The 102,270-nt window shown below is 43.9% G+C and overlaps 1 protein-coding gene across 1 annotated transcript; it reads right to left on the bottom strand.

The window, feature by feature from the left end:
- Nucleotides 1-655: 655 nt before the first annotated feature.
- On the bottom strand, nt 656-67,864 carry LOC121284322 (interleukin-18 receptor accessory protein-like). Its single transcript, XM_041199717.1, has 11 exons — nt 67,800-67,864; nt 65,790-65,890; nt 60,361-60,616; nt 55,620-55,785; nt 51,758-51,932; nt 39,102-39,170; nt 36,885-37,002; nt 30,860-31,005; nt 18,470-18,619; nt 14,023-14,205; nt 656-1,168 (listed from the first exon to the last, which is right to left on the bottom strand). Exons 1-11 carry the CDS (start codon nt 67,817-67,819, stop codon nt 810-812), a joined length of 1,743 nt encoding a protein of 580 aa, XP_041055651.1. The 5' UTR covers nt 67,820-67,864; the 3' UTR covers nt 656-809.
- Nucleotides 67,865-102,270: the final 34,406 nt, after the last annotated feature.

The raw sequence follows: 102,270 nt of genomic DNA on the forward strand, positions 1-102,270 counted from the left end.
CTCCCCTGCTCTTCTTTGAATAGTGTCCGGGATGTTTAGGTACATCTGACAGAGCAGACAGGGCCTTGATTTATTATCTCATCCGAAAGACAGCATGTCTGACAGTGCAGAGCTTCCTCAATACAGCACTGGAGTGTCAGCCTAGCTAGATTTTGGTACTGGAGTCTCTGGAGTGGAACTTGAACTCACAACCTTTTGATTCAGAGGCAACAGCACTATCAACTTTTTTTATTTCATTCACAATATGTGTGGGTCACTGGTAAGGCCAACATTTATTGTCAATCCTTAAATATCCTTGAGAAGGTTGTAATGTGCTGATTTCATCAAAATTTCTTGAATACAACTGAATGGCCTGCTAGGTTATTTCAGAGGGCAATTAAGGGTGAACCAAATTGCTGTGGATCTGGAGTTACATACAGGCCAAACCGGATAAAGATTACAGATTTCCTTCCTTATAGGACATTAGGTTTTACTACAGTCCAGTATTTTCATGGTTATAGATACTAGTTTTCATGCCAAATTTTAATTTAATTAATTGAACTTCAATTCCCCAGCTCCCATGGTGGGACTTGAACTCAAGCCTCCAGATCATTAGTCCGGGCCTCTGGAGTATTATACCAATAAGATAGCTACCATGCTATCATATCCATGACTGAGTCACAGCTGACATCTTTGTATTTTACACAATAAGAACAGGACTGAGCTTGTGATTTTCATATGCATTTGGCGATATATTCTACAGAATACTAGTCAATTGAAAAATAGCAGATATACAACAGTTACAATACTAAAAGGTCATAGTTTGTCCATTAGATTGCAGCTTTCAACTGAAACTCTGACTTCCTCACAAACTCATTCTTCTTTACTGGCATATGGTATCTGAGCATTTTCCAGAATTTTGAGGATGGGGGAGAAGACTTATTTCCTTTCCACGTTATCTCTGGTAGCACTGTGATGGCCTTTTTAACATTTTGTGGAAGGTCCATTATGTCAGGCAGAGATCTGAATTTTATCAAAATCACCTTGGTTTTATAATTATCGAGCATACTGTTGACTCCTGTCTGCAGTTCAAAAACCTTTGATCCATTCTGTGAAATGTAGTTTGGGCTGAGGACAATTATTACTCTCCTGCTTCTTTTTATACATGAAATAACATCTTCTGTGTAAACTGCACAAAAAAAACAATTATACATATATATGACTTCCTTAAATGAGATGAACGGTCACAATTTTTGAGTACTTAATGCACCAACACATGTTCTTATTTTGTTATGTCTTTAACTTCAGGGGACAAAATTAAACTCTGGTGGTGCCAACAAAAACAAAAGTCTGTTTTATTCTCACAATAATCCCACTTTCTATGCTATGTTTATGCGCATTACAGAAGATGATAATTGTACAGTTAAGTTCTATTACTGATTTTTTTTTGTTGGAGAACCAAGGAGGTGTTACCATTCAGGAATTTCTCTTATTTCATTCATGTTCACAGCACACGACAGTTCAATGGTGAAACTGTGTGCCTTCTGACCTATAATTTTTAATCTTAGACGTACCACAAATATGAATAACATGTCTAAGGACTAATAATTACATCCTACTGGGATAATTTACTTCAGGAACAACAGGGGATGCTACCTTGCACATTTGTTATCTCCACTGGATGTAAAAATACCACATTGCCAGGCCATATTCTTCAGGCTAAAATACTGGATGAATTCATTACAGAGTTCAATATATACAAAAGAAAAATAAAACAAATGGCATCAACACTTATGAAGACAGAGAGATTTAAATTTGTCTTTCTTAAAATTAAGGTCGAACCAATAAAAGAAAACAAGAACAAATTTAAATTAAAGAGCATTGATTCACATTAAGTACTGTTTTTATATCTTTTTGATTAGTTCATTAGATGAAAGTGTGAATCCACCTCCCCATTGAGCTTGTAAGGGAAACACAAAAATCAGAGGCTTTCAATCTTCTTTTGTTCAAGCAGCCTGTAATCCCAGAGATACTTCCAATTTACCAAAGCAAAAACAAAATGCCATGAGTGTTAAAAAACTGAAATATAAATAGAAGATGTGAGTTGACCTGTTGTGTTTTACAGCATTGCTGTTTTTATTTCTAATTTATCATTTGGATTTTAAAATGTATAAACGTGACAGTTTGGTCCGTAACAACACAGAGGATTAATGATCCAAAAAAACATAAAGAAACTCACATTTAGATGGTAGTTTATGATTAGGAACTGGAAAATTGCTCCCACCAGATATATGTAATTCCACAGTTTCTCATGGAACTGGTGCTAGTCATAGTGCTACTGTAACCATGCATGCTTCCTCTGGACCTATCTTTTGTTTCCTAATAGTTATATTACCACCTCCTTTTGCCTTACACTATCATCCTTTATGTCATTTAATCTCTCCTGTCCTATACCCCATCACAGATCTTACCCTTTTTCTTTCCTTCACATTTCCTCTTCATCCCACCATCTCTCTGGCTCTGTACTGCTAATAATGTTAAATATCTAATTCTTAATTCTGATGAAAGGTCCTTGGCCTGAAATGTTAACATTATTTCTCTCTCCACAGATGCTGTCTGACCTGTTGAGTATTTCTAGCATTTTCTTTTCATTATATATACTTCCTGTGACATTGCACTTTGAATCATTGACCAACATTGTCAGACCTGCACTAGTGAACAATAAAAAAGGACGTAATAACACAGGAAATTCTTAATTAAAACAGTAAATTGTTATTCCTTTAATTGCACCAAAGATAGTGAGCCCTCCAGCACAATTCTGGAATGGTTTAAGCGGCTATGGTGACCAGAGTGGTGTAGAGTTTCCACTAGGGGCACAATTGGCAAAATCTCCCAGAATGTGCTGATTGCTGTGTTGGTTTTGCCAAGATAAGATTGTTCTCAAGTTCTCTGCAAACCCATTAAGCCCTAATGTAAAATCTCACATAAAAAATACAATAAAGCAGTATAATCAACCTTGAAACATGACATTCTCTAGTTTCACAAAGAGTGGGGTTGCCAGGAAATGAGCCATTCTTCATTGACTGATTTAAGGCTCTTGGCCTTACATTTTAATTGGCTTCATAGGAACATCGGAAATAGAAGCAGGAGTAGGCCATTTGGCCCCTCAAGCCTGCTCCATCATTTAACTAGATCATAGCTGATCTTCTACTTCAATGTCATTTCCCTACACTATCCCCATATCCTTTGATATCTTTAATATTTAGAAATCTATGAATCTCAGTCTTTAACATGCTCAACGATTGAATCGCCACAGCCCTGTGGAATAGAGAATTCCAAAGATTCACCACCCCCTGAATGAAGAAATTCCTCCTCATCTCAGTCCTAAATGACTTGTCCCTTATTCTGAGACTGTGTCCCCGGTTCTAAACCCTCCATCCAGCGAAAATATCCTTCCCTCATCTGCCATGTTGAACCCTGTTAGACTTTTATATGTTTCAATGAGATCATCTCTCATTCTTCTAAACTCGCAAGAACATAGGCCCAGTCACCTCAATATCTCCTCATAGGACAGTCCCACCGTCCCTTAAATCAGTCTGGTGAATCTTTGTTGCACTCCCTCTATGGTAAGTATATCCTTTCTTGGGTAAGGAGACCAAATCTGTACACAATACTCCAGGTGCAGCCTCGCTAAGGATCTATACAATTGCAACAATACTTCTTTACTCCTGTACTCAAATCCTCTTGCAATAAAGACCAACACATTATTTGCCTTCCTAATTGCTTGCTGCATCTGTATATTAGCTTTCAGAGACTCATGAACAAGGACACCCATATTCCTTTGGACATCAACATTTCCCAATCTCTCACCATTTAAGAAATACTCTATATTCCCTTTTTCATACCAAACTTCACATTCTTCACACCCGATTCCATCTGCCATGTTTTTGCCCACTCACTTAGCCTGTCTAAATCCCTTGAAGCCACTTTGCATCCTTCTCACAACTCTCATTCCCACCCAGTATTGTGTCATCAGCAAATTTGGAAACAAGACTTTTGGTTGCCACATCCAAATCAATGATATAGATTGAATAGCTGGGGCCCCAAGTACTGATCCTTGCAGTACCTCACTTACAGGCCTGCCAGCTTGAGAATGACCTGTTTATTGCTACTCTCTGTTTTCTGTCTGTTAAACAATTCTCAATCCATATCAGTATATTACCCCCAGTCCCAAGTTCTCTAATTTTACTTACTAATCTCCTGTGTGAAACCTTATTGGAAACCTTCTGAAAGTCCAAATGCACCACATTCGCTGGTTCCCTCTTATCTATTCTGCTGGTTACATCCTCAAAAAACTCTTAACAGGTTTTGTCAATCATGATTCCCTTTCATAAATGCATGTTTACTCTGCCCAATCCTACCATTATTTTCTAAATGTACAAATATTACAACCTTTATAATAGATTCTAACATTTTCCCTACTACTGATGTCAGGCAGACAGGTCTGTAGTTCCCCATTTTCTCTCTCCCTCCTTCCTTAAATAGTGGGATTACATTTGCTACCTTCCAATCTGCAGGAATCGTTCCAAACTAAATAGAATTTTGGAAAATGATCACCAATGCATCTATTATCTTTACAGCCAGCTCTTCTAACTCTCTGGGATGTAGATCATCAGGTACAGGTGATTTATCAACTTTCAGTCCCATTAATTTCTCCAGTATAGCTTTTTAACTAGTATTAATCTCTTTCAGTTCCTCATTTTCACTAGTCCTTCAGTTCTCTAGTACTCATGGGAGATTTATTTATCTTCCTCTGTGAAGACAGACACAAAGTATTTTTTGGAGAAGAAAAGAGTTGACGTTTCGAGTCCTCATGACCCTTCGACAGAACTTTTTTAACTTCTCTGTCATTTACTTATTCCTCACTATAAATTATCCTGCCTCTGCCTGCAATGGGCCCACATTTCTGCTTTTTTACATGCCTGTAGAAACTTTTACAGTCAATTTTTACATTTCTCGCTATTTTTTAGTTCATATTCTATTTTTTCTTTATCAGTTTATTGGTCCTCCATTGCTAAATTCTAAAATACTCCCAATCCTCACGTTTACTAAAGCAAAAATAAAAATACCTGGAAAAACTCAGCAGGTCTGGCAGCATCTGCGGAGAGGAACACAGTTAACGTTTCAAGTCCGTATGACTCTTAAACAGAACTAAGTAAAAATAGAAAAGAGGTGAAATATAAGCTGGTTTAAGGGGGGTGTGGGACAGGTAGAGCTGGATAGAGGGCCAGTTATAGGTGGAGATAGCCAAAAGATGTCATAGACAAAAAGACAAAGAGGTGTTGAAGGTGATATTATCTAAGGAATGTGCTAGTTAATGGTAGAAAGCAGGACAAGCAAGGTACAGATAGCCCTAGTGGGGGTGGGGCGGGGTGAAGGGAAGGGATCGAAATAGGCTAAAAGGTAGAGATAAAACAATGGATGGAAATACATTTAAAAATAATGGAAATAGGTGGGAAAAGAAAAACCTATATAAATTATTGGAAAAAACAAAAAGGAGGGGGAAAAAACAGAAAGGGGGTGGGGATGGAGGAGAGAGTTCATGATCTAAAATTGTTGAACTCAATTTAGGTTTACTACTTCTTTTTGGCAACTTTATAAGCCTCATCCATTGATCTAATACAATCTTTAATATCTCTTGTTAGCCATGGTTGCATGACCTTTCTTGCTGGCTGCTTGCATCTCAAAAAAATGTAAATTTGTTGTAAACCGTGTATTCTATAAATGCTAGCCATTGCCTGTCTACCATCATACCTTTTTATGTAGTTTCCCAATCCACCACAATCAATTAGCCTTTCATACCTTCATGGTTTCCTTTATTAAGAATTAAGACCCAAGTTTTGAGTTGAACTACATCACTTTCAAACTTAATAGAAAATTCCATCATATTATGATCACTCTTCTCTAGAGGCTCCTTTACAATAAGTTTATTAATTATCCCTTTCTCATTGCACAATACTGGATCTAAAATAGCCTGTTCTCTAGTTGATTCCTCAAAATACTGTTGTAAAAAGCCATCTCATATACATTCCAGGAATTTGACTTGCACAGCATTAGTGCTAATTAGGTTTGCCCACTGTGTACATAGATTAAAGACCCTGTGATAACTTTATTACCCTTTTTTACATGCACCTCTAATTTCCTGATTTATACTTACATAATCACTATATTGGTGGCTTATAAACAATCCCTACCAATGTTTGCTGTCCCTTGTTGTTTCTTAGCTCCTTGATCTACGTCTTGATCTAATGATCTAAGATCCTCTCTCACTAATGTACAAATCTCATCCTTTATTAACAGTGCTATCCACCTCCTTTTCCTTTTTGCCTATGCTTCAAATACCTTTGAACATTCAGTTTCCAGCCTTGGTCACCCTGTAGCCATATCTCTGTAATGGCAATTAGATCATATCTGCTTACTTCCATTTGTGCTATCAATTCATCTACCTTGTTGCAAATGCTGTGTGCATTCAGATAGAGTGCCTTTAATTCTGTCTTTTTAATATTTTTGTAATCTCTAGCCTTATCTGCTGGTGCACTCTTAAGTTTGTGTGTTCTGTCCCTTCCTGCCACACTCTGATTATCAACCTGGGAAGAGTGTCCTGCAGTCAGCATCACAGTGAAGTAGTCACTTCAAAAAGTGATATCAGCACAAAGGTGAGAGCTGATTGGTGAGTAGTGGGTACATGTTTTTCTCCAGTTTTTTTCTCCAATTTTTCACCAGTTTAAAATAGATTAAGCTAAGGAAAATAAGGGTTCTAGTTTTTATTTACAGTACATAAATAATTTAACTTTTTTTTAACTGTATTTAACATAAAGTAAGGGTTTTTTTCAACTAGAGGCATGGCAGGGCAGCTCAGTCCTGTGTTATGTACCGCCTGCAACATGTGGGAAGCCATAGATGCTCCTTGCACTCTGATAAACCACCTGTGCAGGAAGTGCCATCAGCTGCAGCTACTTGAGCTTCAGGTTTCGGAACATGAGCAGCAGTTGGAGGCACTGAGGTGCATCCGTGTGGCTGAGAGTTTCATGGATAGCACGTTTTTAGACTTGGTCACCCCACAGCTTATGGAAATGCAGACAGGGAGGGAATTGGTGACCATCAGTCAGAACAAAGGTGTCAGGCAGGTGGTCAGGAAATCCCAGGGTGAATCTCGCTCGAGAGCCGTTTCTCTATGTTGGAAAGTGGTGAGAGTGACGGCTCCTCTGAGGAGTGCAGCCACGCTCATGGCACTGTGAGTGGCTCAGCTGCACGAGCGGGGAGCAAAAAGAGGGGAAGAGCAATAGTGATAGGAGACTCGATAGCAAGGGGAACAGACAGGTGTTTCTGCAGCCGTAGACATGACTCCAGGATGGTATGTTGCCTCCCTGGTGCCAGGGTCAAAGATGTCACTGAATGGCTGCAGGGCATTCTAAAGGGCGAAGGCAAACAGACAGAGATCGTGGCACATATTGGTACCAACAACATAGGTAGAAAGACGGATGAGATCCTGCAAGCAGAATTTAGGGAGCTAGGAAACAGATTAAAAAACAGGACCTCCAGGAGCCACATGCTAGTGAGTATAAAAATAGGAGGTTAATCCAGATGAATGCGTACCTGGAGAGATGGCGCAGGAGGGAGGGCTTTAGATTTCTGGGACATTGGGACCGTTTCTGGGGGTAGTGGGACCTGTACAAGGTGGACAGGTTGCACCTGAACTGGAATGGGACCAACATCCTTGCGAGGAGATTTGCTAGTGCTGTTGGGGTTTAAACTAACTTGGCAGGGGAGTGGGATCCTGAGAGGAGGTTCAGCAGGGAGAGATGCACAGCCAAAATTATAAGAGAGAGCAAGTGAGTCTGGAAGGCATAGAAATTATAGGCCAGTTAATGCACAAGGGAGTTTGACAAGGTTGGATGGTATTTATTTTAATGCAAGGAGTCTGACAAATAAGGCAGATGAGTTGAGGGCACAAATTAACACAAGAAAGTATGATGTCATTGCTGTCACAGACAGATGGTTGAGAGAGGGACAGGATTGGCAGTTCAATATTCCAGGATACAGGGTCATCAGGCAAGACAGGGAAGGAGGTAAAAGAGGAGGGGGTATTGCAATATTGATCAAGGAATCAATTACAGGGATGACATCTTAGAAGGCTCCTCAAATGAAGCTATTTGGGTAGAACTTAAAAACAAAAAAGGAACAATCACATTGCTGGGATGCACTGAGGCCTCCAAACTGTCAGAGAGAAATAGAAGAGCAGATATGTAGGCAAATTTCAGAGAAGTGTAAAAATAATAGGGTAGTAATAGTGGGGGATTTCAACTTCCCCAACATTAACTGGGTTAGTCATAGTGTGATAGGTTTAGAGGGAGCAGAATTCTTAAAATGCATCCAGGAGAGCTTTTTAAGCCAGTACATAGAAGGTCCTACAAGAGAGGGGTGGTCCTGGACTTAATTTTACGGAATGAAGTGGGGCAAGTGCTAGAGGTATCAGTGGGGGAGCATTTTGCAGATAGTGATCATAACTCTGTTAGATTCAAGGTTGTAATGGAAAAGGACAAGGATAGGCCAGAAATCAGAGTTCTAAATTGGGGGAAGGCCGATTTTAATAAGATCAGATATGATTTGGCCAGAGTGGACTGGGAGCAGCTACTTTTAGGTAAATCTGCGTCAGACAGTGGGACTCATTCGAGAAGGAAATCGGCACAATACAGGGCCAACATATTCCAGTTAAGACAAAGGGTGGGGCCAACAAATCCAGGGAACCCTGGATGTCGAGGGATATACAGGATTGGATAAAGAGAAAAAGGGAGGCTTATGGCAGATACAGAGGGCTCAAAACAGCAGAAGCCCTAGAGGAGTATATAATGTGTAGGAGGGAACCTAAAACTGAAATTAGGAGAGCAAAAAGGGGGCATGAAAATCATTGGCAGGTAAAATAAAGGAAAATCCAAAGTTATTTTACAAGTACATTAAGAGTAAAAGGTTAACTAAGAAAAGTGTATGGCCCATTAAGGACCATAGTGGTAATTTGTGTGTGGAGCCGGAAGACGTAGGTAGGGTTCTAAATGAATACTTTGTGTCGGTGATCACAAGTGAGAGGGACAACGTGGGTATGGAAATCAGGCAGAAGGACTGTGATATAATTAAAGGAAATAGCATAGAAAGGGAAGAGGTTCTAAGTGGTTTGGCAGGCTTAAAAGTAGATAAATCTCCAAGCCTGGATGAAATGTATCCCAGGCTGTTGAGTGAGGCAAGGGAGGAGATAGCAGGGGCGCTAGCAATAATTTTCAATACCTCTCTGGCCACAGGAGAGGTGCCAGAGGACTGGAGGACAGCCAATGTGGTATCATTATTCAAGGAGGGTGGAAGGGAACCAGGGAACCACAGGTCAGTCAGTCTAACCTCAGTGGTGGGGAAACTATTGGATGCAATTCTGAGGGATAGAATTAATCTACACTTGGAGAGGCAGGGATTAATCAAGGACAGTCAGCGTGGTTTTTGTTAAGGGGAGATCATGTCTGACCAATTTGACTGAATTTTTCGAAGAGGTGACCAAGTGTGTAGATGAGGGCTTTTGACGTAGTTTACTTGGACTTCAGCAAGGCTTTTGATAAGGCCCTGCATGGGAGACTGATAATGAAGGTAAGAGCCCATGGGATCCAAGGCAATTTGGCAAATTGGATCCAGAATTGACAGGAAGCAGAGGGTGATGGTCGAGGGGTGTTTTTGTGACTGGATGCCTGTGTCCAATGGGGTTCCACAGAGATCGATGTTGGGTCCCTCTCTGTTTGTGGTATATATATATATAAACGATTTAGACTTGCATGTAGGAGGGTTGATCAGTAAATTCACAGATGACACGAAAATTCATGGGGTGGTAAATAGTGAGGGGGATAGCCTTAGATTATAGGAGGATATAGACGGGCTGGTCAGCTGGGCTGATCAGTGGCAAATGGAATTTAATCTGAATAAGTGTGAGGTGATGCACTTGGGCAGGACAAACAAGGCACGGGAATATATGATGAATGGTGGGACCCTGGGAAGTACCGAGGATCAGAGGGACCTAGGTGTACACGTCCACCGGTCCCTTAAGGTAGCGAGACAGGTAGATAAGGTGGTTAAGAAGGCATATGGGATACTTGTCTTTATTAGCTGAGGGATAGAATATGAGAGCCGGGAGGTTATGCTGGAACTATATAAAACGCTGGTTAGGCCACAGCTAGGAGTATTGCGTGCAGTTCTAGAATCCGCATTATAGGAAGGATGTGATTGCACTAGAGACAGTGCAGAGGAGATTTATCAGGACGTTGCCTGGGCTGGAGAGTGTTAGTTATGAGGAGAGAGAGGATAGACTGGGGTTATTTTCCCTGGAGCATAGGAAATTGAGGGGAGACATGATTGAGGTGTATAAAATTATGTGGGGCATAGATAGGGTAGACAGGAAGGAACTTTTCCCCTTGGTGGAGGGATCAATAACCGGGGGCATAGATTTAAGGTAAAAGGCAGGAGGTTTAGAGGGGCTGTGAGGAAGAATTCTTTCACCCAGAAGGTGGTGGGAATCTGGAACTCACTGCCGGAAAGGGTGGTAGAGGCAGAAACCTTTATAATATTTAAGAAGTATTTGGATGTGCACTTGCCATGCCATGGCATACAAGGCTAAGGGCCTGGTGCTGGAAAATGGGATTAGAATAGTTAGGTACTTGTTTGATTGGCACAGACTCAATGGGCCGAAGGGCCTTTTTCTGTGATGTAGGCCTCTATGACTCAATTCCCTTATTGCCATCTTGTTCTCTTGCCTTGTCCTCGCTCTTTAATTTATCACATCTTCCCTCACGCCCACCAATTCAATTGATTGTTTTGATCTGTCCTTGGTTTGTGACATGCAGTCAATTGTATCCACACAAGTGTGTCCTACTCTGCTGGAATTGACTAAATTTAGAATAATTCAAACAAAATTTAAAGTCCTTTGCTTACATTATTTGCAGCAACAGTAAAAGGAACAGACATGGGTCAGGCTTCAGTTAACTGCTAGTCACTCCAGCTAGAGGTGATTAATGTTAGATTCTTGCGAAATTCTGGGTGCAATCAGCAGAAACTTACCAATCCAACTTGGAAGAGTGGCCAGTTTTGTGAGTGAGGACTTTTTCAGGTGAATGGATTTTTGAGTTAACATAACACCTCACAGATACTCCAGTGGGTACAAGGCATTTAGGTTTAGTACTATTACATTCAATCCTGCCCAGATTGCATTGAGATCTGGGAAGAAAAATGGGAAAATCCATGCCAATCTTCTGAAACTGTTAACGTGGGCTGAATTTTTGTTCCAATTCGGGAGTGCAGAGTAGGGAAAATTCCAGAGAAAATGCCCCAGATCTTCAGATTTTTGTTTTGGGGGAGGATGTTAACAGCAGTCAGTCCCGCCAACCCTGGAAAGAGTTCAGAGGCAGCCACAAGGGCTGCTGGGTGCTGAGGTGGGTTTGTTAAAAGGCCTGCCTTTATGTTCTGGGACTTGATCCCAATCATAATAAAAACAAGGAAATAAAAATCAGCCCTGTAGCCCTCATCCCTCACACCTCCTCACCCCCATACACTCCCCATGCCCCATTCAAGCCACCTCATGCACCACCCCCCACACCCACCCTGCATGGGCCCACATACCTTTCATGTCAAACAATGCTCTCCATTCATCCACGTGGCTTTTATAGCCCCTGTTCCAACTTACTCCCAACTAATGCCAACCCATTCTCCTCCACTCATCCCCATGACCCCTCATACCCTCCAGGCCAAACCATGGCCTCCAATCATCCCCATGGCCCTTTATAGCCCTTATGCCACTTGAGTGCCAACTCATGCCATCTACCAACCACCCTTTGCCCTTACACTCTCTGTACTAACTCACTGAGTATCCACCATGGCCAGATCTCAGGAGCCATAGTGAGATGAAATAAAATAAGTTCTGTCTATTGCAGACTTCACTATACATATAAAAAAATTCTCACTGACAACATTTAAATCGCTTCAAGTGTTTAATTCCTTATAAAGCCAACAATTTCTTCAGGTACTTAATCCATCATAAAAACAAATATTTTCTTCAAGTACTTACTCCATTATGAAAACAAACATTTGTACTCATAGCCCCACATCAAAGATAGCTAATCCCTTTATAACCACTTTAGGCTGTCAATCAAACTGTGAACTTACAGGCTTTCCACTGTGATAATGATAGGCTGTGGAAGCAGTCAAGCAGCACTAATCCTACAATGACAACCCTCATGCATATGACAATAAACAGTGAAATAGTGAGCACCAATTTTTTCAACTGCAAGCTATATGTTTATTTTCAAAAATTTAAAGGGCCAAGGGAGTGAAATGATTTAACAGCTTGACTGTTACACAGAGTTTATCCACTTTTTATGCACATTCGTGTGTATTCTTAACAATCCCAAAGGGGTCCCTGGTTTCTAAAAGGGTACCTTGAAGCTAGCTTCAAACAGCTCCAATTTTCGTTAGTGAGATTTCCAAAACATGACTTGTGGACTTTAGACACCTGATGAAAAGGAGTTATTTGGGGAGGTAAAGTATATGAATATTTCCAGCATGTTTTGGTTTTATTTCAGATTTCCAGAAGATGTAGTTTTTATTTTATATTCTTCTTACATATAAAACATGTCTGACACAGATCCTGATGGATTTGCAGGTGCATTTTAGGAGCTGGTAGGTACGTCTTGCAAATAAAATTAGTAATGATTGAAAATGGATTTGTTTTCACTTTGAAATCCAACATTTTGAGTTAAATTTAATTTAATTTGACAGTTTTTTCAGCTACCTCCAAACGTCCTGGTCCTTTTCTGGTGACAGTACTTTCATAATGTAAGCATGCCCAGAATCCAAAAGCTGACAGAATTGTATATTATCTCCATATTAATAGTAGAGCCTAACATGCTCTATGAAGGCTGGCTGTCCACTGCAGAATAACAGAATGTGAAGTTCACTCTTCCAAAACGGGATGTGATATGGTTAAGTGCAAATTAAAGACATTTTAAAGCAGTTGTCAAAGAGGAAACATTCATCTCACCTCTTTGATAAGAGTTGAAATTCATGTCCAAAAGATAAATGTCTAGCCCAACCACCAAAGATACACACAACATTTTATTAGATAAATGTATGCATTATTTAATTTATTGGACTGTATGGTCTGTTACAAAAACTGTTGCATATATTTTAACATATTTAAAATGTTGTCCATTTTAAAATTTAGGTGTATACTGATTAAAATTGACTCAACAGGTTTAATATGAATTAGAGCACTATTAGTTAGATTTATGTGCAAAAGGTTATTTAATATTAATTTACATAAATAGGAACAGGAAATACTGGTAAAAAGTGTGAAACTAAATAGAACAACACACTCTATCTACAAAAATATAATCTACCATATTCACTGAGATTACATAACTGTATATTCAATATTTATCAATGAAACATGGTAAAGGTATAATGCTAAGGACTTGACACTGCTAATGAGATAAAGGCTAACTTTGTAAGAAACTACAGACAACTTTAAGCTGTGTTAATATTGTTTTCATGTGTTATGTATTTATTCATATGTTTATTATTATGTGCATTCTGGCAACAACTCTGGACATATCATTTCTATTTCTTATTATGCGGTTCTGTGTCAAATTTTGTTTTATTATGCACCTTGAAGCACCTGTGATGCACCTTGGAATATTTTACTATGTTAAGGTGCTATATAAATGCTAAATGGAAGTATAGGAATTTTGACATTCATTAAAGTGATACCAATGATTTGCTATTTTTCACGTAAGCATAGGTCATGTAGAAATGAAGGAGAATGTGAAGATGGAATTGACCATTTCCTATATTTTCATTTTATATAATAAAGAGGAATTCCTGTGGCAATCCTCACAATATATGCAGCATAAAATAAATACAGTGCAAATTAAAACAAACCAAACAAATGCAAAGAGCACTCACCTCCTCCAGGCAGTACATCCCTCTCAAAAAGGCACAGCTTATATCCATACTGCTTCTCTAACATGGATGGAAGGAGCTCCACAGCAAACCTTTCCTCAGTAATAATATAATTACTGCTCTCATCACCCTCCCCCAAGGAGGAAGCATTTGCATACGAAACAAAGGCATCAAATTCTTTACCGTCTGGTCACAAGCAATTTGTGACAGAGTGGAGGTGATGGTGATGGGAGAGAACAAAACAAAGAAAATAGAGATTACTATCTTTCAGCCATTTTGAATACATTCTGAAGATCTTTGTTACAAACAAAAGAGGAGTAAATTTGGATAAAATTCACTTTTTAAAATCACATTTGGAATTTTAGGCATATTAGAGTTAAACGGGACATGTGCAGAGGATGCAAACAAACCCCAACCATCACTACTCTCCTCCACCTGGCCGAACTTGTTCTCTCACTGAACAATTTCTCCTTAAACTCATCTCACTTCCTCCAAATAAAAGATGTGGCTATAGGTACCCGCATTCTGCCTGTCTCTTTATGGGGTATGTGGAATATTCCTTGTTCCAGTCCTCTTCAGGCCCCCTCCCACAACTCTTTCTCCGGTACACCGATGATTGTTCCAGTGCCATTTCATGCTCTCATCTGGACCTGAAAAAATGGATTACTTTTGCTTCCAATTTCCACCCCTCCATCATTTTCACATGGTCCATCACTGACACATCCCTTCCCTTCCTTGACCTCTTGTCCCAATTTCTGGTGATAGACTGTCCACCAATATTCATTACAAGCCGACTCCCACAGCTACCTCAACTGCAGCTCCTCATACCCTGCTTCCTGTAAGGACTCAATCCCATTCTCTTAGTTCCTTCGCCTCCGTCATATCTATTCTGATGATGCCACTTTCCAAAACAGTTCTTCTGACATGTCTTCCTTCTTCCTTAACCGAGGTTTTTCACCCACAGTGATTGACAGGGCCCTCAGCCGTGTCCAGCCCATCTCCTGCACATCCGCCCTCACACCTTCCTCTCCCCCCAGAACCATGATAGGGTCCCCCTTGTCCTCACTTATCACCCCACCAGCCTCCGCATTCAAAGGATCATCCTCTGCATTCAAAGGATCATCCTCCGCCATTTCTACCAACTCAAACATGATGTTATCACCAAACACATCTTCCCTTCACCCACCGCCACCGCCCCCCCACCCCCGTCGTCATTCCATAGGGACTGTTCCCTCCAGGACCCCCTGGTCCACTCCTCCATCACCCCCTACACCTCAATCCCCTCCCACAGCTATCGCAGAAGATGCAACACTTGCCCCTTTACTTGCCCCCTTCTCACCGTCCAAGGGCCCAAACACTCATTTTAGGTGAAACAGCACTTCACTTGCACTACCCTCAATTTAGTCTACTGCATTCGCTGCTCCCAATGCAGTCTTCTCTACATTGGAGAAACCAAACGCAGACTGGGTGACCACTTTGTGGAATACCTTCAGTCTGTCTGCAAGCATGACCCAGACCTTCCTGTCACTTGCCATTTCAACACACCACCCTGCTGTCATGCCCACATGTCCGTCCTTGGCCTGCTGCAACGATCCAGTGAAGTTCAACGCAAACTGGAGGAACAGCACCTCATCTTCCGATTAGGCACTTTACAGCCTTCCAGACTTAACATTGAGATCAACAACTTCAAATCATGAACTCTCTCCTCCATCCCCACCCCCTTTACGATCCCCCTTTTTCTAATAATATACTTTTTAATATATATTTCTTTTCCCACCTATTTCTATTATTATTTTGAAATTTATTTCCATCCATTGTTTTATCTCCACCTTTTAGCCTATTTCATTCCCTTCCCCTTACCCCACCCCCACCAGGGCCATCTGTCACTTGCTCGTCCTGCTTTCTACCCTTAATGTCACCATTAGCACATCCTTTAGCTAATATCACCACCGCCAACACCCCTTTGTCCTTTTGTTTATGACATCTTTGGCAATCTCTTCTTTGCCTCCATTTATCACTGGCCCTCTATCCAGCTTCACCTGTCCCACCTCCCTCAAACAGCTTATGTTTCACCTCATTTCTATTTTTCTTTAGTTCTGATGAAGAGTCATACAGACTCGAAATGTTAACTGTATTCCTCTCTGCAGATGCTATCAGACCTGCTGAGTTTTTCCAACTATTTTTGTTTTTGTTTCAGATTTCTAGCATCCGCAGTGTTTTGCTTTTATCTACCCTACATGCAGTTCCATTGACTTTAATGTAATTTACGTACAAGGTATGTTGTATAATGCTTGGCAAATGCGATTCCACCCGTTTTGCTGCTGGAGCTATGTCCAATTTCATCTCATAGGTATGCAGACACAAGATTAAGGCTTTTCTTTTGTCTCATCCCTTTCCCAGTAGTTACAAGCACAACATTAGGTGCAAGAGGTCCCAATTTGTCCATGTATGAGTTAATGCAACATGAGGAAATTTAGCTTGTATTCTAATTACTGACGCTGCCCTTCATCACTCACTCATTTGAAGAATTTCCTAAAGAAGGCTACAATCTTCTGTTAATTATAAAGGCATTGTTAATTTTTTCAAAAATTTCCTGATTATTTTGTCAATCCTCAATCCCTTGCTGGATTACTTTGGCAAAGGTTTAACTTATTTTCTCATTTAATGTCCAATAAAAACTGAAAACACAAACAATAACCCTCATGTTATAACATTAGAAGGGTTATTAAAAGTATTTATGATAACTTTTGGAAAATACGAAGTAGCACGTCACAAGAATATTGAAGTAAAAATGATAGCAAATTAAATGTTATTCAAAAATATATTCTATTTTTTCAAATATCATAAAATACACCTGAAGAAATGTAGTTACCTAGAGGAGCATTTTACGGATTACACCCCCCACCCCCCCAACATCCCCCCACCAGCCAGCATATTTGCAGGTGGGGGGCACGTAAAATAGAACAGGTACCTAGCCCACTGCCTTCACATCCACCTCCAAGGCGTCAGCCATATTACTGTAGACGGGTAAGGCATCAGCCAGCCCACCCACTCTTAGGCCTATGGAAGTCCTTAACTGGCCATTTAAAAGCCAGTTAAGGGGCTGTTTCTGCCCACACCACAATAATATGTGTGGCTGGGGAAGGCAGAATGGAGGAGGCAAGCCTACTATTTCACCCACTAAGGCAAAAAGGGAGGAACATATGGACATATAAAATAGGAACAGAAATAGGCCATTCAGCCCCTCGAGCCTGCTCTGCCATTCAGTTAGATCATGGCTGATCTGTTTGTGTTTCCAATTCCACATTCCCATCTACCCCCAATAACCTTTGATTCCATTGCCTAACAGGAATCTAATACGAAGAAGCTGCTGCACTGAGAACAACCACCTCCTGGATGCTACTGCGCAGAGAAGACCCACATAGTTGATGCTCCATGTACCCACTGCTGCACGTGGTGTTCCAGGTTCCGATTGCTGGAGGCCTCCATCTTCTCCTCATCTCCGTTAGCTGCCCTGGGCATTCTTCAGGTAAGTGCCGATATGTACACACCATGCTAGTCTAGATGTGTTCTGGATTGGCATGATTTCCTGCTGGTGGAAGATCCAATTTCAGTCGGGCCTTCAACTGCATCCCATTAGCGGGATGTAAATCAGTTTCATGGCAGCCTCTGGCGAGACTTGCAACCCACCATGTCAGCCAGGAATGAAAGATCCCGCCATCATTTCATGATGTGCGAAACCGATTTTTCAGCTCCCGTTGCTTTGTTCCCCCCACCTGTCATTAAACACACTGTGGGGGGCTCTGGAATATTCCGCCCACTGAGTGTGTTGTCTTTTGAAAGGGAGTGTTGTACCTCCTTTGGGAGGGGTGGGGTGCCCTGCGCTCGTTGGCCACCCCCCAAGATGTGACTCCCCCCACCTGCCCTACCACTGGCCTCCAAAACCTGACACCCCCACACCACTCCTTAAGAACCCAATCCCTGACCAAGAACCGCAGACTTTTCTCTAAATCTGGTCACCATGAATCTTCTCCGCAGAGCTGTTTGTAGTTCCAGCAGTGGCCATTATTGGCCGGCAGTTCTTGAGGGCAGGACTTCCTTTCCCTGAGGAGTGGAAGTCCCACAATTATACCATTAAGGCCCCCCCCACCCCACTACCGCACCCCCCCCCCCCCCCCCCCCCCCCCCCCCAAGTGTATTAATGCTGCTGGGCAGCCATATTTAAAGTCAGTCAGCTTGTGAGTAACTCGTCCCCATCAGTAAAATTCAACCCATAACATTTTAATGAATACGTTTGGGATAAACAAATCCAAGATTATAGTAGAGCTGCAATATAATAGTCCTAAATGATTATGAGACCGTATATTTGTAAATAGATTAGAAACAGTATGATTTACAATTAAGAAATTGTGAATTCCATCAATATTTTTTAACCTGGAATTTATCTTACCTCCAATGGTTTCATCCTTTGAGAAATAGTGTCGGTAAAGAAGAACAATTTCAATCCAAAATTTGTAGACTGTAACACATCCACAAACAATAGTCACAAATATTAAGGACGTAGATATGGTTATCACTTTTATTTGAAAGATGTTGGATTCTGAAAGAGTAATATGAGAAAGGAAGAACATTATCATGTTTTAGCATATAGAAATTCAATTTCATTTAACAGACATTTTTTTTCATTCTTTACATTTGAATGCAGGTTGTTATTACATATGCAGAGCCTCCTTCTCCAGGCAATAACCATCTCCAATGAGAGAGAATCTAACCATCAATGGCATTACCATCACTGAATCCCCAACCATCAACATCCTGGGGGTTACCATTGACCAGAAACTGAACTGGACTAGCCATATAAATACTGTGGCTACAAAAATAGGTCAGAGACTAGGAATCCTGCAGCGAGTAACTCCCCTGTTGACACTCCAAACCCTGTCCACCATCTACAAGGCACAAGTCAGGAGTGTGATGGAATACTCTCCACTTGCCTGGATCAGTGCAGCTCCAGCAGCACTCGGAAGCTTGACACCATCCAGGACAAAGCAGCCTGCTTTATTGGCACCCCTTCCACAAACATTTACTTCCTCCATCACCAATGAACAGTGGCAGCAGTGTGAACCATCTACACATTGCACTGCAGAAACTCACAAAGGTTTCTTAGGCAGCACCTTCCAAACCCATGATTGTGACCATCTAGAAGGCCAAGGGCAGCAGATACATGGGAACACCGCCACCTGGAAGTTCTCCCCTCCAAGCCACTCACCATCCTGACTTGGAAGTATATCGCCATTCCTTCACTGTCGCTGGGTCAAAATACTGGAACTTTCTCCCTAATAGCATTGTGGGTGTACCTACACCACATGGACTGCATCAGTTCAAGAAGGCTGCTCGCTACCTCCTTCTCAAGGGCAATTAGGAATGGGCAATAAATGCTGACCTAGCCAGCAATGCACTCATCCTGTAAATGAATTAATTAACACACTTGAGCTTGTTCAAACTGATGAGAGAAATTTATAATCAGGACCAAAGACACAGTTTGTCTCCATGAAATTTGATTAATCAACAACAACTGCTTATATTTCTACAATTCTTTTGACATAATAAAACATTTCAAAATGCCTCACAAGAGCTATATAAAGCAAAGTTTGGCACTGATTGACATTACAAAAAGCTTGGTCAAAGAGATAGATCTAAGGAGTGTCTTCAAGAAGGAAGGTAAGGCAGAGAGGTACAGGAGTCGAAGTTCCAGAATTTAGGACCTAGGTTAACTTACAGCCATCAATGGTGGAGCAATTAAAATCCAGGATGGTCAAGAGGCCAGAATGAGAGCACAGAGATAGAGAGGGGTGAAGTCATGGAGCGACTTGAAAACAAAGCAGAGGCAATAAGGGAACAGTCTTGCTGCAAAGGTTTGGATGATCTCAAGTTTACAGAGGCTACAATGTGGGAGGCTGTCCAGAGTGTGTTAGAATATCAGTTAACAGAGGCATAAAGGTAAAACTTCTGCAAATTGTAATGGAGGAAAATCATTAAAGAGCCAGTTGGTTGCTGTATGTAGATTTTCCTATGTGTATGAACTATTGCTTTCCTCAAACCACTTTCCAAAACATTGTGGCTCAACCCTGTTCTTTTGATACCGGCAGGGTGGTGTCCTGCACCTGAGGCTCCACTGCTGCCTGCTGCCAAGTTGTTACTTTCCACTTTCTTTTGAGAAAAACTCCTTTTTAACCACAGTCCAATAAAAGTGTCAATCATCCAGACTTTTTAATATATCACCAGCTGAAACTGCAAGCACTTGAAACCTCTTTATCTTGTCTAAACAACCATTGTGAAATTGGCAGCATAGATCAGAGAGCCAGAGTTGTCAATCAAGCAATATATATTTTCCCTGGGGCTCAGGTGTTTCAACAGGCTAATGGGGTTCTGGGCTCTCAGCCAAGAATACATAACGATAAAGATAAAGAGATTTCATGTGATCACAGTTTCTGCTATTGATACTTTAAAGGGTCTGGATGTAGACACTTTTATCGAGCTATGGTAAAAAGGAATTTTTTTTAAGAAAGTGGAAAGTTATCAGTGAATGATGGTTTTTTGTTGAGCCTTTTTTACGTGTCCTTCTGTCACAATAGGGTTAATTGCTTATACGTAGCCTATGAATGAGTGTGGAAGTGCCATAGCTTTGCATGGTGGAGGCATGACGGGCCATAGGGGTTGTTTGGGGGCATGAGGCAGTATGGATGGGGCATGGGGAATGTGTGGGAGGTGAGGGATGAGGGCTGGAAGGCCTTTCTGTTTTTATTCAGCTGGCCTGACTGCAGCCCCCACATGCCCCTGCACCCCACAATGAAAACCCCGTTCTTTCAGGCACCTTTCCTGAGGTGGACGGTCCAAGCAAGAATTTTCCCAACTCCCACTACCCTCCTCAGGGATGAAAACCCAACTCAGGATGTTTCAGCTGCATTGCCCTGTCTTTGTTAGCAAAGTGAATTATTCATGCAGACTTCCAGGACAAAAGATTTGGTTTTAAAGTTAAAAGCTCATCTAAAAATCTACCGGGCATCTCAACTAACGTCCGTTGCCATAGAGGTGGGTATTTCAGAGTGGAGCCTTGCTTGGAATTCTGGGAAGTTGTTTGCAGGCTTTTCTAGAAGGTCTTTGGGATTGGAGCTGAAAGTACCCAAGTTGGTTGGTTAAATCCCTGAGTTCAGCAGGCAGAGAAAGAAAGAGTCTGCAAAGAGGTGAAAAGCAGTGGGCCAGAAGCAAAAAGGCTATCAGGAATCAGAGGCACTCCAAATAAGAGCTGTGACACTTTGGTTTGGTCCCAGGAAGTGATGGAGCTTTTAAGATCCTGATAAGACGTTTTGAGGCAAAATCATAAGGAAAAGGGGGAGGTTCAGTTGAAAATTTTAGTCTAATGGGATGTTTGGGATGAACCTTGACAAAAACTATCATGTTTTTCTTCAGATTTTCTTTCCAAATGCACATTCCAGAAGAAGATGGGTGACAGTCTAAGAACCTTGGGAAGTCTGACAATAGGTTGTCTTGCTAATTAATGAAAACTGACTGGCTGTGCTTTTCTTTATTTTCATTGTTATGCTTACTCTTACACTGAACTATTTTATTCCTGCTTGTTATATACCCTGGGCAAAAGCAGTTGAAAGGTGACATAATGTGAAACTATAATTTTGGCTTCCATTGACCAAATGTTTTATTGTATGAAATGTGTGAAAGGAACGAATGGTAAACAAGTAAACTTCAGCAGAAATCCAGCAATATGAAAACAGACAGCTTACTGTGTGGGAATTAGAAGATAGACATATTTGCAGGATATCAGAGGTTCAGATGTGCATAGGGCCAAGACAAAATAGTGAAGGACCCAAGAACACCATGTTTTCCTTGCTTTAGTCAGGCAATAGCATTGGAAAGTTTATGAGATGATAGGTGTCTAGTGTAAAAAGCCAGAAATCTTGCAAGTTTGACTTGGCTTGGATGGTTACGTAGTTCAATTATATCTTTTATAATTGGGCCATTCAAATAATAGTGGGGGCATGATTAAATTAAATTGGTCTTCATGGGCTTTGCTGTGTAAAGTGTCATGCCCATACAGTTACAGCTGCCGATTTATGGAAAATGAGCACTTTACTTTCTTAAAAGAACGTGGAGAACGGGCAATCTGTATTGAGACAAGGCGTAGTTGAGAGGGCAGGTGACCTTCTTTCTTGTCTGCCAGTATACAATGAAACTGCCCATGGCTGGATATTAACCTGCTTGTCTGGTCAGGACATTAAAATGCAAATGCCCGTTTAGGACATTCCATTGAAAAGACATTAAAATGCAGATATTTTCTGTGGATTTAACAGCTGATGTTGTCCAAATACCTACAGAATCTAGTTCACATTGCTTCCACAGACTTATTAGCTACAGAATGGAATTCCACAGAATGGGCGTGAGGAGAACCCATTCTATCACAGGGAGATGCAAACCCCTGTGTGTCAATGCTTCAGTCATCAGAGACCATTTGTACGAGCAATTGAGAAACAGATACTATGGTCACCTGACAGAAACCTGCAAATAAGGAATATTTGTCAATACACATTTGGAGAGCAGCCTTATGTCAGTCTGTCTGGGAGACAAAGAGGCTCAAAGGAAGGAGATCCCACCCAGCAAGGGAAGGACCCTGTCTACAATCCACTAACAGGCAGAGAAGTGGGGCTAGCCTTTTACCTTCCAATTTGAAGAGCCAAGCCAGATCTTTGCATGATGGCCCCTCGACTGTGGCAAATCCAGAAACGTGCTGCTGCAAGTAGTAAGCCACTATGAATTCATCATCAGAAACTTCCAACTTTCATTTCTTCAGTGATCCAAAAGGGAATTATCAGGCCTGCAACATTTCAAGCTTCAATCTCAAAAGACTCAAGCATGACAGTGAATTTTTGGACTTTTTAAAGGAATCTAAGTGCATGCCACCTCCTTTTGTAAACAACTTTGTGCGTATGTGTGTGTGTATCTTGTGGTGCGTGTGTGCTGTTGCAGATACATGGGGAGAATTTTCTGCCTGGCGGGTGGGCGGGCCTGACCCAATCTCCAGCGGGCGGGGAGCCGATCCCCGCCGGAGAAGCAGGCCCCGCCGCCATTTTATGTGGACAGGCCAATTAATGCCCGCCCAATGTGATGTCCGGCGGGAAGCGCTATGCACTTCCTGTGCGGGTGGGGGGGGATTCCCCAAAAGCGAGAGAGTGCTCTTTCGCGCATGTGCACAAAAGAGCACACATCTCCCTAAGGTTAAGTGCTGCCTCAGGGAGATCCTCCTGCCGGTGGATGAGGTTTCATGTTTTATCTATTAGCCGCCGGGGTTCCTGGCCTGCCCACCAACCTTAAGGTTGGACGGGCAGGTCCTTTAATTGTTTAAATGACCCGTCAATGGTCACTGACAGGTCGGCAGGCCTGCAGCTGATTTTGCTGCCGGCCCGCCTTCCTGAAAATTTAAATGGGGCGGGATGACGTTGGGGGTTCGGCCCGATGTTATCCTGCGTCATTTTACACGTCAGCAAGCGGGCCTCGCCCCCTGCTCACCGACAGCAAAATTCTGCCCCATGTGTTGAGAAATAAATATTTATTTTTTTTAAACTTACGAGAAGCCCTGCCTGTGTCTGTTCTTGACAGCCACAGCACTCAATGGGTTAAAACATATCTTTAAAATACATCTATTTGCGGTCAGTCAAGAGGTGGAAAAGGGGGAAATGATTCTACCACCTCTCCCCTGTCCGTAGCAGATGAAAGTATCATCCTGAGTACAGAAATTGTACAGGTATTTTGTGTTGCCTTGACTAATGCAATGTTACCTAGGGCACAACCAGGCAGCATTAATGTGGAGATCGCACTTCTACCCAGGGCATAATAATAATGCTGTGACACATTGTTACTACTGCTCAGATATTAGTACATGTAAAGACCTATACTGAATAAAATATAACCACTATCACCAATAAAGGTTATAACTTTGAATCAGTTCAGACCATGAGAATAAAGGGCAAATGCTTTAGTTGGCTCTGATAACCTGAATCCCAACAAAGGGCTATTCCCCACCATGGTCGACTCCGTGCGATGGCATTGAGAGCTCGGGCATGCAAGAAGGATCTGCCAGGGCGGGCTATTCTCACCACCAGCCAGGCTATATCTTGGTGCTTGTTTGAAAATTCTGGCAATGATGCATTCTGCCAAATAGCTCTGACAGTCTGCTTAGCAAACCATCTGACAGGATCCATTATTTCCTTTTCTAGCAGGGCTTCAAAGACACTATGTGGACCGGTGCCTGAGGAATTTGTGTTTAAAGGTGTTTTTCTGCACAAACTTTCCCAAGAGACAGGTGAGATGGCAAGGCCAACTGAACAGAATATATAAGGAAAAAGAACAAGCTTTCTCTTTCTATAATTTTTAATAAAAATATTCAGCAATATGTGTAAGAATGAATTGTTGTTTGCGAATTGTCACATTGTTGCTGAACTGTGAATGCGTGCACATAAAGCAGAGCTGAGGAACAGATATTTTCAGATATGTTCCAGCAAATTTAATGTCACTGAAGTCACATGATGCAATAAGCATTGTGTTTCCCTTAAAATGTTGTATGAGATTTTCATGGATTAACTTACTAAGAATTACTTTACTGATTAATTTGCTGGTATGTTATGAAAATATGATTTTGTCTTTAATAATGCAGTAATCTGAGTAAATTGTAAAGGTGCCTAACTAAAATAGTTTTAGAAATTCAGTGGTTTGAATAATTCTAAAACGAAAGCTGCATGTTTGAGCAGCCCTTGCTGTCAAAACAGGATGATCTTAAGGGGATGACTGTGACTGATAACTGAAGATTGTGAGTTGAATCAACAATTGCTATTCTTTGTAAAACATCGATAATGGGCTTGAACTTCCACAGAGTGGCAACTAAAGTTGGACTGCCACTCTGCTCCTACTTTCTTACTTGGAAATCTTCTCAATCCTGTCTCTCCTGACCTTCTAACTCAGGCCGGGCGACAACCTTTTAAAGGTCCAGCACTTTCAAGCCATAGAGAAGGTAGGTTATCAGGTAAGTGATTAGAATTTGGAGGGGGGGTTGGATACCGGGGAGGGGGAAGGGCAGTCTAGCGGGGGTGGTCAGGCAGTCGAAGGCGGCCGGGGATCGGACAGTCGGGGAACGGGTTGGACATTCAATGGGGGAGGTTGGACAGTCAGGCGTGGGGGCTGACAGTCATGGGGGGAGTCTCTGGTGGGGTTCAGGGATTGGGGGAAGTATGCGGGGGGTGGGCGGGGGGGAGGTGGAGTCTCTTGCGGGGGGCAGTTGGGGGTGGAGGGAATCCTCTGGGAATTCCCGGGGGGGCGGGGGGCGGCGAATCCTGTGGAGAGGGTCTCCTGGGCTCTGGGAGGAGTCCTCTAGGGACTTGGTGTAGGTCTGTATAATAGTTACCCAGAAACTAGAAGTGGTTCCAATTCTTCTAACTTTTTCTGGGTAACTATTGCAGTAACACAGTCGGAACCATCCGAACTTTGCGATTTAAATCACATTTTTGGATGGTTCCCAGTGCAGGGCCCATCGGGAGTTTGCACTTCTCAGGCAATTGTCATGTAATCCTTACCTGGGGACTTATGGGGGGTGCAGGGTTCCTCCAATGCATCTTTGGGGTAATCCCCAGAAACACTGCCCTGGAGCCCGGAAGTTACAGCCCAATCTAATTGTAGTTCTTGGTTCAGTCCAGCGAGGGGCAGGAAAAGCAGAATGTTTTTACAAAATGTTGAATATGAGAAGGAATTACCTTTATAAAATTGAGATCAAGATGTTTAGATTTGCTGTGTCAGCATGAAAACCAGAGTTTAAGCTGGTGTGGATTGGTCTTATTGGCTGGGATTTTCTGAGCTCAGTGGAGGCTGATTTTGAGGTGGTGTGCCGAAAATAAGCATAAAACCCTACTGGCACAGCTCCCACACTGTCCCACGTCTATCTTCATTGAGTTTCCCAGCAGCGGGCTAACAGGAGAATTGGCAACCACTCCACAAAGGCTGCAGCCAATTACTGCACCACTAAGGGGCTATTTCAAATGCAGATCACATTTTCCTGCTGTCAGTTAGCCCCTAGCATTGAGTTCGGAGGTTGTCAGCAACTTGGTGATGCTCTCCCACCGGCAGCCTCGGGCTATTGATGCCTTTTCTCACTGGCCCAGTGAATGAGCTGCAAAGATGAAATTACCGCAGCCCCAGTTGAAACCAATCCTGTGGAGAGGTAAATTCCTGTACAGACACTAATGTGTTAAACATTGCTGAGTGCCAGTAAGACGTTTGCTGTAACTCACTGCTATCAAGTTCAAATCCCTTGAAAATTTGAAAAGTGTTTCCTGGCAACACAGGCAGACTCATCCTTTGCAACAGCTGGGGCAGATATGTCCTCCCGAATCAAGATTTTCAAAACCCACCCGCGTCGTGATCAAACACTGCAGCCCTTTGAAAATCCTGGCCTTGGTGATAGTGGGCTGAAGGTCTAAGCATAGCCGATGCAGCCACATGTCAAAGGTAGCCATCAGGATGATGGCAACACTGGATAAGCTTTTCCCTCCTTTATTTGAGATTTGTACATCGTATCCTCGTGGGTATGGTCCACGGGCCTCAGAAGTGGGAAACAGGAGCCAGGTTTGTTTTTGAGTCAGAAACCTTCCTCTGCTTGGAAACTGATTGAAGTTAAGATTTTCACAGAGGAAAACCTTTAATTGGTATAGAAGTTAGATTCCTTCCCATACAGATTTGGTGGGGGTGGGAATGGAGGTGGATCAGATGAAGTGTGGCACTCATTTAGACACCCAACGGCAGCCATCATAAAGGCTGCTGGTTATCTTACGGTAGAAATCTATGCTTTATGCCAAAGTCTCCCTGTAGCAGAGGGAAGGAAGATGTCACAGGGAGGCCTCGCACCCAGGGCAGAACAGATCCTCAGTTCATCAATGCCATCCTGAATCTAATGCTGGAGGCCCTGAGTGAGAGGAGGGAGGTCCTATTCCCAGAGGATGGCAGGAGGAGGTTACCGTGACATGCAGCAGGGGCACCTTTCCATTCAGCATTATCTCTCTCCACCTCCTCATCCTTGGTGCACAGCTTGGCCCCTCCAAACCACATTTCCAGTGCCTGCAGGTATTCTGACTTGATGGGCAAGGGGACCAATGTTTGGTTGGCCCAGTTCCCAAAGAACATGACCTGGCCTTTTCTGTGATTTACTCTGGTTTCCAAGGCCAGTTTGAACTGGTCACAGATGCACATCAATCTGCAGGCCAACAGCAGATTCAAGGAGATTGGAACATCCTCCACATACAGGGAAGCCTTGATCTATCTGGGAACATCAACCTTCTTAAGCGTATGTTAGTTTGACCAGATTTTCAAAAGTTAAAACTGGGACACATTGAGAAACCTTGGTGGGGCGGTGGGGTGGTGGTGGTGGTGGGGGAGCGTCCATGATGATTGACATGTTGCGCGACCAATGGAAGGAGTTTGAGGTAGGGGCAGTTGAAGGTAGGATGTCATGTGATGACATCTCACAAAATATGTCCAGCCAGAGTTGGTAACCCTGTTAAGACACCCAATTATTGAAGACAGCAATGAACTGCATACTTTTATTTCAATTACATTTCTGCCTCATTTTCTTTAAAAAAACTGAACTAAGGATTTGCTTGTCACAAGATCCTAGCCAAAATTCTCTATTCCACTCTAAGTTTACTGTGCATTTCACAAAGGTAAGACCAATTTCTATTTAAAAGCCTTGCTTACTTTCATTTACACACTGGGTTCTAATAATAACAACAAAAATTGCTGGAAAAACTCAGCAGGTCTGACTGCATCTGTGGAGAGGAAGACAGAGTTAACATTTCGAGTCTGTATAACTCTTCGTCAGGACTAAAGAGAAATAGAAATGTGGTGAAATATAAACTGTTTAATGGGGGTGGGACAGGTGAAGCTGGATAGAGGGCCAGTGATAGGTGGAGGCAAAGGAGAGATTGCCAAAGATGTCATAAACAAAAGGTCAAAATGGTGTTGACGGTGGTGATATTAGCTAAAGGATGTGCTAATGGTGACATTAAGGGTAGAAAGCAGAATGAGCAAGTGACAGATGGCCCTAGTGGGGGTGGGGTGGGGGGAGGGGATCAAAATAGGCTAAAGGTGGAGATAAAACAATGGATGGAAATACATTTTTTAAATAATAATAGAAATAGGTGGGAAAAGAAAAATATAAACAAAATAAAAATATATAATAATTATTAGAAAAACCGGAGGTTTTCCGCCCATGGTGGTTGACAGGGCCCTCAGCCGTGTCCAACCCATCTCCCATGCATTCGCCCTCACATCTTCCTCTTCCTCCCAGAACCATGATCGGGTCCCCCTTGTCTTCACTTAGCACCCCACCCGCCTCTGCATTCAGAGGATCATCCTCCACCATTTCCGCCAACTTCAGCATGATGCCACCACCAAACACAGCTTCCCTTCACCCCCCCTGTTGACATTCCATAGGGACTGTTCACTCCGGGACACCCTAGTCCACTCCTCCATCACCTCCTACACCTCAATCCTGTCCCAAGGTACCTTCCCATGCAACAACAGAAGGTGCAATACCTGCCCCTTTACTAACCCCTCCTCACCGTCCAAGGGCCCAAACACTCCTTTCAAGTGAAGCAGCATTTCACTTGCACTTCCCTCAACTTAGTTTACTGCATTCACTGCTCCCAATGCATCTCCTCCACATTGGAGAGACCAAACGCAGACTGGGTGACCGGTTTGCGAACACCTTCGGTCTGTCCACAAGCATGACCCAGACCTTCCTGTCACTTGACATTTCAGCACATCACCCTGCTCTCATGCCCACATGTCCGTCCTTGGCCTGCTGCAATTTTCCAGTGAAGCTCAACGCAAACTGGAGGAACAGCACCTCATCTTCCGATTAGGCACTTTACAGCCTTCCAGACTTGACACTGAGTTCAACAACTTCAGATCATGACCTCTCTCTTCCATCTTCTCCCCCTTTTTGATCGCCTTTTTTTCTAATAATTATTATATATATTTTTATATATATTTCTTTTCCCGCATATTTCTATTATTATTTTAAAAATTTATTTACATCCATTGTTTTATCTCCACCTTTTAGCCCATTTCGATCCCTTCCCCCTACCCCACACCCACCAGGGCCATCTGTCACTTGCTCATCCTATTTTCTACCCTTAATGTCATAATTAGAATATTCTTTAGCTAATATCACCACCGTCAACACCTCTTTGTGCTTTTGTCTATCGCATCTTTGGCAATCTCTCCTTTGCCTCCACCTGTCACTGGCCCTCTATCGAACTCTACCTGTCCCACCTCCCTCAAACACCTGATATTTCACCTCATTTCTATTTTTCTTTAGTTCTGTTGAAGAGTCATACGGACTCGAAATGTTAAGTGTATTCCTCTCCGTAGATGCTGTCAGAGCTGCTGAGTTTTTCCAGTTATTTTTGTTTTTGTGCCTGTTCAAACTGGACTGGTGCAGCACACGCTCCAATGGCTCTGGTTCATTTTGCACCGATCCCTGCTCCCCATATAATTCACACAGAAAGAGACTACATTTATTGAAAAACTTCCAATAAAACCAACTTATCTCATCTGATCATAGACCAATGTATATTCCATATATATTAAATCCTGATTATTAAAAATACGGCCACCAATAAATTCCAGCCCCTTGGCGCAGTATTTTTTTTATTATTTGCAGACTTTAAAAAAAAAGACCTCGATATATTTGATCAGTTTTTGGTTGATCCAGGGAGAAGTGGCCAACCTAGTTCTGGGCAAGACCTGCATTGCAAGAACTTTTTTTTTAAATTCATGAAAATAATAAATCATTTATTTTTGTTTTGTAAAATCCTTTCTGACCCAGGTAAGGGCTGGTGGGCCATTTCTGATGCATTTGCCTGTTTCACTGAGAAATGAGTGATAGGATATGGACAGAAACAATGACTTGCCGTTACAATTAGTACCAAGGCATCAAGTATTCCCTTGGGGTCAGTGTTATCAATTTCTCCCAAAAGTGAATCCTATGCCACGGTCTGTGCACCACGGCGGAGTGCTGAAGATAAGTGAGAGGGCGGGAAGGTAGCTTCATGGTGCCTCTAGCCTTTCAACATCATGCACAACAACCTGAGAGACAGCTGGACAGTCCCTCACTTCAGTCTCATTTGAAGGGAAAGGTCGCTTTAATGTGCTTCTGCAAGGTGAAGGTAATGCTGCCAGAAAGTATTCTCTCATCTCTCTAAAATCCCCATTCCCAAGTTGTAGCGCAGCACGAGAAGGGTTTTTTGGGTCGGCCAACATTAAGTGGAATTTGAGGTTAACGGGGAGGGGACTCAGCTGAAAACCCAGACATTTGAGCAATTTGGAGAAAACTGCTGGGACACCGGACGTTTAGTGAAAATGTCAAGGCAAAAATGGGACATCACTCTATCTCACATCCTTTCTAACAGACTTGGCAAAATGCTCAACTCAACACTTGAACAACACAGAGGAGTGAGGCCAGCCTTGCCTTACTCGAGATTTGATCGGAAAGCTTTCTGATTCCCACCTGCCAATTAAAACTGTGTGTATGTGCGCATAGATTGTAGATGTATGACTTTCTTTTCATGGATCTAGTTGCTTTGGTCTCATGTCGTGACAAATGTATTGCCTTGTCTCATCCCATTTCAGTAAATGAAGGATTTCTCTGAAACTATAATAAATTCTTATTTTGTAGTTTCCTCAAACACGTGACTCTGGAAGTATTCGCTGTCTCTTCGTTTCTTACCTTTCTCTTTGAGTCTGAGCACACCAGATGAATTTCCCTGGGAATTCTGGGAGAAGCATGTGAAGTTGGTACTAAAGTCTTGTTCTGTAACTTTACTCAGATATGCTGTTCGAGTTAATGTAAATCCATCTATTGTTTTTGCCTCCCTAAAGAGGATAAATGAGAACTAGTTTAATTTGCTTAAAGAAAAACAGGTGCATGTAATGTTACCCCAACATAGCAAAAACAATTAGACTGATCAGTGGAGCTTTTTTGACCCTAGTTTTTACACTAATATTCTAAAATCTGAGTAGGGTTAATTAGCATTAACAAAATATGCTAAAACTGTACTGTACAATATTGTACTGTATGAAATTGCTTTGCCTATGATTTTAACCGAATCATTATTTTAAATGCTTTAAAACCTTTAATAAAATAGCATTTACAGTAAAATCATATGAATGCATTAGTTTCCTCGTTAGTATTAATGCATAGCACAATTTCAATTCCAGTCAATTTTGAATATGATCTGCAGTAGCCTTGCTCATAGTAACTAAGTGGAAATGTGGTCTTGTTACCGGTAAGACGCAATGGAACAGATTTTCCTCTTAGTGTTTTTGGCCATATCATGCCACTTGGCAACAACAAAGTAAAGGTCAGGCAAACTGTAATGCAGTTTGCTTGATGATTATTTGTTTAAGTACTTAATCCAAAATGTCCAAATGCAATAAAAGCAAAATATGTCCCAATATTTTAATAGGGCTGCAGTAACTGCATAATATTCATATTTTTAAAATGGCTTATATGAGTGTTAATGATACGTTCAGGCTTGAATACCATGATTAAGTGCAAAGGCCAGAAGTAGGTTGAGTGAGGCTGCAGGAACTACATGTAGCAGCACTGGGGAGTGAGTTAGGCACATTGACGGATAATATTCGGAAGATGGTCCTGGGGTCTGGGAATATTGTGAGCAGGTTATGGGTGGTCCACAATGGGGGTTCCAATATGGTCTGAAAGAACTAGGAGAAGATGTGGCATCACTGGGATTCGAGCGCAGGATTCTAGTGGGAGTATGGGGTGTTAGATATGGGATTGTTGGGGAGAATCTTAGCATGGTCCTGAAGTTTGCAAGTACTGAATAGGACTGTTGGAGTTTGGAAGCTGTGGAAAGATGTAGTTGGGAGTATAGGGCTGATAGTGATGGGTATGAAATTATTGGGCACTAAAATAAAAACAGAATACTCTGGATACTGGAGATCTGAAATAAAAACAGTGCTGGAAAACTTCAGCTAGACTGACTCTTCTTTGGAACAATGTAGAAGAAGTTTGAAATGTTAACTCTGTTTCTCACTCCACAAATGTTTCTAGACCAGCTGAGTTTTTCCAGCACTTTCTGTTTTTATTATGGGATTATTGGGAATGGATTGATAGGAGTAGAAGATAAGTCCCCAGGATGTAGGAGCACAAGTGGAAGAGATATGGGGTGTAGCAGTGATGGGAGGGTGGTTGTGACAAAAAGTACATTTCTATTTTGGATTCTTTGGCCAGAAGTTAACCAGCCTCTGGGCAGCAGACTGAAATCCGGGAGGCCAGTAAGACAATGGGGAACCAAGTTGGAACAGGATCCCAAAGCCACACCTCCACCAGGCCATTTTCCTAATGACTGCAATGCAGATCGGCTGCTCACTCCAAGGCAGAAAACAGCCAATTTGCCGAATTAAAGGCCCTATTAAGGACCATTAACAGGGCAGCCTGCATTTTGTCAATGGTAGGGTGATCTTCCTGTCATGAAGGGAAGCCACAAGCTTAATGGGGGTGGCCTCCCTCAGCAGTCCAGAGGGCCATTGAAGGCAGAATCTTCAAAGCACAAAGCTGAGACTATGGGCAGGGGAGGCAGTCCCTTCTGCCTGAACAATCTTCCCGAAGGGTCCTTCCCACTGACCCTCAACCCTGTGAATTTTTTCTTTTTTCCCTTATCTCATTAATCTTCTGTGGTTTCATGCCTGCAACCACCTCTCCTAATGGCACTGCTGAGGTGACAGACCTGGTAGCATCAGGAGCTTGCCCGCCATCTTTAATTGGACAGGAGCTCTGTTGTCTACTTGTGGTAAGATTGCCAAGCTGGTCCTGCTGGCGGGCAAGTGTAAGTTCAGGAGCTGCCTTTTGCCCTAACATCAACGTACCAATTCCACTCATAAAAATTCACCCTTATGGCTAGAATTAATTTACATAAGGAGTTAAAATCATAAAGGTTTGCCAGCTATTCCTCAACCATAAAAAGCCATAAACTTAGGGAACAGACAAACTGATTACAGAGATTTCACAACGTTTGAGTTTCTATTGCAAGCACCATGGGTGCCTAAGATGTAAAATCATGAAAATGGCCAGAACCAATTAGGTCCAATTTTAATTCTGTGCAAGTGAATGGGTTTGAGTGAGTTAAAAACTCACCCAAAAATTGTTTTTGATCTTAGACTGCCTTATGATTATCAAAGATTGACTATCTATTCAAAACAGGTGGGTGGATATTGATCTAATGTTATCAGAAGAGATGCAGTCACCTATTGACATTTTTAAGAAGAATTGGTGTTGTATAAGAAGCCCATATTATCAGTGGACCGATTCGCATGTGACAAATTTTTCCATTTTAGCTAATTCAAAAGAAGAGGGCAGCAAAATTTGGCACTGTAGCCCATGGTTTCAGCACTACATTGCTGCTTTGGTTCCAAAATAAAATCCATATTTTGCATGTAAATTTGCATTGCAGCCTACGCAGGACAGCATTTTGGGGAGGTTGGTAGCACAGACATTACAAACATGCATCAGAATGATGTAGATTGGATAGATCAGCATGCACCTCTGGTTTGAAGATCGGTCTGCCATTTTCAACCTCCTTGCTCCAGCTACACCCTCTCTTAAACACATAGCTGAACATAGAATAGAAACAAAAAATGCTAGAAAAACTCAGCAAGTCTGGCAGCATCTATAGAGAAAGAAACAGAGTTAACATTTCAAGTCCATATGACTCTTCTTCTCTGTAGAGCTCTGGAAAAGAATCATACAGACTCGAAACATTACATCTATTTCTCTCCCCACAGATGCTGAGGACCTGCTGAGTTTTTCCAGCATTTTTTTGTTTTTATTTCAGATTTCCAGCATCCATAGTATTTTGCTTTTATCTAGCTGAACATGGGTTCAGCATCAGGAAGCATCCCCTGCCTCCACTAACTCCACTACCAACAGCAATATTTAAACTGTGATCACTCTTGAGTTAGTGGCTAACTAATTTCTCCTGGCTCTGTCTTAGTTTTTAGAAATGCTTGGAGTTTTCATATTTGCTTAAAATTGTTAAAGTCGATAGTGGGTGCTGCGGTATATGGAGAGGGCCTTGGTTTTGACTTCAGGGGTTCTAGTTAGATTGCCTGCTCCTAGTTATGGATGCTGTAGTTTCCATCCTGCATTCATAATATGGCCAAGGTTGATTATCAGCCTGCATATCCTTCTAATACGTATTTGGTAGGTGGTAAGGGTGGGAGAGTCTCTTGGTCAGCCAGAACCTGCAGAAAGCAATGGAAAATCAGCGTACTACATTGCCAAGGAAAACCATGGGCTAACACATGGAAGTCCATGGTCACCAATGCCCCCTTAGGGCATGGTATTGGAAGAGAGTTTCCATCCACCTTGGCTTGCAGCATGAGGGAGAAATGGAGCAGAAACAGCACAGAGGAGGACAAGCTGCTCACAGACGGTGTAGGAGCGAGAGGAGAGCTCTCAACAGAGGTCTTATCCACCCAGGGTCTTCTGAGAGCATTTCTCTTACAATGTGCGACCAAGCTCAGTACATCATGCAGGCGAATTCCTGCTATCTTGCAGCAAACATGAAATATTTATTTTGTGTCAGCCTGTTGGTCCTTCAATCTTTCAGCCACGATATCAAACAAAAGGGTGGCTCCAAGGCAGCAAAGACGTTGACCACCTGAATTAGGACTCTGCTGCACAACCCAACCACACGTAGCCACCATGAGTGCAATGAGAGCCATGCTGCTGCACAAAACATCATTATGCATACCATTGATGTGCTGAAGCAAAGGTTCCACTCTGCAGTATTCACCAGAGCGGGGGTACCAAATTATCATGATCTGCTGTATTCTGCATAACCTGAGCATCATGAGAGCACAGCCCTTGTCACCAGGTCACGATGAGAGCTCAGGATCTGGAGGAAGGGGGAGTAAAGAGGAAGGACAGAGGCAGCTAACATGTTCCCTTTCTGGTTGGACTGTCTGTGATCATCTCAGTCAAGTAATGTTTCACTGAACACAACCCAAAATCCCCATTGTCCAATTGTCCCACACACTGGATCATGGTTGTGGTCCACATGTATTGTCATGGAGTTGGTTACCATTTAAACTCTGGAAAAATGGGCTCCAAGCTCTGCAAAATTCGACCCAGAGTACTTCATGTACCTTGATAGTAATAGAGGCTTTCTGGCCAGCTTGCCAATGCACCAAACATTTCATTGTGCATGCCCATCAGCCACCTGCTGTACGCTGTCTCATCAATGTCCTAATCTTAAACATCTGCGACAGAACTCATGTGTGACCTCGCCCTCTGGGTAGCTGGCACCAACTCTACCCTTTCCCCTTGTCTTGGCTGCAACCACTCATGCCCAGTAACTCACCATGTGCATATTCTACCTCAATGCTGCCCTTTAAAGTTTGTGCAATGCCGATATCTGAAGTGGCAGTTGCAAGTCTGGGATTGAATGACAATGTTTCTTCATCATCAGTCTCTTGCTCCTTGTGCAACTCTTGTGCCTTCACTAGTTCTTAATCATGCTTGGGCATTTAAAGGAAAAAGGCACAAGGCTAGGGTTCGGTTGAGAGAAGGGTGCATGGTTACATGGAAATCTGCAGCTTTTATATTACAAGGCACTGTGCAATGAGGGGAAAATGGATTCTGACAAGGTGGATTGGCTACAGCCTCAGTCATGGCTGCTCCAATGATGGTGACCACTGTCTCCTCAATGGGGGTGGGAACAAGCAGCCATGTTTATCCTCCATTGATTAGATGCTGCTGCCTCCAATTATGCAACACCTTGTCCTGCAAGAGAGTGGGAGGTATGTCAGTGAGTGTGCTGTAATGTGTTTGGGTGATGTGCCTTTCATGGTTGAATAGTTGGCAGTGCGTACAAGCTGTGAGATTTGAGTATGAGACTTGCAACAGTGCTAAGTGAGATGAGGCAATGCATGTGAGGTATGAGTCATGGATTATAGAGATTGTTGTTGTGTGAATAAAGAGTGAGCTGGTGAATGGAGCAGTATGAGGTTCATGGTTCATTTGAAGTTGCATTTATGTGAGGTCATTAAAACACTACAACAGGTCCTCAGGGGTAGATTGCTGATATTGCTGATATTCAATTGTCATTGAAAGCAATGGCAATCTGCTCCCACTGTCTTCTCAGAATTTGTTTGGAGGGCCATTAATCTCCCTGTGGGCAGAAGAACCCTCTCCTCCTGTCCACCTCCTGCATCAAGACTTCCGGTATTGCATTAGAGAACCTTGGAGCATGTTCACAGCCCTGGTGCACTATTTGCACAGTTCTTGCACTGCTCGTAAACTCTTCCCCAACCACTTCCAGTGCCTTCTGCAACCTAAATGCGCATCTCTTTTAAAAGGTCCAGGCTGTCTTTAAATGTGCACACTAGCTTTAAGTGGTGCTAGGCTCGCAAATATTTGGACCCACTGCTTTGGTGTGCAGGCACTCAGCAACACAGTTAATGCTGTGTTATTGTCATTATATTGAGAAGGAAGCACAATGTTTGCATGATGGCTGCATCACAAAGAATGGCCATGGGTTAACCGCATATTGCAATCTCCGAACACTTGATCATGCTTTATTGAATTTTTCATCGAAAGTCTCTGGGCTTTCAAGAGCTAAATCTGAATGGAGTGAGCTAAGAATAATTCTTTTGACAGTTTTCACCCAATTAACTTATGATATAGATAATCAAAAGACACAGCCTGGCTCTCAGTGGCTAATACTTACCGATCTTCATCCTGCTGGTGTCTCATATTTTCTTTCCCATTTATTAACCATTTGATTACAGGATAAAATTTTCTTTCATAACCAAAATAAACGTTGCATGTTAACTGTATGGATTGTCCTAAAGTGAAATGTGTAAATTGTTAGAAATGGTGTATATAGTGAAAAATACTAAATTAACTCTTGTTACTCAAAAAGACTTTGTTTTTCTCAATAATAGGGGTCAAACTGGCTCATGGGCTTGCCTGTATAGTTAATACAGCATGCTAGACAGCCTCTATTTTTCAAAACTTTGCCACGTGAGCTTGGCCTGTGGCACACTTGGCTGCAAAATGCAACATTTGACAAGGCAGCAGCTATTAAAAGGTTACCGTCAGCCATGTAAAGGGAAGTTGTGGTGAGGACACAAAATTATCTCCTTTAATGCTGAATAGTTGAAGATCCTGTTGCAGGAGGTGTGTCCCACTTTGTATTTATGTCCTTTAAAAGCATAAGTGCATGCTGCATTGTGGAATGATGCTGACTGAGCCCATGAAATCACCCAGGTCCCCTGCATCTGGCTGCAAATGAGGAAGAAGTTTACTTGTTTTTGGAGAAAGGCAAAGGTGACTATACTCCTCACTGTTGCACACATTCTTGTGAGGTTCATCAAAGATAGCAAATTCTAAATTGGAAATAATTGTGCTTGTACATTTTCAAGCTTTCTATATGATTTTTGACTTCAAAGCTGTATACCTCTCTGACTTTACTGCAAAGAGCATTGAATATAAAAGGAGCAAACTATACAGGGTGTTGGTGAGACACACCTAAAGCACCATGGACAGTTTTGGTCTCCTTACTTAAGGGGGACTATACTGGCTTCAGAAGCAGTTCAGAGAAGGTTCACTTGGCTGATTCCTGGGATGAAGGGGTTGTCTCTTGAGGAAAGTTTGAGCAGGTTGGGCCTATACTCTTTGGAGTTTAGAAAAATGTGAGTTGACCTTGTTGAAACATATACGATTCTGACGGGGCTTGACAGGACCAATGCTGAGAAAATGCTTCCCCCTTGGGGAAAATCTAGAACTAGGGGACTCGGTTTAAAAATAAGGGGTTCGCATTTAAGACTGTGATGAAGATGGTTGTTGGCCTTTGAAATTCTCTTCCCCAGGCAGCAATGGAGGCTGGGTCATTGTATATGTTCAAGGTTATGTTAAACGGATTTTTGATCTACAAGGGAGCCTAGGGATATTTTCTTTGAAGAGTCATATTCGACTCAAAACATTAACTCTGTTTCTCTCTCCACAAATGCTGCTAGACCTGCTGGGTATTTCCGACAATCTGTTTTTAATACCCTGTCTATTTGGAACTCCTATTCAAAAGATACTGATAATGATGGTGTTGCTGCTTGCAAACAAACACAGCACCTACCATTTGCTTAATACAAGTGTAGCATTTGTTAGCTCCTCAAAAACTTCCTTCCTTTATTTCAGAACCTATCAAGGAATACCAATGCATAGTATCTTTTCAGTATCTTTTACATACTTACAACAACCAAAAATGTTAAAGGAAAGCATTAGCAACAAAAAAAAGGTGAGAGTTCAAGGCAAGAACAACTAATGCTTTGGGCAAAATACAGCAACACTGTCCAATTAAAATTAGCTTCTCCATCAACCATAATATGCATGCACCATTAAGGAGCTCATTTCAGCAGAAAAGGCCTCAGGATCCCAAAAGCATGGGATGGGTGAACAATATATGGTGGAAGGTCACTCATCTGCAGGGGATTTCCAGAGAGGCGCCACCGTAGAATAAATAATTCACATAGCTTGCACATAGCAGTGATAAAGCCTCATTCTTGCCTTGGCTAAAAATTGCCAGTTTGAAAATAGACTCATAAATTGGATGCCTACGGCCATGGGCTGAGATCTGATCACTGGCCTGTACTTATTAGATTTTGCACAACTTGCACTACTGTGGAAACTTGGGACAACGATGTTCAGCAATCAGACCACACAATTTCTTGGTGCTGAGGGCTGGAATATATAGAGGGAAATCTGTGATCAGTCATTCCAGTGGGGAGCAACACTCAAAGGGAAGTCATTTCAGGAAATCATGAGGATTCACTAGTTTTACAAGGTGAGCTCACTGTGAATACCACACCTCACTGGCAATGTCAGATTGCAGAATTTAAAACATTATGCATATTTACTTCAATACAGATGCAAATTTGTTCTGACTTACCAAGCTCTACTTCAATTGTTTGTACTCCATGAGGGTGAATAACAGTTGGAGTTTGTCTTGTGTCAGCAGCTGAAATGAATAATAACATTGCATTCACAAATTGTCAGATGTCATGGTTCAACAGGCTGTTTTGTGCTTCATAGGTTTAAACTTTTTGTTACAATTTAAGATGCCTTTGAAATATCAGAACAATATCAATGAAATGCCAGAAATCAAAAGGAATGGAAACAACGCTGAAATTCTCTCCAAAGCCCATATCCTTAAATAGTTTAATTCTTTTGTGTTCTTTGATTTGCAAATTATGTTATTCATCTCACTGTAAAATATAAAGTCAAATGTGTTCTTTGAGGCTATGTGATACTGAGACACACAACTAAAGTAAATGCAGCCCTGTTAAACTGGAACATTTGTTCCAGATTTTCTAAGCTTTGCCTTCCAATCTTCTGGTAAATGTAAACCAAGCGATAGAGATCTCTTCAGAGTCCACACTGTATTTTTGGCTGAGGCAAAATTATTATTATTAGGGGCAAATATTCAAATTTCCCTGGCCAGACTTTCACAGTAAATTAACATAAGTAAAAGATAAAAAATCAAAACTAAAAATACTCAGAAAAACTCAGCAGGTCTGGCAGCATCTGCAGAGAGGAGACAGTTAACGTTTTGAGTCCATATGACTGTTCAACTGCTGAGTTTTTCTAGGTATTTTTATTTTTGTTTTGGAGTTCTAGCATCTGCAGTTTTTTGCTTTTATCTTAATAAGTAAAAGATACCTGCATCTGTTATAAAGTTCAGCACTTGCATTGCAGAGATGCATTTATGTGCAGAATATATTTTTTATACCGTTAAACAATCTAGTTGAGAAGGATTTGAACTGCATTGGCAGAAAAAATAGGCAACTTTCTGGTGTGGTGGAAAGCTCTGAGATATGTTGTTCATTTTGGGCAGATATTTTTCAGCTTTTGGAAGAAAATGATGCAATTTTAGTTTTACCTCCTTTCAGCACCCTTTCTTCATTCTTGGTAAACTGATTTATGGTTTCATCACAACCATTACATTATTTTCCTTTCTGAGAGTGCAATAATGCACGTGCCACCTTCTATGAACTCATCATACCTTCTTCCATCAGATGGGACGCAGTTAGAAGGTGTCTACCCCGTCCCCAACATTCCAATGTTCAATCATTTAACTTTCACATATTAAAACATATGCAAGTAAATTTTCCCTTCATCGAGGGTTGCCAATTCTGCTTCAACATGTCTCTGGGGATTTGATATGGGACATTTGATCATAAGGCAGTCAATCATATGACACCACCCAAGTGATGCTTAATCATATGACATTTGATCACATGATATTTCTCCACTGTTTGCAAATTTTACCGTATTTACTTTAGTTGTGTGCCTCAGTATCACCTAGCCCCAAATAAAATATTTGACTTTTATGTTTTACAGTGAGATGAATAACTTAATTTACAAATCAAAGAACACAAAAGAATCAAGGTTTTTAAGTATGTTTCATATTGAAATAAAAATCACTGGTACATGTCTGATGTTTCTACAGTGTCAACTGCAATGAGAAACACCAAGTAAATACCCATAATTCAACAAAAACATAACTGATCTAAATAACTTCAAAACTTGTACAGCTTTATGACTTTTCACACAGCAAGTTATAAGAATAATATTCCGTTCACTGGCTCCCATATCCCACCACTGGAGATCAGTTCTCAGTGAGAAGCATCAAAGCTGTCCAACTCCAAGAAGAAAATTAATTATCCAAGAGCCAACATGAATTCTCCCTTCTCTGGTTTGTGTTTCTCAATCTGCCTCACCGTTTGTGTTTCTTTCCTTACCCAGTTTGTGTTTCTCTCTCCCTCCTTCGCCAATTGGCCTCTTAGGATGCTCAGAGTAAAATGACTTTGATTAGGCAGCATGCCAATTCCCTTCACAACTGGCAATTAAGCAGTGTGTTTGCAAATAGTGGAAGGGCCAGCAATGCTCAGACAACACAATTTAGTTTCAAGCCATGATACTTAAGCCATTGCAAATGTGGGAACTGCACATTCAAGAACCATTTCTCCAAAATTGCAAGCAGCTGCACCGATTGCCATTTTGGTAGACTCGCACCCAAAGTGGGAAGGTTAGGAATTGTACCTCCATCTGATGATTCATGCCATGAAACTTAAGCTACTTATATTCCAGTATTCATTCCACTTCAAAAGAATAACCTTGCACTTATACAACTTTTTATCACATCCTTGATATGTTTTAGTTTGCCATTGTGAGATTTGAACTTTTGATTACAAACCCAGTACCATAACCACTTGGCTATTTAGGCCAAGCTCTTGATATGTTTTAAGTGAATTACTTTTTGTACTATAATCATTGTTGCTGTGTAATTAGTGGAACTATGTAGAGATAGCCCCATATAGGTGGACTAAGGAGCAAGACAATGGATGAGAATAGTATGGCCGACTGTATTGTTACTGCCAGGTGAGGAGGGATAGGATGTCTCCCCTCTTTTCTCTCTCTTTGTTTGACCATAACAGTTTAGTTTAAAGGGACATACAAGCCAAATCCATGATTGTTTAACTGTTTACATACTATGATCGTACAAGACAGGTTTTCTTGAGCTTTAAAAAAGAGGATAGTTTTGTTGGACTTAACCCAGTTTAAGTAAAGTAATATAAAGACTCTAGCTTTCACACATGCACACACTCGAAGTTCACGCACACAGACATAAATAGAGTACAGAGTGGGGAGGCTAGATTAAGTGATCTAGAGTCCAATAAATTTAAAGGGCTACATGGATTTTGAAGGTTGGTGACTTGGCTGGCTTTAGGCTGAATTCGGTGGTCCTGCTGCTTTCAGCATCAAGGTGGATTAGAGCTGTTGACAGTGCTGTAGCTGGAAACAACAGCACTGGGTAGGATTCTTTTTAAAATCTCTGCATGTGGCACCTTGATAGTCAAAATCAGTAGATAGGGTTCAACTTGCAAGTTAGATGGAGAGAGAGGGAAAGAACCCACTCAAGGTCTTGTTCCCTTAACATTTCAGTTGCTTATGCTGTTCTTCAGAAAAAACAGGTACTTAGACACACACAAATGGTAGGTTTGTCACATGATATTCTCTCTCCAACTGCCAGTGACTCAAATATGATCATGACTAATATATTCTTGTTACCTTAATTAGATCATGGCTGAAAATTCCTCACTCAGCAAGTGATTATGTCTAATGGTTTGTCTTTACCCAATTGAGTACCAAGGTGACTGTCTGGATGCTTTGCTAATGATATAGGAGATGCCCCCCCATTCTCTTTCAAGGCCATTGTTCCTGGTGTGGCTTTGCAGACAGGTTGGGCAGTTCTGGAGTATAAGTTAGGTGGTGGGAGCAGACGACAAACCCCCAGACTGATGAAGATGCAGAGACAGGCATGGGAACATCAGGCATAGCTGCCAGAAGCCAAGCACAGACTGGGCCGAAGGCTGGAGGAGTCTGTTCACATTCTGTCTGCTGCCATGGCTCTGGCATGCAAGCACTTGGCTGCCTCCATGGAAGGGTGGAGACTCTGGTCCAGCAGAACACACAATGGCTGCTGGATATGCACTCAGACTGCACTCCACTGTTCTAGCCATGGATGCAGTGTAGCAGTGGCCAGGGGAGAGGGGGACGAGGCACTTCAAACTCCCTCCAGGTGCCCCATTTTCTTAAGAAGTCAGGGAGGTGCCATCAGTCTCTCACAGGGTGGAATTGTGCAAGCCAGGCACCGCAGGGGCTTCATCCCAGGATACTCCAATGGTGCCCTGCTGTTCAACCTCCCCTCTGCCAGTGCCCCCATCGCCTCGAGCAGGTCAGGCAAAGGAATGTTCATCTGCACCATGCATGAGATCCTAAGCAGGGTGAGGCCCTCTAGACCTCAGGCCACCATGGGACGACTTCCAAAGTCATCACAGTCAACAGGGCACAGCAGTCAGCAGACTGCCTCCACCTCAGCTGTGGTTGTCAGTGTTGCACATAAGCGTAACATAGAAAAAGAAAGGTAAAGAAGTTTTGAAGGCACATAGGTGGCATGGGTATACAACCATTGTATATGGTTTTGGCACTTATAAATATATGTTCTCTTGCAATGTTTGGACGTTTCCTGGATTCTCATCTTGTTACTAGTTGCTTCAATGGTCACAGACTTTTAAGACGTAGAACTTGGTCCCCCATCAGAGTCCGATAATGTCCTCCTAGAGTCACTTCTCTCACATTATTAACATTGTGATTACTGAATATTCTACATGAGGATGATTAATCACTGGCCATCATTTGTGAGTGTGAGGATTGAGTACACATCATGCAATCTATTACACAGCTCACCAAGTTTGGAACTCTGAGAATAATGTCTGCGCAGAGTGTTCACCAAGGTCATTGCATCTCTTGCTGCTGTTGCCCTGATGTGAGATGTGGATGGAAGCAAAAAGTCCTCAAGGGGTGTTAACCAGGCTATGTGAGTGGCAAGGAACACTGTAGATGAAGTTTCAGCATTAAAAGAGTGAAGCTCTTCATTGTGGTCTGAAGAATAAAAAACCAGAGGCTTTCCTAGATGTTAGGAAATTTACAGGGTGTGCACATCCAATCGGTCCTGGCTGTCCTTGTTTAGCTGCTTGAGCTAACGTGCAGGTGAAGGCTGCAAGGAGGCAATGGGCAGGTTGGCCTTAACTGCAAGAGGGATTGAGTGCATGATTAAAGAGGTGTGCATGCAATTGACTGCAAACTTTGTGAGACCTCACCTGAAGAATTGTTTAGCCTACTTGTCTCCTTTTCAAGGGTAGGAATAAGACCTCACATAAAGGAATTGCAACCAAAGGGCACTGGAGAAAGAACTGGGATATTAATTCATCAGGTAAGAGCAAGTAGAATGGGCCTGAGCGCTGGACTGTGCAGAGGACCAAGAGGCTATCAATGTGAAGCATCAAGAGTTGTTACAAGACTCTTCAGGGTTCATGTAGGAGAGGTGTTTAACTTGGCTGGGGAGTCCAGAATGATGAAACACAGTCTTACAGTATCACTAGAGCCATCTAGGACTGAGATGTGTAGTACTCTGCAATTAGAGGGTTGTGAGTGGTTGGACCTCCACACCCTACAGTGCAGTTATCTGGTACTGTCATTGAGTGGACTCCAAAGTTACTTGGATACTTTTTGGGATGATAAAAATGTCAAGGCATATGGGATAACTGAGAGCAATTGAAGTTCGGGGACCAGTTACAAGAACTTCCCTGATCAAGGTGCATGGAGGAGCTAAATGGTCTTCTCATGCTCTTCTTCCCTGTGCACCAATGTTTCTGATTCCACCTGAAATAGCTGTCGGCAATGTCTACTCCCCTTTGGGAACAGGCATGAGGGTGACATGGGTGCATTCCTGCTGACATAAGAAATCATGTTGCTTTCAATGTGCCCTGCATACAAACTTTGTAAGGGCTTGGAAAAAATTTCATTTCTGCTTGCAGGTTCCTGAGGTTATGGGAGAATGGAGTGTTGTGCAGGTTCTGATACTCACATTTGGCAGAGGGGTCCGTATATCAGCACAGTTTGGTGCATGCAGAGGATAAGATCAGCAGCAGGGCTGATGTTAATTAGTGTAATTTAATTCAGGTGTCATAAAACATGGTATGTTAGAGTAAACTATATGTGTTATAAATAAGGAGCCATGGCCTGCCAGTCAGCAAAGGATTAAAAACCAAGTTGTCAAGGATACCTATTGGCAGCTTACTCTGCCTGGAATCTGTTAGCTGTTAGGCTGTCACGGGGCTGTCTGCCATGTGGTACCCTTGTAAAGGCCTCTGAGTGTGCCTCTGTGACATTCTGGCCCTTGTCATAACCATCTCCTTCCCCTGTCCTTATTGTTGGAGGAGAAATCTTTGACCTCCATGTCTCCCTCTTCAAAGATATTCCCCCTTTGTTGCGTGAGGGTGTGCAGGGCACAGCAGACAAAGATGATCTGGGACTGTCTCTGTGGGGAGTGGTAGAGTGCCCAGCCTTCACTTTATTTTTCCCCGCTGATCCTGTTTCCCTTGCCCTGCCTCCCTTGTCCAGCCTCCCTTGGTGAGCTTTTGCGTAACTTTGACTATCGGCGCCTGATCTCATCAAGAGGTTGACATCTATGAGCCATCCGCATGAAGGCCAAAGCAGTGGCTACTGACTTCCAGGAGCAGGAAGAAGGCTGCACACCGTTAATACGCAATCGTAAATGTGAATGCATAGCTTTCTCGGTGGCGGAGAACTTAATTTGGCAGGGGTACTTAATATTTTTTATTCATTCATTCATGGGATGTGGGCTTCATTGGCTGGGCCAACATTTATTGCCCATCCCTAGTTGCCCTTGAGAAGGTGGTGGTGAGCTGCCTTCTTGAACCGCTGCAGTCCATGTGGTGTAGGTACACCTACAGTGCTGTTAGGAAGGGAGTTCCAGGATTTTGACTCAATGACAGTGAAGGAACAGCGATATATTTCCAAGTCAAGATAGTGAGTGACTTGGAGGGGAACTTCTATGTGGTAGTGCTCCCATCCATCTGCTGCCCTTGTCCTTCCTGATGGTAGTGGTGGTGGGTTTGGAAAGTGCTGTACAATGAGCCTTGGTGAATTCCTGCAGTGTATCTTGTAGATGGTACACACTTCTGCCACTGTGCATCAGTGGTGGAGGGAGTGAATATTTGTGGATGTGGTGCCAATCAAGTAAACAGCTTTGTCCTGGATGGTGTCAAGCTTCTTGAGTGTTGTGGGAGCTGTACCATCCAGGCAAGTGCAGAGTATTCCATCATTGTGCCTTGTAGATGGTGGACAGGCTTTAGGCGGTCAGGAGATGAGTTACTCGTTGCAGGATTCCTAGCCCCTGATCTGTTCTTGTAGCCATTGTATTTATATGGCTAGTCCAGTTTAGTTTCTGGTCAATAGTATCCCCAAGATGTTGATAGCGGGGGTTCAGTGACAATAATGCCATTGAATGTCAAGGGGCGATGGTTAGATTCTCTCTTTTACAATTGGTTATTACCTGGCACTTCTGTGGCACGAATGTTACTTGCCACTTGTCAGCCCAAGTCTGGATATTGTCCAGGTCTTGCTGCTTTTGGATACCGACTGCTTCAGTATCTCAGGAGTTGTGAATGGTGCTGAACGTTGTGCAATCATCAGCGAACATCCCACTCTGACCTTATGATAGAAGGGAAGACATTGATGAAGCAGCTGAAGATGGTTGGGCCGAGGACACTACCCTGAGGAACTCCTGCAGTGATGTCATGGAGCTAAGATGACTGACCTCCAACAACCAGAACCATCTTCCTTTGTGCTAGACATGACTCCAACAAGTGGAGAGTTTTCCCTCTGATCGCCATTGACTTGGGTTTTGCTCAGGCTCCTTGATGTCACACTCAGTCAAATGCGGCCTTGATGTCAAGGGCAGTCACTCTCACCTCACCTCGGGAGTTCAGCTCTTTTGTCTATGTTTGAACCAAGGCTGTAATGAGGTTAGGAGCTGAGTGGCCCTGGCAGAACCCAAACTGGGTGTCAGTGAGCAGGTCATTGCTAAGGAAGCGCTGCTTGATAGCACTGTTGATGACCCCTTCCATCATTTACTGATGATAGAGAATAGACTGATAGGGCGGTAATTGGCTGTGTTGGATTTGTCCTGCTTTTTGTGAACAGGACATACCTGGGCAATTTTCCACATAGCCGGGTGGACGCTAGTGTTGTAGCTATACTGGAATAGCTTGGCTATGGAAGCAGTAAGTTCTCGAGCACAAGTCTTCAGTACTATTGCCAGAATGTTGTCAGGGCCCATAGCCTTTGCAGTATCCAGTGCCTTCAGCCATTTCTTGATATCACACGGAGTGAATTGAATTGGCTGAAGACAAGCACCTGTGATGCTGGGTACCTCTGGAGGAGGCCAAGATGGATCATCCACTCAGCACCTCTGGCTGATGAACGTAGAAAATGCTTCAGCCTTATCTTTTGCATTGATGTGCTGGGCTCCTCTGTCATTGAGGATGGGGATATTTGTGGAGCCTCCTCCAGTGAGTCGTTTAATTGTCCACCACCATTCATAACTGGAAGTGACAGGACTGCAGATCTTAGATCTGATACATTGGTTGTGGGATCGCTTAGCTCTGTCTATCATTTGCTGCTTATGCTGTTTGGCATGCAAATTGTCCTGTGTTATGCCTTCACCAGGTCGACCCCTCATTTTTAGGTATGCCTGCTGCTACACCAGGCATGCCCTCCTGCACTCTTCATTGGTCTGGGGTTGCTTCCCTGGCTTGATGGTAGTGGTAGAGTGGGGGATGTACCGGGCCATGAGGTTATAGATTGTGTTCGAGTACAATTCTGTTGCTGCCAATGGCCCACAGTGCCTCATGGATGACCAGTCTTGAGTTGCTAGATCCTTTCAAAATCTATCCCATTTGGCACGGTGTTAGTGCCACACAACACAATGGATGGTATGCTCAATGTGAAGGAGGGACTTCATCTCCACAATGACTGTGCGGTGGTCACTCCTATCGATACTGTCATGGACAGATAAATCTGCAGCAGACAGGTTGGTGAGGATGAGGTCAAGTATGTTTTTTTATCTTTTGGTTCCCTCACCTCCTGCCGCAGACCCAGTCTAGCAGCTATGCCATTTAGGACTAGGCCAGCTCGGTCAATAGTGGTGCTACCGAGCCACACTTGGTGATGGACATTGAATTCCCCCACCCAGAGTACATTCTGTGCCCTTGCCATCCTCAGTGCTTCCTCCAAGTGGAGGAGCACTGATTCATCAGCTGAAGGAGGGTGGTACGTGGTACTCAGCAGGAGGTTTCCTTGCCCATGTTTGACCTAATGCCATGAGACTTCATGGGGTCTGGAGTCAATGTTGAGGACTCCCAGGGGAACTCCGTCCTGACTGTATACCACTGTGTCACCACCTCTGATGGTGGTGTTTGGGACATTATCTGTGAGATATGATTCCGTGAGGATGAATATGTCAGGTGGTTGCTTAACTAGTCTGTGAGTCAGCTCTCTCAATTTTGGCACTAGCCCCGAGATGTTGGTAAGGAGGACTTTGCAGGATCGACAGGTGGTCTGTTGGGTGGTCCGTCTGGTTTCATTCCTTTTTTGAGACTTTGTAGTGGTTTGATACATTTAAGAATATTTAAGGGCCGACCACATTGCTGTGGGTCTGGAGTCACATATAGGCCAGACCAGGTAAGGACAGCAGATTTCCTTCCGTAAAGGACATTAGTGAACCCGATGGGTTTTTCCAACAATCAACAATGGTTTCATGGTCATCATCGACTTTTTTTATTCTAGATTTTTATTGGATTCAAATTCCACCATCTGCCATGGTGGAATTCAAACCTAGGTACCCAGAGCGTTACCCCTGGGTCTCTGGATTTTTATTCCAGTGACAATACCACTATGCCATCACCTCCCCTTAAATTCTGGTTATCTGCCCTTTTAATGGGTATGCAAATACATGCAAAAGAGTTTCCCAACACTGTTTGCCAGGCAGCTCAACCCACTTTGTAACTTAATTGCAAAAGTTCATCGTGCCATTGGGAATCTCATTTTTGCCCTCCTGTTAAATTAAGATCCCCTACCCTCCAAGCTTCTCGCACGAGGTGGTGACCCATTTAGAGGAGCTTGGAGTTTGGCAAACTGCACACAGCAGGATTAAATTTTGGCCCTTATGCTATTCAATGACTTTGGCAAATGGTCCTGGCAATATTTTTTATCCTACATACCATTCGTGCTTTTTTCAGCTAATTCCAATCCAAACTAAACGAGGAAGAGGGCAGCTTTTCAAAGGCTCTGCTCCTGGTGCAGAGTCTCACTTGTTCAGAGAATAGATGAGAATTGGACATGGAGGTCTGTGACTAAAATTAATCACCAAAAAGTTGTGAGCTCTGCCTTCCATACCCAAATCTCAGTTTCAGTTTTCTGTCAGATGAGAATCCGTGCCTGGAAACAGGCCTCAAAAATGTATCCAGGGATTGCAATTCTAATTTATTAAAATGCTAATGGACAGGAGAGAGAGAAACTAAACTTCTTAATCCTCTCCCATCTGTCCGTAAGCAGAGATGTTTTTTGAATAATTTTGAAGTAGGCGGTAGTGTGTTCCCCTAATCCCTCAGTTTGTGTGATCCAATTTAAAAATCTGCAGCAAACTCTTGTTATGATTAACTCAGAAGATTAGTTTATTCACATTCAGACCTACAGAGGGGGTAGTGTTCTCAACCTCACACATGCACATATTTATACAGTAAGGGGGGATAGAAAAGAGGAAGATTTACAACTATGGGCAGCAACAGTAAAAGAACAACAGAAATGAATATTAGTTCACATGATTTTCAGAGTCCATGAAGTCAAAGTCCAGAGAGTGTTTCCTTCATGGCAGAGTTCAGTCCAGGTGATTTTCTGGTTTGAGCAATACAAGAGTCCTTGAAATGAATGGTGATGCAGCATGATGGAGTTTTTGTGCTTAGACCACTTGACCATTTAGGTCAGGGACTTTTAAAATTAAACATCCTTTGTGGAGTTGAGAGATGGTGGCCGGCTGTTTGGTTAGCCAGGAGCTGCTGGAGTACTTTCTAGCTGGTATTAAATCAGCAGTCCGAGCAGTGAGACTAGAAATGTAATAGTAAAATGATCTAAAAGGCTAGAAGCATGGGGTCATGTGATGTGGTCCATTAATGAACTAATTGCAGCCTTGCAAGCAGTTTCTGTGCTTCTGGCCAAAATCCATTGTTTTCCTTAGGAGCGAAAGCGTGGCTGTTAACACTTCTTCAGGTGTAACAAGTTTCTATGTCTCTGTCTTTATCATCATCCCAGCTGGGGGAGTCAGTTCATCTGTTAGTCATCTAGTTTCATGATTATAATGTGGCCTTCCAATGGGGTGTGAGATTCACAAGGATGAGAGTGGAACTCTTGTCCTTGTAATTTCTGTTGGTAGCTTCCAGAATAGATGGCCAATCTTTTAAATCATGTGATCTGTAGCAGCCATTTTGTAGTTCAGCAGAAATATAAAAAAATTAAAATAGCAAAAAAGAATAAAGTTTTGATACATACAGTTTTTATTTATGTTTATGTCTTATTGACATAACATTATGCCTGATAGTTGATGATGCAATGACAGAATAATGAGATTCTGTTGATCTGGTCTCAGTCTTCGAGTTCATGGACTGAACATTGATTCTCATTTTATTTTTAGACTTGCAACTGTGTCCTAATCGAATGGTTAGAAGTGATTACTGTATCCTGGATTGCCAGGAAATTAAGCATTTCTCTCAAGTGCAAAAAGGTCTGCTTTTTCTCAAAGTTAAGAGGACTTAAGCTTTATAGCTGTTGGAGAAGATGTAGCTCAAAGGTCTCGGTTTCCTTTCTTGTCCAATCCCTTTCATAACTGCAACTCAAAGACTAAAGAAGCGTATGTTGTGCTTCACAACAAACAGCCTTCAGGATTAGCTAAGGCAGGAACACTTAACAAATCTACACTGTACTTAACACATGAGAATACAGCTTCACAATAGAAACTCCACTGTGCTCAATAAATATTGAAAGGGTTGTAGAGAATTGGAAGACTTTTCCTCATATCTTGAATCAATCTTCATATTTTTAAAACATATTACTGATTTCCTAAAATAAAAGCAAAATACTGTGGATGCTGGAAACCTGAAACAAAAACAGCTCAGAAGAAGAGCCATATGGACTTGAAACATTAACACTGTCTTTCTCTCCACAGATGCTGTTAGGCCTGATGAGTTTTTCCAGCATTTTCTATTTTTATTGCTGATTTCCTCCCTTTCTGTTTTCTCCACAAAGTGTTGACTCACACTGGAATTGGATTTGAATTTATAGGGTGAAATTTCACGGTTCCTCACTCATGGGCTTGAAGGTGGAGGGGCTTGTAAAATGCAGCGAGTGGCATGTGTGCTGCCAACCCGCCTTCTCCCAAACTGCCTCTCATGTTATGAGGGTGGCAGAGGCATCTGGCCTGCCCTTTGGCCTTATGGAGACCTTTAAGTGGCTAACTAATGGCCATGCAAGTGCTTCATCCCATTCCTGCCACTATTCTATGTGTGGCAGGGGTGGCCCATGCACCCCCCCTCACCTCCACCCCTCCCAAGGCCATACCACCATTAACTCTCAAACACAGTTCCCCAACCCCGATACCAGGCAGGCTCTGCCGATACACAGGACTTACCTTCAGCCCAGCCTCCACTAGCTTCTCTTCTTCAGGAACAGGCTGTAGTCCCAGCATTGGCCACTGCTCAAAACTGGCACTGCTGGGGCTACAGAGCTGCTGACCATCCAATTGACTGGCAGCTCTCTAAGGTGGGACTTCCTCCCGAGATGGGGGCAGAAGTCCTGCCCTTAGCCAATGATTGCCCCATTAAACATTAAATGGTTGTGGGCAGTTGGTATCAACAGGGATGGGTCCCCACCAATTCTTTGAGTGGCCAGGGTAGGAAGCCCCACCATCCGAAAAATCCTGCCCATAGTTTCTGTTCACCCAGTGTGTGAGTTTGGATGATGAGTATAGAATCTGAGCTTTTGAAATGGTAGGTGCATTAAAACTTCTTCAGAGAACAACAAAAGCACATAACAAATTAATTCAAGATTATTGGCATTTTCACTTACCTATAACTCTCACTGTAAATGTTCTTTTCGCAATCCACGTGATGTTATTTTCAATGAAATTAAAGGTGCATGTGTAATTGCCAGAATCTGATTCATATATTGTGTTTAAATGGATTTGACCATTTTTTATCTTGAGAGAAATTCGTTCAACATATTCTTGAAATATTTTCTTATTCTGAAGGAAATAAAAGTGGATGGTAAATTTTTTGAGGCTACAGTGTTATATTTTAATATATTATTTTGCAATTATTATTATCATCCTGTAAAGAAATTGGCTATGTGCCCTTTTACCTGTGAGATCTATGTTCAACCCTCAGGAAGAAAGAAGAAAAAACTTGTATTAATATAGCACCTTTCATGACCTCACAGGACATTCCTAAGTGCTTTACAACCAATTAAGTATTTTTATATATCATCATTGTTTTAATGCAGAGGAATGGGTCATCAGTAAAATTATTTCAGGATTCAGTTTGTTTTCCAGACAACAGAAAACAAAATTCCCTTGGTAACGGGACGGTTGTGCTATCTCCCCAACTTGCACCTGGCCTCATGGTTGCCATGGCAGCGATCGACTGGGTCCCAGCCGGAGACTGGTGATGGCGGGAGAGAGCACCAGGGAGAGGAATTGTTCGGCCCTTGTGGGCCCTTCGATGGTGATAGCGGCGTCTTTTGGAGGCAGAGCCAGAGCCCTGAGCATGGGCTGAGGTGGGAGCCGGGGACCAGGAGGAATGACGGGGGAGAGGGGAGAGAGGCAGCAGGGCCACAAGGAGCTGGCTACAGTGTGGCCAGGAGCAGCAGAGTCATGAGGAGTGGGCTGCTGAGTGGCCAGAGGCACCAGAACCACTGTGGTTGCAGGAAAGAAGTTTGCTGCTGTGGATAGGGCCAAGCTGATTGAGTGGAAAGATCCAGTTTGTGTGTTTGAACAGGACAAGTTCAGCCACGAGATTTGCAGCAGATCTGTCCAAGACTTGAAGAGCACATTACCTCTCACCACTTGCAACTTGAAGAGTTGGATTCTTTAATCAAAGCTACCATTGCTGGTGGTGGTGTCATTCCTCACATTCACAAATCCCTGACTGGCAAAAGGTAAATGGCAAGCCAACTTGGAACTCTTCGGGTCAGGGTTGAGCTCTCAATGGGTTTTCTATGTATTGGAGTGATGAGCAAAAATCGTCCATTGTGAAAATGTTTATTTCTTTAAGATAAGCTTTTACATGAATATTTATTTTATCGGCATCAAACCTAAATATGCAATAAATATGCTGGAACTTTTGTGCATTCCCTGCGCTTAAATCTTGTGTTAAACCTTATATTTTCATACAAAGATGTTCTTTGAAAAGTGGGAAAGGTCATGAACAGGGGATGTTATTTTGGCCCCGATGTTTAAGCATGCTGTGCTTAAATATGGCAGAATTGCTCATTGAGTACATCCTATGACCTATATAGACAATTGACAGAAATATTGCTCTCAACAGTTGGGTATTGCTCAACCAACATTTATCTTTGATCTGTTTTTTCACAATGATTGGATTAGTCACTGAAACCATGGCCCCGATATTGATGGGAAGGTAGGAAGGATGTGGAGGAATGGGGTGTGAACGGCAAACCCGGCAAGACTGGGAATGTGGAGTTAAATAGAATGCTGCAGTCTCCCAGCAGACAGCCAACCTGAGTGACAGCCTGGCCAGCAAGTAGGAACACAAAAGGAGCAGGGCTATTTCCAGTCAATTGGTCAGGTTTGTAGCAGCAAGTTGGGGGGGAGGAGTGGAGAGCTGAGAACAGAGACATGATCAGGGCTAGGGTGTGTCAGTCAGCAGTCAGGGTTGGGGCAAGTCTTGGGGCCCATTTGTCTTGCTACTCAGACTGGTGAGTGGCCTGAAATACTGCACAGGGCTAAGCACGACACGTTCTGGCTCACTTTCTCATCCAGTGGTGTTAATTCCCAAATAATCATTTTAATTCCTGCATTCATTTTGCTACCTTTAGTCTAGTATTGACCTTCCAGTTATTTGTACTCAACTTTACCTAAGATCATTCAGCATCTGGTGTTTAGTAGTTTAGTTAAGACTGGAGTTATTTTAAATGGTTACCATTAAATGCCTGCTCATAAATGAAGAATGGTGGGCTTCAACATGCCAATTGCCTACTACTGTAATTTCCAACATAAACTGCAGGAGAATTTATAACTGCTTGTGGCAAGACAGCGTTCATTCTGCTTCTGTGCATTTGAATCCTCTATGGGGCAGAATTTTCATGGGGACATGTGTGGAGGCGGGCAGGTGCTTTAAATTTGCACCACCGGTCGGCATGCTAGTTTGCCAGCATAATCCCACTCTCAGATCATTTACCTGGAAACCAGATCCGATGCATTAGGGTTAAGTGCCTGCAAGCAGTGGGTAACCAATTAAAGTGGGTAAATAGCCTATTAAGGCCAATTGTCAGAAGTCAACTGTCATTTTCTTTCCAGTCTTTGTGGGCCCACTCGAGGCTTTGGGGACTAGGCCAGCTGCCTGGATGCAGCCTCCCAGCGGCTTCAGTGCCGGGGGTGCGGGGGCAGGTGGATGGGGGGTATGTTGGTGGCAGCTTTCAAGGCAACATTTCAGGCCCTGCCTACCTGCTGAGCTATGGTTGCAGTCGCATGCAGCTCTGTGATAGGGTACACCCTCCACAATGGTTGCTTAGCAGCTGTATCCATTTTTTAAAAAAAGTTTTAATAGTTGCTGAAAAGGTGCCTCACGATCTCTCTCCCTTACCTGCAATGGCAGTCTGAAGTTTCTTCCAAGCTGGAGGGCCACTATTCGCCTTCCAACTGCAAGAGCCCAAGCACCATCCTTAATTCGATGGCAAACTAGCCATCTGGCCATTAATTGGCCAATTCGGGGAAAATCGCTGTCAGGTGACTGTTTGTTTCCTACACAGTGCAGGATTGTGACCCCCATTTGATCCTGACATTGGGGTACTGACCCAAACCCCAAAGTCCTGCCAATGCTTTCTGCCTAATTTTCCTCCCTCCATTCAGGAAGACAAATTATGCTGGAATATAATTCCACACGCATTAACAGCCATCCAGTACCTTATCCAAATGTATATTGTGACCCTGACAATGAATGGTGCCAGGTTTTTCAACCATCACAGCAGATCCTGATCCTGTATTGTAGTTTTCAGTAGAAGTTATTGGATCGTATTAAGCTTGAACCCTTTCCCCTTCTTTAATCCAGGAAGGTCAATTATACTGCTGCATTTCTAATCTAGCCGAGATTACTTAATACCATAAATCTCTTCTTGCAAAACTAATCAATAACTAACATTCTGTTTTGAATTTCCTACATTATTTTCAGCAACTGGAGCCAAACAAATCTCTTTTAATTTCTAACCAGTGTTCCAAACTCTACACTTTAATTTTGTTTAATTGGGTTGGGTTTTAATTTCTCTGAATTCCTGCCCCCAAAATCTAAATTCATCCTCAGATCTTCCCACAAGACCTAATCATTTATAATCGGAATACATTATATTTTTCACATATTCCAGATGCAGCCTCTTTAAACAGCACCTTCCAACCCATGACCACTACCATCTAGAAGGACAAGGGCAGCAGATAGATGGCAACACCACCACCTGGACGTTCCCCTCCAAGCCACAAATCATCCAGACTTGGAGGATATCACCGTTCCTTCACTGTTGCTGGGTCAAAATCCTGGAACTCCTTACCTAACAGCACTGTGGGTGTACCTACATCATATAGACTGCAGTTGTTCAAGAAGGCAGCTCACCACCATCTTCTCAAGGGCAACTAGGGATGGGCAATAAATGCTGGCCCAGCTAGCGAAGCTCACATCCCATGAATGAAAAAAAAATGACTTACCTTATACCATTTTACAGGAAAGCTTGCTGAAGCATTGAAATGTTGAATTCCTGGACATGATATTATATCTGCAGTCCTCTGAATTAGGAGAACATCACAATTTCCAGCATCTTGACAGCCTGTTTGTACAACTAATATATAAACCTTAAAGCAAAGTCCAGTATTTCTGTTGATTAAACACAAATAAATTTCAGCAAAGTGACAAAGTACAATAATAATAAAAGCAAAATACTGTGGATCCTGGAAATCTGAAACAAAAACAGAAAATGTAGGAAAAACTCAGCAGGTCTAACAGCATCTGTGGAGAGAAAAACAGAGTTAATGTTTCGAGTCTGTATGAATCCAGCATTTTCTGCTTTTGTTTAGACAAAGTATTATGCTGTTTTTGGAATTTATTTTTAGCTTCTTAATCAGTATAAACAATTTCTTATTTTTTCACCAATCATTTGAGTGTCTGACATATGCAGAAACCCATCACTGTACATAACAGTTCTCAAGCTGCTGAGGAATCCAGTTGTCCAGGAATATAGACTCTCCAACTGTTTGATTTGGAGAGTAGGCCCCTCTTTAGGAGCATATCCTACTTCCCTAAACCCTGAGAAATTGGGTGCAGGTTAGCAAGAACCAAGGTTTAGTGACCCTCGAGTGTGCATAGGGTTGCTATTGGACTTTAACCAGAAGTGAGTGTACAGCTTACCTGCAGCAGTAAGCTTCCTGCTGCTTCTCTAGCCAGGGCCAACCTACCAGTTGGGTGTAATTATCCTGAGCAAAGTGTGAAAGATCCCAGCTCCCACTGACAGGCTTGGTCTTTCAGCTTTCATCAATGAATCAGATTATCTGACTCATTACTAACAGTGCTGTGGCATATTTCATTTTTGTGTAACATAGTTAGTGAGTAATTAACTACAATAGGGCAGGCAGGATGATGCACCAATTCTGACAAAGGAAAGATTTCTAATTAAAGGGATTCCAGCATGGGCAGAAAGGCTGAACTTGACATGGATTCCTGCAGCAATGGAGAAGAGAACTGAGAAGGCTAGCCCCTGAGACTCTCACTCTCACCTGGAGGTACTGCTGCAGGAACTCTCCCAAAGACAGGAGGAAAAGGGCAACCAAGCAGACGTACATGGAAACAGCCAAGGAAATCAGCAGCAGGAGTGGGGTCCTTCATCATGGAGACGGTGCACCAAGAGGATCCAGGACATCAGAAGAATGTGAAAAGTGAGTGGCATAACACTTTCAGGTATAAGCCCCTACATTTTGACTTCCCCAACATTCTGCTGATCAGAACTCCGTAGATTAACACACTTTGCAGCTCCATTCATTTTTCTTTCTCAAGGGACCTCCTCACATCCCCATCTGAACAGCCAATACTCACGTGCACTTTTGTGCTATCTCATGCCCATCTCTTACAGTCACTTCCACAAATGTTGTTCTTTCTACCTCTTCACAAAAGCTATTTCTAACACTCGCTGCTTTCTCTTCTTGCAGGGAGAAGAGAGGGCACAGCTTTGGGGAGACCTGGTGGGTGGTGCCCTCCAGTAACAGTCAGCTTGTGGGCCACTTGCAGTGCACGCTCACCATGGAAGGAGGTCTTGTACCAGAAGGCTACAGATGTCGGCAAAGACCTGCATGAGAGCCTGTTCATCCAGGGGCACTGACATGTCGAGAGATCTAATCCACTGCCTGTAGACCATGAGCCAAATCATCCCAGATTTGCAATAAGTGCAGTAGCAGTTGCGTAATACAATGTTTTACCAGTCGGCTGCAATGGCGGGTTTTCATGCCATATTGTCCCAAACCCGCTATGTTACTTACATATTCCCAGGAAACACGCCATTTCCATGACGGGCTGTCACCTTCCCGCTTCATCACGCCAGGCACCACATTTAAAGTATAGCTGCACTCAGTGCTTCCAGCCCAGGACTGCGGCAAAGAAGACATGGTCCCAAAAGGCAAGAAGACTGCAACCCTCGAGCGCCCTTTGGATGCCATGGAGGCCCACTGTGATGTCCTCTACCCCCGGTCTGGCTGCAGGAGGGTCAGCAACCACTATGGCTTGGTAGGCCTTGGCAGTGGTGATCAGTGCTAATGCTGCACAGAAGAGGTTGGCCATTCAATGCAGATAGAGGATGCATGATCTCAATTGTGCAGCCAGGGTATGACAACCATCTCATCACTTTAAACTCACACACTCAAGCCCATCACACATTTGCTGGCATCTCACTCACTGCCAGCTCATGGGACATCACCACCCATTCTCACACACACACCCTCACATCTCCATATGACCTCATTCCTCTGGAGACTGCCTCCTCAGCCCTCACCATCTTGCGGCCACTTGCACAAATCAACATGTGCCCCCCAAACACCCTGGGATACCCTCCTTCCCCAGTACAGCCACCTACATATGGATGATGTGGTAGGCAGAGACCTGCGTGAGTCTGTGAAGCCTGGCTCTGATGACTGCAAGTGCTGATCAAAGCATGGTAGGCAAACAAACCTTGAAGTCCCGAGCAAAGTGCAGCCTGCCAAGTGCATGTTGCTTATGTGCTGTTGTGAAGCACGTCGACATGTTTTCCCGCCAACGTGGACAGACGTTCCAGCGGGAGGGGGTTAACGATTCTGGCGGGCAGACCTAATAATGATATGCTGATGTATTACAATGAGGTTCCCAATGCCCAATGGCAGGAACACGGCCCACCATCGGCATGCTGAGCAGATGATTGCGAATTGATTTCACACCGGTGTAAAACCAATCATGCCATTTGTCTGCTCATGCCACCGAGATGGCTGACGCCGGCAGGCTTGGAAAATCCCGGCCCATGTGTATTGGTTTAGGGGGTGTTGGAGTTGGATTTATATAGCCATCCCCTTCACCCTGTGGAGTGCAAGGCTGCCCCAATGCCATGGTGAAGGCTGACAGCAGGAAAGTGCAGCTGAAGGTGAATGAAGTGCAAAACACATGAACTGACTTCATGAAGTTGGCAATCACCTGTCAAGTAGTGAAAGCACTCTCTGAGAAGGGGTGCTGTAACACAGTCTCTCACCTGGCCATGGCTGGATCTCTTCAGTTTCACTGATCAAAGCATTCCCAGCCTGTCAATTTCACTGAAGAAACTCCCTGCTGTGGGCCTAGCTGTTTGACCCTTGGAGCTGTTGTCAACTTGGGAAATAAACGCACTGGCTTTAAACCTGGAATGGTCGGTTAACCAACAGTTAATGACCTATTGCATGTAACAATTACTTTCCCAACAGCTCCAAAGGGGCTCCCCTCTTCCCTACAAACCCACTTAGGTAATATCTGTAAAACGGCTGGATGATGACAGAGTCCCAACCTGATGCCACTTATAGAGAAGTTAACTCCCCATACACACACAAACTCACCTCCCCTTGCCTCGGAAAGTTCCACCCAAAATGTTAAAAATTCATATCTCAACCCAAGCAGGTCTTGAACTTATCTATTTCCATTTACAACAACTTGCATTTACATCTTTAATGTAATAAAACATCTTAAGTTGTTTGACAGGAACATTATAAGGCAGGAAAGGAGGTGTGGCAGGCATCAAAACCTTATTAGGAGGCTATGTATCCCCATTTAATGAAGTTTCTATTTTAAATCACATCGACCATGCTTCCTAGTCCTTGGGATACTCAACCAGTAAATTGAGGCTGAAAGGGCTGCATCCATAAGGCAAATGTCTTTACAGCACAGCTTGTGCGCCAGGAGGAGTGTTTCTTCCAAGTCCACCAAGATAATAGTGTAAACTTCCTTGAGTCTGCAACCTGCCTGACCCTTCTCCCTGCTCCCCCATCCTGTAATAGTTCTGCTCACCCAAACTCTCTGACGTCTTCACACACCCCCAACTCTGCAATGTCTCCATTCCCCCCAACTCCACAATTCTCCACTTCCCCAATCTCTGGCTGTCTCCTGTCCTCCCCAAACCCACAATATCTCTGCACCCAAACTCCATGATGTCTGCTTACCACCCCTCCAAAATCCACAATGTCTTCTCACCTCCCATCTCTTAATCCTCTCCCCACCGCACTGCCTCAAAACCTACCTGCAACCCTTTCTCTTGCCAAGTAGATGGATAGACTGCCAATCTGTCTGGCTAGTGAGGCTGGGCTGAGTCCTGGCAAAAAAAAAAAGGTCAAAATACCCTAGAATTGTGTGTTTGGGAAAATAGGCACTTCCAAGTTTCTGGACCATAAGGTCTCTCCCACCTATCGCTCCAAGATCAGGCATCGGTAAATATTGAGGTCTATGATTTGATAAATCTACCTCAATAAAAAGGAAAATGCTGTTCAGTCACATGAAAAAAAGCTAGAAAACTTTCCTCCATTGTTAAAACTTCCATTCCAGCCAACATAGGCTCTGTAAATTGCTCTGGTTGCTTTTCTAAACCTCTGGAAAACTCCCAACAAACTCCCCATTAGCTCTATATGGACATGATGTTTGATTATTCTTTTTCCATTTATAGTCTCATCCCTCTAGGGAATGTTTTGTTGATACTTCGTGCAGGCTGCAAACAGGAACACACCTGTGAAATCATCACTAATGAGTAAGGTCCCCAGTTGCATTTAATTTCCCCAACATATATTTGAGCTCCCACTTGGTATTATATAAATTGCAATTGCTTTGTACTGCTCAGAAATTATGATTTATAACCAAATGTAATACATCCATTAGTGAGTATTGATGGGTTGGACATCTGAATTTTAAGATTAATTCCCATACCTGAGAAAACACAGATAAATGCCAGTATCAGCCCTGCTGATTGAAGAAAATGAGAAGTTCCTTCCTCTCTGATTAATAACTTCATTCCAGCCATTTATTTTTTCAGAATTTACTTCCTTGTCTTGTCTGTACCATAATGATTCATTTTCAATGGGCATGGAATTGTCATTAGTGAGATTCTCTGGCTCGCATGCCAATTCAAAAGGGTCTCCCACAAATGCATAGTAATACCTCTGTGGTGCTTTTGCAAAACAATCTGCATGAAAAATAACATTGAAGGTTTCCTGTTCAGAGAAGTAATACATTTTTAACAACCATTGCATTTAATAGTGTAGAACGATAAACATTTAAAAATGATTCTCAATACCATATGCTAGCTTTTAGGAGATGTTTCTGTACCCTTTGGCACTTTCAGCAGAGTCACTTGAATCAATAGAAACAATAAAGAGTTTACAAATCCAGCTGTGAATTTTATGATATTTCTGTGTGGTTAATTCATTATATCTGTTTCACTGACTGGGTCCTGCAAGTCTTTCTCATTTACACATGGAAGGAAAGGTATGACCACTTTGTCAAAGGAGAGGTGCTGGCGCAGTGGTATTTTAACTGGACTAGTAATCCAGAGACCCAGGTTAATACAGTTGGGACCTAGGTTTGAATCCCACTACAGCAGATGGTGAAATTTGAATCCAATAAATATCTGGAATTAAAAGTCTAATGATGGCTTTTGCCAATTAGGGAAGGAAATCTGCTGTCCTTACCTGGTGTGGCCTACATGTGGCTCCAGACCCACAGAAATGTGGTTGATTCTTAACTGCCCTCTGAAATAGCCACCCAATTGTACAAAGCCTAAAAGGAATGAAACCAGATGGACCATCTGGCATCAAGCTAAGCACTAGAAACTACAACAGCAAATTCAGCCCTATCGACCCTGCAAAGTCCTCTTTACTAACATCTGGGGGCTAGTGCCAAAATTGGGAGAACTGTCTCACAGACTAGTCAAGCAACAGCCTACCATGGTCATACTCACAGATAATATCCCAGCTACTACTATCAACATCTCTGGGCAGAGGTGGCTGCACAGTGGTATACAGCCTGGGAGTCTGAACATTGACTCAGGATCCTATGAAGTCTCATAGCATCATGGGCAAGGAAACCTCCTGCTAATTAGCATGTACCTCAGCTGATAAATCAGTACTCTTCCACGTTCAACACTTCTTGGAGGAAGCATTGAGGTGGGGAGGGTACAGAATGCCCTCTGGGCGGGGGACTTCAATGTCCATCACTAAGAGTGACTCAGTAGCACCACAACTGACCAAGCTGGCCGAGTCCACAATCACATAGCTGCTAGACTGGGTCTGCAGCAGCTGGTGAGGTAACCAACAAGAGGGGAAAACAGACTTAACCTCATCCTCACCAACCTGGTGAGGAGTGACCACTGCACTGTCCTTGTGGAAACAAAGTTCCTTCTTCACATTGAGGATTGCCTCCATTGTGCTGTGTGGCACTACCACCATGTTAATTTGGAAAGATTTCTAACAAATCTAGCAACTCAAGACTGGGCGAACATGAGGTGCTCTGGGCCATCAGCAACAGCATAATCTGCAACCTTATGGCCTGGCATAACCTCCACTCTACCATGACCACCAAGCCAAGTGATCAACCCTGGTTCAATGAAGAGAGCAGGAGGGTGTGCCAGGAGCATCGGGCATACCTAAAAATGAGGTGTCAATTGATGAAGCTACGACACAGGACTACTTGTGTGCCAAACAGCATAAGCAGCAAGCAATAGGCAGAGCCAAGCAAATCCACAACCAATGCACCAGATCTAAGTTCTGCAGTCCTGCCACATCCAGTCATGAATGGTGGTGGGCAATTAAATAACTCACTGGAGGAAGAGGCTGCACAGTTATCCCTATCCTCTATGATGGGGGAGCCCAGTACATCAGTGCAAATGTAATGTTGAAGCATTTGCAACAATCTTCAGTCAGAAGTGCTGAGTGAATGATCCATCTTGGCCTCTTCCAGAGGTCTCCAGCATCATGGATGCCAGTTTTCAGCCAATTCATTTCACTCCATGTGAGATCAAGAAATGGCTGAAGGTATTGGATACTGCAAAGGCTATGGGCCCTAACAATATTCCAGCAATTGTACAGAAATCTTGTGCTCCAGAACTTGCAGCGCCACTAGCCAAGCAGTTCCAGTACAGCTACAATGCTATCACCTAGCCAGCTATGTGGAAAATTGCCCAGGTAAGTCCTGTAATAAAAAGCAGGATAAATCCAAACTGGCCAATTACTGCCCCATCAGTCTACCCTCCAACATCGGTAAAGTGCTGCAAGGGGTCATTACAGTGCTATTGAGCAGCACTTGCTTAACAATAACTTGCTCACTGAAACTCAGTTTGGGTTCCACCAGGATCACTCAGCTCCTGACCTGTTTACAGCCTTGGTTCAAACATGGACCAAAGAGCTGAACTCCAGAGGTGAGGTGAGAGTGACTGCCCTTGACACCAAGGAAGCATTTGACTAAGTGTGGCATCAAGGAGCCCCAGCAAAACTGGAGTCAATGAAAATTGGGGGAAAACTCTGCACTGATTGGTGACATACCTAGCACAAAGGAAGACGATTGTCGTTGTTGAAGGTCAATCGTCTCAGTTCCAGGACATCATTGCAGGAGTTCCTCAGGGTAATGTCCTAGGCCCAACCATCCTCAGCTGCTAAGCCAATGATCTTCGTTCCATCATAAGGTCAGAAGTGTGGATGTTCGCTGATGATTGCACAATGTTCAGCCGCATTTGCGACTTCTCAGAAATTAAAGTAGTCAATGTCCAAATGTAGAAAGACTTGGGCAATATCCAGGCTTGGGATAACAAGTGACGAGTAAAATTCAAGTCACACAAGAGTCAGGAGGTGGCCATCTCCAACAAGAGAGAGTCTAACCATCGCCTCTTGATGTTCAATTGCATTACCATCACTGAATCCCCCACCATCAACATCCTGGGGGTTACCATTGACCAGAAACTGAACTGGACTAGCCACATAAATACAGTAGCTACAAGATCAGTTAAGAGGCTAGGAATCCTGTGACAAGTAACTCACCTCCTGACTCCCCAGATGCTGTCCACCATATACAAGGAACAAGTCAGGAATGTAGTGGAATACTCACCACTTGCCTGGATGAGTGCAGCTCCAACAACGCTCAAGAAACTTGACACCTTCCAGGACAAAGCAGCCCACTTGATTGGCGCTCCATCCACAAACACTCCCTCTCTCCACCACCAGTACACAGCGGCAGCAGTATATACCATCTACAAGATGCACTGCAGGAACTCACCAAGTCTCCTTAGAAAGCATTTTCAAACCCACCATCTAGAAGAACAAATGCAGCAGATACATGGGAATACCACCACCTGGAAGTTCCCCTCCAAGCCACACACCATCCTGACTTGGAAATATATCACCGTTCCTTCATTGTCGCTGGGTCAACATCCTGGATCTCCCTCCCTAACAGCAGTGTGGATTTACCTACACCACATGGACTGCAGCGATTCAAGAAGGCAGCTCATCAACACCTTCTCAAGAGCAATTAAGGATGGGCAATAAATGCTGGCCTAGCCAGTGACATCCACATCCAATGAATGAATAAAACAAATTCACTAGAAACAATAAGCAAAGCAATACATCACAGAGCATGCAAACTCATTATTAGATTTTGTGTCTGCCTGGAGGATACCTGTATAAAGTTGCACAATTTTCAAAGGGTATTGTTTAAGGACCCAAAGATAAAAAAATTGCAGATTACAGGAAAAGCTGGGGAGCTGGTGAGGTAATGGATTTGCTGTATTTCTCTTGCAGGTAGTTGGTGCAGACTCGAAAGTCTCAATAGCCTCCTTTTGCACTGCAACCAATCTATGAGTTTATCATTCTGTGAACTTAACATCAATATATTCTTGTAAAGTAGTAGCATAGGACATACATGGAGATCAAGGAAAGTTATAATTTCATAACAACAACTTGCATTTGTAATGCACCTTTAACAATCAAACTTTCACACCGAGGGATATAAGGTGATATTAGGACTGGTGACCAAAAGTTTGGTCAAAGAGGTAGGTTTTAAGTAGTGTCCTAAAGGAGGAAAGAGAGATAGAGAGGCAGAGAAGTTTAGGATGAGAATTCAAGAGCTTAGAGCTGAGGCAATTAAAGGCATGGCCATTAATGGTGAAATGATTAAAGCTGGGAATGTGGAAGGCCCCTTCAAGTGGGTGTTACCAGGTCTGCCAACCCCATTGTGGGCCTGTTATCGCCCTGAAACATTGATTTGGCCAGATCAAATTTAGCTCCAGTCTATTAAATTACAGCTCCATAAACATTGGCTGGAACTTTTCAGACAAGAATGAAGTCACCGATGTCAGGACAAAATGCATGTCCCAAGCCAGCAGGCAGTGAGGCTATTTTACCAGTGGTAGCCAATTAAGAGGCTACCACTGGAGCTGCTGTCCATAAGGATGGAGGCCCGTCTCTTTGAGCTGCCAGCCCAATTAGAAGTGGAGTTGCTAAGGCTGCAGAGAGAAATAGAAGGCTGAAGGGCTGGAAAGATTTTCTTTAATGTGTCAGGGCCAGGTAGGCAGATCCCAGCAATTGGAAGGGTGAGCCCTCCAGTGGCGTCGTCGGAGTCATGTGGGTGCCCATTGCTGATGGGGGCCCCTATGTAGGCATCAAGCATCCAGAAAGGAAGGTCCCCACTCTCCCCGCAAACCCCTCCCCTGGGAATTCACCCTATTGAAGCTAGCAGACTCCTCACATGTGGAGGGGATGTCCATTCCAACACCAGTAAATTGCTAGCAGGGATCATGAAAAGGCCGTTAATAGGTCATTCCATTCCCACTTTGGAGAATACCCTGTGGCGGGAAGAAGATGTCAGCCTTCCCTCCGGAACCCTTCTGAAATTATTTTACCACCCCTCCTGCCTTAAATCCTCACCGTTGACTGGGTTTTGGTTCCATTAGAGCCAGTCACCCTCCAGCACCTCATCCAACCCAATATTTCTCAAACATGTGTCGGGATTCTTTTTATTCTTTCACAGGATGTGGGTGCCACTGGCTAGGCCAGCATTTTCATTGCCTATCCCTAACTGCCCTTGAAAGGTGATGGTGAGATGCCAGTGAATATAAGGCAACCCTTTGGCTATCAAAGGCATCATGGCTACTCTAATCATGTCTGCATCTGAATTCCATATATGTGCACTTTCAGATGAGGGCATTGTATAGCAATCTGGAGAAGAAAACCCGGCTGACATTTTCTCAGGGATCTGGAACTTTGTGCTAACATTCTCTTGATGGTCAAGACTTCATTCCAGGAGTGCAAATTTGTAAATTCTATTTTGTTATTTAAGGGCATTTGAGAGGTTAATAAATAATAATATCTAACCTGGATAATTTGAAGAATCCAAAGGATATGTAACAGGGTTTGCACTCATCAATTCTAATGTGGTGAATGTAAAAAAGAGTGTCCAGAAGTTCCGAATCATCCTGTATTTCAGACAAAAGCAGAACAGCGGCTCAGGTACTGACTGTAAAAGCTAGGACTGGTGCATGTATCATAAATTAGGCAGAAAGTTACTATACACTTAAGACGCTAGAAAATGTGATGCTGTTTTCTCCATTGAAAATACACCCTCTAATGGATTTCAACTATACGTAGCTTTCAGCAATCTACCAGGGTACAGCATGCATAATCCAGAATAATTGCATGGGAGGTGACATCAAGTTTACAGCAAAGGAATAGATCATTCAGCCCAATTAATCTGTGCTCTACAAAACCCTCCAATGACCCATCTTCACCTAACCATGTTAACATATCCTTCTATTTCTTTCTTCCTCACTTGTTAATCCAGCTTTGCTAAAATGCATCTACACTGTTTGCCTCGACCACTCTTTGTGACATTATGTTCCACATTCTAACCACTCTTTGAGCAAGGTAATTTCTCTTGGATTTATTTGTTTTTAAAAAATCTATGATCTTTAGTTTTGGACTCGCCCACATGGGGAAACTAGTGGTACTAAATCAACCACCAAGAATGTGGTATCAGATTTCAATACAGGTTTTTAATCGGGTGTTCTGCTTCCATAAAAACAGTCAGGAGGAAATAAGTAGTGAGGCAGATTTCACCAAGGTTAGGATACACTTGGAACCAACCCCAAGAACTGTTAAAATGTAAACTATAATGTATTTTCACAATAAATGATTGCAAAACCATTCAAACGTTAAAGGGAACTGTTAATTGCAGTAATGAAAAAGGGACAGTGGAAATTTTAAAAGTACCTCCAAATTTCAAATGGCTTGCTTATCAAGTATGTCATGGAAAGAAAGTTCCGCACAAAATTCATTTTAATGGATATGGACTTTGTCCATGGGGTCACTTTCCGTTATATCAATTTTTAAATCAGATCAGCTGTGTTTTATCTGTTTCTTTACTAAAGTTAACCAAGACAGGAATTTTACACTTTTTTTTTCAATGGAAAAGAAAGTCAGGTGGGGCATAAAATCAACTGTCAATATGTTCTTGTTCATTTTGCACACAGCAAAGTCCAATTTCATTGCCGATGTTTCAAAATGACGCCTTTATCTAGGTGATGCTGTCAATATAACAGGTCGATCCACATTGAATCCACTTCATCTGAATGATGGATAATTCATCAAAGGGGTTTTAGTCTTAAAAAATTAATTATGGTTCTTTATGGACAGCCAGCAGCCCCTCTTGTAATGGTACCTGACATTCCAACCTTAAACTCCAAGGTGCCCCCAGGCATAGTAACCTGCTTGGTACTGTTAACTCAACTCACATTACCTGGCAAGCTCATCATTCTAGAGTGCAGACTTGACCAGTTCTCTGTGATTCCAGCGTCACTGGACCAGAGCAACGTCTATCAGTTTCATGGCAACCTTTAATTTAAAGGGGCTTCATCATCAAGATTAAAAATATCTAGCAACCTTTTTTTGTGGACAGAGACGGCAGCTGAAACACTGTGTACCAATTTTGTACAATGCCCTCTCATATCAGTCACACAACAATGCATTCAAATGCATTTTCCAATAGTTTTTATAAACAAGAATAGATTCATCAAATAAGTTTACTCTCGAAAGACAGTATCCCTTTAAATATTTAACCTGGCGTTACCAAAATGAGACTGTTATTAAAATGACGATGCAACCAAGAAAAATAAGTTACCAACTGAATTGAGAGCAGTGAATAGCATAATTCTAAATTCAACAACAACAGTAGATGGGTTATTGATACAGCTAACAACTAAACTTAACCAATTAAAAATATCTGTGGCCTTGGGATTTTTGTAGGTTCAGTTGATCAGCTTGCTTTTAAAGAATCATAAGCGAATATCTACAGATTTTAAGAATGTTCAAATTATGGAGAATACTTACTTCTTCTGTTGTTTTTCCATGTAACACACTGACAATTTCAAACTTTCATCTAAGTCTGTTTCCTTTACGTGAACACTGACCTTGATCTACAAAACCAGCCTCCAGCCCACAAATGTTTAAAATAGCTTGTGTGTGTTTTCCAGTTCAACAGTACAGTCAGGTCTGGGAACCACCAACATTTCTACAAAACTTTGCTCTGTTAGATCTGGCATTTCTTTTCTAAATAGTGGTAATAACTATCACTTTATTCCAAGCCAGTGAAACTTGCTTTCCTTTTCCTTCATTAACAATACAAGTAAAATACTTGCTGCATGTACTTCTCTTGACTTATCAGAAAAAAAACTAGTCGCTGCATTAAGATAAGATATATTTGTGAGGTGTTATTTTTTTGTAAAATAAGACCCAAGGAGAAAAACAACAGTCATAGCCATACATTTGCAGTTTCCTGTGCTAACTTTACACATTCTAAGCAAAAAAAACCCCAAATGTTTTATGGCTTTAGCTTTACTGTTGATATAACAACAACAAAATAAAATGAAGCAGACAGATAGCAAAAACATTTATTTTTCATTTATTTGTTAGCCAAATAAACATAAGGCGGAGTTTTACATCCCATGGGTGGGCCAGCGCTGGGCCCAACCCGATGCGTCCCGAAGTCATCGTGCACTTGCGCAATATTTTGCTAGGCAGGTGCACACAGAAGTCAGAAGTGCGCCCGCCGACAATTAAGAAGGTAACTAAGTCCATTGACTGCACAATTTTTCATGGCACATCCAACCTTACGGTTGGCAGACGCTTACGTTTTTCATCAAACCTCATCCAAGGGCAGGATGAAATTTCTGTTACGAAATAAAATAAAGATAAATATCTGTGGACAGCATTTTTATCAGGTGCCTGATTGTGATGCGTGGACATTTTTTTGCAGCTTTTTAAACCTTTATTTAATGATTTTCAGGTCTGCAGCTCCATGAGGCAGCTATTTGCCTTCAGGGAGTTTTCTCGCAGCGCTCACCCGCTCCCATGGACATATCATTGTCTGACCTCTTCCCGCTCCCACCCCGGCAACGCTGAGCTTTTCAACGTGCATTTCATGCTGGCTGGCTGTTAATTGGCCGACCAGTGTGAAATTGCAGTCAGGGGCCTGATTCCCAGCCGCTACCAGACCTAAATTTTATCCTTGGCAGGCCTGCGCAATCGGCGAGCCAGGGAGCGGTTGGGAAACAGGCCCCCAACTGCGATCAGCCCATGGGCACGATTTCACGCTGGCTGGCCAATGATCAGGAATGGCCAGGCAGTGACCGGGACCTGCCAGGCACCGGATCCAATGGTGAACCAGCGGGTGGTTTAAAAACGCCAGAGGCAGCTCCTTGCAGGCTGCCAGGGAAGAATCGTATTCTGCATTCTGGAGACTAAAGCTATGGCCTCAACAGCGGCTGGAGACTCCAGGCGGGAGAGCAGGTTGAGTGGGCACTCGGCCTCCCATTTTTCGGATGAGTGCGTTGTAGTCCTCCTGGAAGGGGTGGCTGCCAAGAGGGGCACCCTCATTCCCACAGATGGCAGGAATTGGCCACCGCACCAGACTAAAAAAGCTCGGGAGGAGGTGAAGCGCTGCAAAAGTCTCAATGACCTGCTGTGCTCGGTAAAGGTGAATACCATATTGGCATGGAGCTGTGTGAAGTGATAAGGGCTCACCGTCCCCTCAAAGAGATCAGGGGTGTTACAGTCTGAGTGCCAACTGTCAATGCCGCTGAAGCTGGCCAAAGGGGTGAGCCTTGACTGCTTGGCCTGAATACCTTGTGGCTCGAGGTCCACGACTCGGATGTGCCCTGCAAGGTGTACCTCAGGTGGGGTTGGTCAGGCTGCAATGGCGCTGCAGGCAGAGAGTGGACTAATCAATGCTCATCTATCCTTTCAGGAGAAGATGAGCCATAACTACATTGAGAGGTCAAGGACAGGTGGAGGCCCCCCAAGCCTAATAATATTGACCAGATTTGAGTAGGATGCCTTGGAGCTGGAGAGCTGTCAAACACCTCGTTCAGCTGGACTTGAAGAGGCAAGGGTGTCAGACAAAGGTAAGAGTGCAGTGCACAGAGGTGAGAGTTTCAGATTGTGCAAAATTTTTGTGTCGCCTCATCATTAATGGGAGCCTCAAACCTGGAGTCCCCATTGAGCATTGAAAGACGATGGCACCATGATGCAGATCTCCACTGTCTCACCAGGGTGTCTGGCATACACAGTGACATGTGATGACTTAAACTAATGACATGTTGTTGTTCTCCCTTATACTCACCAGCACACACTGGATTGCAGGACCCTGAAGATCCATCCCTGACACCAGAGGACCAGGGTTCACATGCACCTGAGTCACACCCGCTTTCTGAACCAGGCACCAGTGCATATACCAGCACCTTGGTGGGCATTAGATCTTCAGCTAGAATGTCGGTGCACGCAGGTGTGGGCACTTCATATTCACTTGAGGAGCAGGTGGAGGCAAAGAGTGCCCAGGGCACCAGCAGTTGGAGGACTACTGGAGACCAGGACGATGCTGAGCCAAAGGCAGATGATGAGCTTCTGGAGTTGTTCATTAGGTGGCAGATGCTGGACGTCCAGGAGGCTGTGCGGGAGGATTTGGCAGAGATCCATGAGGGTATGCATGCCATGGTCTCAGTTATGGGGGAGTCCATGCAGAACATATGCACTGCATTGACCCTCATGGCCAAGCACACTGCCTCTTCCATTGACAGAGTGGTGACTCTAATGGAGAGGTAGCTTCAGGGACAGAATCAGGGGTTCCTGGGGTTGTGCTCAGACCTGTAAGCACTCATACAGGCACTAACCTCAAGTCGTGTCAGTGCCAGTGTGGGAGATGGATGAAGCACCCAGTATCTCAGCTATGTGCCTGCCCATCAATGGTGAGCAGAGAGGTCCAGAGCAACCACATTGGCGCATGAGCTGTTTGTCGTTTCTGTGCTCTGGATGATGGCAGCAGCTCTTCCACCCCTCTGGAGTGGCCATGGCATCTGATGAGGCTGCAATGACTGGAGAGAGGTCAGCCATGGCACTGGCCACTCCCTCCCAGCCGGGGCCAGCACAGGCTCCAGTGGCCAGGGGATGACCCCCAAAGTCATCAAAGCTGTGATAACCTATGAGAGGGCCTCCTTTGCCAGATAATTAGCAACAGTTTTCAAACATGCAGCATATGAAGTGCCTGTCTGGGGGAAAATTTTCTGTTCTCTGGGGATGGTTGGCAGATGGGTAAGGGGGCATAAAATTGGGCACAATGCCATGTTTCCGTTGCTTGTGCTTACCTGCCTGCCCCTGATTCTACCACAATGTTACATATGCCAGGGGCATTAGCTGGCCCACTAACCCTTGGGCTAATTCAATCACCAGATCATGCCCACTTTAGGGCCTCTTCCTGCCCTGCTGCAATTTTTCTTGCGACAGGTGAAGGCCGGAACCAAATTTAAAGTTCACCAGATCTCAATCTTCAAGCACGATTTCCACCTTTATGGCCCCTGGGCCCGCCTTGGCCCCTTCTAATATTTGTAGGCACCCGGTTTCTCCTTCCCCCCCCTGAATTGTGCTCCCTGGCCCCCACTCCCCTCTGACCTCTGACCTAGACTCACCTTGTCACAGAATCACAGAATCAGAATTGTTATGGTCCAGAAGAAGGCTATTAGACCCATCATGTCTGCACTGGCTCTCTAAATGAACATTGTGACTTAGTGCCATTCTCCTGCCTTTCCCCCCATACCCTTGCACATTGTTTCTGTTCAAATAATCGTCTAATGCCCTCTTGAATGCCTCGATTGAACCTGCCTCCACCACACTTCTAGGCAGTGCATTCCAGACTTGAACCACTCGCTGTGTGAAAATGTTTTTTCTCACATCACATTTGCTTCTTTTGAAAACCATATTAAATCTGAGCCCTCTCATTCTCGATTCTCTTATGAGTGTGAACAGTTTCTCCCCATCTACTCTGTCTAGCCCCCTCATGATTTTGAACACCTCTATCAAATCTCCTCTTAGCCTTCTCCTCTCCAAGGAAAACAGTCCCAACCTCTCCCATCTATCTTCATAACTGAAGTTTCTCATCCCTGGAACCACTCTTATAAACCTCTTCTGCACTTTCTCTAATCCATTCACATCCTTCCTATAGTGTGGTGTCCAGAACTGTACATAATACTCCAGCTGAGGTCTAATTAGTATCTTATATAACTTAGCATAACCTCCTTGCTCTTGTACTCTATGCTTCTGTTAATAAAGCCCAGGATACTGTATACTTTATTAACTGCTCTCTCCATCCATCCTACTCCTTCAATGATCTATACACATATACGCCCAGGTCCGTCTGCTCCTGCACCCCCTTAAGAATTGTACACCTTATTTTATATTGTCTCTCCATGTTCTTCTTACCAAAATGCATCACCTCACTCTTCTCCGATTGAACATAATCTGACACCTATCTCCTCACTCCACCAACTTGTCTATGTCCTCTTGAAGTTCCGCACCATCCTCCTCACAGTTTAAAATGCTTCCCAGTTTCACATCATCTGCAAACTTTGAAATTGCCTTCTACGCACCAAGAACTAGATCATTAACTTACCTCCCCATCCAGACCCAATGGCGATTGCCATTGGGAACTGGATGTAGTTCCAGCAGTAGACACGTGTCATGGTGGTACTGCTGAGGCCAGAGATCTGCCAGCCATTAGATTGGACATTAAATGGTTGCAGGACAACCAACCTGAGCAGAGGGCAGGTTTACCACCATTTATTTGCCGGAGGCAGCGGTTGCGGGAACCCCAGCAGAATGTAAAATTCTTGCCCTGATCTGGATTAATAGGTGCAACCTTTCCCACAAACCTGATGAGGGGGTTCAATTAAATTATATAATGTCCACACACCTGACTATGCCCACAAATGGTCAGTTTATGGTGGGACCCCACAGCACAGTGGCAATCTGTGCATATTTAGCTAATTTGGGAGCACTCTTGGTTTTGAATCAAAAGACTTTGGGCTTGAGTCCCGTTCCAGGAAGGTGTACTATCATATCCAGGGATGGGGCATGTCAGAGTATTCAGTACCAACACCCCAAACCTACCTCCGCCACTCTGGTTGGGTGCTCATGTTGTCAACCTGTTTTATTTTCCTACCAGCCACCTAAAAAGCCTGAAATCTGAAAAACTACTGGTACATGTTTTCTCAATTGATGCATCCTTACCTGCTGAGTGGCTCCAAAACTTTCAGTTTTTGTTTCTCACTGCAGTAACATAGGGCAGAATCGTCCAAGAATTGCACTAAGTGCGTGTGAAAAATTATGTTTTACCCACCAGCTGCAATGGTGGATTTTTGTTCCTCATTCTCCGCTTCCCAACTCACTAATTATGCAGCCACAGGAAACACGCCATCTCACTGACGGGCAGCAGCTGAATCGCCCGCCATGCCTTTACTTCACTGTTTCCTCACTCTGGGTGCCATGTCTAAACTGCAGCCGCGCACATAGTTCTCAATGCTTGCAGCCCAGGACTGCTCCAGTGAAGACATGGCCCTAAAAGTCAAGAAGAGCTCAGTGACCCGACACTACGATGCCTTTTGGAGGCCCACTGTGATGTCCTCCACCCCAGCTTTGGCTGCAAGAGGTCCAGCAATCATACCACTCCAGATTGGGAGGCGGTGGTGGTGATGGTCAGTGCCAACACTGCACAGAAGCGGTTGGCCACCCAATACAGAAAGAGAATGAATGATCTCATCTGTGCTGCCAGGGTAAGGCAACCATCTCATTCCTCTAACTCACTCACTCCCAAGGCCATCATACATTCACTGGCAGCTCACTCACTGCTAGCTCACGGGACATCAGCACTCACTCTCACATACATACTCTCACATGTCCATCTGGCTTCATCTCCTTTGGAGACTGCATCCTCAGCCCTCATCATCTTGAGGCCACTAGCATAGATCAGCATGTGCCCCCCCACACATACCCTGGGATACCCCCCTTCCCCAGTGCAGCCCTCACCCTGCAGCCTCTGCCTTTGCCTGAGGCCACTTCTCCCCCTTCCCCAAGCAAACCCTAGCCCTGCAGCCATTGAAAAGCCATCCCCACCTTACAGCTGGTCTGGTAGGTAGAGACCTGCCTGTGAGCCCCCCTGAAAGTGATATAATACTGCCTGTGAATCCTGGCACTGATGGCTGCGAAAGCTGCCCGAAGCAAGGTATACAAACAAACCACGAAGTCTGAAGCGAAGTGCAGCTCATCAGATTGTGTGCTCAGTTTTGGTGCTTGGATGATCCAGTGTGGGGGCAAGATTCCAGCAAGCTGGGCTTATAATGAGATGCTAAGGTATGGAAATAGGGCTCCCGACATGCGGCAGTGGGAAACGTGTTGGATCAAATGATCACAAACTGGTTTCACAACGGCATAAAGCCGCTTTTTGGTCTTTCTACCAAATTGTCCGGTCATGCCCACCATACTGGCCCAGCGCCAATAGGACCAGACGATTCCGCCCAAAATCTTGAAGATGGAGACCTGGAAATTCCTTGCCATTCCTATTGTTACTTCAATGTATAATGAGGAACACTGTTGTTGCAACTCCAATTTTCCAGTTATTACTCAGCGATATTTTAGAACATGAATTGTAACGAATTATAAGTTGAGACAGGTGGGAGTGAGGAATTTGTGAGCCTGAAGAGTGTGGAGAGTTTCAGTGATGATTTCTGCAGCAGAAGTGATGTCTTCAGAATTTCCTCTGTTAGATTTATATATTCAAACCCAAGGGTGCATTATGAAGAGTTAGCTTCCCTGTTGTGCTTTGACTTATTTATATCTCAGTCTATCGATCTTCTGCCAAAGCCATAATAGCTAATTGAGAGAATCGCTGAGGAAATTTCCAACAAATTGGTCTATCACTGCAACACATCATTATGTGCATTCCATATCATTTATCCAAATGGAAAGCAGACTGCTAGTGAAGGGTCAGGTCTCATAGTGTGTGAAACCACTGGTTGAACAGAGTAGAACAAAAAAAATATGCAGAGATAGTTATTTAATAACACCAAGCATGAATTCTAAAAGTCTGAATATTGCAGAATGAGGAAAAACTGAAGCAGCTGAGAAGTTCCAAGGTTTGGAAGTGCGGGGAAAGGGTAACTTAGAGATGGTGTGCTTGATTTTCAATTGCCTGTAGAGAACAAAGTCTGGAACAGGTGCACTTTGAAAAAAGCACTTCCAGATGGAGTGTCAGTGCCCTGACACCTCCTGAACATGCTCAATTTTCAAAGCGAGGACAGAGGGAGAGGAGGAGTCAGAAACCCTTTTCCCCCCAATTAACTGTCCATTGAACTCCTTGAAGAGTTTGTTAATGGCCTGAGGAGAGCCAGAAGGCAATTTTCCAATTGCTGATTAACCCAGTCGCATTCACATTAGTGCCCATCTGCCCCTTGCAATACAAGGAGCCATCAATAAATATTTGTCAAAAAAATTTCTTTGGCAATAATGTAGTGTTCCAGATCTTCATTGAAAGAGTGAGGGTAACAGGAGAGAAAACAATAATAGATAACAATTCGCTCCAATAACTGCCTGGATTTTTCATGCCCACCAGGTGTTCGCTGGTGTGAACGGGGAATATGGCGAGAAGGTCAAAAACCGTTTTCACAACATCGTGAAACTAGTTTGCGATCGTCTGCGCCGCCTGCTGATGACGGGCCGTGCTCCTCACCATCAGACATCAGGGACCTCATTGCAATACATCAGCATAGCATTATAAGGCCAGCCCACTGGACTCATCCCCCCACAACCCCCTACCCCACCACCCTGCTGGATTGTCCACCCACGTCAGTGGGAAAAGACATGCCAATGTGTTTCGCAACAGCCTACATAAGGCATGCATTTGGTAGGCTGCATTTCACTTGCGAACTCAAGATTTATTTGCCTACTTGGCTTTGGTCAACACTTGCAATCATCAGCGCTAGGCTTCACAGACTTTTAGGGGGCTCATGGTAGGTCTCTACATTCTAGATCAGCCACATGGGTGGCTCTTCAACAACTGCAGGGCAAGATCTTGCATGGGGAAGGAAGAGAAGTGGCCTCAGGCAAGGGAAGAAGCTGCAGGGCGAGGGCTGTGCTGAGCAGGAGGGTATCCTAGGGTATGTGCAGGGACACATGTTGATCTGTGCAAGTGGCCTCAAGATGGTGACGACTGAGGAGGCAGTCTCCAGATGAGATGAGGTCAGATGGACATGTGAGGGAATGTGTGTGAGAATGGGTGGTGATGCCCCTTGAGCTGGCAGTGAGTGAGATGCCAGTGAATATCTGATGGACTTGAGGTGTGAGTTTAGACTGATGGGATGGTTGCCACGGACTGCACGGATGAGATCATTCATCTTCTACCTTCATTGGATGGCCAACCTCTTCTGTGCAGCATTGACACCGATCACCACTGCCATCTCCTACCAAGCTGGAGTGGGGAACTAGAGAAAAAAAAATAGTTTGTCACTGGCATAAATATTAATTTAACCTTGAGAGAAAGAGTGGGAGTGGAGATTTCATTAGGCAATTATAAGTGGGTAAGGGAATTTCACAGGTAAGTAGAGTTTGAGTAATATGGTTAGTCACTTTAAACAAGTAAAGACGGTACAGATAGCAACTTCTTGCTGTGAAAAAACAAACTCATGGCATGTGCTGATGGCAGGTACTGAAGGTTTAAAATCCAAGATAGTGATGGTTTACTCGCCGGGTAATGTAGCTGCCCCTCCTATGGCCAGAGCGGGATTAGAGGATATCACAGTGGGCCTCCACAGTGTCCAAAAGGCATTTGAGGGCTGCAGTCTTCTTACCTTTCGGGTTCATGTCTTATTTGCTGCAGTCCTGGGCTGGAAGCACTGAGCGCGGCTGTACTTTAAATATGGTGTCTGGCGTGATGAAGCGGTGAGGTGAGGCCATGGCTGGCGAATTGGAGCCCACCTGCCATGGAACCAGCGTGTATTCCAGGAATGTATAATTAATGCAGCGGGTTTGGGTTGATATGGTGTGAAAAACCCACCATCACGACCAGCGAGTAAAACATCGTTTTCTTGGATTTTAAACCTTCAGTACCTGCCATCAGCACATGCCATGAGTTTGTTTTTTCACAGCAAAGTTGCTATTAGTACTTTATTTGTTTAAAATGTCTAACCATATTACTCAAACTCTACTTACCTGTGAAATTCCCTTACCCACTTATAAATGCCTAATGAAATCTCCACTCCCACTCTTTCTCTCAAGGTTAAATTAATATTAACGCCAGTGACAAACTAATTTATTTCTCTAGTTCCCCGCTACATTCCTGTGATAAAATTATCCACATTCCTCTTAGCCGTTTTCCCATTCCCACTTTGACCAATGTAATTGAGAAAATAAGTGCTCTGATGTTCTTGATTTAAGGGCTTCAGCAAAATGGTTGTAATTGGAGCAGGGATTTTCCATCCTCAAATGTCAGTTAGAATGTAGGTGTGTTTGCCACTACTGTTTAATGGTGACAGAGAGGGCTGTTAAACTGTCAGGAAACCAATCAACAAACCAAACTGCCAGGGCTTTTCCTTTCTGCACTTCCTACCTTGTATTCTCTTCAGAAAAAAAAAAGTGCAATTTTTAGCAAAACTTATTTTAAAAATCCCCCTGTTGTTTGTGAAGCCCTTGAAACCTTGGCAATTAACTCTGAGAGAAAGAGCCAGCAGATATTTGCTGGGAAAAATTAAAATGAACCAGCAGGGTTTACCTCAGCTGTGCTGTATAATTGAACAATGAAGCAGTTAAACTCTTTGGCAGAGCAGGGAGGTTTTTTGGTTCTGCGCCCATGTACACAGGATTCGTCGGGCACATTAAATGTTGGAAACTCAGATGGCTCAGAACATACAGATGCAAAAGAACTTGCCCGGTTTACTTTCCCATTAAATTGATGGAAAGGAATTGAACAGGTCTCTTTACAGGCATGAAGACTAATCCAGCCGGTTTCCTAGATCAGTGTTATCCAATATGCCTGCTACTCACCACATGTGACGAATTGGCCACAGACATGTGGTGAATTGATGCTGTCCATATTTAGAGCTGCACAATACAAGGTTGTATTAAAGTTGCAGCACTCAGTATGAATATGGGTGTCACTCGCTAGACCACTAGTTGTCATCCATACTTAATTGAACATGGAAGCATCAACCGTAATGGTGTTAAAATATTGTCAGCAATAGCACAAAGGCTATGGGCCCTGACAATATTCCAGCAATAGTACTGAAGACTTGTGCTCCAGAACTTGCTGCACCCATAGCCAAGCTGTTCCAGTACAGCTACAACACTGGCATCTACCCGGTTATGTGGAAAATTGCCCAGGTATGCTCTGTACACAAAAAGCAGGTCAAATCCAACCCAGCCAATTACTGCCCCATCAATTGACTCTCAATCATTAGTAAAGTAATGAAAGGGGTCATGAACAGTGCTATCAAGCTGCACTTACTTAGCAATAACCTGCTCACTGATGCCCAGCTTGGGTTCTGCCAGAGCCACTCAGCTCCTGACCTCATTATAACATTGATTCAAACATGGACAAAAGAGCTTAACTCCTGAGGTGAGGTGAGAGTGACTGCCCTCGACATCAAGGCAGCATTTGACAGAGTGTGGTATCAAGGAGCCCTAGCAAAACTCGAGTCAATGGGAATCATGGGGAAAACTCTGCACTGGTTGGAGTCATAGCTAGCACAAAGGAAGTTGGTTGTGGTTGTTGGAGGTCAATCATCTCAGTTCCAGGACATCACTTCAGGAGTTCCTCAGGGTAGTGTCCTCAGCCCAACTATCTTCAGCTGCTTCATCAATGACCTTCCTTCCATCATAAGGTCAGAAGTGGGGATGTTCACTATGATTGCACAATGTTCAACACCATTCACGACTTCTCAGATACTTAAGATGTCCGTGTCCAAATGCAGCAAAACCTGGACAATATCCAGGCTTGGGTTGACAATTGGTAAGTAACATTCACCACACAAGTGCCAGACATTGACTATCTCCAACAAGAAAGAATCTAACCATCGCCTCTTGATGTTCAGTGGCATTACCATCACTGAATCCCCCACTAACAACATCCTGGGGGTTATCAATGACCAGAAACTGAACTGGACCAGCCATATAAATACTATGGCTACAAAAGCATGTCAGAGGCTAAGAATCCTACGATGAGTAATTCACCTCCTGACACCCCAAAGCTTGTCCACCAAGGCACAAGTCAGGAGTGTGATGGAATACTCCGCACTTGCCTGGATGTGTGCAGCTCCCACAATACCCAAGGAGCTTGACACCGTCCAGGACAAAGCAGTCCACTTGATTGGCACCACATTCACAAACATTCACTCCTTGCAACACCGACGCACAGTGGCAGCAGTGTGTACCATCTACAAGATGCACTGCAAGAACTCAACAAGTCTCCTTCGATAGCACCTTCCAAACCCATGACCACTGCCTTCAAGAAGGACAAGGGCAGCAGATAGATAGGAACATCACCACCTGAAAGTTCCCTTCCAAGTCACTCACCATTCTGACTTGGAAATATATCACCATTCCTTCACTTTTGCTGAGTCAAAATCCTGGAACTCCCTCCCTAATCGCACTGTGGGTGTACCTACACCACGAGGACTGCAGGAGTTCAAGAAGGCAGCTCACCACCACCTTCTCAAGGGCAACTAGGAATGGGCAACAAATGATGGCTCAGCCAGGGAAGTGCACGTCCCATGAATGAATAAAAAAATGAAAGGAATCACATATCGGTGAGATCGCAACTATGGGTGGAATTGTTCCAGAATTCCACTAAGTGTGGTAGTGGGCCTGAAAAACAACGTTGTATCAGCTGACTGCAGCAGCAGGTTTTCACGCTGTGCTGTCCACTTCCTGACTCGTTAATTATGCAGCCACAGGAGAGAAGCCGTCTCACTGACTGGAAGCCTCTGAATCACCCACCACACTGTTACGTCACTGTTTCCTCACTATGGGTGCCATATCTAAACTGCAACTGCGCACACAATTCTCAATGCTTATAGCCTAGGACTGTTCCAGTGTAGATATGGCCCTGAAAGCCAGGAAGAGTTCAGTGGCCTGTCACTGGAGTGCCTTTTGGAGGCCCACCATGATGTTCTCCACCATGGCTTTAGCTGCAGGAGGTCCAGCAATCTCACCTCTCCGGCTTGGGAAGCGGTGGCAGTGGTGGTCAGTGCCAACGCTGCACAGAAGAGGTTGGCCATCAGAGCAGAAAGAAAATGAATGATCTCATCTGTGCTTCCAGGGTACGGCAATGATCTCATCACTCTAAACTCACACTCACAAGCCCATCACACAATCACTGCCAGCTCAAGGAACATCACCATTCACTCTCTCACGCACACCCTCACATGTCCATCAGACCTCATCTTCTCTCTGGATTGCCTCTTCAGCCTTCACCACCTTGAGCCCCCATGCACACCCTGGGATACCCCCCCTTCCCCAGTACAGCCCTGCACCTCTTTCAAAAACAGACATACCTGGAAAAACTCAGCAGGTCTGGCAGCATCGGCGGAGAAGAACAAAGTTGACGTTTCAAGTCCTCATGACTCTTCAACAGAACTCGAAACGTCAACTTTGTTCTTCTCCACTGATGCTGCCAGACCTGTTGAGTTTTTCCAGGTATTTCTGTTCTTGTTTTGGATTTCCAGCATCCGCAGTTTTTTGTTTTTATCCCTGCAGCTCTTCCCTTGCCTGAGGCCACTTCTCTCCCTTCCCCAAGCAAGCTCTAGCCCTGCAGCCATTGAAAAGCCACCCCCAACTTATGGCTGGTCTGGGAGGTAGAGACCTGCCCTTGGGCCCCCCTAAAATTGTGGCGCTGCCTTGAAACCCGGCGCTGATGACCATGAGTGCTGCCTGAAGCAAGGTAGGCAAACAAACCATGAAGTCCTGAGCAAAATGCACGATGTGAAGCCGATTTTTGTGATCTCCCAATATTTTCTGCTCCCGCCCGCTAAGATACTGCCGCGAATGGGAGCACCTTATGTTTATCAGAATATAGTTCAGTTGTTATGTTTCTAGTGACCTGGAAGCTGAAGTGCGCCTTGCTCAATGAAACAAGAAAAATAGTTCTCGGCTCCTGCTCTCTCTGGGCGCCTCTAAATGACAATCCATTTAGATCTTCAGGACCACTCTGTGAAGCACTGTGAAAGCAGGGCCAGCCCCTGGAAGGAAAGCGGTCCAATTTCACTCAAAATTTTCTTGGGGAATCTAATGATACAGGGGTTGCTAACTGAACAACTTGGGGCAGGATATCCTGGTCGGCGTGTGGGGGGTGGGGGCCAGGACCCGCACGCCAACACGTAAAATGACGTGGGATGATCTCGGGCAGAACTCCCAACGTCACTCCGCGTCATTTCAATTTTCAGGTCAGCACGAATCAGCTGTGCCCCCGCCGACCTGTCAACGGCCAATTGAGGCCATTGAAAAAGTAACTTACATCATTAATAGACCTGCCCATCCAACCTTAATGTTGATGGGCAGGCTGGGAGCCATGTCGAGCTTCAGAGAAAGCATGAAACCCCATCCACAGGTGGGATGAGGCTTCATGTAGGTTTTTAAAAATTTAATATAAGTTTAACTAAAAGTGGTGGACATGTCCCTACTCATGTGTCAGTGTCACACATGAGACATGTCAGGGAAATTTTATTTTTCTATTGTTAGCATTTTTTAATTTGGTGCTGATCTCCCTGAGGCAGCACCTAGCATCAGGGAGATGAGTGCACTCTTTCACGCACATGTGCAAAAGAGCGCACTCTCGGCTTAGGGAATCCCATCCTGCCTGCACAGGGAGCGCATAGCGCTTCCTGGTGGATGTCACACTGGGTGGGCCTTAATTGGCCCGCCCATGTAAAATGGCGGCATGTCCCCAATCAGGGGTGCTGATTGGAGGCGCACCTGCAAGCACCTGCTCCTGAACTGCCCCTGTGGGAGAAAAATTCTGCCCCTGGTTTTGCTTAGCTGACAGTTGGCAGTTTTTGCAAAGGTACTTGAGTGACAGGCAGCACTGCATAGTTGCCAATGAGTGGTGAAAATGAACAATTTTGGCAAACCGGTGCAGTGCAGCAACATCCAAATATGTCCAGCCTTCATATTAATAGATCTGTTGAAGGCAACAATTGAAAATAATAGGGCACAATTGGCTTAAGAGGAGAGATTACCGGAGTTTGGCTATGAGCTGAAAGTCTATTAAATATCCAGACACTGTGTTTAACAATGGCCGGTGAAAAAGCATAAGCAAGATTAGAGTCAGATCGTAGAAGCCAACATGTAGAGATTTGTCAATTCTTTCCTCACCCTGAGTTCCTAATATATATAAATTTTGATAAAATTGAGACAGTTTTTTCTTGAAGAAATTTAAAAAAAAAAATAATTGAAGAGCACTGTCAGCAACAAAACACTTCAGTTAACAGATTGTCACCACCCTTTGTGAGCATATACAGCAGGCTTGCTTTGTGGAACAGTTGGGTTGGGAAATCATTTTGAAGCTGTTCTTCAGGCTTTGACAGTGAATGTATTGGTCTTGGTTAAAAATCTCAAACCTACTTTCAAAATATTGTATATTTGGTTTATTAACAATCCATATATTTTGTAACAAATGAATATGGTGACCTGATCAACACAACTTTGATGAACATCAAAATCCTAGTGGATAACACTGTCCTAGGCAATCCATTGCACATAGACACTGATTCTGAGGGCAGAATTTTTAGGTACCACTGGGGGCAGTAATGGAGGTAGATGGGCGGGGGGGGGTGGTGTGTGGGGGAGGTGGGGGGTGACAATAATGACACCAGCCAATATGCCAGTTTCCCATCACCAGCAAGTTTCATCAGGGCATGGGGAGGGCAGTCCTGAGAATCTCCCTGATCTGGTAATGACAGTAATTAAGGAAACTAAAGAGGTCATTCAAGGCCATCTTCAAATTTAGTGGGGGAGTGGGGGCTGCATGCTGCGTCTGGGACAGACTAGGTTAAAGAAAATGGATACAAAGAGGGGAGCCAGTTATGGCCACCGCAGGGAATTAGGTCATAGACAGATACATCTGCAACAGGTAGGTTGGTGAGAGTAAAGTCAAGTAGGTTTTTCAACATTGCTGGTTCTCTCACCAACTGCTGAAGGTCCAGTTTGGTAGATAAGTCCTTTAGGACTGGGGAAACTTAGCAGTGGTACAGCCAAGCCACACTTGGAGATAGATATCCCACAGTTTTTCTACTGAATGGTATTTAACATTGGGGAGCAATGACTCATCAGCTGAGGGAGAGCTGTACGTGGTAGTCAGCTGGAGGTTTCTTTGCCTGTTTTTAACCTGATGCCATGAGACTTCATGGGATCTGGAATCAATGATGATGACTCCAGGGCAATTTGCTCCCAACTGTATAGCACAGTGCCACCACCCCTCGTGGATCTCCCCTGACAGTGAGGCAGGACATACTCAGGGGTAGTGATGGAGAAATCTGGGACATTAGCTGTAAGGTGTGATTTGGTGAGAATGACTGTGCTAAGCTGTTGCTTGATTGGCCTGTAGGACAGCTCCTTCTAGTTTGGCACCTGTCCTCAGAAGTTATTGAGAGGGACATTGCAGGGTCGACTCCACTGGGTGTGCCTTTGTCTTTTCTATTTCCTAGGTCAATGTCAGATGCCCATCCGGTTTTATTCCTACTTGAGTTTTCTGTAGTGGTTGATACAACAAAGTGTCCTGCAATTTAGAAGGCCGTTAAGAATCAAACACATTGTTCTTGCTTTTGGTTGATTTTACAGCATACACAAAGTAATGGAATGTTGGGTGACTGAGTGAAACATTTAAAGAAGTGTTCCACCGCCCCTATGACATTTCTGTATCACTGCAAAATACCCTGGAATCTCATTTGACCCTGAGCTGAATTTTAACCCCATTTTCATTGGCTGTAAAGTGCCCTGGGGTATTATTACAGAATCACAGAATCATACAGTGCAGAAGAGGCCCTTCAGCCCATCGAGTCTGCAACGACACATGAGAAACACCTGACCTACTTACCTAACACCATTTACCAGCATTTGGCCCATATCCTTGAGTGTTATCCGTGCCAAGTACTCATCCAGGTACTTTTTAAAGGATGTGAGGCAACCCTCCTCCACCACCCTCACAGACAGTGCATTCCAGACCATCACCACCCTTTGGGTAAAAAAGTTTTTCCTCACATCCCCCGTAAACCTCCTGCCCCTCCCCTTGAACTTATGTCCCCTTGTGACTGACCCTTCAACTAAGGGGAACAGCTGCTCCCTATCCACCCTGTCCATGCCCTTCATAATCTTGTACACCTCGATCAGGTTGCCCCTCAGTCTTCTTTGCTCCAATGAAAACAACCCAAGTCTATCCAACCTCTCTTCATAACTTAAATGTTTCATCCCAGGCAACATCCTGGTGAAACTCCTCTGCATCCCCTCCAGTGCAATCACATCCTTCCTATAATGGGGTGACCAGAACTGCATACAGTACTCCAGCTGTGGCCTCACCAAGATTCTATACAACTCCAACATGACCTCCCTACTTTTATAATCTATGCCTCGATTGATAAATGCAAGTGTCCCATACGCCTTTTTCACCACCCCATTGACATGCCTCTCCACCTTCAGAGATCTATGGACACACGCCAAGGTCCCTTTGTTCCTCAGAACTTCCTAGTGTCATGCCATTCATTGAATACTTCCTTGTCAAATTACTCCTTCCAAAGTGTATCACCTCACACTTTTCAGGGTTAAATTCTGTCTGCCACTTATCTGCCCATTTGACCATCCCGTCTATATTTACCCGTAGCCCAAGACACTCAACCTCCCTATTAACCACCCGGCCAATCTTTGTGTCATCCACAAACTTACTAATCCTACCCCTCACATAGTTATCTATATCTTTTATATAAATGACAAATAATAGAGGACCCAGCACAGATCCCTCTCGTACGCCACTGGACACTGGCTTCCAGTCACTAAAGCATCCTTCTGTCATCACCCTCTGTCTCCTACAACTAAGCCAATTTTGAATCCACCTTATCAAATTACCCTGTATCCCATGTGAAGTTGCCTCCTTTATAGGTCTCCCATGTGGGATCTTGTCAAAGGCTATGCTGAAATCCATATAAACTACATCAACTGCACTACCCTCATCTACACACCTGGTCACCTCCTCAAAAAATTCAATCAAATTTGTTAGGCATGACCTCCCTCTGACAAAGTCATGCTGACTATCCCTGATCAAACCTTGCCTCGCCAACTGGAGATAGATTCTCTCTTTCAGAATTTTCTCTAATAGTTTCTCTACCACTGACGTGAGACTCACTGGTCTGTAGTTCACTGGCTTATCTCTACAACCCTTCTTAAATAGCGGAACCCCATCAGCTGTTCTCCAGTCCTCTGGCACCTGCTCCGTGGCCAGAGAGGAATTAAAAAGTTGAGTCAGAGCCTTTGCAATCTCCTCTCTTGCCTCTCTGAGCAGACTGGAACACAAATTACCTGGACCTGGAGATTTGTCCACTCTTAAGCCTGCCAACACCTCCAATACCTTGTCACTCCCTATATCAATTTGCTTAAGAACCTCGCAGTCTCTCTCCCCGAGTTCGATGTCTTCATCCTCATTCTCTTGGGTGAAGACGGATGTGAAGTATTCATTCAACACTCTAGTGATATCCTCTGGCTCCACTCATAGATTGCCCCCTTGATCCCTTATGGTTATCCTCTTCCCATTGATATACTTATAGAATATCTTGGGACTTTTCCTACTTTTACCAGCCGGCGCTTTCTCATATCCCCTCTTTGCTCTCCTAATTGCTTTCTTAAGCTTCACCCCACATTGACTATACTCCACTAATACCTCTGCTGATGTGCTTCCCTTGTACCTGCTAAAAGCGTCTCTTTGTCTTCTCATTGTAAACTGAGTATTTCTGGTCATCCATGATTTTCTGGGCTTGATAGTCCTTCCTATCACCCTAGAGGAAATATGTTGGCCTGTACCCTCCCTATTTCCTTTCTGAACACCCCCCGCTGCTCCTCTGTAGACTTCCCCACAAGTAGCTGTTCCCAGTCTACCTTAAACACTCTACTGTTAAAGTGTTATGTTTTATTCATTCATGGGATGTGGGTATCACTGGCCAGGCCAGCATTTATTACCCATCCCTAGTTACCCCCTAGTTCAGAGGGCTTATAAGAGTCAACCACATTGCTGTGGGTCTGGAGTCACATGTAGGCCAGACCATGTAAGGACACCAGATTTCCTTCCCTAAAAGACATTAGTGAGCGAGATAGGTTTTTACAACAATCCACAATGGTTTCATGTCATTGGACTTTTAATTCCAGAATGCAAATTCCACCATCTGCTGGGGCAAGATTCGAACCCGGGTCCCCAGAGCATTACCCTGGGTTTCTGGATTACTAGTCCAGTGGCATTGCCTCTCCAGAGGCTGTATAAATGCAAATATTTCTGTTCTTTTTTCATTTTGCTCCATCCCACAGACAGCCTACTCCAGCTTTTATAACTTTTTCCACCTTGTTACAACTGCTCACCAGGCGAGGTCCCCCAATTTGTTATGATCCCAGATGAGAAGGGATGAACTGGTTCCCCTTCTTTACTCAATCCTGTTGGTTGGTTGTAACAAGGTTAATTTAAAAAGGATCCCTTCCCTTGTGGATACCCTTCTCAGTCCAAATGTATTTATGTTTTAGAAGGAGCCAATTTAACCAGGCTTTCTTGAGTCAAAGAAAGAATGAGTTTATTAGTTACTAAAAACCCGAGAAAAAATAATAAAAACGCAACACACATACATACAGATTAGAAATGAGAAGTTGAGTCCAAAAGTAAAAGTTTAAAAAATAAACAAATCAGTCTTTGTCTTGTCTGTGAGGAATAGATGGTGAAATGTTGTGGCCGTGAAGTGATTCCGGTTGAGCTGACTTTGACAGTTGAGCAGTTGGTTTGGAAACACTTGGTTCTGTAGGTTAGCTGAAGGAGCTACCCTGTTTCCTTTTTGACTGTGGCTTTGCTGACATGTGACTTGCCTCCAGCAACAGAGAAATACTTTTTTACCTGCAAGCTGCAGGAATGCCTAGTTGATGTTCTTCAGCTGGAACCTTCATAGCACACATTAGTACACCAGAACTAGAAAACCAGAACTAGCACACACAGATCAGGTTTGCAGCTGTTTTTTTTTTACCTCTTTCCTTGCATATTCCTGGAAAGAAAAAATAAACATGTCTTTCGCCCAGAATCTGCTTTCTTTCAACTCAGGTCCACGTTCTGATATATAACGCAACAGGAGATGGTAATTAGTCTCCATTGCCTCTGCAACCACAGGAGATTAGAGTTTAGTCTTTTGCATTGCATCTCTCCCTTTCAAGCGTCTCTGTCTGAAGTGGGAATGATACCTTTTTAGGTGCGACATTCCGTTCTCAGGACTAGTTGGTCAAGTGTAATCCTCGTAGGAACTTTCCAGCAAGTAGATACTTTATGTTTTTAGCCAATTTTTCTCGTAGGTCTTTTTTTAAAAACACGTCTTCCTAAAAAAAGTTCGATATGTCGTAAAGTAACTTGGGCTGTGATCTGTTGTTATGACAACCTCTGAGGGCCATCAGATTTTCATAGGATCAGGAGGCCAAGTGGAAACTCAGATGTCTGGCTGGGGGGCATGAGTTGGCATTGAATTGGCATGGAGGATATGAAAGGACATGAGGAATGACTGGCGGGCCATAGTTTGCATTGTGAGTAAGAATAGTCATGACGAGAGGGCGGGGAGTTTGAGGAGGTGTGAGAAGTGAGGGCCAGAGGGCCTAACTGTTTTAAATACAACTGGGACAAAGTCCCATGGTGAGCCTTCTAACCAGCCCGTCTCAGCATTCACTCGCCTCCATGGCTGCCTAGGATCTGCTTCTGCAATTGGCAGGCCTGAGTCCATCCAGAACACAGCCCCTATTACAAAAATCGCAAGATTCGGGACCCTTTAAACTGAGAAGAGACTGCCAAGTCAGGAAATGTTTTGACTCGAGCTACCCACCTTGGTAACAAAAATCTGGCTCTGAATGTCTCCTCCTATGGCTTGACATCAGTTTATCTCTGATTATGCCTCTGTGAATTACTGTGGGTTGTTTATAGACATTAAAAGGCACTTCATTATTGAACGGGATGTAATTGGCACAAAATATTTTAAAGGAACGGCGAGTGTCAGCTTGCTTTGGATTTCACTTTTGTTCCCTTGTATCCAGCACTCTTCTACCACCTCACGCAAGTGCTGGTTTGTCACATTGGTTTCAGCACAACTAAGACCATTTTAAATATGCAACTCCCTAGCTTCAAAATTCAGTCAGTACAACCTTAAACATTTCAATCTGTTGCTGTACCATTACAAATACAAAAACAATCACAGAACATCACTGGATTACAAACAAACTCAAATAGATCCAGTATAGATTAATTGATGATATCACACAGCATTCCAAGTGAAAGAGTTTCTGCACAATTTTCTCTCCAGCTATTTATTAAAAAAATTATGGGTCTTTTATTTTTTTTTCCTTTTATAACTATAGTCCAAGGATATCAATGCTAATTTGCCCAGATACCATCCTTTCACAGGATAACATCTCCATTGTTTGTTTTTGAATGTTGTCATTAGTTTATATTTTGAGGCCAATCATTCAGTCTGACTATTCTACTCCCTTATCAAGCTATTTTACAACAAATAATTTTGCTATGTTTACAAAAACACCTCCTATTCTACTTTCACACACATATATATAAATCTATATAAATTATTGGAGTTGGGGGAAATGGCGGAGGATGGCCACCACCAAACACATCTTCCCTTCACCCCCTCAGCAGCATTCCACAGGTATCGTTCCCTCCGGGACACCCTGGTCCACTCTTCCATCACCCCCTACACCTCAAATAGCTTTGTTAAACAAATTTAAAAGACACTCTTAATACAACTTTATAAAAGCAAAAAACTGCGGATGCTGGAAATCCAAAACAAAAACAAAAATATACCTGGAAAACTCAGCAGGTCTGGCAGCATCTGCAGAGAGGAACACAGTTAACATTTCGAGTCCGAATGACCCTTCAACAGAACTAAGTAAAAATAGAAGAGAGGTAAAATATAAGCTGGTTTAAGGTGAGGTGGGACAAGTAGAGCTGGATAGAGGGCCAGTGATAGGTGGAGATAACCAAAAGATGTCACAGACAAAAGGACAAAGAGGTATTGAAGGTGGTGATATTACCTAAAGAATGTGCTAATTAAGGGTAGAAAGCAGGACAAGCAAGGTACAGATAGCCCTAGTGGGGGTGAGGTGGGGTGAAGGAATCAAAAAAGGCTAAAAAGTGGAGATAAATCAATGGATGGAAATACATTTAAAAATAATGGAAATAGGTGGGAAAAGAAAAATCTATATAAAGTATTGGAGTTGGCGGAAATGGCGGAGGATGGCCACCACCAAACACATCTTCCCTTCACCCCCCTGGCAGCATTCCGCAGGTATCGTTCCCTCCGGGACACTCTGGTCCACTCTTCCATCACCCCCTACACCTCAACCCCCTCCCACGGCACCTTCCCATGCATCTGCAGAAGGTGCAGCACTGCCCCTTTACTTCCCCTCTCCTCACCGTCCAAGGGCCCAAACACTCCTTTCAAGTGAAGCAGCATTTCACTTGCACTTCTCTCAATTTAGTCTACTGCATTTGCTGCTTCCAATGCAGTTTCCTCTACATTGGAGAGACCAAACGCTGACTGGGTGACCGCTTTGCAGAACACCTTCAGTCTGTCCCCAAGCATTACTCAGCCCTCCCTGTCGCTTGCCATTTCAACACTCCACCCTGCTCTCATGCCCATATGTCCGTCCTTGGCCTGCTGCATTGTTCCAGTGAAGCTCAACGCAAACTGGAGTAACAGCACCTCATCTTCCGACTAGGCACTTTACAACCTTCCAGACTGAATATTGAGTTCAACAATTTTAGATCATGAACTCTCTCCTCCATCCCCACCCCCGTTCTGATTCCTCCCACCTTTTTTTCCAATAATTTATATAGATTTTTCTTGTCCCACCTATTTCCATTATTTTTAAATGTATTTCCATCCATTGACTTATCTCTACCTTTTAGCCTTTTTCGATTTCTTCACCCCACCTCACCCCCACTAGGGCTATCTGTACCTTGCTTGTCCTGCTTTCTAACCTTAATTAGCACATTCTTTAGATAATATCACCCCCTTCAACACCTCTTTGTCCTTTTGTCTGTGATATCTTTTGGTTATCTCCGCCTATCACTGGCCCTCTATCCAGCTCTACTTGTCCCAGCCTCCCCTTAACCAACTTATATTTCACCTCTCTTCTATTTTCACTTAGTTCTGTTGAAGGGTCATTCGGACTCGAAACGTTAACTGTGTCCCTTTCCGCAGATGCTGCCAGACCTGCTGAGTTTCTCCAGGTATTTTTGTTTTTGTTTATAATATGGTTGTTTATTTAGACACCTATCCAGTTATTTTTCCACTATTGCAGAGGTATCATCCAACCATGCCCCAACTCCTGAGTTATTGGTTCCCCTGCACATGGACAATTGTCATATATCAAAATACTCATTCTACTTGTTTATATTAAGCAATTTCTAGCAAAATGAAACGTAGACAATCAACAAATCCTCTATTTTATTCCAAGCTAAATATCAGCTGCATATATTCTGCACACATTCCTAAATTCTAACAATGGCTGGGATTGTCATCAAAATCAGTTGCTTTAGGACTGCACATCTAGAAAATACAATCTGCAGTCCAGTGTTTGAAATAAGACAGAGATGAACCTGAGCTTCAGAGCTGAGAAACCTAACATTTTGCAAAAGTGTTAAATAGTAATAACTTTATTAGCACAAGTTTGATCAATATTGAATCATAATCGCTGTAATTTTTTGTTTCATTTTTGATTTTCAATCAAGATTTCCATCTTCCACACAGCTAACATGCATTATTTCAAGAGGAGTTTAACAAAATCAGCAAACTAAAAGAATACAAAACATGCAACACCCAAATAATTACCTGAACTTTGTATTATGGAGGAAATTGTGAAATATACCCTTATTTTCATTTCTGAAAATGAATATATAAATTTAGGGATAATAATTTCCAGAGAAAGTGGAGATCCGCAGTCTCTTCAAGGTATGGCATTCTTCATTTCTCATTATTCCCCACTTGCTTGACTGCGATGGAAGGGAAATTCAGGTCAGATGAATAACTAGCAGCTGATCCGTTGTTGCCCATTTTTGTCCCCAATGAAGTCGAGTTTTACCTCTTGTAATTGAGACCTACATCCAGTAATGGACACATCCTGCCATTATCAAATTTGTTTGTCCACTAAAAGTCTGCATCTCCTAGCCCACAAGAACCTGCTGCACATTACCTCTACACGAAGATTAACAGGCAACTTTCAGTTTTTTTCCAGCACTTGGGATAGAATTTCCTCGTTGGCATGCGGGGTCATGCCCTGCACGCACGCGTGTAAAATGATGCACGGTGATGCCGGGCGAGCATCCAAACATCACCACATGCCAACGCAATATTTTGTTGGGTGGGTACACGATGCTCTCTGATGAGTGCCTGCCATTAATTAACGGGCCACTTAAAGCCCTTGAGGAGCCAATCGACCGCAATTTTTCGGCGCCCGTGCTATCTTCGGGTTGGTGCATGAGCACAATGGGCAGGTAGGACGCATTTGTATAAACCTCATCCACAGGTGGGATAAGAGGGCTCAGTGGGGTCACGAGTGCACTCTGTCAAATAATGATGTTTCAAAGTTACTGATACTTGCCTGTGTGATCTGCAATACTTCAAAACACATACAAGCTGCTTGGTCTGGACTCACAACCTTCAGGTCAGCACTCTGCAGTGAGGAATCTTTTTTGCGCCTGCAGGTTTCTGGAAGCCTTTCCTTAGCCTGGGAATGGGAACTGAACTCTCCACTGGAGGCAGGTCCTCTGAGGAGGAAGGGAGAGCTAGAAGGGGGAGGAGGCCAGGACTGCACATTCAGCCTCGAGGGGAACCACCTTTGGGAGGTCACGGTCAGGCACAAGGGGTGCAGGACCAAGAGGTAGTCCAAGGCAGAAGGGGCCACAGAAGATGCCACTCTCCTGCTGCCAGGGTATACAGGTGGCGAAGCAGCTACCTCATTTTGTCTGAGGTGCAGTGCCAAAGGAAGCTCTGTCTCTCAAGGGAGACAGTCAACAATATCTGTTAGATGATTGGGCCTGAGATCTTCGCCAACTGTTTGGGTGACACCCCATGCCAGTGTCTGTAAAGGTCACAACTGCCCTCAACTTCTCTGCCTCTGGCTCCTTCCAGGGCTTGGTGGGTGATCTTTGCGGTGTCTCCCAATCAGCTGTGCGCACTTGTGTCAAGCAGGTTACAGATGCTCTGTACAGGCATGCTTGACCTTCATCCTCTACCATTGAAAGATAAAAGATTTAATAGCTGAGCGCGTGGAAAGCAGTGACAAAATTGGACGGATTTATGAAAGGGGAATCATGCTTGACAAATCTACTGGAATTTTTCGAGGATGTAACTAGTGGAGTTGATGAGGGGGAGCCAGTGGATGTGGTTTCTTTGGACTTTCAGAAGGCTTTCAACAAAGTCCCACATAAGAGATTAGCGTGTAAAATTAAAGCGCATGAGATTGGGGGTAGTGTATTGAGATGAATAGAAAACTGGTTGGCAGACAGGAAACAAAGAGTAGGAATAAATGGGTCTTTTTCCAAATGGTAGGCAGTGACTAGTGGGATACTGCACGGTGCTGGGACCCCAGTTATTCACAATATATATTAATGATTTAGATAGGGAATTAAATGTAATATCTCCAAATTTGCAGATGACGCAAAGCTGGGTGGGAGGGTGAGCTGTGAGGAGGATGCAGAGATGCTTCAGTGTGATTTGGACAAGCTGAGTGAGTGCGCAAATGCATGGCAGATGCAGTATAATGTGGATAATTGTGAGGTTATCCATTTTGGTAGCAAAAACAGGAAGGCAGATTATTATCTGAATGGCTATAAATTGAGAGAGGGGAATGCGCAACGAGACCTGGGTGTCCTCATACACCAGTTGCTGAAGATAAGTATGCAGGTGCAGCAGGCCGTAAAGAAGGCAAATGGTATGTTGGCCTTCATAGCCAGAAGATTCGAGTACAGGAACAGGGATGTCTTGCTGCAATTATGCAGGGTCTGGTGAGACCACATCTGGAATATTGTGTGCAATTTTGGTCTCCTTATCTGAGGAAGGATGTACTTGCTATAGAAGGAATGCAACGAAGGTTTACCCGACTGATTCCTGGGATGGCGGGACTGACATATGAGGAGAGATTGAGTCAATAAGGATTATATTCACTGGAGTTCAGAAGAATGAGGGGCATCTCATTGAAACCTATAAAATTCTAACAGGACTAGAAAGGGTAGATGCAAGAAGGATGTTCCCAATGGTGGGGGAATCCAGAACCAGGGGTCACAGTCTGAGGATATGGGGTAGACCATTTAGGACTGAGATGAGGAAAAATTTCTTCACCCAGACAGTGATGAGCCTGTGGATTTCGCTACCACAGAAAGTAGTTGAGAACAAAACATTGTGTGTTTTCAAGAAGGAGTTAGGTGTAGGCCTTGGGACGAAAGGGATCAAAGGGTATGGGGAGAAAGTGGGAGCAGGCTATTGAGTTGGATGATCAGCCATGATTATAATTAATGGCGGAGCAGGCTCAAAGGGTCAAATAGCCTACTCTTGTTCCTAGTTTCTATGTTGGGACCAGGCAAGCCAGACACAGCGAGCCAGAGGCTCCGTGGCCATTGTTGGCTTCCCCCGTGTCCAGGGTACAATAGACTGTACACATGTGGCCATCAAGGCGCCAGCAGGTGAGCCCGGTGCCTTCATCAACAGGAAGGGCTTCCACTCCATGAACGTGCGGATAGTGTGTGATCACAGGATGCTGATTCTACAAGTCTGTGCAAGGTACCCAAGCAGCTCCCACCACGCCTATATCCTCAGACACTCCAAGGGGCCAGGGCTCTTCAGTGCTCCAGCCCGGCTTGATGGATGGCTGCTGGGTGACAAGGGCTATCCCCTCAGAAGATGGCTCATGACGCCTCTCCACCACCCAAGAACAGAAGCTGAGCAGCAATACAATGGGAGCCACATCTCCACAAGGGCAGTGGTGGAGAGAACCATCAGCCTTCTCAAGATGCACTTCCGATGCCTGGACCACTCAGGGGGCACACTCCAGTACCCCCCAGATCATGTCTCGGTGATAGTGGTTGCATGCTGCACTCTCCACAATCTTGCGCTGGAAAGGGGGGACGCAGTGGACGGTGAAGACGTCAATACAGTGGCTGCTGCTGCACACGATGAGCCCAGCAGTGAGTCCGAGGATGAGCACACACAGGGAAATGCTGAAGGGGTAGACGCTGACCTGGGTACACTCCAGGGAGGCAGGGACACCCGGGAGGCTTTAATCAAATGAACCTTCAGCTAGCACAACACATATGGACCAGGACAAGCATGGGCTGTATGCTCCATACTCGAGACCTAAGTGCAAAATCTGCCTGGCTAGAGACATTAACTAAGGGCCTTGTTAATAAAGCTGAATGTCCCACAAAGCACATATTACATTTTGGAAATCATCCACCTGCAGAACAAAAGAGGCACCCTCAGTCATGGTGACATGTATGAATTTATTATTACAACCAAGGAAACTTAATGAAACAAAGTTAAAAAGATGTTAAACACACACCAACTCATAAAGACCTCATTGCGGGTCAACACAAAAGTACCCGTGATAAAACCGTGGTGTGCCTAAGGTGCCTTATGCTTACATTTTCGGGTGCTACGTCTTGGTGCTGTCCCGTCACTGGGAGTGGTATCTAAGACAGCCTGCTGACTCTGTTGTCCTGTTGGCCCCGATGACCATCGCGGTCATCCTCTGGCCCGTGAAGCCTGTGCCGGCCCCACCTAGGAGTGAGCTGCCAGTTCTACAGCTGGCATCTCCCCAGTTGTCGCAGCCTCACTGGATGCAATGGCCACTGGGAGAGGGGCAGAGGAGCGGTCACCCTCATCTGGAGCATCCTGAGAGGAGCCCGCAGAGACAACAGGCAGCTACTGTACCGACGTAAGGTCGCTTTGGACCTCCCTGCTCACCGTGGATGGATGGGCACCGAGCTGGGAAACTTGGTGCCCTGACCATCTCCCACACTGGCACTGACCAGCTGAGGTCAATGCTGATGTGAGGGCTTGCTGGTCAGAGCGCATCCCAGGAAGTCCTGATAGGTCTCCTGGAGGAGCCTCTCCATGAGAGTCGCCACTCTCTCCATGGAGGACCCATGGCGCTCGGACATGAGACAAAATGCTTCAGCAATAGTCCACGTGGACTCCTCCACCACAGAGACTAAGCCAAGCATAGCCTCATGTATCACCCCCAGATGCTCCCGCACACCCAGCTGCATTTACTGTGCTAGCTGCATTGCGGACGACTCCAGGGGCACATCATCAGGCACCGACTGAGCATGTGCCTGGTCCTCTGCAGCCCTCTGACTGCCGACACCATGGGCACGTTCAGTCTCTGCCAGCTCCTCCAGCGACTGTTGTGCCCTGGGACACTAGCCGATGTTCTAATTCCCACTGAGGTACTAATATCTGCGCTGGTGCCTGCTTGTCAGAGATGGTGTGACTCTGGTGAGACTTCAGGGCCCTCAGGTATGAGAGGGGACCTCTGCTGCTCCTCCACCTGGCCCTGCTTTGCTGATGCTGAAAGGAAGAACAAGGATATTGGATCAGTTAACTTGGAGACAATGTCAATGTGTATCCCTGTCCCCCGGATCATTATACGCACATCCTTCCATAAGCAATGGTCAAGCCATGTTGCAAACTTCAATCTCTGAATATTCAGCACTGCCATGGCTACTGGGAGAACAATGCTGACCTCACTGCTGGGCAAACATACCTGCCCATGGCACCCCAGCCTCACCGACACCGATGGATCTGCGCACATGGTGCCTCTCCAAATCTAGGGCCTCCTGCTCAAAATGACTGAGAATTGTTAAATGTGCCGGCCCTGTGCCAGTCCTCACCTGCTCAGCAGAATTATGTGCGTTCTTCTCCAGAAAAGGAGAGAAGAGCATTGATTAGTGTTACTTATACCTGGATTCTCCTCGCACACAGCCCACCCCAACCAGAGTGGGACACATCAGGGCTCCAGTGCCTCCTCACCCCGCTGCTGTTGAACACTCTCACAAAGATACTAGGCCTGACCCCAACTCCCCCCCCCACCCCCCCCCCCCCCCCACCCCCACCCCCCACATCCCCTTGGCCAAATGCTGCCTAAATCACATCAGGCACCACATGGTCTAACCTTCCATAGCAAGGAGGCGCAAGCACGTGGAGCACAGAGGGCAGCAGATCAATCGGTGCCAATGCCACCTTGAAGCTCCCCTCCCAGCATGTCATCACCCTGACTTGGACATTTCCTGCAGTTCCAGCACTGCGCCAAGGTGCAGCTCCTCCAGGTTGTCCCCAAACCAGTAATGTGGGTCTCAGTGTATCACATGCTGCGGGTGCAGAACCCATCTCTTCACCACCCTCTCAGAGTGACTCCGGCATGGGCAATATCTGCTGGCCCACCTAGCGAAGGACCCATGCCATCAATGATTCAATGCAGTCACTACACTCAGACTTGGGGCAGTGGGGGGGGGGGGGGGGGGGGGGTGGCACCAGGGGGGAAAACTGACCTGCTGGGTTAAATGACCAATGCCAACATTGTCCTCACCCTTCCTGAGTGCAAGAGGTCGTTGAAGCACTTGCAACACTGGACTCAGGTGCGCTGCACCACGTTGCAGGAGCTCACCACCTCTGCTACCTCCTCCCAGGCACATTTGGCCTCCTACTCCTGTCCTGGGACCTCTCACCTCCTTGAGGAGGGCAGCAAGGCAATCATCAGAAAAACAAGGGGCACAGTGCCTCCCTGCCCTACCCTCCTGTCTGGCCTGATCACCAGCAGCACCCTGGGGAGCCCTTCTACTGGCCATGATTCACAGCCTTGGAAGGGCTACAGCAGCTTTTTTAAACAGGCCCCCCGGGTCGCCATTGGACCCAGTGGTCATTGCAGCCCCGCTGCCGCCCGGTCACTCCCACTGTCCTCAGGAGCCATGATTCACACTGGGTGGGCCTTAATTGGCCTACCCACGTAAAATGGCGGCGGGGACCCGATCACGGTGGTTATCAGGTCCGTGCCCTCCCACTCCCGCTCTGCACGCTGCCCCCCACCACCCCCCCCCAACACCCCCCCAACCAGCCAGAAAATTCAGCCATTAATGTTCTAGAAATTCAATTGTGCCAGACCTGTTTATCAAGTGCTTCTGTGGTGCACAAAGCCTTGAAAATGATGGGCAGAAAGTGCTATTTATTTCGTCCCATCATATTAGATTGGGCTTCTCCCTATCAACAGAGCACACGCCAGAACTATGGCATTATCTTAGTATAATATGGCAGTAATATGGGACTAATATGGATTCAAATCAAGGTCCTTTGCAACATAAACTAAGTTAATATAAAAACCAAAAACAAAGCCAGAACAAAATACAGATTTATCAAACAACTCAATTTCACCTCCTATTTAACAATTTTTTTCAATTCTTTCATGGGATGTGGGCATCATTGGGAAGGCCAGCATTTGTTGCCCATCTCTAATAGCCCTTGGGAATGTGGTGGTGAACAACTTCCTTGAACTGCTGCAGCTCCTGAGGTGATGGTATACCCACAATGCTGTTAGGAGTTCCAGGATTTTGATCCAGTGACAGTGAAGGAACGGTGATATCGTTCTACGTCATGATGATGTGTGACTTGGAGGGGAACTTGTTGGTGGTGGTGTTCCCACACACCTGTGGCCTTTGTCCTTCTAGGTTGTAGAGGTCACAGGTTTGAAAGAGGTTGTCAAAGGAGGCTTGGCAAGTTTCTTGTAGATGGCACACACTGCTACCACTGTGTGTCAGTGGTGGTGGGAGTGGATGTTGAGGGTGGTGGATGGGGTGCCAGTCAAGCAGGCTTATTTGTCCTGGATGGCGTTGAGTTCTTGAATGTTGTTGGAGCTGGATTTATCCAGGTCAGTGGGGAGTATTCCATTATATTCCTGCCTTGTGTCTTGTGGCAAGGTTTGGGATGTCAGGAGATGAGTTACCCACCGCAGAATTCCCAGCTTCTAACATGCACTCGCAACCACAGTATTTTAATGGCTAGTCCAGTTCAATTTCTGGTCAATGGTAATCCCCAGGATGTTAATAGTGGGGGATTTAGTAATGGTAATGCCATTGAATGTCAAGGGGAGATGGTTGTATTCTCTCCTGTTGGAGATGGTCATTGCCTGGCACTTGTGTGGCTTGAATGTTACTTATCGGAGCAATGCACAGCTGCCAGCCTCTGACTGGCTGGCAACTCTCAGGGTGGGCAGGATTTCCGCCCCGGAGCCCTTGATCCCAGGAAAAGCCTGCTGCTGCCCAATCACTTAATATGCTGGGCCTTCCCGAATGTAGCTGATCTGGGGCTCTCACCAGCTCTCCAGCCAGTGGACAAGACCCCCATCACCTGCATTAAATTCCACCCATGATCCCAGCTCTAACCTGCTTAAAGAGCTAGTTCTGCTCTCAGGCATTTATTATATTGATGTATGAAACATTCTCTCTGATATTGGCTTTATGAGCATTAATAGCCCTAATTTTCAAATTCATTAACATTTATTAGAAAACAAGAATTCTTCGGACACCTTTTCTGCTGCTCAGTGGAAAGCAGAACTTCACAAGTGAACCCAGATTTCCTTTGAATCAAAATAAAATCTAAACATGAAGCACATGAAATTACCTTGGAGGTAAGATGCCTACAGTGAACAAATGTGTTGCTATATGGCTTAATGTGAGTGATACAATATACCTCTTACTGATTTAGTCTCTCCGTGTGATGGATAATTATTTCTTATTCTTTCACAGGATGTGGGGTCGTTGGCTAGGTCAGCATTTGTTGTCATAAATAACACATTAGCAGATCATATAATTCAGGTTACAACTAGGAATCAACTTTAAGTCATTTGACAAAAGAAAATTATACAAAAGCAATACAAAATGTGGCAGGTTTTATTAGATAAGAATGCCTTACTTAAATTCACAGGGGGCAAAATCGGACCTCATGTCAGAAGCTGAAAGACACCTGCAGTATGCCAGATTGGCTCAGATGCTTTTTAGGCATTCGTGATGGTGCTTTAACCAGCTCTTAAGCCCCTTGTATTTACTAATGAGGGGTATTTCACTTGTTTAAGGAGCATCCATGGCTTTCAAATTATCTAAATTAATTTTGACGTTAATTTAAAATTGAATTGAATGGAAAGGAAAATCAGGCAGGGTACATAACAACAATTTTTATTTATGTTGCATCTTTAACATTTGAAGGTGTTTCACAGAAATGTAATCGAACAAAATTTGGCACTGAACCGCATTAGGAGATATTGAGGCAGATAACTAAAGTTTGGCCAAAGATAGGTTTATAGGAATTTTAAAGGAGGAAAGAGGTGTAGAGAGTTGGAGAGGTTTAGGGAGGGAATTTCCAAGCTTAGGGTCGTGGCAACTTTTTACAAATACAAAGCTTATAAGTTTGTTGTGTTTGGGACTGGCTATTTCATTTAAGGTAAAATGGAGTCGTGAAGAGCGACATGTGACCTGCTCTAAATCCTGCTTGACAGCAAAGCTGGGTGTCTTCAGTGATTTGAGGACAGTGAAGCCCAGGTTGATTTATTGGGAAAAAGATGCAAGATGTTCACACCTTTGGACAATGGTAAGGCCATCTGTGATGACTCTGGGTAGACTGTTATGCTTCAATTTTCATACGGATGGAGTGGCTTTCCATTTGCACAAAAATGCCAGCAGAGGCCCGAATCCTGAAGTTCCACACCAAACTTGGCGTCAACTATTTTTGCAGGGTTGGGGGGGAAGGGGTGGGGGGGGGGGTGGTGGTGGGAGAGGGATGGGAGTGGAATGGGGCCAGGTTATATATTACACATCTGTGGTTTACAGAGGCAACTGTCCTTATGAATTATCAGGTGCCCCAACTCATGTGTGATTTTAGTGAGGTAGGTGTCTGAAACACAAACTATGTAGATTAGACCTGGTAGGAGCAGGTCTGAACCTTGTGGATTCATTTGGATAACCAGTGTACCCTTTTGGAGAGGTGAGGCACCCTTTGGGAGAGGTAAGGTACCCTTCGGAATAGGTTAGGTGCCCCCTGGAATTGTTAATTTAAACACAGTTGTGTGTAAAAAGTGCATAAACTAATTGGACCAGTCAAGATGTCAAAGAACTGTCAGAATTCTCAAAAAAAACTGTCAAGGAACTATCAAGCTGTCAATGAACTGTCAAAGTTGTCAAAAAACTGTCAAGATGAGAATCAACTGCCAAAGAACTGTCAAGCTGTCGAAGAACTGTCAAGCTGTCAGAGAACTGTCAAGCTGTCAAAGACCTGTCAAGCTGTCAGAGAACTGTTAAGCTGATAAAGAATTGTCAGAGCACATTGGAAATGTCAAAACTGTCAAGGGATTTAACTCTGTTGGTCTTTAATTTAAAAATTCAGTGCCTACTATTTCACTCTGTTGACATAAGCCTGAGTATTATGATTATAGGACTTGTGCTGCATGACTGATTTTGCAACCTAGCATTAGCACAATGAGCCTGTTAAGTGAGCAGCTGGATTGACAACTCCGAGTGATTATGTTTGTTTTCATAAGAGATTAATTGAATGAATTTCAATGCATGGATTTCTTTATCAACTCGAGACATTTGTAAATAGTGTTGTCATCTATAGATGCATAACTTTATTTTATATCATCATGGCTCCTGAGGTTTCCCCCATTCAATACTAGGTGAGTTGGCATGGAGAGGGTAAGGGAAAACAGTGCTGGGGGCAAGACTTGGTGCTAAGTTGGCATAGGGGTTTGAGGGGCTATGGGGATGAGTGGGGGCATGGGCTGGCAGAAGGGGTATGAGGGACAATGGGGTGGGTAGAGGAGCATAGTTTGGCATAGGGTGTATAAGGGGCCATGGGGGCGTGTAGAAGGGCATATGGTAGTATGGGAGTATGAGGGGCCTTGGGGGTGGGTAAAAATGCATAAAGTGGAATAGGTTGGCATGGATAGGGCATGGGGAGTGTAAGGGGGTTGAGGGTTGAGGTCCAGAGGATTGTGCTTTTGTTTTTAAATAACTTAAGTTTTTAAATAACTTCAACAAAGTACTGAAGCACAGAGGCAGCCTCCTATTCAGCTCGCCTCCGCACCCAGGAGCCTCAGCACTCATTCCAGGGGTGCCGGGCCTGACCTCTAATCTAGCCCACCCCCCAGAATGAAAATCCAACCTTCTGGACCTCTTTTTCACAGGTCAGGTTGGTGGAGCTGGGAAATGTTCCCCCTCTGTTCTCTGACCCGGGAGCAAAAATATGGGCACTAGTCTCCAAGTCACAGGGTGTTGTTAGGAATGTCAAGTTTTTTAGTACTTTAAACTGACTATTTAATTTCCAAATAGAATGGAGTTGAAGGTCCAAGGGATAGCTAATTAGCATTTCTACCTGGATACAAGGCCCATGTGATTCACATTGCCAAGGGAAAGGGCTTTGAAAGGACGAGAGCCCATAGAAAGCCACTGTAGTATAAGATTACAGGGTTTTTCTTAAGATATCCCTAAAACACATGGTTTCAGTCTCCAGGAAAATAGTAGGCGAATAGGACTAACTTGGGGAACTAGCGCACTGGCCATGGGTGCTAGTTTTATCGCCTACCCATTGTGGTTCCCAGACTTAATTGGGTCCCAAAATCCAGCCTGAAAGCAGCATTCAGAAGCCCATAGGGAACATCCAGCCAGCCAGCTTGGTTTCTCTCTCTGCAGATGCTGCCTGACCTGCTGAATATTTCCAGCATTTTCTGTTTTTATTTTGGATTTCCAGCATCCACAGTATTTTGCTTTTGTATTCTTTTTGTTGCTTTGTTTTAAAGTTACTTTTATATTTTCTTGAATCTGTCTTTCAGGATTGGTTATTTTTTCAATTCTTAGTAAATTCTCATTGTCAGTTATTTAGAGACAATCCTTGCTTTTGAATCTTATGTTCCTTACCTTTACTGTTCTCTGGTTTACTTTGAGCCAAGCAACAGTGTTATTCACCAAGTATGACAATCAACATATCTTGAACGGGAAGCAATTGCAAGATGCAAGGCTTCTCATAGATCATAGATATAGCTGTATATATACACACACATATATATATATATATATATGTATATTATATATATATATATATACACACACATGTATAATACATAAATATTAATGAATGGAAAATTCATACTCCCCTTCTGATCAATGCTCCCAAAT

Source organism: Carcharodon carcharias, chromosome 11 (assembly GCF_017639515.1).
Source record: "Carcharodon carcharias isolate sCarCar2 chromosome 11, sCarCar2.pri, whole genome shotgun sequence".
NCBI classification, from domain to species: domain Eukaryota; kingdom Metazoa; phylum Chordata; class Chondrichthyes; order Lamniformes; family Lamnidae; genus Carcharodon; species Carcharodon carcharias.

Coding starts and splice junctions, on each gene's coding strand:
- LOC121284322 (XM_041199717.1), bottom strand. CDS start 67,819: ATGGAAAAACAACAGAAGAA. Junction 60,617..65,789: donor GGATTCTTCAAATTATCCAG/GTTAGATATTAT, acceptor TTTTTCATGCAG/ATTGTTTTGCAAAAGCACCA. Junction 18,620..30,859: donor GCTCAGACTCAAAGAGAAAG/GTAAGAAACGAA, acceptor TTACTCTTTCAG/AATCCAACATCTTTCAAATA.